The sequence below is a fragment of the Mchenga conophoros genome, linkage group LG16, assembly GCF_057382185.1.
Source record: "Mchenga conophoros isolate Kocher_MC1m ecotype Shallow Benthic linkage group LG16, M_conophoros_male_GT1.1, whole genome shotgun sequence".
NCBI classification, from domain to species: Eukaryota; Metazoa; Chordata; class Actinopteri; order Cichliformes; family Cichlidae; genus Mchenga; species Mchenga conophoros.
The window spans coordinates 36,492,825-36,607,790 of record NC_140541.1 but is presented as its reverse complement, the minus strand read 5'-3'; the positions used below and the strand labels follow the sequence as shown (position 1 = coordinate 36,607,790).

The 114,966-nt window shown below is 41.0% G+C and overlaps 3 protein-coding genes across 6 annotated transcripts; 2 read left to right on the top strand and 1 right to left on the bottom strand.

Moving 5' to 3' along the window:
* The first annotated feature begins 3,213 nt into the window (after positions 1-3,213).
* ccnt2a (cyclin T2a) lies at positions 3,214-15,635 on the top strand. 3 transcript variants are annotated; one of them, XM_085248779.1, is made up of 10 exons: positions 3,215-3,420; positions 4,123-4,204; positions 4,297-4,425; positions 4,731-4,791; positions 5,989-6,051; positions 7,476-7,521; positions 11,077-11,240; positions 11,405-11,475; positions 12,600-13,875; positions 14,052-15,635. In XM_085248779.1, the coding sequence occupies exons 1-10, from the start codon at positions 3,263-3,265 to the stop codon at positions 14,123-14,125; spliced, it is 2,124 nt and encodes a 707-aa protein (XP_085104905.1). In that variant the 5' UTR covers positions 3,215-3,262; the 3' UTR covers positions 14,126-15,635. The 3 variants fall into 3 exon arrangements, with proteins under 3 accessions (XP_085104906.1, XP_085104905.1, XP_085104904.1); XM_085248778.1 differs by having other exon boundaries at positions 12,600-15,635; XM_085248780.1 differs by lacking the exon at positions 5,989-6,051 and having other exon boundaries at positions 3,214-3,420; positions 12,600-15,635.
* Positions 15,636-16,021: 386 nt separating this feature from the next.
* map3k19 (mitogen-activated protein kinase kinase kinase 19) lies at positions 16,022-31,238 on the bottom strand. The gene is made up of 17 exons (XM_085248777.1): positions 31,134-31,238; positions 30,177-30,309; positions 29,537-29,731; positions 25,912-26,072; positions 25,642-25,757; positions 24,084-24,244; positions 23,394-23,454; positions 22,452-22,539; positions 21,623-21,751; positions 21,308-21,462; positions 21,206-21,240; positions 18,867-21,089; positions 17,965-18,069; positions 17,470-17,708; positions 17,121-17,373; positions 16,803-17,011; positions 16,022-16,435 (listed from the first exon to the last, which is right to left on the bottom strand). The coding sequence occupies exons 1-17, from the start codon at positions 31,142-31,144 to the stop codon at positions 16,366-16,368; spliced, it is 4,344 nt and encodes a 1,447-aa protein (XP_085104903.1). The 5' UTR covers positions 31,145-31,238; the 3' UTR covers positions 16,022-16,365.
* A 2,230-nt stretch (positions 31,239-33,468) lies between these two features.
* On the top strand, positions 33,469-104,766 carry ramp1 (receptor activity modifying protein 1). 2 transcript variants are annotated; one of them, XM_085250000.1, is made up of 3 exons: positions 33,469-34,021; positions 72,128-72,263; positions 103,180-104,766. In XM_085250000.1, exons 1-3 carry the CDS (start codon positions 33,964-33,966, stop codon positions 103,433-103,435), a joined length of 450 nt encoding a protein of 149 aa, XP_085106126.1. In that variant the 5' UTR covers positions 33,469-33,963; the 3' UTR covers positions 103,436-104,766. The 2 variants fall into 2 exon arrangements, with proteins under 2 accessions (XP_085106126.1, XP_085106125.1); XM_085249999.1 differs by having other exon boundaries at positions 72,125-72,263.
* Positions 104,767-114,966: the final 10,200 nt, after the last annotated feature.

Genomic DNA, 114,966 nt, shown 5'->3' with positions numbered 1-114,966 from the left:
ACCACCATTTGCCTCATGCAGTGCAACATATCGTCGCATGGAGTCTATCAGATTGTCAATTGTGGCCTGTGGAATGTTGGTCCACTCCACTTGGGGCGGTCGTGGCTCAAGAGTTGGGAGGTCGCCTTGTAATCGGAAGGTTGCCGGTTCGAGCCCCGGCTTGGACAGTCTCGGTCGTTGTGTCCTTGGGCAAGACACTTCACCCGTTGCCTACTGGTGGTGGTCAGAGGGCCCGGTGGCGCCAGTGTCCGGCAGCCTCGCCTCTGTCAGTGCGCCCCAGGGTGGCTGTGGCTACAATGTAGCTTGCCATCACCAGTGTATGAATGTGTGCGTGAATGGGTGGATGACTGGATATGTAAAGCGCTTTGGGGTCCTTAGGGACTAGTAAAGCGCTATATAAATACAGGCCATTTACCACTTCAATGGCTGTGCGAGGTTGTTGGATATTCATGGGAACTGGTACACGCTGTCGTATACGCCGGTCAAGCACATCCCGAACATGCTCAATGGGTGACATGTCCGGTGAGTATGCTGGCCATGCAAGAACTGGGACATTCTCAGCTGCCATCTGCCCTGAACAATGTGAACCATGATTCATCCGTGAAGCGCACACCTCTCCAACGTGCCAGACGCCATCGAATGTGAGCATTTGCCCACACAAGTCTGTTACGGCGACGAGCTGGAGTCAGGTCAAGACCCCGATGAGGACGACGGGCATGCAGTTGAGCGTCCCTGAGACGGTTTCTGACAGTTTGTGCAGAAATTGTTTGGTTGTGCAAACCAATTGTTCCAGCAGCTGTCTGGGTGGCTGTTCTCAGACGATCTTGGAGGTGAACCTACTGGATGTGGAGGTCCTGGGCTGGTGTGGTTACACGAGGTCTGCGGTTGTGAGGCCGGTTGGATGTGCTGCCATATTCTCTGAAACGCCTGTGGAGATGGCTTATGGTTGAGAAATGAACATTCAATGCACGGGCGACAGATCTGGTTGACATTCCTGCTGTCAGCATGCCAATTGCACGCTCCCTCATTGCTTGTGGAATCTGTGGCATTTTGCTGTGAGACAAAACTGCACATTCCAGGGTGGCCTTTTGTTGTGGGCAGTCTGAGGTACACCTGTGCACTACTCATGATGTCAGATCAGCATCCTGATGGGCACACCTGTGAGGTGGGATGGATTATCTCAATATAGCAGATGTGCCCACTACCACACATTTGGACTGATTTGTGACCACTGTCTGGGAGGGATGGTTATATTGTGTATCTGGAATGAATTTTAGGTCTCTACGTCCATCCCATGGGGAATGGGAGCAAAAACAAAAGTGTTGCGTTTATATTTTTGTTCAGTGTATTTCCCCTTTCTCTCAGAAGGACTGTTATTTTAACTGCTTTCTGTCTCTTCATTTTTCTGGATCTCATCAGTGAGCCATTCATAGATGAGCATATCAGTAGTTTGTGAGCCACGCATTCCTGACATGTTCATTTTTACGAAATGTGGGACACTGTCCAGGTGTGTGAGACAAAGGAACGAGAGATAAAATCCTGTTTAGTTCCATAAAAAGTAGGACATCTAGCCATCCAAAGCGGAGATTATTGTAGGCAATCAGTGGTTCCGGCCTCTGAGGAATAGAAGATAAATGTATTAACTTCAATTTTAAATCATTAGCAGTCTTTAAAACATTAATAAATGTAAATTACAATGTAGTTTTAAAGCATCTTTTTTGACTTTAGGAGCAACAGGCCGTGATAAGACCTCAATATAACTCCAATATACATTGGTGTACCCAGGGAGAGAGGTTGAAAACCTTTAATTTATTTGGAAACACATCAGTGAGGATCTCACCTGATCTCATAACACCTAGAGGTTACTCAAGAAAACACGACAAAGACTGTACTTGAGGAAAGACTTGAGATGACGGAGGACATTTGGCATGTCAACTACAATCCTCAGCAGCTTCTACAGATACAGTTAGTGTTAGAGTGTCTTCAGGTCCTCAGTCACAGTGTGGCATGGAAGCTGGACTGTTCAAAAGCTCCAATATATCACTTGAGCAGCCTTCTCATCAGTACAGGACAGCTAAGCCACAAGGGTTGTTAGGAGAACCCACAACAACATTAAGGACAATACACACCCATAACACAGTCTGTTTATGCTTCTTCTCTTGAGCAGAAGTTAAAAGAGTCTGAAATTCAGGACTAAAAGACCCCAGAATATTCTTCCACAAGCAATCAGACTCCTGAACAAGACATACACTCACCCACTGCTACTGCTGACTCCTTCTTCTTTTGGCTAGTCTGTTTAAGGTTTGCCGCAGTGGCCAAAGTATTTTATCTGCCTCCATCTGGTATCCCTTGCATCCTCTCTGCCACAACAACCATCCACGTGTCCTTTTTCACTACATCCACAAGCCTGTTCTTTAGCTCAGGAGGTAGAGCAGGTCATCTACTAACTGGAAGGTTGGTGGTTTGATCCCTGGATGCCAAACATGCTTGGGCAAGATACTAACCCCAAGATGCTCTTGTAGGGGTGTGAATGTTTGATAGAATGTACATAGCATAGAAAACAAAATTGCTTGGGTGAATGAGGCAGAAAAAAGGGCTATATAAGAACCAACAGCATCTTCTGTGGTCTTCCTCTTTTCCTCCTGCCTGGCAGCTCCACATTCAACATCCTTTAATATATCCACATTCACTCCTCTGCACAAGTTCAAACCATTCAAGCCTTGCTTCTCAAATCTTGTATCTTAACTGCTTAGCCTTAGCCGTCCCTCTGATATGCTCATTAAGAATCCTGTCCATTGTGGTTATTGCCAATGAAATTTATAACATCTACAACTAGGCTTCCCGGCTTTTTGTCAGGTCAAACCATTATCCATTATTACACTAATTAAGATCTGTTACTAGACTTGCGCAATGCAAGGGACAACTAAGGCTTTCAAGCTTAAACATTTTTTAAACTCATTTCACTGTTTCTATGTATTACTTGCACTTTCTTTTGTCCATTTCTTTGATCTTTTTTTTGCATTTATATAATTGTTTTGTGGGAAGGGAGGCTGGGAAAATAAAAGTTTCATTATACTGTGTAATACTGTAAAACTGTAAAGCATTATATTTATTTCTATCGTGCATGTGACAATATAACCTTTGCAATAAAGCAGTCTTCATTTATTTAAAAACCGGGCACACAAGTCGGAAAAGTTGCGTTTCCTGTGCGACACTGACGTCATATCCTCTTTCTTGATGCCCAAGCAAACGTTGGAGAGTAATGGCGGCGTGCCGGGGGTCTTCGTCGAAATGGTTTTTCACCCGGGAACAGCTCGAAAACACGCCGTCTCGCCGAAGTGGAGTAGACGCAGATCGAGAACTCTCCTACCGACAGCAAGCGGCAAATCTGATCCAAGATATGGGTCAAAGACTCAACGTGTATCCTTTGTAAATATCTCCTCCTCCAGCAGCCTGGACGGAGACATGGCGCTAACTAACCGTTAGCTATGCCCGTTAGCTGATTTTGAACCGCTTTTGAGGTTCGGGAGCTTGGCGCGGGACTTTTCAGTTGGTGTGCTTTGTTTTGTTATGTTCTTGAAAAATATTTTAGCTTATTAAGTCGTTTACCTTTAAGAACAGTAATGCATTTCACTCTTAATTGTTTTCCCTTTTGGCTTCGCGCTAATGTAGCATGCTAGTTATTTCCCTAGCTAATAGTTCGCGTGTTGAAGGCCTTGAAGCGAATTTGTAGCTTCGATTGGCCCACAGAAATACACAGCTTCACAAAAAAATCATTTATTTACTGGATAACGTTATATTTCCATAGTTTGGTCTGTAGTAAGTGTTTTTTAAAATCCATTAATTTCCCTCTTCTGGTTTATATTAATGTCACTGTACCGACACAAATACAAACTTTAGATTTCTCTCTACGCTCAGTGATTTTTGTTATTTAGGCCATTATTTAAAGCTAATAAGATGCGAATCGTGACTCTATAAACTGTCAAATTGCCGTTTTTGTTGAAAAAGTTGACGTATATCGGCTCCTTCAGCTGGTTAAGACTGTGTGTATGTTGACATAAATATAAGAGCATTTGTTTTGCTCTGACCTTAAGCTTAATATTTCCTTGACTCTCCCTTCAGCTCTCAATTAACAATAAACACAGCAATCGTTTACATGCATAGATTTTATATGCACCATTCTTTCAGCAAATTCCATAGGAATGTAAGTAGTAATATAGCTAGCTCTCTTGTTTACCACCAGCCACCTGTTGAGTAGATTTGACAGATATACTTGCATTTTAATTTTTTATACAGATAATCTCTCCAACCACCCTATTCTTGGCTGCAAAAGTGGAAGAGCAACCTCGGAAACTCGAACATGTAATCAAAGTTGCACATGCTTGCCTAAATCCCCAAGAACCGCCTCTAGACATAAAAAGTAATGTAAGTATCGGCATCTGTGCATATTGTATTGTTTAAAAAAAAAAATTCTTTCCTGTTGTCTCAGTGGTCATGGTTTGCCTGTGTTAAAGCGGCTGGGCCGCATTTCCCTACGCTGTAAAACGGTTCTGATTATTCTGCACTGGCCTGCAGTTGGTGTGTACAAAACAAATCACCCATCAAGGCTTGCAGTAATAGTGTAATGAGCCTCTCTGTTTGGAGTTTTGGCCATTTGCAATCAGATGTTAGGGGTTTAGATTAATAGACACATTACAGTTGTGTTGTAATGACTGTCTATCAAACTTCAGGCATACCTCCAGCAAGCTCAAGAGCTGGTGATACTTGAATCCATAGTGCTGCAGACCCTGGGTGAGTAGTGGTGACTGGAGTGGATGACTTGAGAGCGGTTTGTTTGTCAATATCATTGGTTAATTATAAGTAAGGGAGTAGTGCTATTGATTACTGATGACTTTGTTTATCACAGCCTGCTGACTGAAATGTTTTATTTGCATATGGTTGTTTTCACATACATGTTTTCAGTGAATCATGTAAAGGTGACATGTCACTCTCTTTTTGCTAATGCTAGTTACGAATGTGGCACTGATTTTTATTTATTTATTTTTCTCCATCTAATTGCAAAATTCTATGTTGCAACGAGGGATGCACCGATCCAACTTTTCCCATTTGTGATACCTAAAGCGTATCTGCTGATACTTTGTAGTGATTTTATACCAGTGTTGAAATATGTATTCTTCACTAGGAAGAGACTTGGGATAGTTTTTCGTTTGTTTTTAATGTAATGTTAGGCAACATGAGATTAATCTTAAACATCACTTTCTTAGATTATATGTAAAACAAGAGCTAAGAAAGGAGTACCCTAGATAAATTACATTTCGTGGATCTGCAGTGATTAGTAAAATGTTACATGAAAACTTACACAAAACATTCCATTATTTATTGTGGGTAAATAGATTTATTAGTGTTATTTCTGTCATTTATTTGCTATAGCACTATTTGAGCTCAAAATGCACATAGCTCTATGTTACAGTCATGCTTGTTTCTCCTTTTGTTCCTAGACTAGAGAAGTGTTATATAACTGCAAATACTGTACATTACATAAAAGCTTCCCCACAAGTGCCCCAGAACAATCATCCTTCTGGCTTCTACATCACACGTCTGTGAGACAGAACGAGATGGAGTCAAATAGATCGGGTGTAGATTGGGTCATTAGCCTTGATATTGCGCCAGCTTTTTGAGTCACAGTTGGACAGATACCAATCCCAGTATTGGATTGATGCATCTCTGGTTTGACTAGAACAGTTTGTGCTCTCCTACTTCAACCGTGGAAAATCTGTTTATACAAGTTAATTAAGTCTCACTTCAAATGTACCCAATTTCATTATCAAGCTCCAAAATCTACTTTTAACAACAGTACACAGATGTGTACTAATATTAATTGATTGCAAATTCCCTTGCTTTTTTACCTTTTTTTTTTTAATCACAAAATGACATGTCACCTCCCAGCTATGTCTGTGTTGAACTCACCTGTCATGTATTTTGTTCCAGGCTTTGAAATAACTATTGATCACCCACACACTGATGTGGTGAAATGTACCCAGCTAGTGCGAGGTAGAGGCTTCCTTCTTTGCTCTTTGTGCCCTCTGCTCTTGTTTATCCCACCTCAGATGTGGGTGGGGAGGGGGAAGAAAACCTTGCTGATTTAATGCTTACGTGAAAACACTTAACCTTGTGTTTTGTTTTTTGTTTTTTCCTTCACATTGTTTTTGACATAGCATAAACGCTTATTAAAGCAAGACTGAGATGAAATTAGTTTTGAGATATTACTATTTCATATAACTAGAATATAACTGTAATCTTTAATAAACCAATGGCTACAAAAATTCAGCTAGAAACTGTTTTCAGATTTATCTTTGTTTCTAATAAAAGCAAGAGAATGTGTGCTTTTAAAAAACGTTGTCCATCTTAATACTGCTAGGCTAGATTACCGGCAGCTACAGTCCTAAAAAAAACCCCAACCTGGTAGCTTTAAATTTCCTTCATACAAATTACTGATTGTCTAAAACTTTTGTTTGTTTGTTTTAGAAATGGGAGCTGCCTTTGTTATTGATAAATTGCTCCAGTATTGGTGGATTTTGTGTTAGCCCTCATGCATGATTTGTCTGCCTGACTAAACTGTAACCCAGAGTCCATGCAGCCTTTGCAGAGCAGATGAGAGCAAAGAGAGAGAAATCACCACTCAGAGCTGTGCATTTAAGTGTTCTGAGTTTGGAATATTCTTAAAATAAGACATAATTATGAGCTGAAAATATATATTTAAATTTCAGATTACACATACTTATTTTGCTGTCTCAGAATTAGCCTGCACCCTAATTCATAATGATATATGCATCCTCATGGCATTTGTGATCGTTTGACAAACATTTATTCCTATTATACTTGAGTTAGTGAAACCCTTAACAAAAGGACTATATTTAGGTTGCCAGAAATTCTTCTGTGCAGGAAAAAAACTACCAAAACGTTAATATTTTCTGTCATCCAGGAATGTATTGCTACCATTCTACTTTGTGCACATGACATATAAATCGCACTTGTTTATGAATACAATTCAAAATGAACAAAATGTTAATTTTACTGTTTACTAGACAATAGTCTATAAGGGGTAGTATTAAATTTGTTTGTTTTTGTGGTGTAGACTAAGGACAAATTTACAGTCCATGTCCGGTTACAAACACGTCTTTACATTCCCTGTTGCCCTGTTGTATTACTTTGGAAGTGGCTTTAATTGGCTATAAGCCCTTTTTTGAGATTAACGTTTCTCTATTCAGAAAAGGTACCACAGCTTTTAAGTTTCCAAAATGTTGGACTAGCTTAGCTCAGTTTTTATCCAGTCTCGGTCTTGCCTTAATTAGTGCGTTGGAAATCTGCTTAAATGCTAAACTTGACATTCTGTCCTTATATTAATGATAAAATAATTTTGGTTTGCAGAAAAATTGATTTTTCTTTTCCTTCTGTCTTTTTCCCCTCTCTTTCAGCAAGCAAGGATCTGGCACAGACTTCCTATTTCATGGCTACCAACAGGTTGTTATCCTGCCCCTCTTTGTTGCACTTTGACTGCACACCATAGCTTCCTGTAATGCAGGGTACCCTTTCAGTGTCCAACCGGCCCTACTTGCACTGGTGGTTGTTGGGACGCTTGCCTCCTCCCCTCAGCTCCCCTCCCTTCTTCCCAAGGTAGCGGGACGTGGTGGCTTGTAGCGTTACCGGCCCCAGTTGCAGTGCGGTGTATTGTACAAGGGACCACGTGTTGGCACAGATGGGTTGAATGCAAAATGTGAAGTGTAGTGGTGCGCTTGAAACCCACACGTTTGTTCGGTTGCGAAAAAGTGCATAATTCTAAAAGAAAGACACTTTGGTAGCCTGAATAGCAGCTAAAGATTTCACAGATGTAAACATTTCTCATAGAGGGCCTTCGGTAAGTACCGCAGATTAATTCTTAAAATGTTGTTTTTCATATGAATCTGTTCAAAATGTATCATCTCTTTAGATATCTTCAGCCTTTGTAATGTTTGCTTGTCATTAAATGCACTTCTAGTTCAAAGTTGATTTAAGCTTAAGAAAAAGCTAATTATAACCCATTAAGGACCTGTAAAAAAATCAGGGTTTTACCATTAGCCCAGGTTGGTCCACTTGAGCCACACCATGCTAAGTCAAGCAATCCTGACATGCATTTCCACTACAGCCTTACAGCAGGATAGGAGTGAGTGACACAGCCTCAACAATATATCACCATAATTTGCGATACTGATGTTTATGACAATTTAGAGAAAGAGATCATGTTTAGTGGTTATTGCAGCTTGCAGGCAGCAACATTTAGTGCAGATAAAATGAAGGACGTTTTCCATCTTTCTTTTCCAGTGAGCTGCTGTCATTTATGACAGGTTACATAAATAATGCTGCATTATATTGCAATGGCAGGAAGAGAGCACAAGAGTTGCCAAAGTAGACTTTTCAATTAAATTTGAAACAACTTTAATAACTAAATTAGGTCTTCAGCAGCTACACGATTTTGTCATATAACTGACGGTGCTGTGAAAAATGTTTTTCTACTTTCACTTTGGCTCGAGCTCTTTTTAGTAACCCTCTTAAAGCCCTGCTTCTCTACTGTGTAAGTGAATCGGGAGTATAGGATCATATTGGTTTTTGCCAAAACTTGAGATGATATGTATCCACACAGAAACTCTGATTCAGAGTGCAGAGGGAGATGATCTCTTTGCTTCTGACCAGCCAATCGGTGCCGTGCAGTCTGACGACGTCACAATTTAGTACCTGCTCAGATAGCTTGGAACTCGGCCTAGCAGGCACTACTTTAGTACCTGGTACTATGAACTAATGGAAGGCTGTGGCGAGTCGCTCCAAGTAGGTACTAATGGAAAAGAGCCTTTAGTTTGACTCCTGTGTTGTTAGCGTTTCATTTTACTAGTTATTAGCTGCTCGTAAATGGCCTGTATTTGTATAGCGCTTTACTCAGTCCCTAAGGACCCCAAAACATTTAGTCCTTCACCCATTCACACACACATTCACACACCGCTGATGGCAGCTACATTGTAGCCACAGCTGCCCTGGGGCGCACTGACAGAGGCGAGGCTGCCGGACACTGGCGCCACCGGGCCCTCTGACCACCACCAGTAGGCAATGGGTGAAGTGTCTTGCCCAAGGACACAACGACCAAGACTGTCCGAGCCGGGCTTGAACCGGCAACCTTCCGATTACAAGACGAACTCCAAACTCTTGAGCCACGATCGCCCCAATAACAATAGTTGAACTCGTTTTCTGCAATTGAAAACCAAACCTTAGCTGTTGTAGGATGCTTTTTTTTGAAAGCTCTTCAGTGGTAAACTGCTCTCTTCCATGAAAAGCAGATAAGTTGTAGCAAATAGAATGTGTTTATCGCTGCATTACTGATCTTTATCAGTGGTTCAAGGAAATGACTTATTATTGCTGTGTGGTGCAGTGGAAAAACAGTTGTACCATTTACTGCATGGCTTGGCACAACTTTACCTCTGCTATGGAAAAACCCAAATATGATGCGCAACTAATTTCATCAAATCATTTAGTGTGCGTGTGGTTTTTGTTTTCAGTCAAATTGGTTAAACATACATTTATATAGAGAGCGAGCATATAAAGCATTGGCTTTGATAACTGTCATCATCACAACATTTAGACATATTCCAGGCATTGTACTCTCTGCAGTGTTTAAAATGTACTGATGCAGAAGTTATTGAAAGCTGTTTTTCTCCCTACAACGGCATTAATAATTTATTAAAATGTTGTTAAATTTAACTATGAAGTCGACTGTCTTCCTTTAGGCTTTTTGATTATGGATTAAGGTCCCATTAGCAGTAAGATGTTGTGCAGAGATCTAAATCGTGGCCTTGGTACACTTGAAATGTCCAATGATAGCTCCTACAAAAAAAGCGAACCCCCCCCCCCCCCATAATTAAGAACCTAACCTTTGTTTTTCTTATATTTTAGCTGTCAGTGTTTAACTGGTAATAGTAGTTAGTCTGTATTCTGCAGTGACCCTTACAGGTCGAACCTGTGCAAAACCACACTGAGCACAATGGCACAAAAATTCAAAAACACAGGAAAAGTGATTTGTGGAACACAATAACTTGATGGACCAGGTGCATAAGTGACAGTCCTAACAGTAAACGGCCACAGTATTATTTAATTACACACATTACGTTGACTCTTTTTCTCCCTCTAACACTGAAAAACCCTCTGCTTCCGCTGAGTGTCTCTGCTTCATATCTTCTGGTTTCTGTCACTTCTGCAGCTGGTCCATCACATTACGCGAGTTAGATTTTGTTTGTTCGACTTCTGTTGTGCTTTGTGTGCCTTAGCAACATTTTCCTATTTGCTGGCATTTGCTTACATTTCAGTACATTTAAACTCGTGGCCACCGTAGTATTCTCATGTTTGCAGTTGAGTTTTACAGATACATGTCAAACTGAACTGCAGTTATACGTATTTAATTAGGGTTTTAAACTTCATTCAGTACAATCATACCTATACAACAGGGCTGTTAAGTTGTATGCCTTCATTGCCCTGATGTTGAGCCACCTGATTAAGCAATTTAAACACAGTTCAGAGAGAGAAGGGGGGGGGCAGGGGGTGCTGTAGGAAGGTACCCTTGTCAGATAACTGTATGATGATGTCATTGTTGCATGGGTGGCCTCATTATCCTTGTGTTTTGCAAAGACATGACTATGATTCTATGAGTGGAGTCATTCCCTACTTCACTACCTTTTTGTTGTTCTTGATATTTACATTTGTTTGTTGAATTGATTTATTACATTTTTATGATGTTTGTTACTTTTAGACACGATTAGAATGATCTCCTTATCATACCTGCAACCATACAGCTGTGCTTGTATTAAATCCTTTACTTCATAAAATCTATTTAACATGAACACTGTTAGAAAACAATGAGTCTTGAAACCTGTTCCAACATTATATTAAAGCTGTCGGCCCCCTCTTGTTTTTCTCCTTTGTCCACATGTGGGACTAATCCTGACCACACTTGCACTGAATCAACTGACTCACGTGCCTTTACCATCACACAACGTGCAGTCTGCACCTCACTACCTTCTGCCTCCAGTACAAGCCCACAGTGATTGCCTGTGTGTGCATCCATCTGGCGTGCAAGTGGTCCAACTGGGAGATCCCGGTTTCTACTGATGGGAAACACTGGTGGGAATATGTGGACAACGCTGTCACTCTGGAGCTGCTTGATGGTGAGACAGAATTTTACCTTTAATTCAGAGTAATCTCTTGCAATTTGCGTTAAGTCCTTTTCTTGGTTCTTTTGTAGGCATACTTAACCAAGACAAGTTTATAGAACTAACAGCTTTAAAAGTGACATCAGAATTTTAACAACATGCATATCCTGCATTTTCAGAGTTAACCCATGAGTTTCTGCAGATTCTGGAGAAAACGCCCAGCCGACTAAAGAGGATACGCAACTGGAGGGTAGGCTGGATTTACTGCCCTGTTTGTTAGCCATTAATGTATTTATATTTTTGCAGTATTGGCAGCAGGTTTTTAAAATTGCAAATACCTCACGTAGGTGCTGTTAGAGAACTGTAGTCGAAATCTTGCCACATTGAGCATTACTGCCAGTTTGTGTAAATTATTAAAGGGCTAGTTTAAGTAGAGATAACTGACTGATGCGCAGCAGGAAAGGTTATTTATGGAGCCCAGGTGGTGTGAATGATGAGACTTGAGACAGAAAGTTTCTTAAGAGAACAATGTAGGCGAAAATCACGTAGCTGCTGAAGACCTGAGGGGAAGTGGAACAAAATAAGTACAACCACAAAATAAATAAATCTGCTTACGTTAATTTCACTGCTGGAATATTCAGGACCTGTAGGGCCAAGTCCATTAACATTTCAATTTTAATTCAGTTTACCGGTAAACACATCTATGATTCCACTGTTCCATACAATAATGTGACTCTGAACATTACATTATGACATTTCACAAAAGTACAGTAGTTCACTTAAATTTCTCATTGTTTTAGGTTCATAGCTTTATCTGTACACTTCAGGCTATGTTCAGGTAGTGTTTGCAACAAACGCATACGGAAACAGCATGAAAAAAGGCAGTTGTCTAACAGACAGCACAGCCGAATTTAAGCCAACAAGTAAGAATAATCAATTAAGTGTACACTGTTTCAAAAAGAGCATGTTTAAGTGATTAAATAAGCTAGAGTGTACGGAAACAATCGTTCTCAAAGCAAAGTATAAAGAATAATGCAAATTCAATTATAGAAACAACTGACCAGCTGCCATTGCTACCGCCAAAGGTTCGAGACACTTATTGCTGAATTACTACAATTTTTATGGTTCATTTAAGAGAAGGAAAGAGCCGTGTTTCCCACGCCATTTTCGACGCCGTTCATGCTTATAGCCACAGCAGAAGCCGAAAAGTTTTCCTCCACACCCAGGTCTTATCTTATGCAGCAAATCAGGAGAGGGACCTCATATCAGCTGACGTAGGTCATGTGGCAGTGTGTAGTTGACGTGGGTTACATTTGCCATCATCTTACAGCTACAAAAACCAAAGTCATACCAGCCTTATTTTCTGTCCTGCAGGCAACGCAAGCTGCCAAAAAGCCTAAGACTGAAAACGCCCAGATGACTGACAACTCATTTCCTGGACCTTCACTGGCCCAGGACCAAGCTGATGCCTCATTTCCTGGCGTTCCTTCTTCCAACCCAGGGTTTTCCAAAGCAGGCACTACCTTTCCTATGCCCATGCTCAGCCAGTCCGGTGGAGTAGCTCTGGCTCTAGACTCCATAGCCACCACATACAATCCAGGTAGCCACAGTGAATGGCCCCAGGGCAACCAGAGCCAGCAAGGATACTCTACCACCTGTATAAAACAAGAATCACTCAGCATCCCTATCCCAGAATCTTTGCAAACTTCTACTTCCTCTTTGCTTCAGCATCCAATGGTATACAAGACTGAAAAAATAGATTTCAACCCAGTCAAACAAGAACAAAAGGGAGCTGGTGCGAGTGGAGCTGCTAAGCATCAACTAGCAACTCAGTCTGCTTACCCTCCACCAGCTCAGCCGTCTCCAGCTCAGAAGCTGTCACTGGATAAATACAGAGAGAAACATGCTGCAGAGCTGGCTGCCTCCGGGCAGAAACGTAGGCAGGAACAGCATGGTGGAGTAATGGACTGTGATGTAAGGGAGGATTTGTTGTCCTCCTCTTCTAGCTATGCACCATCCGTGATGAGCCAAGGAGACAACAGAAAACAAACAGTCCATGGCAGTGGTGGCAGCGCTACAGCTTCCCCAAAGAAAATGAAAGTGCCCTCCTCATCTTCGGGCCAAGATAGACGCCATCACAGTGACAAACGGGACAAAAGCTCGCTTAAAGTTCGCTTAGCTGTGCCGGGGGCCAGCAGTGGTTCCCAGCTGGATAAAAGCAGTCAACAGATGAGCAAAGATGAGCTTAAAATGAAGATTAAAGTGTCGTCCTCTGAGCGTCACAGCTCATCAGATGAAAGCATGGGCACCAACAACAACAAAAGTAAACATTCCAGCCCGATGGTGAGCAAAGAGAAACATCGTGGGGCAGAGCACAACCCCCATCGCCACCATAAACACAGTCACGCCCCCACACACAGTGGCAACGGCCGCGGAGCTACAGAGGGCTCAGGCGTTGGGATAGGCCTGCTGCGAGGTCCTCCTGGACTCATCAGCATGGAAGGAACAACACATGGGCCTCCTGGGCCCACCTCCTCATCACGCAAGAGGGCATATCCAGAGCCCAGCCACAACCACCACCCTTCGGCCCCATCCTTCACTGCTAGCTCCAAAGTGAGCAAAATCTCCAAGGGTGGCTCTAGTGCTGCAGGTACTTCATCTTTTTCTTCCCCCTCTTTCCCTCCTTGCTCCTCTCCTGTACTGCAGTGTGTCTCATCTGGCTTGCAGCTCTATGGCTAACCTCCTTCCCTCCCTACCTCCACCCCACCCTTCTCCTCCTCCTTCTCCTTATTCTCGTTTCTCCTCCTCCCCTCCTGTCACACCCAGGTGGGCTGCGGACCTCTCAGCAGTACCCTCCTCCTAGTGAATCGCCACATGAAGTGGGAGAGCAGAGACACTGAGTCCACCCCTCTGCAGCCATGGCCAGCACATGAAAATGGCAACAAACTACACACAGTTCAAACTTTAAAGACTATGCTCACCTCTTTGTTAAGTGCCCTAGAAAAAAAAACCTCTATGTGATGATAAACCCTTTATTGAAAGGCAGAAAGTTATCTGCAAAAAAAAGAGTATTGTTGGACTTCTCAGCTTCTGAGATGTGAAAGATGAAAAATTATGCTTCCTGACTGTCACATCTCTGGGCTTTGGTGCTCAGTCCTCTTTCTGTTATTGTGTTGAATTGTTGCTTTGTTATTCTTCCTCCTCAAATGGGTCTAGGAACGTGTAAAAGGTGGTTGTGTGTTTGGGAAAGCTTGTTTCCGTCAGGGGGAGAAGTTCTTTCCCTACATGTCAGATCTCCATATGAGAAAACACAAGTATTACAAGTTCTATAAAAAGCAAGGAAGGTGCACTTTCCTTGCTTTCTTCCTTTTTCTTTTTTTTTTTTCTTTCTTTTTTATTATTTTCATTGAATCACAGTTTTGTGGTTTTTATGGAGGAAGATGGTGGCCAGGTGGAGATGCCTTCAGTTTGCTGATATTCCATTTAGTACTGTTGATGGATGCAATTTTTTAGGTGTTTAAAATTCATCTCCTAAATTACTTTCTTGTCTTGGTTTCTTTTTATACTTAAGTACTGTGCGTATGATTTGCATGTTTCAATCAAAGGGATTTGGAAGGAGAGCGCTAACTTGCTGTTTACAAAAATGGAGATAAATGTACATACGTTTTTGTATGTTTAAAGAAAAAAAGCTATACCATGACTACTCAGGTTAGGAGCTGCTTGTAAGTATAACAAGATTATTGTAATACCTATAAAAGAGTTTTATTTTGTTGATCAGTGGAGTGGGTATCATCGGGTAAATGATCGAAGCATTCCAGTGCTTCTTACAGCCTTGCTATAAGACAGTGATGTACTGTAGGTTTCCATCAGAGAATATTACTTGATTCCCTCAGCAACTGGCACATCCGACACCTACTTATCACATAAGAGCGATGCAATTTGTACCAAAAAATAATTTTTTTGGACCTCTTAAGTAGACTTGAAGCTGGATGCCAAAGGTTGTGCCTCAACAAGGAAAAAAAAATAAAGCTGGCAAGGACAGTAGTTGTGCTATTAAAGTTTACATAACCCTTTTTATTTTAACTGCATCAGACATTTCATAAAGTTGTAGCCCTTTAGATAAAAATGGAGATGCCCATTGTTCAGTCACTGATTCACAGGGTACTGTTCAGGATGAAACACTTGTTGGCTCGCTTTCATTTAGCTGTGAATAATTGGCCACAGGCAGATTGACCTGCCTGATATGTAGGTGACCTCAAATATCTGCAATGTAGACGTGCTTCATAGTTTTTGTGTATCACTGACTTTCTTTTATTCAGTTGGTTTTATTATGTTTGCAGCCCTGTCCGTGTCTGGACACGGCTTTATTATCACTTTCATACATTAAACACTCTTCCGTTGTAGATTCTTGATATGACCCAATCTTCTCTGTTTCTGACTGGGTTACTTGTTTTATGTTAAGCGTGTGCAAAATACAAATTAGGCTGAGGCTATATTGTACCCTGATTGGGGATTTGCATTCGGGCACACAGGATTACTGCAGTTGTAGAACATAAGCTAGTCTTCACATCCTTTTTCTCCATTTTTCATTTCAAAATTCCAAATAAACTTTAATGTTGCCACTACCCTGACACAGAATAAGTCCTGGTGGTCTTTGTCATTTCATGCAAAATAAAAACATACTGTACTGATTTGTAGTTACATTTGAGGAGACATGCTGTTTTTTTCCAGTGGCATGATATTTAAACACGGTTAAATGCTGAATTCTTTGTGATTCAATATAAAGGTATGGGGGTCACTGAAAAATGATGGTTGGACTGAAGTATAGATGATGCATTTTCTTTTTATTAGAACTGAAAATACCATAAAAACTAAATGGCACATGTATGAGGAAGGAAAAATCCTACATGTAATTCACATTTTATAGATCATATCACTGTATACAAAAGTGCTTCTCATAACTATGGTTTTTCTTCTTCATCCTGCCCATCATTGGCACTACTGCTATAGTGCTGAATAGATGGTAAGCTCTCACAGGGTCACAAAAGACCATTTGATGTTTTGAGTTGTATAAATCAAACTCAGTGAAATCTTGTAATTTGAAAACAGTCCTGTCTGATCGCGGTGCATATTTCCTCTTTCACGTCACATTTGTCGGGATGAATGAATGCTTCAGCAGCTGGTCAGCTGATGGACGTAGCTTCTGGTCACTAGAGAGACAATGAAATTAGATCAAAGTAAACGAAATAAAAGATGCAACGCCGCCTGCATGTAACCACAGACTGCACATAATAAACGGACAACATGCCCACCATGTTGAAACCTCTGCACAGGATACCTTATATTTTAGACACGTTTCAAACCATTAATGTCACCTTACACTGAAATAGTTAAAAAATAAAAACAGTCAAGTATATAGACTTACACAGTGGATTTCTGCTTCTGTGTTAGACCTACACAGTATCACCAGGTCTCATACCTGCTTGATATAGTAAATCTGAAATTGTTTTGGCATGCAACTGAGCTTGTGAAATAAATTAATACATTTTTAAAACAAATCTTTGCACTACATCTCACCTTGTCAAGCAGATTTTTACAAATTCCTTTGCATTTTCTGAGAAACTGTCTGGTAAGGAAGGCATCAACCCTCTCTGAGCCCCAATGTAGAACAAGGCAGCCATCTTGTCCATGTGTGCCAGCGGTGGTTTCCCTGTGGCCATTTCAAACACCGTGCACCCCACGCTCCATATGTCTGACTTTCTCCCATATCCCGTTTCATTGATAATCTGAAGTGAGAAGACAAATGTCTAAAAAGTAAAGTTGAGGTCTCATGGCAGCGTAAATGTTTGCAGATTATTGATTAAATTTTTTTTTAATGACTGAACTCCAGTGTACCTCTGGTGCCATCCAGTAAGGCGTGCCATGAACAGACTTGAGCAGGTCAACACTGTTGCAAGTTGTGTGATGCATATAACTTAGTCGACGTGCGCATCCAAAGTCTATGAGTTTGATGACACCAGTCGGCATTAGCATGACATTGTTTCCCTTCAAGTCTCGGTGAATCACCCTGTTCATGTGAAGGTAAGCCACCCCTTCCAGTATCTGTTGAGTGTACAGAGCCAGGACTCGCTCTGGCAGTGGACCAAATCTGAGGGCATCAGATAATAACTTGTACTCGGGACTCTTGTGAAGAACAGTTATTTTGCCAGAAGTGATAGCTTCAGATAAAATATTTCAGACTAACCTGTGAATGATGCTTGCAATGGAGCCTCCTGGGATATACTCCATGAAGATGGAAACCACATGCTGCTGAAGCGAGGTACCCAGGAAGCCAACAATGTTGATGTGTCTGAGGGTTTTAAGCAACTCCACCTCCCCCTGCAGACGACTGTATTCTTTATTTGCAGCATCAGCGTCCGAGGAATCGAGGATCACCTGCTTCACAGCTATTAGCTGACCCTGACTGGTCAGGCCACAGTACACCTGGTAATGTGAGGCAATAAGACCTGCTGTTGTAAATGATTTTGGTTTTTCTGGAATATTCTGGAGTGCATGTTTTAATAAATGAAAAGCAAATTTTCATGTCAGAGAAAATGTCAAAGAAGGTCAATTCTAGTAGTTCATTTAGTCCTAAATGAACACAGTGGCAAAAGTAGGTCATTCTGAGTAATTTAACAATTTTTGGCTCAGTTCTTGTTCAGTTTTTTTGCTATGTGCTATCAAAAGTTAGGATACATACTGTGCCATAGGCGCCCCTGCCGAGTACTTCACCCTTTCTCCATGTGACGGTGTCATCCAAGACCAACCCAGAGCCAAGCACAGTGCCACTGCCTCTTAAAGCAATCTTCAATAAAAGGCACATAATGATAATTACACTACAAGAAAGCGTTATCACAGTGACTGAACTTAATTATCAGCTCATTCAACATTTTGTTATGCATTAGTAATGCTTCAGTTTTAAATATGATCAGTTTATCTATGTTAAATGGGCTTTAAAGGCAATGTTAATTAAACCATTACTTAAACCTTTACTTGATCTCCCTGTCTTAGTTAACTGCAGGCCAATGTTTAACCTTCATTTAAAAATTCTTGAAAGAATAGTTGTAAAACAGCTGGGTGATCTTCTGCAAAAGGATGATTATTAGAATAGTTTCAGTCAAGATTTAGAGTTCACCGTAGCACAGAAATAGCTAATGAATGCAACGTTATTCTGTCAGGACAAGCAAGGAAAGCAGTGCTTGCCCAGTGAAATCTAACAGCAGACATACCACCGAACTGAAAGTAATCCCTCTCCTGCCATCACAAACAGCATCTGCTTGAATGTGTTGTTTGTTTCACATTTACCAGTTCTGTTTGCATTGTTTATTCTCTAATACGTATTGTGCAAATTACACATACATTCCTACTTCAAGAGTCCTGGGAGAATCACGGTGCTTAATTAACACATGGCACGTATACCCCGTGACCAGTTCTGCATGTACTCTCCGCTGCTCCACTTCTTTGAAGAATAAACAATCTAACAGCATCTCTTCTCCAGACCCTGATTCTCTAACCAGAACTGAAAACCTTATTGTTTCCTCCTCAACCAGCAGTATTTATCAGTAGATAAAGATTTGACAGTTTGACTTCCGAAACGGTTACCTCGGAAAACATATTTAGTCCCATGACACGATCATCTTCTCTGCTGGATTCCTGGTTGCTCTTTTCCTTATTTGGATTAAGCGGGCCTATGGATGCATCCCTCTCATCCAAAGAGATCAGTTCCTCTGCCAGACACTGCAGCAGATCGTCTGTAAGTGGCCCGTCACCTGCTTCATCCAGAAACTTCTGGTAAACAGGGGACGTAATTGTGTAGCTGTTGCTACTTGAAGATGTCCATGTGTCCATCTTTGGCCGATGAGGACGTTTTGATAACACGGGCTCTGGAAGTGGTCCGTTTTGATTTCCTGTTAATGAACTTACTGTTGTGTCTTGAATATTTTTGTGTGTGTGACTGAAATCTGCACCATGAGAGGCAGATGTTGGTGTAGTGAGAGTGCTGTCATCATCACATTTGATCGTTTCAGAGTCATGTGTAGGAAAGGTCTCTTCTATTGTAGACAGGTGACTTTCACCCTTGTCTTGACAAATGTTGACACCTTTGTTAAGAACTACCTCAGTGTCTAGTTGAGGATTATTTCGCCCTTTGTGGATGCCCTTCCTGACAGGTGTGACTGGAGTTTTTATCCTGGACGGCACAGGCTTTGCTTTGCTTTTAGCTGAAACCACTGTTGTCTCAGCTGGGCTTCTGTTCGGCTTACTGTGTGCTGATTTCAGTTGCCTGTGTTTTGCTTTATGGCCCTGTTGTGTCTTCTTAGGTGGAGCACACTGGGGAGGGCTTCTCTCGTTTAGTTTCTCACAGGTGTAGGGAACTCTGAGGTTTTCATAGACAGGACCGGCAAACATCTCATAGATGGCTGGCCCTTCTTGACTCTGACTCTGTATCTGCTGAAACATATCCTTGTAGGTGATGAGGTCAACGGCAGATTTAGACCTTGGTGTTTCCTCTACACAGGGTTTTCTCAGCTGCTGGGCACTTCTCAGCTCCCTCCCTTGTGCATGCTGCTGAGTAGTGACAGGATGTATTATTTTGCTCTGTGCATAATCAATAACCTTCTTCCGTGGCGATGAAGTGCCAGAATTAGAGTGAGCACATTTTGATTTCATCTTTGACTTGGCTTTAGCTACAGTACCCCCTCTGCTACCAGTTTGCTCGGGACTTTTCCTGGTTTTATCTTTGACCTGAGTATTCAGCAAGGAGTACTTAAAGTTGCTTTTGGACTTACTCCGATTTAAAATGCTTCTGTCTTTATGTGCTAGTATGTTGAAAGGCTGCTTAGTGTGATTGCTTGTTCTCAGTTCAAAGTTCACATTGGTTCTTTTCTCCTTATCCGGTGTAAGCTTCTCATCTTTCTTGTGATCTCCATCGTTCCGATGAATGTTTTCAGGTGAAGCACAAATTTGAATATTCCCCACAGCAGCTCTGGGATTTAACGTTTCATCTACTGGACTGCAAACTAATGTTTTGTCTACCTGGTGTTCTTCATCACAGGAATACTTCATTATTGTTTTTTCTGTCTGTTTCACATTCCTCAATTCATTTAGATCATTATTCACATTAAATACAACTCTGTGGATAATCTCAGTCCCGGGTTCAGAAGTGTTCCCCACGTTGTTCTTCTCGTCCTTTGACTCTGATGTGAAAACTATTACATTATTCAAAATGCCTTCATCCTGAGTCAGAGTGTCTCCATTTTTTGCAGAGTCATATGCTTTTGATGACTCGCTGTCAGCACACTCTTTTGTAATATTCATACGGCTCACTTTGCCTTCATTCTGAGAGTTCAAAGCTATTTCACTGTTGTGAAGATCACTTGTATGATTGATAAGGTCTTCCTTCAGGCTATGTCCTGATCTGCGGATCAGTGGAACATGATTAATCTTTGACTGAACTTTAAAATGCAGCGCTGTCTTCCCAGTCCTATCAGCCTCAGCGGTGCTCGCATCCTTCGGAAGCTCCAACATCCTGTCGTGACTGACAGTCAGATATGCATCTTGATCCCTGTCAGCGTCCTCATCCTCTAAATCGACTGAGCTGTGGCTGCTGCTGGACCCGCTCTCCACACTGCCATCCTTCGTCGTTGAAGGGTCAATGCATGAGCTGCCCCAGGACAGTCTCTCTCTTTTCAACCTGGTCCTTGTAGAAATAGGGCTCTGACTGATGGGCTTCAGGGGAACATGTTGCTTTAGTACAGGCAGAGCGGTGCCGTCTCTGAAGCGTTTGTCCAGGGGTGCCAAGAGTTTTGGTGTTCGGGGCAGGAGACCCTGGAGAAACCCGTGGCAAATTAATAATACAGGAATTATTCATTATAAAAACATTATGTGGATGAAAAAGAAATGAAAGTATTGGGGAAAATGGAAGGATTGTAATTAAAACATACCTTTTGTTCATTTATAGTATGATGAGAACCCAACCCTGCAGATAGAAAGAGATGTAACCATCAAACGTCATTGAAATATAACGTGTAATGCAGAGTACATACGGGTCTGGATGTGTGCTCTGGCCTGCATCATAGTGTTTGGACACAGCAGAGGTTCCATGATGCTGGGAGCCGATTGGCTGAGCTGACTGGGCTCTGGCACAGACAACAAGTGGGAGGGTGGCGATGCAGCAACCACACTTCTTGTTCTTCGTCTCCTGAAAAAAGAAGAAGCAATATTTAGTTTTTGTGAGTGCCAGTGATTTGTTAAACTTTTTCTTGTCAGCACTGCTGCACCTGCTTCTCTTCATCTGTGATGGTAACAAGTAGCGTAACAAGTTAGCTATCTGCTGCTTGATAGTTCACGTGTATGTATACCTGTGTGGTGGGGGTACTGGCTGGCAGGGGCTTCTCACACTCAGCAAGCCAGACGCCAGAGGATGGTCTGCATGGCCCCGGTGTCTGCTGTTGTTGCTCTTGTGCAAACTGGGCAGAGACACATCTTGACTGAGGAAAAGAGTGGAAAACCCTTTATGGTTGTCATGGAGAAACTCATTATTATTTGTGGACACACTATAATGTCTGAACTGAGAAATTATAAAGAAGAACATTAATGAAAGACATGTACAGATGCATTTGAAGTTTGTTTTGTTTCAAACTGCATGTAAAGCCTCACTTTGCTCACATTTCTGGAAGCTGACGCTATGAAAGGAGAGACCGGCTTAAAGACCTTTGTTCTCCTTGGAGAGCTTGGAGTTGATTCAGTGGTGAGAGCTGCTCATAACAGACAATGGGCTGATTCACCAAAGCCCCCTCTCCCCCTGTTCCTAACCTGTTTGGCTAGAACAGGTTGTCCTCTGGACACGGTGACAGGTGCCTGTGCGCAGATCTGTGGGTGTAACCAGACACTTTTCTGCTGTTGGTGTTAAAGGACGGGGGATTTGTTGACCAGCCCATTGAGAGTGTATGCTGTATATACAGGACTGTGTGTTACAGCTGCAGGCTGTTACCTGTACACATCAAAGATGTTTGTCTGTACACAACAGTCTGTGGTTACCTATAAACAGATGCTGATGCGTTCACAGGAGTCAGCGCAGGATCACCAGCTTGTAAATTATATTCTTATCCTGATACAGTGAATGCACACTTAAAAAGACCGCACATGATAATGTGTGTGCTTGAGAGAGAGAGATTTTAGCGTGCCCACCTGCCTCCCCTGCCTGCCTCCTGATAGGCTTCCCTCATGTCTATCAGTGTTTCCATGGATTCTTGGGAACAGGGGGGGATCCCCTTATCTGCTCCGGACACACACAAACACACAGCGTAACACCCGTTCATCAAATGTCATTTTTATTCTTTCAGTATTCGTAGTAAAATGCTGAGCTGAAACTCAAACACGTACCATCCAAACAGTCTGTCAGTGGTACAAAAACAGAAAAGCCACGTTGTACCTCCTGTAACAGTCAGCAGGAAAAGAGTTTTCTAACTCCACAAAGAGCCTTGATAACCATACAAACGAACAAGTTCAACTTAAGTTCACACTTACTATTTTCTACATTAAACGTACAGCAGCACAGCGTTCATATTTACCGCACTAATGCTCATCACAGAGGAAATAATAGGTTTTACCTGTTTCTGAGCCTGTTGGTCTCTGATCCCATGATGAGGCCACTTTAAAGAATTCTTTTTTAAACTATCACTCCTCTATCCCGATTTCTTGGTCAGTAGTTTCTTTCTCTCACTGTAGTCGAAATGCTTTTGGTGTCCTGTCTAACACCCTCGCTTTCCCTCTGTGGTGTCCAAACCATGCCGTCTGGGGTTGTGTACGAGACCACTCCTATCCAGTCACCCCCCCAACCCCCTCCTTTTAGAAGGTGATTTGATCTCATGGCCTATTTGGGATGCTGATTATGTTCCTTTTTCAAAATCTGAAGCGTTAGCTGCCATCCAGGACCCGTGAACTGAGAGGCATTTTTATTGCAAGTTAATGTTAACTTTGTCTTTAACCCTTTTGACCTCTTAGGTTAAAAGGTTAGGTTAACTAGGGCACAATTTTAGTCCAATCTAATAAGTCCACAAAAGGAATGCCGCTTCATTTTCACCAAACACTTCAAGTAAACATGGCTAAAACCTCTTAAAGCTCCCTTACCTTGGCTCAGGTCTTTATGATGGTCAGATTGAGGGGGGCTCCCTGGAGACTCTGGAACTTCCTGGAACCAAGAACAAAGGTGAGGTCGTCAATACATGCTCCAGTCTTAAAAATGAGGCTCATAAAAGATCTTCCAGATGGAATTTATGTTTATAATGCTTAAAATAATTTAAAACAAATATATACATTTCAATTAGATTAAATGTACTTGTAGCATCAATGTCCACAAGTGACTTTGACACAAAAACGTAAAACTTTATAACGTTATAATTTAAATATATGACTCTGAACTTTCCTGTAAGCTGAATTTCTTCATTCTACACTGAGTCTAATATGCTGCTATGGACTCGCCCTGTATTCTATATATGTATTACTCTAAATGTGTTGTGCACACAGACATTATACCTGTGTACATACACTACAGCTCTTCCCTGTAAACCACCTGCTGGTCTCCTCCAGCTAACCAGCTGTCTGCTCATCTACTTTTCCTATAAGAACACCCACAATACAGTAGTATGGCAGTACGGTGTCAGCTACACAGAGCACGTGTACACTCAAACAGAGAGCCAATTACTGGTCCATATATATGTCTTCTGGGTGACCACACTGTCTCTCTGTGTGTTTGTTAACTGAACTGACTGCACTGAAAAACACACAGCTTGCTGGTCACACTGCAGACGTAAAACTCACCCTGGTGTGGCTGTACTGAAGAAAGTGATCTTGACGGGTTGCTGTCATTGTGGGCGTGGCTACTATCGACTGGTTAGGATAAAAGCTCTCAATGTCCAACTCTCCGTCTGAATCTCCAATCTCTGAGACCAAATCCCGTGTTTGTGAAATAGGAACGGCATCTACACAAAACCAGGAAAAGAAAGAAGTAGTAAAGTGTAAAGTAAAATAAGTCCACTTTTTTTCTTCCTGCAGAAATTGTGCAAATCCCTGTTTGGGGCCACACTCCTGGGGTTGGGGTGCAGGCGTCTGATAGGTTAGAAACAGTAAAAGAAAAAGGGAAAAAAAGCTATTTTTATTTTTGGCTTAAACAATGTTTTCATCCATATTGATCCATGCTCTCTCTGTCACATGGTTTCAGTTTGTTGACGCAGACTCCGTCACATGTAAAGGCTCTTAGTAAAGTGCTCCCTCACACATTAACAAACAAGTCTTTCTTATACCCACATGAGTGCAGACGTTTTACTGTGATAAACAGGATTATGAATGAATCTGGTATGCCGGTTATTTGTATCCGTATAAGAAAGCCAGGAAGATCAAGAACGGAGAATTTGAGGCTTTATACTTCGTACATTGGCACATGCTTACTTTAGATTCATTTTAATAAGTTTAATAAGTAGCTGATCAATTAAACACTAACCAGAGTAAAGAGCAAATAACTCACTCGACAATAAGAGTACTCTAATATAATCTACAGGCAGTGTCACAGAATAAGAAACAGGGATATCAGCTGATTTGGTTTATAATCTGCAGATCAAAGTCATGCATTGTGATGTTACACTCACACCCCAGAGCGCCGTAGTGCTGGACAACAGTGTTAAAGTGCTTGTAGACAGGATCATTTACATTTTACAGAAACCTTTACAAACTGCATGACATGATCCGATTTGTGATCGTTCTGAAAGAGCATGAAATGATAATCCTTACTTTTCCAAAGAAGATTAAAAACACTGTTGAAATAAGGAATTTCATGATTTTCGCACAGCTGAGCAGGGACGTTTATTTCCTTTGAACCTTTTTATTGTCCCTTTACCTCCTTTTTTGGTCTCCATTGACTTTCGGAGGAACATCTGTCTCTTTAGGAACTGCTGATGTTCTGATCCTGTGAATCCTGTGGGATGGGGCCTCCACGGGTTAAGGGAAATCCTGTGTATGTTACTGATGGAGTTTGGAAGATTGGTCAGTTTTTCATATCTCTAAAGCTGTTCCTGAGCAGTTTGTGTGGTATGGAGGAGACCGCTGCCATCGGGGATGCTGTAGCTATGGAGATTGTGCGAGGACTGCACAATGTAGGTAGGTGGGAGGTGAATGCCAAGGCACAATGATTTCCAGCAGGACTTGCCATTGTGACAAAATCATCAGTGGCATTCAGTTTACCTGGTCGGGTGATCAGTTTATTGCCAGTTAAAGAGAACTTGTTGGTGAAATAGCTGCTGGCTGAATGAACACTGATCGCAAAGAGTGAGACAAATGAGGTTAAGGTGTGTGTGTGTGTGCGCGTGTGTGTGCGTGTGTGTACCTTTTTGACTTAGCGCCTCCATCAGAACATGGATGATGTCTTCTGTCAGAAAGCTGTTGGTATTAGCAGCGTAGTGGAGAGCAGAGCAGCCGTTATGGTCTCGTACCATCAAATCACTGATGAAGTTAAAAGACAGATGAAACAAATCTCAATATATTTTTTTGCACTTCTAGTGAACTTTACATATTTAATACTTAAATCAGCATGTTGCTCGATGACAAAAGGCTTTAATGTTACCTGTCTACTGTATAAATATTTGTGCTTTCTTACGCAGAAACTCCCAGCAGTTCCTTGATGACCTCCACGGGTTTGTGCTCCCATGGCAGATGTGCTCCTAAGTCTTCAAACAGGTCGACGTCCCTGACAGCAAGCATCACAGCTGTCACACCGTCGCTGTTTGGAACATTCACATCCAGCCCGTCGGTCTGAAGCTGACACGTGCAAACACACACAAACACAAACACAGGGGGAAAAATTCTAAATTAAACTGCTGATATAACAAGCAGCACACTTTAGTGTCATCCATTTCCACCATTAGATGTTACTGGCCTCAATGTGTGTGAATTAGTTATTGTGAAGCAGTCAGATGGTACTAGTTAGCAAACAGACACTTCTTCACGGCTATGGGAGAATTAATTTGATGCTTTATAGGGAACTAAACACTAATGAAGATCTGTTTTCTCCTCGTCTTCCTTCCATTTTCTCATGTAGTCACCTCATGCAACATTTGATCACTTTTCCCATCCAGAGCCATCAGCCCCAGTCCCTGTTCTATAAATGCATCGTGTTCATATTCAGACTCTGTTCAATCCTCTTTCTCCCCATCTCTGCCTCATCGAGGTTGTCCATGGCATCTAATTCAAAATATTCATCAACCATCTGCTTTCTCCACTCCAGCCTTTTAGACTCTATCTCCTACATTTGTCTCAGATAATGCTCCACGATGGACCCTAACACCACAGAAACATTTCATCTTGCATGTTCACATTTCTTAAAACAGATTTTGGCCTTTTGTTCCAACTGATCTCTCTTTATTAAAACTGCACACGGAGTAACAAAGTGCTGCAGTGTGAAATGAGGCCACGAGGCTCAGACCGTACCCTGCATTCAGTGAGCTGTACTTTGTGCTGGAAATGTTTGTAACAAGTTAGAGTTTTGGAAAAATGAATTAAATAAGCAGCGACAGACCGACGTTTTAAATATAAAAGAATCCTGCATATGAAATACCCCAAACACCTGTGTGCTTCATAAATAAATAACCAAGGTGATATATGTAAGTTATTAGTTCATTCAGTTTATGTTTAATTCATAAATAAATAAATAAATAAACCTGTGTACTCAGCTGTTAGCATACCCAAACAGTGTGGGCTATTTCCAGTCATTTTACAAAAGCACCTGAGCGTTAGTATCACATTTCCAGATACACAAAGTCACCAAAGGACACACTAACAATGGCAGGCCTCTTTGCTGCTCTGAGCTGGTTATAATTCAGGAATGCATTTGGAAATGCCAAATTAAATGTGCCTTATTATTACATTACAGAATCACATATATATTTTCTCATGATTTTAGAGGTTTAACAACATTTTCAGTCTCAGAATCAAAACTTTTTTTGGTTCAACCACTGTTTAATCCAACGACGGCAAACTCATTTCAGTTGTGGGCCACGTGCAGGTCACTTTGATCAGAGGAGGGCTGGACCAGTGAAACTCTCCCTTTGTGCCAGTGTAGACATCACATGTTTAAAATCCCTGAAATAGCTTAACATAAGAAAAAGAAGTGCACTTTTAACAGTATTAACTTTTAAACACTTTTAACTGTTTTTTGACATGATAAATGTAAAATCTAAATGTATTTACAGTGGGGCAAAAAAGTATTTAGTCAGCCACCGATTGTGCAAGTTCCCCCACTTAAAATGATGACAGAGGTCAGTAATTTGCACCAGAGGTACACTTCAACTGTGAGAGACAGAATGTGAAAAAAAAAATCCATGAATCCACATGGTAGGATTTGTAAAGAATTTATTCGTAAATTAGGGTGGAAAATAAGTATTTGGTCACCTCAAACAAGGAAAATCTCTGGCTCTCACAGACCTGTAACGTCTTCTGTAAGAAGCTTTTCTGTCCCCCACTCGTTACCTGTATGAATGGCACCTGTTTGAACTCATCATCTGTATAAAAGACACCTGTCCACAGCCTCAAACAGTCAGACTCCAAACTCCGCCATGGCCAAGACCAAAGAGCTTTCGAAGGACACCAGGAAAAGTATTGTAGACCTGCACCAGACTGGGAAGAGTGAATCTACAATAGGCAAGCAGCTTGGTGTGAAAAAGTCAACTGTGGGAGCAATCATCAGAAAATGGAAGACATACAAGACCACTGATAATCTCCCTCGATCTGGGGCTCCACGCAAGATCTCATCCCGTGGGGTCAAAATGATCATGAGAACGGTGAGCAAAGATCCCAGAACCACACGGGGGGACCTGGTGAATGACCTGCAGAGAGCTGGGACCAAAGTAACAAAGGTCACCATCAGTAACACACTACAACGGCAGGGAATCAAATCCCACAGTGCCAGACGTGTTCCGCTGCTGAAGCCAGTGCATGTCCAGGCCCGTCTGAAGTTTGCCAGAGAGCACATGGATGATACAGCAGAGGATTGGGAGAATGTCATGTGGTCAGATGAAACCAAAGTAGAACTTTTTGGTATAAACTCAACTCGTCGTGTTTGGAGGACGAAGAATGCTGAGTTGCATCCCAAGAACACCATACCTACTGTGAAGCATGGGGGTGGAAACATCATGCTATGGGGCTGTTTTTCTGCCAAGGGGACAGGACGACTGATCCGTGTTAAGGACAGAATGAATGGGGCCATGTATCGTTAGATTTTGAGCCAAAACCTCCTTCCATCAGTGAGAACTTTGAAGATGAAACGAGGCTGGGTCTTCCAACATGACAATGATCCAAAACACACCGCCCGGGCAACAAAGGAGTGGCTCCGTAAGAAGCATTTGAAAGTCCTGGAGTGGCCTAGCCAGTCTCCAGACCTCAACCCCATAGAAAATCTGTGGCGGGAGTTGAAAGTCCGTGTTGCTCGGCGACAGCCCCAAAACATCACTGCTCTCGAGAAGATCTGCATGGAGGAATGGGCCAAAATACCAGCTACTGTGTGTGCAAACCTGGTAAAGACCTATAGTAAACGTTTGACCTCTGTTATTGCCAACAAAGGTTATGTTACAAAGTATTGAGTTGTATTTTTGTTATTGACCAAATACTTATTTTCCACCCTGATTTACAAATAAATTCTTTACAAATCCTACCATGTGGATTCATGGATTTTTTTTTCACATTCTGTCTCTCACAGTTGAAGTGTACCTCTGGTGCAAATTACTGACCTCTGTCATCATTTTAAGTGGGGGAACTTGCACAATCGGTGGCTGACTAAATACTTTTTTTGCCCCACTGTATTTATTTGTTCATTTTTATTGTTTTTTTTTTTTTTACTGTGAACTCATTAAAAAGATTCTACAGTAGATGAAAAATCTGAAACATTTGTGTCATTTAATTGTTTATTAGTTACTTAATTACTTTGGTGTCGCGTGAGTGGCTATGGGGCGGGCCTTATTAGTATGAAAAGCTTATATAAAATAAACTTATTAAAATACAGTTAAAAGCCCAAAATCTATGTCATCCTTTACATTTTCCAAAGCCACACAGTGCGCAACAACTGCATGTGCTTTTGTAATGGGAGAAGATTGTTGCCCTTGTTGTGTTGTCTTTACTCATCTGGGAAATCCTTTGACTCTCAGGTGTGTGTGTGTGTGTGTGTGTGTGTGTGTGTGTGTGTGTGTGTGTGTGTGTGTGTGTGTGTGTGTGTGTGTGTGAAGTGAGCTTACCAGCAGGTGCTGTAAGGAGTGGAGGTCTCCCTGCCAGGCAGCCTGCAGTAGCTGCGCCTGGGGGGGCAGATGAGGCCTTGACATCCACCTCACCATTTCTTCCCGCAGCTCTGGCGGACTTATGTGGAGCGCTGTCTGCTGGCTGAAGTTGCACAAGGTCAGGTCAGCATCTGTCCTCAGGAGCTGCTGAACCACCTGTTAAACCCACCACATAAAAAACCTGAAACATCTCAAAAAAATGTGAAGCGTAGATGTGTCGTTTCTGTCAGTAAAAGGACTGTTGTTGCTCATTTTAGTGTAAACACCTTGTGGTTGGGTGTATTTTAAGAAAACATAAGTTTGAGTTATAATTGGAGAGTTTCCCTCCAGACAAGCCTGTTTTGAATGTCTCCCTCAGAGGATGCAGAGGAGCTATGTTAAAAAAAAGTTGCATAATCTCATGTGATCACAGCACTTTGTTGTTATTGAAAGGAAAAGTACGACGTGTTACGTGACAGAAACTGGTTTCGTCTACCCAACCAATCATATCCATCTGGTGCTTTCCAGGGCTGGAGTAGCCAGCTTACCAAAGCGGAAGCATGGTTACAATAGACATTTACTTGCCAAACTCTCTCTACCGCACACATGCACACGCCGTTACCTCGCTCATGGCACCGCGGCAGGCAGCGATAAGGGGAGTGCATCCTTGTTCCTTGTCTTCCTTCAGCTCTCCTTTCTGCACCCCATCATCAGTCTCACCCTTCTTACACCCTTTCACCATCTCCCAGTCAGACCTGTGTGAACACGAGCCAAAGAAAAGCACAGTGTCTGAGCTGTGAGTCAGGGCAGACTGCTACTGTCATCGTTATTTAGAGAAACAAACGAGGTGGAGAAATTATTGTAAACACACCGCTGATAGATATTACCAAGCACTTTCAGCTAGATGTCTTTGGCAGTCTCTGTGTCTGTGCGATTATTAGTGTGACATTAACCTTGTGATGTAAGTCTCTGGTGATCTAGTGCTCCCCGCAGAGACTAGACTCAGGGCAGAGTATGAAGTATTATGTCTCATTATTACTGCTAGCGATACACATCTTAGTGCATTATGGTACTACATAAACGCAGAGTTTGTGGAGCTAAATAATAATATTTCAACTTGTGTTGATCTGGAAACACTTCTGTGTTTCTGTGTGGTTATGTGTCACCACGACAGGAAGAACAAAATAGCCCAAAGTCTCAGGATTGACTACTTCATGAACAAAAAGTGTGTGTTTTTTTAGTAAACCACCTTATTTGACCATGTTCGCGCACGCTAACACTCCCCCCTAATGTAATGTGAAATCATTTTATAAGTGTTTGTATATTTGTAAAGTAGAAATGTGTCTGTGAGGACTGAACTCCCTCTGGTTTAATGTTTGACAAAAGTAACAGTCAAAATGGATGAAGTGTCTAAAGCGAGTGCTGAGAGAAGGCTAATTTAAAAGTACAATAGAAAAAGTGCCTTGTACACATTTCCTGACATTAAACAGTTGTAAGTGGTGCTCATCTGTGTGAGCAGCATTAAGGGAAGACGATGATAATTGGAGTAAAAAGCTAAAATGAACTATTGTTTACTTACTGTTGTTTCATTTGTCTGAATCCACTTGTATATCTTCTCAAACCTTCTGTGGACGTTTGATCAGTGAACCTTTGATCTTTACTGCACACTCTCCACTCGAGTATTTCCTCCACTTTCCTCTGTTTTGTCCTGCATGCCTTCTGCTGTACGTTTACATTTGGTTACCTTGGAGACAGTCAGACAGACAAGCTGTGGCTTTAAATGCTTTCAGTCTGTTTGTTGCCTGATGCATTAAATCTAAGTGAAACCACGAATATGATTTCTGTCTAGTGTGCTCGACGCAGTTAGACTGTGCATGTAGTAAAGTTTGCTTCTGCGCATGATCAGGCTTTGTTTTTGGAGAAGGGGAGAAATGCACAAGCAATCTTTTAACTCATCAAGCTCAACTAAACAGGGAGGCTGAAGAAACCTATAAGTGAGCACGATCATATATATATATCCAGTCTTTATATCCATAAATACGATACTGTATAATTAACATATTCTCTAAATGAGGCTTCAGGATGACTGCTTGTGCACACGGTGCTGTTTTAAACTCCAAACCTGCTCTTGTGTTGTTGGATTTTGTTGACATGGTTAAAACATGCTAGTCTGTATGTTCAGAGAGTACCTACGATTACAGCTGAATGTTCAGGTGTGAGCTTCCTTAATGACAGTCACACCAAACTGAGGTATAATCTAACGCTGTATTACTTCTCCACAGCAGCGTGAAAGTCTCTGCTTTTAACTTCTAGATGCAACTTTGTGTTGGTTTCAGTTTCAGCAGCAAACTGGATGGAACAGTTAATTCCTCCTTCTTTCCTATTATTCTGTCATTTGTGTATCACAAATAAACAAGACAGGTCAATAAGTGACTCTTAGGTCAGTCTGAGAAACTCTTCATTGTTCCTTTGAACTCTGACTTTGGTTCTGTCAGAGACCATATTCTGTGTCCTCTCACTTTGTTTTTGCAGAATGTTTGCTCTGTGGTGTCATTTCCTCTGGACCTTTGCATTTCAGCTGAACAGATGGATGTGACTTTTTTCCCCGAAATTAATGCATTTGACTCCAGTTGTCTCCTCTTTAAGTCCCTGCGCTGGCAGCACAGCAGTGGCATCGTTGACCTTGTGTAAACTCTTTTTCTTCTGTTTTATCCTCCTGTCTGACCTTATCTGTGGAGCCCGCGGTGAGGGAATTGGGTCCTGACTCTGTCAGTGGGAGATGATTTGGCCACTTTCAGGTTTCCTTTCAGTCGTGCCACTTTCTGAATTTAAATTGTCTCTGAGCTTCTTCTGTAGTTCTGATATCATGATTTTACAAAGCCACACCTAAGGGAATGACATGAAGGCCTGTATAAATGCATATATGAGTCAGCTTTAGACCTTTTGATGACATTTTGTTTTGACACTTTAAAATACATAAAACATAAATGAAAACAAATAAAGAAAAAAACTTTCAGTAAATTTTAAAGTGCCTTTCCATAGAATATGAAGTTTTAATAAATACATGAGTAGGTTTATGTTTCTGCAGCTTCTGAATGTTATATTAATTAATGCTAAAGCTGCAAAGTAAAATCTGTCGCTTCTATTAATTTTATTTCTTTTAAAAAATATTCTTACTTGTACATATAAAAAATTTATAGAAAAAAAAAATACTGCAAATTAAACTATGCAACCACCTGAATCTGATAATGGCTATGAAAACAGCTTAAAGTGAAACAGTTTTTATCAGTGGCCTACATCTACACAAGAGGTGCAAATATACAATTATGAAGGAGAAAAAGAAACACTTATTTCACCAACTTTACCTCCTGAGGACTGGAGTTGTGATATTTGATGTAAATCGCTGTGTAACGCTCCATATGAACACTAGATGTCGCTGTTGGACAACTGCTCTGAACCCGTGCCACGCTTGAATCCGTACTCGCTGCACCTGTCCTCATCGCGTCACCACAGGCGGATGCACAGTGAATAGAATATAGTGAAGAGAATATAATTTTGTATAGAATCACAAAACTATACATTTCTTGTTTTTTTGGACTTTAAAGTTTATTGTTGCAGCTTCTTCAGATGGAACTCTGAACTCTGCAGACTCCTCTGTCTTTTAGTCGAGTTTTTATTTGCACCTGTTTATTTTCACGAGTTCTCTTCATAGTTTTTGATCATTTAGGATTTTTTTTTATTATTTGGATATATCGTTTATTGTTTATTTAAAGTAATAGATATATCTTTTACAGACTTCTGGGTTCTCTAATTTAACCAATCAAAGAGTGAGAAAAGAAGTACAGCTCCCTCCCCCTCCCTCCGCTCTTCCAAATCAGCCCCGCTCCCCCTTCCCGCACTGTTTGGGTCTGTCCGGTGTCCCCATCACTAACCGGGACCCTTGTCCTCGGGGGGAAGCAGTGAACCCTGACACAGTCGCTCAGCTCCACTGGTTCCATACTGGTGCGTCCCGTTGCGCACGAGAGCGCTTGAACCAAACACCGCACGCTTCCAGTGACGTTTTTCGGATTTCTTCAGACCTGTGGACGGCTTGTTGGAGAGAGAGTTGCAACTTTACGACTCATTATGTTTCACGTCTGGATGACTCGGTGACAGGAGGACTCGGGGGAGTTGAGGTAGCCTACAGCAGGAACAAGGAGCAGCCTCGGCTCTCCCCCGAGCGGTTTGCGCAGGGTGACACAGTGAAGCTTTTATTGGGGCTGATTGACCGTGCGGCCGGATTACATGGGCTTCTTAAACAGCAGTTATTTATGATGCTACCAATTACTCGTTGAGCTCTTGTTAGTTGCCGTTCCCTTCACTTCCTCGCTTCCAAACTTCAGTCAGTGGATCGTTTTGAGAGCGACAGGATGGGCTCGCAAACCTGCACAGCTCTGCAGAAACAGGCGCTCCTGTGGTTCGTTATAGGTGAGTCCCACACACCGTGGTTTAACGGATGCTCTTCTGATTAAGGCACTCGAATATTTCTGGGCTAAACTATAAGTTTTGTTTGAAAAATATCACAAAGAAGATCCTAAAACGGAAAGAAAAAGACGCATCCTGCCAGAACAGTGTAAAAGAAACGGGTTTGGATGCACTTCTGTTGAACTCGCCTTCCAACCCGGTGCCATTCACGCCTTTTACTTACCTCAGACATGTGAAGGAAAATGAGAAGTTTTTGTTTCCTTTCAACATAAAATACGAAATCATGCCAGCGTTTCTCAAACTGCTTTTAATTGTAAGAATAGAATATAAAATATTTCAAACAGTTTTATATCAATTATAGGACGAGTGTTTCTCATAACATGATATGAGATTTATTACTGGACTACTGGAGGCTGAGTGGTGTGTAAACACGATAATCTCTGTTTAAACTAAAGCATAGCAGCGATGTTGGGAAGTGGCATGTTTCAGGATAGATGTGCGCGCTGGAGACTGCAGTTGGCTGAAAACTTTCCTTCTTTTTGAAAACAACCCAGAGAGTGAGACTTTAGTGAGATTAGTGAGAGTGAGGTTTATTAAAGTTTATAAACGGTTTAGATGTGCGGAACTGACTTTGTTTGGGCAGCTTTTCCTTTGTTTGGTTTGTTCTCAAATGATTAATAAATTTTTAACATAATAATTTGTAAAAAAAATGTTTTTATCTCAATAATGCACTGAATAAAAGTGTATTCTCTACACAACAAATCTCACAAGTTATCTTTTTAATTGTGGTGACTGTTTGTTTGGATGCTTATCAACTAAAACCAAGATGAGCTCAGGCAGGACACGACGCTCTGCTCTTTCCTTTAAACACACAACAACACACACATGATATTTGCATAAAACAAAACACTGGCCAACACAGCAGAGAATGCAAAGCTGCAAATCTGACTCGAACACAACAGTGAATCCCACTTTTAGGTGTCACAGCGTGCTCATAACGAAGGAACGACACTGTTCTATTACTGTGTTCCACTCAGTGTATTTCTCTAAACCACTGTGACACCATCTGCCTCTGTAGCGGGCACAATTTATTTTACTTTCTTAATTAAAACCATTGCTTTTGGCTTCCCAACAATGTTTAGGTGGCTGATGGTATCAAATTAACGTGCACGTGAATGGCAGGACCCAAGGTTTCCCTGCAGATGAGATTGTGACAGGATGATCGATGTTATTAATTTCACCTGTCGCCAGGTTTTAATGTTGTGCTTGGTCATCGCGTTTGCAGCTCTTTAAAGTTGTTGGTACAAACCTGTTGCTTGGTGAAGCGGCTCGCTTTGGAAACTTAAATAATCTTAGCAAAGACAGCCACCGAGAGCCTAACCAGAAAACCTCTGGTTAGGCTCTCGGTAAGTGCCACTATGTTTGTCAAAACTAGTGCCTAAGATGGGTTTTTAAAAGTGTTTATATTTGATCTGAAAGGCCACACGTCCAAGCCGAGTGGAGAACAGGTTGTTGTACGATACAGTTGAGAGGTGATATTCTTCAAACAGGTGGGACGACTGTGCACGTATATTTTAAACAGTCTTTGCAGACAGACATTCGTGGAGTTGGACTCAGTTTTTTACAGGACCGGAAAAGCTTAACAAACAGTTGTGTGACAAAGAATTAGTGAACAGCTGGCGAGGTATGACACAAGTGTTGGTGCTAGCAATTCTCAGAAATGGTCTGAAGAAGGCCTGGTGAGGTTCAGAATGGGGTTTAAGGGCGATCATGTGCAGCAGAATTAAGACATGAAGGAAAAGTGGGACGTGCAAAGACGAGATATGCCCATCAAGAGCAAAATAACAATAAGCAGAGTCCTGTTAGAGGCAGAAAGATTATGGGCATCTCATTCTGTATATGGATCACTTTTCCCCCTAACTTCATTCTCCCTCTTTCTCGCTGAGAGCACTCACATGTTCACGGCACTCGTAATTTTAGACTTATCATCAGATTCAGCTGACATAGTCTGAGACATAATGCTAACCACTGAATGCTTCACCCTTAGCTGAACTGTAATATGAAACCTGTCTGCTAACCCTGAACTAAATATTTGACACTGTGGTCGCTGTCCCTTCCTCGGGTGTTTTGAAGCTATGAGCTTGTCAGTGGAAAAAGAAAACGAACATCTGCACAGCTGAAATACGCACTGGAAATATGTGGCAAATGTATGCACGCTCAGACTGTGACAGTCTAACAGCAGCATTCAGGCAAGCTTCCTCTACTCTTTGTCTTTTGTTTCCTGTAACTAATGCTCTGTGTAGGTGTTTGATATTTACAGAAAGAGAAAGTTATGAATCATCGCAGTACCGCTGAACTGCCACATTACTGCTCCACAACATTTCTGTCTAAAATGGGAATTTCGAAAGTTTTCCTCCCAAAACTCACTTTTGTTAATATCTAACAGAACACTTGGAAATGGCAAATCAAAACAAACCCTGCTGTGGAACTCGCCACAGTCATTTGTGCCATGACAGAAGCATTTATTTCTTTTAATTTTCCATGCTAGTTTTCTTTCACCAAAGAGTGCAGAATGGATGAAGGGGAAGGAGTCTGTCACTCGTTCAAAAAGGGCCTGGCACATAGAGAGAAGCTTTAATCTTCTCTCTCTGACGTGATCGTCTTTCATCTGACGGCTCAGGATTTGATTTGAATCCTTCCAAACATTTTGCACACAGAAGCAACTCAGTCACAGTGAAATGTGAAATGACAAAAGGTAAACACTTTATAGAATGACTCAGGGGGGAAAACGTCTCTGACAATTTGGCCATATTCACTGAATATTTTATAAACAATCAAAATGGTTGACACAGTTTACACAAACTGAAGTATGAAGCTCAGATTGGATCAAAGAACGCCACCTGTCAGGTCCCCGTAACCAAGATTGTGGGAGCTGCTCTCATAAATCTGGGTCTCGGGCGAGTTTTTAATCGACTCTTCATCCAAAGTTAAATATAATTATAATAGAGGAGAAGCCAGTTTTAATGAATTTCATTTTGGAGGCTTTATTCAGAATCAACTGGTCTTTCAGATTCATCTTGCTGGCCATTGCAACCGTTTCTCCTGCTGGCCACAGAGCGGTCCCAAGCCGAAGCTGCTATGAGACTTTAGCAGCACGAGTTAGCCAAAAATAATGGCTGTCTCTTTCCGAGCAGTTACTTGTTTACACAGTTTATTGGTGTTATTGTGTCCAGGCAACAAGCATACGTGGGAACGCCAAGGACACACAACATAAACAGTCCTGGGAACCATAATAAAGCTTTTTTTTTCACTAAAATGGTTGTAAAAACAGAGGAAGATAAAATGAAACTGCGACACAGAAGCTGAAATAGATATGAACTCAACACTAATTTATTACCTCGTAAAAATGATGAATGGAACACGACAATTGTTTGTGGTTGGATAACAACTCGCTTAAATCTTGTGGAACATTTGTGGCTCATCATGATTGCTAAACGCTGCGAACAATTTCAAATGTGTGCATCTGCTCTTTGTTTTGATAGTTTGCATATTTTGTTTTTAAATCTGCAAAGACTGTTTAAAAGTGATGCTGGGGATGGACCAGTCCATCTATACCAGGCAGGCAGCGCTAACATATAGACACAGACATCCATTTGCACCTGTGAGCAATTTAGCAATAAATAAATGACACGTTAACTGCAATAACCAGCAATAACCACTGTGCTGCCACATACTGTCCAGTCATTAAGCAAAATTAATAAGACGGATATGCTAATTATGCAATTTTACTGATAGTAATTGATAGTACTGAAAAGCTAGTGGGGTGGCTGTAGCTCAGGAGGTAGAGCAGGTCATCTACTGGAAGGCTGGTGGTTCCATCCCCCCAGCTCTGCATGCCAAATATCCTTGGGCAAGATATTAACCCTAAGTTCTCCAATGCATGCATCCAAGTATGAAAGTTAGTAAGCACTTAAAATCATAAAAAAGTGAATGCGGCATGTTGTATTAAGCGCTTCGAGTACTCTTTCGAGTAGAAAAACGCTCGATAAGAATCAGTCCATTTACCATTGTTTTAAGTATGAATTTGGCCTATAGCAGATGCAGACACTGATATCGTTTCTGTTTGTGTATCATGTTTTTTTATAACTATTTCTTGTCTCGTGCCAAGAAAATAAAGAAATCTTCTTTCTACGCTGACGTGAACAACAGAATCGTCAACAGCTGACATTTCCAAATGCATCGTTGCTTGGCGATTGGCCCATATCGGTCAACAGAGCCAATATTGGCCAATAGCAACGTCCAGCCAAGTTATCAGTCTTCACTTAAACCCGACAGCTGGTATGAAGTGTTTGTGCTGATATGTGCTGCTGTGCGTGATGGTCCGAGCCGCCCTGTCATGTTTTTTTAGAAAGATGAGGCTCTTTCCTGGCAAAACTTCCACATGAGTCATACTTGTTATTTTTTTAAATTGTGCTGTTTTTGAACTTTAACATTTAGCATGCTCGCTGTAACCTGTGGAGTCTGAGATGTGTTTCGTGTTTTATACAGTTTCTCTGAGCTTTGCATGGTCTGACCTTGGTGTCGGTTTGCTGGGACGTCCACTTCTGGGTAGACTGATGACTGTTGTGAATGTTTTCCACTCATGAATAATCTTTCTCACTGCAGGATAATGGACTTCAAATTGTTTGGAAATGGCCTTTTAGCCCTTCCAGATTGATGGGCAGCAACAATTGCTTCTGTAAGGTCATTGCTGATGTGTTTCTTTCTTGGGATTGTGTTTACGCACACCTGAATGCTCCAGACCAGCAAACTACCCAAAACCTCTGATGCTCACACTTGCTGATGATCAACGAATCAAGTGCATGTCAGGAGGAGCACCTGGCTGTACTCACCCTCTTAATTCCTACAGAAGCAGTAAGGGTGCACTTAGTTTTCCACACATATTGGCTCAGTTTTTCCCAAATAAATAAATGACACGGTAACCTCTTACAGAACCAGATGGTTTTTTATTAAGTGCTGATATGAAAATCTTTAGTATTTAAAAAATATGTAAATTCTTTTGACAAGAAACCATTTTCTTTAGTATGATTTCAGCAAATGTTTATCCCACCACCTGAAGGAGAAAGCAGAATTTTTAGATGATGAAATTCTGCCTTTTTCTTCAGCAGATAAGCAGTTTGCTTCATCAGTGTGGAAAGGTGAGATGTTGTGTTCGGTTGGCTGACATCCACGAGCCCCAGCAGGCACGGATCTTTTTTGATGCAAGAGTGTGAACACAAGGGAACACAAGGGGGTGAGAGACAGAAAGAGCACAAGTTCGACCCGACTGCTCCAGACACCTTTTCAGCAGTCTGTGATGCTGCCACCAGAGACAATAATGATAATATTTCTGTCAGGTTTTCGCCTCGCTCCTCAGCTGAGCTATCAAATATCTGGATAGATTGTGCAAAAGCTTTTCTGTCTCCGTTCTGCTTGGACAGGGTGCGTATTTCTAATATGAAGGACTCAAGGGAGCATTTTTAAGAAGCTTCATAGAGCAGCAGATAGCGGGGGAGGCGAGCAAGAGCTCGAATCGCTTTAACGAGACAGAAAGAGATAAGCGAGGTAGGTGTGGCCCGGCTGTGAAAGTTTTAATCTTTAGAATTGTGTCTGTTTGTCTGTGTGCATCCTGTGCAACAAGCCCGCCCACTGGACCTCAGCTAATTAGATAGATGGTGAATGAGCCAAAGACAGCCAACAAAAGTAGCCATGCCCTGTTTGATGGAGCTGTTTTTCATACGGTTATCTAATAATCATGTGTAATACTAGATAACTTCCCTCGTGCACTTCTTCATCTGTGTGAGTTCATCTCCTTCTGCAGCTTCTCTATTTATAAGGAAAGTTAAGATATCCTCTTTCTGATTAAATAACTCTGCCTCACGCTTCAGTGGGATGTCTTCAAGCGAGCAAAGCTCACAATTAGGGCTGGGCCATATCATACTGTTCACGGTAATACCGGTATAATGTTCGGCAACGACAAGAAAATGAAATATCGCGATAGAATATGGGTAAAACGCGCATGCACAGTGCCTTTGTTTTCATATGCACATGGTGGAAAAAGCATGGCGGCGACGCAGAATGAGAAGGACGAAAGCGGATCGTTGAATGAAAAAGATGAACCAGAATTGGTTTGTAAAAATGTTGCAACTTCAGTTTTGTGGAACTGGTTTAGCTTTCGTCCGTCAGATACAAAACAAAGCACTATTTTTGGTAGAGCATACTAGCAGGCCGTCGTTATTACCGTGTTTTTTGGAAAAATCGTCAGTGCCCCTTATAATCCCGTGTGCCTTATGTATGAATTCTGGTTGTGTTTACTGACCTCGAAACGATTTTATGTACACGGCGCTGGAAAATCTGTCAAATGTTTTAGTATGACTTTGCTAAGCTACGAAGCCGCACCGCTTGATGGATTGTCGGAGCATTACGGCTATCGTAGGCAGGAGCCTCGCGGAGTGATACGTACTGTGCTTCAACATAATATTACCGTATTGTGTGTGTATAACCTCTTTTTAAGTTTTGTGGATATTATACATGGTTATGCTGAGGATATGTCGGCCAGTTTCCACTGGAAATGCCTTTTGGTTAAACTGTCAGCAAGGAATTTGCATTTGCACTGTTACATTTTTATATAACTTTAATGCACATAAAAAACAGCTGCTTGTTTAAGTGAAAATACATTGATGGGTTTTCTTTGCACTAATAAAGTTGTGGAGTTGTAAAGTGTTTTGTCTAGTGTCAATTATATCGTCAGTTATATCATTATCGCAAATTTTCAAATGTATATCGTGATAAATATTTTTGGTCATATCGCCCTGCTCTACTCACAATGGGAAACACAGATAATAGCCCAAGGCCCCTCTTATGCACTCCATATGAGTGTTTCCAGTATTTAGCTTTTCAAATCTCCTTGTAGTACAGAAAGCTGCAGCAAAAGCAGTTTACTGTACCAGAGTCAATATGTGCTAACCCATGGAAGGCCTATTTTTAACTTTTCTTTCGAGAGCCCATTTAACACTCGTTTGAGAGGATTAGTGAGCCTAAAGGCTCTGCCATAATTGGCGAGCAGTAGGAACAGATCCGTGTTTGCCTACAGTTTTTACGAGAGGGGATCTGAAGAGGTGCAAAGTGTCAAGGATCACTAACGATCAGATCTTCTTAATTAGCTATAGGATCGGTGGTTATGCAAGAGAGCAGCCATCTTTCTGGTCGGGGGTGCTTTTCTAATGAATAGGCTGCCTGTTTGTGTTTGTGTGTATGTGAGCGAGCATTCACAGTCCATTTAATTCAGTTGTTGAACCCACTCTCCAAACCGAATGCTGGTATCGATTCTGTTTTGCATTTCCATAAAGCTGGCCGATGACACGCAGTGATGAATGATTTTTGAAAGTTCAGGTGTTGGCATTTCTGTCTGATTATTCTTTTGCTATAGCAAAATATAGCTGAGGTCAGAACTGTAGAAGGTAAAAGAAGGCCAATTTCAACAGTACGTGTCAGTTTTTCTACATGATAAAAAAAATGCTGCTGTGGTAAATAAATGAAATCTGTCAGAATGAAGAAATTAATGGGTAGAATTACAGGAAAGGTTCTGGCAGCTAATTGGCCAGATTTCTCTATATCCTGTACCGTTGACCCATTGTGGGAAAAAAAGGAGACTTTTCTGTCATTTAACTATTTATCTGTTACTTTCGTGTAGTATGAATGGCCATAGAGAAGATCTTAATCAGTAGAAGAAGATGTAAAACATATAAAAATACCTTTAAATCCCCAAATCTATGTCCGCCTTCACATTTTCCAAAACCATCCAGTGGGCTGGACTGGAGTCTTTGCAATCACCCGTTGTGAGGGATAAATGAGTATTCGCTGAGCAGTTGCAAAAAGCTGAGGGGGTTGATGGTCAAAGCTCCAGATGGGTCGATAAGTGACCCACCTTTCACTAGGGAAAACATGTTGCCCTACTGGCTGTCAAAAACCTTGCAATTGTTTTGGTTACTATTTCTGTGGAACTGAGTGGAAGTGAGGACTGTACCATCCGTGGAAATCTGTTAGCAACCAAAGGAGGTTTTTGGTGCACCACTTTCTCTGCAGTCGACCTCCAGGAGCCACTGCAGGCTAACCTGAGAATACACATTTAGTTTGTGTCGTTATCCAATACAGTGGACAAACTTTGGGCAACGTGTGCAGGACATCATGAATCATGTGCATGTCAGTGCGTGTGTAGAAATCGCTGTGGTCAGGAAAAATATGCTGTTGTGAGCTCTTGGCAGACAACATTATTATATCATATTATCCACAAATAATGTGGTTTTAGCTGGTTTATTAGACAACAATGAGGTTTCTGTACATCTGACACAAATCAACATCCGCATTCATTTAGAGTTAGATGTCTGCAAATTATTATAAAATGAACATATTTATAATTTCAAGCCAATTTTAGTCAACATTTATTCATTACTGTTGAAAAGTGAACAAGAAGAGTTTTTGGAGCATTGCATTAGATTACTTTGATTTCTCAAACTAACATTTATATTTTTAATCAAGTTTCATTTACAAGGCTTAATTGCATTTGGTGTTGTAGACTAAAATCTGTGTTGAGAAGCGTCATAGGGGTTTGAGTGTGTCGCTGACAGACGATCCATTATGAAAAAGAATCAGAAAGTGTGAACATAACTCCTCTTCCTCTTCTAGTCCTCGAACTAAGAAACAGAGAGCAGGTTTCACTGCCCATTTGTCTGGCCCAACACTCTCATATATTACATTTAACCTCACAGAGCAGTGACATAGTAAGCCTGTCGCAGCGGCTCACTCAGCCAGTGAATCAGGCTGCAGCTTTCTTTTGAAGATTTTTTTCCCTCTGCGGCATTTCTGCTTCACATGACGATACGTCAAAGTGGTCGTGTGCAGGATCCAAGCCCACGGCATCAAGCGCCTGAGACGTAGCAGTCATGTAATGCCACCAACAAGCCTGAAAGCTATTTCTCCAAACATTTATCCTACCAGGCTGGTCAAATAGTAACACATTGGTATTTATAGTAATGACCTGAGGTAGAAGTGGCTGAGTGATGGGACACGCAGTGCATGCTTTTTGTGCTCAGGAGCTCTCTTACAGGAAAACTGCTGAGCTGCTGGCACATTTTATGGTTTCTGGGGTTAAGAAGCTCTACTAAAATCTTCTGCTGGACTTCACTCACACAGAATTATCTTTTACCATGGAGTCCAACTTTGTTTGACAGTCCTCTGACTCTTTCTGTGGTCTATGTTGAAATACACGTTTGATTTGGACATTCTTGTGTGACCAGAATGAATCACAACAACTTTAATTATCCGCTTAAATTTCCCAATACACAGTGCTTTTGTTTATCCCAGCATTCATGTGAGGCTGAAGACAATTCCATCGGCAAATAAGCAAACTTGAACTCACAAAGCTGAGACGGTGGACATGAGAAAATCGTGTCTATGCACTTTAGTCTGTCAGTTTGGACAGCTGTAAAAAAAACATCTGTAGGATCTTAAAATTGTTCAATACAGGACAGATGTGCTTGAACACTACAAGCACCTCTGGTAGCTGTGAAGCTTTTTCTGAGGCTCCAGATCACTGACAGATGGCTCATCAGATACAGAACCAGTCAGAGACACGCTGCTCGGTCCTTCCTGAATGATCCTACGACCCCCTGATCTAAATCCATAACTCTTTTGTCTTATCACTGCTGAGGATTAGTTTGCTGCTAATGTTACAACTTTATCTCACATGGCAGAGTACATATAGAACTTACTTTCAGTATTTTCTTATTTTCAGTCCAGATAATGTTTTTATTTTTAATAAGGGTGCTATATAAAACTGTTTTATCAAACGTCAGAGTTTTCAGTAGTTCATGAACAATAGGATCCAGTCAGTGCTGCGTGCCTGTGATGATGGTATTAGGAACATCATAATGAGCCAAAAGCAGAAATAAAAAACATCTGAAAGCAAGAGTTTAGGGCAGCCTGAAGACGGCTTACTATTATTGAAAGTTTTTCCCCCTGGGATTAATAATTTATTCTAATTCTAATTCTTACTGACTCTCAGGGAAACTCGCACATGTAGTGGATTTATTTGAAACTTTACCCATTTTTAATATGAGCTATTAAATGTGAATACATTTAACTGTGTGTTCACTCACTGACCACTGATCGAATTAGCCAATCACATGGCAGCAACCCAGTTCCTTTCGTCATGTAGACGTGGTCAAGACTAACAGAGCATCTGAATAAATAAACAAAGGTGATTTAAGTGACTTTGAACTGGATGGCTGTTAGTCCCAGACTAACTGGTCTATTTTAAAAGCTGGGATTTTCCCACACAGCCATCTGTAGCGTTTACAGAGGATCATCCATGAAAGACAAGATATCCAGTGAGTGGCATTTCTGTGGGTGAAAATATCCTGTTGATGCCAGAAGTTGGAGGAGAAAAGCCAGACAGCTCCGGACTGATAGGAGGGCAACAGTAACGCTCTGAACACACAACCTGGCAAACCTTGAAGCAGATGAGCTAGAGCAGCAGAAGACCAGACTGGATGTGGATGTGCCACTGACATCGAAATCATGTCATGTCAGTAAAGACCAAAGATAATAAGGAAAAAACATAATCTCCTTTACTTTCTAAGAAATGATTTTTGAAAACACAGTACACTGATCTGTGTCAGTGAAATGCATATTTTGCCTAGCTAGCTAGCTCCTGTGTTCACTGAGATATTCAACATCTCTTTATCTCAGTCGGTGATCCCCACATGCTTCAAAGAGTCCATCATTGTTCCTGTCCCGAAGAAACCCCACCCTGCTTCTCTCAATGACTATCGCCCTGTAGCCCTCACCTCAGTAGTGATGAAGTGCTTTGAACGCCTGGTCAGAGACTTCATCATTTCTTCACTACCAGACACACTGGACCCACTACAGTTCGCTTACCGTCCAAATCGTTCCACAGACGATGCCATCTCTCATCTCCTCCACACATCACTCACTCACTTGGACACTAGAAGGGGGAATTATGTTAAAATGCTCTTCATAGACTACAGCTCTGCATTTAATACCATAATTCCCTCCACACTCACCACCAAGCTGGAGCATCTGGGACTCAGCTCATCTATGTGTCAGTGGATCTCCAACTTCCTAACTGGCAGACCACAGGCAGTAAGGATGGGCGGACATGTCTCAGCCTCCACCACTCTCAGCACTGGAGCCCCCCAGGGGTGTGTTCTGAGCCCCCTGCTGTACTCTTTGTACACATATGACTGTGTGGCCACTACCAGCTCCACCACCATCATCAAGTTTGCTGACGACACCGTCGTGGTGGGCCTGATCTCTGATAACAACGAGACGGCCTACCTGAAGGAGATTAGGAATCTGGAGAACTGGTGCCAGAGGAACAACCTCCTTCTAAACATCAGTAAGACAAAGGAGCTGATAGTGGACTTCAGCACTAAGCAGGAGAGGAACTACCAGACCCCCGTCATCAACGAGTGCCCAGTGGAGAGAGTGGACAGCTTCAAATACCTCGGAGTTCACATCACGCAGGACCTGTCATGGTCCTGTCACATCAACACCGTGGTGAAAAAGGCCCGACAGCGTCTCTACCACCTCAGACGCTTGAGAGACTTCCAACTGCCCTCCAAGGTGCTCAGGAACTTTTACTCGTGCACCATAGAGAGCATCCTGGCGGGAAACATCTTAACCTGGTTCGGGAACAGCACCATGCAGGACAGACGAGCTCTACAGAGGGTTGTGCGGTCAGCTGAGCGCACCATCCGCTCCGAGCTCCCTGACCTGCACTCAATCTACAGCAGGCGGTGCCGGACCAAGGCCAGGAAGATCGTGAAGGACCTCAGCCATCCCAACAACAGACTGTTCTCTCTGCTGAGGTCAGGAAAGCGATTCCGCTCCCTGAAGACCAACACAGAGAGACTGAGGAGGAGCTTCTTCCCGCAGGCGATACGGTCTCTCAATCACACCACCACACAGTACTGACCCACACATATGGTTCTTACACACACACTGGACTTTCTGGACATTGTTTTTGCACACATTGTTTTTTTGCACAACACTGGTCACTATATTCTTCATTTCCAGTTAATACTTGTACAGCTGCTGTTATTGTGTATATATTTATTTATATTTAGATTTCTTCATACATTCTTATATAGTTCTATATTGTGTATTGTGTATTTTGTTGTACAGTTATTTTATTTTCAACTTTAATTTATATATTTTATCTTATTCTTCCCAGTTAAATTTACCCTTCATTCTAATTTGTGTTGTACAGTTATTTCATTTTTAACCTTAATTTATATTTTATTCCTTCCTAGTTAAATTTACCCTTTTTAATTTTTCATATTTATTTCCTATCTTATTCATAGCCTTTTCCTTTTTTGTTTTCTTTAGGTCACGAGCAGTTGTCCAAGCATTTCACTACATATCGTACTGTGTATGACTGTGTACGTGACAAATAAAATTTGAATTTGAATTTGATACTTTTTTTAAGTAATGTGATGTGAAGTAATGTGGTAATCTTGATGCTGTATGTTTATTGCATTTATATTTTGTACATTTTTACAGTGCAGGTGCACATACAGGTATAGAAAAGGTGGGTTTGCATTTGCTGAGAAGAGCTTTGCTGGCCAGTCTTCCTCCACCTTAATAGGCTTTAAATAATACATGTAGCATTTCGGGGTGAGGATTTCTGGTGGCGTTTGGTTTCCGCACAGATCGTTTGATCTGTGACCTTTAATTCCTCAGTTCTGTTTGTGACAATGGCTTCAGATTTCCCAGCCTTGCAGTGTTGCAGTTAACGCTGCGGATTAGATTTTTACAGCCATTTCATCCATGAAAATCCTCTCTCATAGGTCAAAATGTAAAATAACCCACGTTAGAAATTTACGTCGGGTTTTCCGTAAAGGTTGCAACTGGAAAAAAAACTCTATTAAGGTTGAATTACACGCTGGAGCTCAAATGAATCGCCTTCCATGAGCCCTTTTTTAAACTGTTTCCCTCTTTAGTGTTTGTGATGCATAACTCACCGATTTACTGAAGGGGATTTAATGTCAAATTGAGCGAGTCAGGGCAGAAAATCCCAAATTGGACCAAATGAGAGCAACGTGTTTTGCACATTTTGGAATTTGGACATGTAATTGCAGCTAATTTGCCTGTCATGCAATGGAATTAAACATGAAAGTAAATCAAGATGCAGAAATATCCTTACGCCACTGTAACGGTTACACAGTGTTGAAATGAATATTGATTATATATGGGAGACATTTATGCTTTACTTCACACAAGACCACATCAACCAGCTATAGTAATAAAAAGCCAAATCCAGAGGGTGTAAATTTCTTCTCTGTGAGTGATCAAGTCAAGGCAGATCTAAGCCGCAGTTTCAATAAAACCAGCATCCCTTCGGACGAGGTGAGATGAGTTTAATCTCACGCCACGCTGTAGCTCTGCGGCTGCTGGTAAATCTGGACAAATAGCCTGCTGCTCCACAGTGATCACCTGATTTAACAGCTCATCTGTTCTGCGATCGCCCTGCTTCATATATCATTTTTACTTCAGGTAACAGAGGTACAACATTACCTTCATCATCCTTCGCCTTTAGTTTATTAGAGTCATTCAGAGTTTGCCATATGGAAATGAGCTTAATTGATAAAAGCACTCACCCCATCCTCTTAGTGATTTTAGAGAAAGGTTCTCACAAAACTGTAAACAAAAATATCAATAAAGCTAATTTCTTTTTATATAATGAGACTTAAAAACAAAATTAGACGATGTTTACTCATCCTCTAAGGCAATCAGTCCTAGGTGTTCTGCAGTGAGATGAATGAAAAATGGCAGAGAGAATTGAATGTGCACATTTCACACAATAAATACAGTGAAGCACAAACTAACGGTGCTTTTCTCTCTCAGGTAAAACTCCACCAAAGATGCTGGAACTGGTTTCACACCTTGCTTTTTTGTTTGTTTCTTTGTGAAAGACATACACAGAGACATGCATACATAGCTCAGCTTTTGTTTGGCATAATTTTGTACTTCTGGGGAACATGAAAGTGATTGCTTTGACATTAATCATGAAGACATGAGTGCAACAACACACCCACTGCTGTGAAAATGGAGAACATCTTTGGATAAATCCAACACCGGGGAAAAAATAGCATTAAGATACGATGCAATTTTTCACCGCAGGGGGAAAAATGCATGAAGCTGTCTTCTTTCTTACCTCTCCACATTTGTCTGTTGTATAGTTGTTCATGACAGGTGTGTGTGCACTTATGGATTTGTGTGCGTGTTTGTTTACGCCTGTCTTGGATATACATCTGCGCATTTGCAAAGCAGCAACCCAGTTTTAACTGTTACGCCTCAGCAGCTAATGAGCATCACTCAGGCGCCGCTAGTAAACGAAGCGTGTCCGAGTGTGCATGCGTGTCTTTGTGTGTCTGCGGTTGTGTTGTGTTGTCTTGCAACATGGAGCCAGTATTTCAGCACCTTGGTATGAGCTGCAGTAGGTGCCACATGCACACACGTGTTAGCTCATGCTGTCATGCTTGACACCCACAAACCCACAAAACTCAAAAGGATCAGCGTCCACCTCGCGTACGTGTGAACACGTTCGTGTATTAGACTAGAATAGAATAGTCCTTTAATTGTCCCACAAGGGGAAATTTGGGTGTAACAGCAGCAAGAAAGACACATATACAAACAAACAGTACACAAGACAAAGAACAGAAACATACACAATTTTTACATATTTACCCATGCTCTCCCTTATAACAGAGCAGCGCCCTGAAGCAAAACACTCAGTGCTCAGTTGTGTTAATGTGCCAACAGGTCGTTGTGCATCTACAGCGTATTTAAGGAAGTAACATGAGTGGGATAAAGAAACTATACCAGTCTCGTGGCTTTGGAGAAAATCAGTGAGCTGTCAGCTTTAACAGCCTTTGAATGCTTATAAGTACAATGAAGATATTAAAAACGAGTTCTCCCCCTTAAAAACAGGAAATGCTAATGTTATGATGTGTTTCCTACTACCTCAGAGAGAGAGCCGTATGTTGACTGGAATTATATTACCATGTGCCAAGTGATAGATGCTGCTGGTGGAACTGGATGTGTCTTCCCATTAAACTATAAACATTAAGACTCTCGGGAAGCGTGTGTAAGTTATTCTCATAAAAATTTACACCGATCATAAAATATCTTAAAGTACTGCACCTCTCAAATTTATTCAGCGCCAACATCCTGACATAAACTGTTACATGGTGCAACAACATGAATACATTCATAAGTGTGGAATCGAACGGCGGCGTGCAAACACACATTATACGGTACATATCCTATCAGACAAAAGTAAGATAAGATAAGATAAGATAGAACTTTATTAATCCCTCGGGTGTGTTCCTCTGGGAAATTCGACTTCCAAAAAAAGCACAGCAACGACCGAAGTAGCTCTGCCTGAGACCGTTGCACATATCCAAAAGGAAATAATGCCAGTTTCCTGCTTATGGTTTAGATGTTAACACTTAACAAAAGTACAGCGCTGCGCAGACGCCCGTCATTTCTTTAAACTTTGCTGGGAAAATGGGAAATGGGTAGAAGCGATTTACTGAAACGTGCATGGAAATACAGTTTACAAGTTACAATTTTAAGGAGCTTGAACGTGAATATTTGCTACGACCGCCTTCATTCTTCAGCACAGCCTGAACTCTCTTTGGCAGCTTTCTCATAATTTCTCTAAGTATTCTTCAGGAATAATTCTCCAGGCTTTTTCAAGGACACTCAGAGCTCGTCCTTGGATTTTAGCTGCCTTTTGTTCCGTTTTCTGCCACTGATCACTTGCAAGGACATGACTGAAAACAAGGTAAAAAGCAGCTAATGTCCAAAGAAGACCTTCAGAAAGCCTGAGAGTTGTTGCTCGAGAATATATAGTTTTTAAATTAGAAGAAAGTCTGGCTCCTTGGAAACAAACTAGAAAGAAATGATGGGTGGCTCAAGATTTTTGCACAGTTTCATACTGTATTTTCAGTTCTTGATGCATTTCATCAAAGACTTTTGCGTTAACTCAGTAGAAACTTAAACAAATGTGTTACATCAGAATAACTTATTTGTGACTGGATGTCATTAAGTGGCCATTGCGTAAAATTAGGCTCTTCTCTCTGCTGTTGTTTTTCCTCAGTTAATGTTTCACCAAAGATTTCCTAATAGACTACTGATACCTTAGAGCAGCTTCACTGAACCACCTATACGTTTAATCTGTCGCTGTGCAGAAAAGGATCTTTGCATGCTCTGCGTAAACACAGGAACAATCAAATTAATGAAATTAAGGAAAGCTAGCATGCACACACTTTACCACCAAAGCTCTCATCTTAATTTTAGATGATTAGTTTTGTGAAGTGAGTCTGCTGACACTTAATGCTCAATATGCTTCCTGTTCTGGATGCACTGTATGTATATGGATGAAATTTGATCCCAGGCTTTTGCATTAACTTAATATTAAACTGGTAATAGGTATTCCTGTTACCGCTTATTTGTGACTGGATCGAATGTCTCATATACACCCTCTTTTTTTTCTTTTACCGTTCGTTGATAGTGTTAGAACAGAAAGAGTAAGCTTTGTATTTATAATGCGAGCTCTGAACTCGTGTCAGCTTTGCTTCGTTCTTTAGTTTGACCAAACGGCTTCCTTGGCCTTGTGCTCAGCTGCGTTGGTGCTGTTTGGTGCCACATCGTCAGCTATTTGACTCTGAATTTAATATTTAACTCACCTAAGTTTGGTAGAATTTCCTGAAGTGTGTTTTTAAGAAGACTACAGCTCTCAGTGTCTGCAGTGTAGGTGGCAGGTAAAGTGATGAGAGCAAATTGTAAATTGGTCCAGTGTAATAAAAACTGAGGTGAAGGTCGTGTTACGAAGACTTCAACCATATGGTTTGCAACAGCAGTTGTCTTATCACAGACTTTTATTACTCTGCTTTATAAATCATTAGATTAAAAGCTCACAGAGGCCACAAATTATAAGAACACTTACTTGTTTTTTTTTTAGTAAGCAAAGGTTAAGAGTTAAGTCTTTCTTATCACAACAGTGTCCAGCTGAACACTGAAACAGTTGGAGCTAATGTTTCCTCCTGGCAATAAACAAAATAGAAATAAAGAAATAAAATGTACCAAGTACTTCTGCTCTCCAAAAAAATATTTACAAATGTATGTGAACCTTTTATGAGTCATTATTAAGTGATGATTAAAATAATTCACTGGGCATTGCTTCTGACTGTTTTATTGGAAAGACTACATTCAAACAGCACTAACAGTATTCTCTTGATTTTTAACTAAGAGTAATTAAATCTCACTACCCATATGGAAAAGATACATATAAATCTTATAAAGTTTGTATCTATCTTGTGTGAAACTTGTATGAAAAGCATACAAGAGTTAAAACAGATATAAGATCCCTTGAAAAATTATATAAATGAAACTTGTATGTTTTGGATACTTACTAAAACAATCTATGACAGTAATGAGAAAGTGGCCCCTTTCATGAGTAAATCATGTAAGTTTTTACTATTTCTTTTCCATATGGGTAGCTTTGCTTACTTTGGTATTATACATTATATCCATGAAAACCTTGAACAAAATTTTTATGGTCCCCACAAACAGGATGAATGCTTTAAGGGGAATAAAACGTTTGATTACACAGCACATGGACATTCAACAGTTAACAGTTAAAAACCATTAAATCCTGTTTTTCATTATTATTTTTTACTTTTTGCTCACAGTGAAAGCATTTTTCATTTTACAGATTTTTTCTTCACATTGCAGCAGGAGTTTTTGTATTTGATAGCTCTGCATATTAATCTATGGAGAGTCCAGACTATCAGCTCTTCCTGCAGGGAGTTCATTTTTCAGAATTTGAAAATAAAGTGCGAGGATATTATTTTCCCTCTTTTACTGTCCTTTGGTGGTACTAAACCAGAGCTCAGGTAATAAAAACAGGGGGAAACCCAAGAGCTACATCTGAGACTTTACAAGCCTCAGTTATCATTTTAAATGTTAAAGTTCGTGACAGCACAATAAGAAGAAGACAGTCGGGGAACGTCAGTGAGTTCCTCTTGACCTCTGACTCATAAATAGCTCCACATAACACTTCAGGTTTTGTGTGTCAGATTTTTAAATCAGTCTTAAAAATCTTATATTGGTTGGGCCCTTGAAACTCTAAAATTTAAGCCAGTGTACTTTTTCACATCACTTTATAACATTAACGTGAAATGTTCTTGCAATTTTTTTCTACATGAAGGATTCAAATTGTGAGCGAGCGTATTTAGACTGAAACTCTTTTCCAAACCTGTTCAGTTTGTTTCCTTGCAGTAAAACCTAAGTGAGAAATCAAAGCTCCCAAGCACAGCATGAACATGGCTTCATGGTTGACAAACCTGATATTTACTCTACTGCAACCACTCGAGACCCCTAATCCAGACATTTTTCAGTTGCTACGTCAGCAGGTGCAGCAAGTGTATGAGAGCTCAGGGATAACGCTGATATTAAATCTTCAAATAGCAACATTTTCAAGTTATTACAGCTGATGTTAGTCTCCTATCTGGCATTTAAAAATGTGCCAGTAATGGCTTAACTATGTTTGGAAAAGTCTTCTCCCAGATGGAGAGATGTTTCCCTACAGACTGACTGAAAAACATCATCCGTATTTATCTCTTGCTGTGTTCAGATATACCAGTCAGTGCAAGTCAACTGGAACTATTAAAAGTTTAATAAAGCACATCACAAGCATGTAATCTGAAGCCTGTCATCCCTGCACGAACAGATTACAGGTGTAATCTGAGCATCTCATAAATTTTGAAGTCAACCCTTGCAGGTGGATGATAGATGCAAGGAGGGGGAGAACATTTAATGTTGGAAAAAGGAGAAAACAGACTAAGAATTTGACATCAGCTGTAAAATAAAGTCCCACTCAAAGAGCCATCGGGCAGCAGGATAGAGTTACTGTAGGTTATACATGACAGCACTTTACTTGAGCCGTTATACATTATGCAGAAGAGCCCTGGACTCTGCAGCATAGAGGAGTATCATATTAGTTCAATGAAATTACAGCTTCTATAAATCCAATAATCAGCTTTCGCTCTGTCTGTGAAACAGACTCGGCCACATGCTTGAGCAGACACGCCGGTGTTTTTACAGCCATCCTTCATATCACAAAGACAACTTGTTACATTTTTTATTATTTTTTCACTGAAACTGTGGAAACACATCATTTCCACTGAAAAAGAAAGAGATCTCAGCTGTTTGTAGGAGCAGCAGTGGCCTTCACTGGTTCTGCTGCGGGCAGAACAGCAGAACTGGCTTAGTATCAGCTCTCTGATGGGGTTACAGAAGAGGAAAAATACAACAACTCTGCAATGTTTTATTTAACTTTACATATTTTGCTTTGAATATTTTGGCTAAACCCTGCTGCCTGTACTTTATTAAAGGAAAGCAAATTTGCGATTCCAACCAGATGAAGCAACAGCAACAAGCATGCGCAAAAATAAAAATAAAGAAGCAGTTTAGACATACTCGTAGTCATATGATAGATATTATTAAGGGCATAAATAAATGACAATACCATCATGCAATTACCAGAAACAAGACTGTCAAACAAATCCTGTCTCTATAGACAAACTGACAACTGAGAATAAAACCACATTTCACTCACTGTGTACAAATATTACTGCGTACTTTTTCAATGGATTTGCTAAAGATCTCCAAAAACTCATCTATAAGCAAACACAAGACTGTACTCGTTCACATAAAGGTTGTTTATAGTGCAGTCTGGAAGAGTCTCTGCACGTCTGCAGTGACGCAGATGCTCAAAAATGGCAAAAGTGATGCAGCGGTGCCATCGATGAAGCCAGACCCTACATCACGCTTCATTTATTACCTCAACAAATCCTTTCCCTACAACATGTATATTCTGAAGTCTGAAATCTTATTTATGATGTCAGTTTTGTAAATAATTGCGTTCAGTGTAGGAAAAATGCAGCAGTGTTATTGTATTTATTTCATTTGTTATTTATTGTCTACTTGGTATCATATGAGGGCGGAGTTGATTGGCCAATATTTCTACACGGTTACAATTATATTTCCACCTGTTGCTTTGGCATGTTCTTGACAGCGTTTGACTTTGTTTTTTGTTTTTCCATGTGGACGAGATTTTTGTTTTTTTTAAACGAAAACGGAAAATCTCAGCTTACAAAAATACCCTTGTACGTGTGGACGTAGCCTTATTCTTCCTTTTTGGTGTCGTCATAAAAACAGTTGGAAATGTAGCTCCCAAATCAGCGGGTGATGTAGTAGTGGCAACGTCCATCTTCTTGTTACAGTTTAGGAACTTGCAACACTGTAGCTATGTTTGATTTGGATCACTTGATGGGATCACCAGTGCATTCAGACAGGGATTAATTAATGCAGAGAGCATCATGTTTTTACTAAGCTGGGGTAAAAATAATCCATAGGCTGAAATGCTTTAACTTCACACTTGTTCCCCAAATACTAACCACAACAATGCGTGCCAAAACATCACTTTCATACGGTGGCCCTGAGAGGCCAAATGGACTGCAACTTAAGAAACCACCAGCAATAAGAAAAACGCTGCAAAAGCACACAAAACACAGCAGAAATAGGAAAAATGACAACGGAAATGGGAAAAAACAGATTTCCAAAAGCACAAGGGAAGTGTTTCTGGGGAGACAATAACCCGACGGACCAGTTGCAGGAAACCAAAACATGCTATGTGTGTTTTATCATGATTCATATAATACTGATGATGGATTTTTAGGCTAATAGTTAGGCTAACACACTTACCTCTCATCTTTTCTTTCGTTCAAGATCCTCCACTTCGTCTAAGTGTCTCCCAGCGCAATTCTTAGCATATTTTGGTTCCTGCAACTGGTCCATCGGGTTATTATCTCCCCAGAAACACTTCCCTTCTGCTTTTTGGAAATCAGTTATTTCCTATTTGCGTTGTGTTTTGTGTGCTTTATATATATGTGTATATATATATATATATATATATATATATATATATATATATATATATATATATATATATACATATGTGTGTGTGTGTGTGTGTTTTATATATATGTAGGGAAAATAATCAATGTTTAAGTGTGGGATGGACTGTTTTTACTTACTTAAAACTGAACTTAATTCAAAGCTTAAAGAACAAAGAGAGGAAAAACAGAGAGAGACTGAAACGTAGGCCCCTGGGCACGAGTTTGTTTCCAAGTACATAATGTCTTTACTTTCCTCTGTCTCAGTGTTGAACAGATACTTGGACAAAACAACAAAAGGCAGAAGATTTATGCCTCAATTTGGTTTAAGGGCAGAGCAGGAGAACAGACAATTCTGTGGAGGTTTCTTCATCGCCTTCACTGCAACATAATCTACAGCTGTACATGTTACAGCCTCTGTAAGCACCCACATTCACCTCAGGTAGGTTACACAGTCAGAAACAGATGGGTTTTTTTTTTAAAACTAAAATAGTTTAAAAATATATTTTGCAAAATTTTGAATTATTTAAAATGCAAATCAGACTAATATCAGTAGAAGATTTTGGATAAAATTTTTTGTGTGTGATCAACTATTAATCTGTTAAATCGACATGAGGAAATAATCCTGAAATATTTTCCAAAGGCGAAACATGGAATAAAAATAGCGCGACAGGACTCACACATAGCAGCAGCAGCTCTGTGGTTTAACTTGTGCTTTTGCCCACTTTATAAATCCTCCACTGCAGCACTGAAGTGGAAGAGTGGTTTGGTTTTGCAATCTGCAGCCACTGCTCAGATGCAGCGTGAACAGCCAACACCAAACCCCTGCCCCATAAAAAAGAGAAACTAAATCCAATCAGTCTATAAACTACAGACTAAAGATAGCAGTTTTCCATGAGCGAGTTTATCCCTCAAATCCCAAATCGACTGCTTTGCATTTCAAAGCGGGAAAATAAACATTTTGATAAAAACAGACAAGAATAAACCTCATGCCTTTGGGCGCGTTTGCACCTATTTTCATCCACTCAAAGCTGCGGTAGTTTTCCAACTTTAAATTGATGTTCTGGCATCACAAATGCCAGAATACTGAGTCAGTAGGTGGAATCGGGGATGCCGTAGGTAATCCAGATATCGGTACGGAAAAGTGTGCTAAGCCAGATGCGACTATGGACCCGTCACCTCGGTGTATGATGAGATTTACATGATCTTATTAAGAAGTCCAAAGATGTATTAATCAGCTTATTAAATGTTTGGAGCTTTACGCACGTCTCGCGGGACGAGGAACACTGGTGCTCTCCATTTTATTAATGTTTTAAAACACAAGAACATTTTATTGTCATCTAATTTAATTGCTAACTATCAGTGAACAGACACCCACACGGGGTCAGTTTATGTTTTTTATGCTTCAGTATGTTTGGTGTGTGAATTTCTGTCTTTTTGTTGCATGTTAAACTTGCCTGCAGTGTCACAGTGACGTGTCAGCACCATTAACCTGTTGTTGTGAGAGACTTTTCAGAGTTTCGATTGCTTAGCCCAGTGTGATTTTGTCGTCATCTATTAAAGAATGATACAAAACAGTAGTTTTAGTTTCGATCAAGACTAGACGGCGAGAAAGCACGGTCGACTTTACACTGAGTCAGGTTATTTTGTTGTAAATCTGCAAATATGGCTCGTCTGTGAAGCACTTTGTTGTACCTGTGACTCTTAAATGTGCTATAGAAATAAAATTGAAATTGAAATTGAAAATTCAAAGTTGACTTGCCTGCTGAGAAATCACTCAAAGCCGTGCCCTAAACCTAACCCACCAGCTCCCAGAATATGTGAGGACAAAAGGCTAGGGTTACCAAAACTGCGGCTGTTGCTCGCAGCCTGCAACAACTTTCTGCTACAACACCTTCACACCGCACAGAGATCTGTAGCATGAACGTGTGTTGATGGCTAAAAAAGAAAAGCTCATTTCTTTTGTTGCCCCCTCCTTCTAAATTATCGTGACAGGGCTACAGCCTTTATCTCCTCCTCGGGGCTTCACCAGCTGCTCACCTCTAATCAAACCTTCTCTGACACTCACTGTGTGTGTGTGTGTGTAGGTGTGTGTGTGTGTGTGTTTATCACCTTTCTCTCTAAAGTCATTCTGATGTGTTGTATAATTGCATTCATCCACTACAAGCCTGCTCTCTTTTGTTTGTTGGCTGTTAAATGCTTTCTGCCTCTTGGTGCTTCCTTTTGTGTCTCTTTCTCTTGACAGCCTCTCTAAATCACTCCACAGTACACACACGCGCGCACACACATGCACACTGTGTAGATTCAGCCACACCGAGCTTTCAATCAAAAACCCAAACTATAATCTAGTCTTTAACCTGTAACTCAAAGGGGCTTCATTTTTGAGTTTTTTCAGTCACATCAGTGTCTGCTGTCAACGTTTCCTCTCGAGCGCATCAGAGGCAGTCTTCGCTCTCGCTCATACTCAGTGGCACGATTCCTCCCGAGGCTCAAAACACCGATTAACACTCCCGATTCTCCTCTTACTCGCTCTGAGACCTTGGTCATTATAAACATGTCCTTGTGTGGCTGCTTGTTGCTCATCAGCCGCGGCCACTGCTTCAATGAAAATAAACAAGCAAACCGGAGCTTTAATACATTTCATAAATATATTCAACTGTGACTCATTATATGCTCATTAGTTTCACTGACAAAACAGATTGTTCATCTCAAAGTTTTTACAATCATTGTGAGCTTATGTGCATATATTTCCCAGCGTGCTCTGCAGTGAGGTTACAATGTTGCAGTGTTTTTGCAGTTTTTTCCCCTTAAATTCAGTTCAGTTTCTTTGCAATGTGTCAGATATATGTAACTGGAGCACCAGTGGTATCATATTTGATGTTATAGAATAGAATAGAATTCAACTTTATTGTCATTGCACATGCACAGGTACAGGGCAACGAAATGCAGTTTGCATCCATCCAGAAGTGCTTTAGCCATGATATAGATATATTACAATATATATTAGCAATAATATAGATATGTAAGTATATTACAGAAATGGGTCTATTATGGTATGTTAAAATGTACACGGTATGAAGTATGTTATGAATATTCTATAACTATAAGTATGTACAGGCTGTAGTGAGTACAAGCTATGTACAGGATATAAATATGAAATAAAAAACTATACAGAAATATGAGATATACAGTTATACAGAAATGTGAACTATGCAAGTTATAAACAGTTGTAGGATTAAAAATGATCGTATGTACAGAATGATTATCAGTGTGATCTGTCAGCCCTGAACCCTTTATATGTTACTGTTTGTTTAAGATAAGTAAACTGTGAGTAATAAAATGCACAGAATACAAAATGTAGCAAAAATGATATGAATTCAAACTCAATTTCCCCAAATTCCACTCATTTTAAAGCCACCTCTTACAGGATGCTTTAAAATGATCGCCACACCCCTCATGCACTGCTGCACTGTGTATAACTGCTCTGGTAAATAGAAGTCGATCCAAGGAAGAAGAATATGTCTTTATTCTTATGTCTTCCTGTTATCTGCCCTTTGTTTTTGTTAATGTGTTACTGTAGCATTCATCCGCTCATCCGATTGTTGTGTGCCGTTTTTCATTAATGTAGAGTATTTATTGTGCGCTATTACCGAAGAGGCCTGGCCAGTCTGAGCAGCCCTTTATCTGTGATGAAAGCCCGGCTCACTGTAATGACTAGCTGGTGACAAATGGAACTCAAGTTGACAGAGCTAAATGTGATGGGCAAATGCACACACACACACACACACACACACACACACACACACACACACAAGGACACGCACGCCTTTTAAATAATTGCAACACTGCAAGGTGTGCATGAAGGTGTCAGCCTGACACCTGGCAGAGCACTCAGCCAGCTGTCGGCATTACATCGATTACACCAAGAATGTGTTTAAAACTGTGTGGGGATGGATACTTAACCCCAATAGTTTCCCACTTACTAACCCTTTGTAACAGAGTGTGTTGAAGCTGGCAGCGTGAAAGAAGAACTGATATATTTCCTTACAGCAAGTGTAAGTCCAGAGCGGATACCACGAGAAATGAACCAGCAGGTCACAGAGCCTGTCTAAAGGACCAGGCAGGAGCTATCTGGTAGTTTTAAAGCACCTTTTTACATCTGTGGATGCTAATCACACATTTCAACATCAAAATGAAAGAAGACAATGATCATAGGCAAAGAAGTCAGATGTAGGCCTGATTGCAGACTGTGAACATGCTCTAACAAGACTGTTAAAATCTATAAAAGCAGAAGATGCAAAATCAATAAGCATTTCATGGAAGCAGCGTACAAGGCCTGCTCTGATAGAGGGATATGAACCAATTTCTCCCTCCATCTCTCTGAGTGTGTGCGTGTGTGTACACGCATTAGTGTTTATTCAACACCTGACTACTTTAAATGCAATCAAAGCGGTTCTTACATGGGATAGATAACAATTCCTGAAGCCTAATCCCCGTGATAAAAATCTCATTAGCCTTCACAAATCGTGTTGTTATGAGGGAAACCATGCAGTTATTTATCACCGTGCCTTGTTGCCTGGCCTGTTGCTGGGCATTTAATATGGTTTGATAAATCTATGGGGGACTATTATTTACAGTGAGGGAGCATAAATACAAATAAATCTAATTTATTGACCACTTTTCATGATGTTCAAAACAGTGATGCAGAGAGCTTAGCCTGAATCCACTTCATTATATCGGCGCTCATATGAACCACAAATCCATATAGATCTCCAGGCAGGGGTTATCTAATCACATTAATCACATCGAGTGTAACGATAACAAGCACATTTGTCTGATTATTTTCATTTATTTATTACTGCTAGTTTTCCCCTGTTTATGCCGTATTATTACATCCGAAAAGAACACCAATAAAATATTCAGGCGACGTGTTTGAGCTGTTTATTTTTATTCTGACAGTAAGTTCGGGGTAGGGTCCTGTTAGCTCTCTACACAGAGTAGTGACTGAGAAGCACAAGCACGCTGTGTTTTACTGGAGCTGGAGGCTGAGTGTGATGCTTAACAGTAACAGATCTTCAGTGATTTCCTGTTTCTTTTGCAGAAAAATAGTTTAAATATGAATATGGAAATGGACAATGGTCATTTATATTCTTTTCTTTGTCATAAATGTTCTGTTTTCCTATGCTCAGCTAACTGGTTTGCTACATATCGTCCATGATCGTGGCGTCAGTTTTCTTATCTAAATTCAAACGTTCAGGTTTAATGTCGTATCTAAATGTTGGATTAATACTATAAGAAGAACTTTAACAACCATAAAAATGCATAAAATAAAGTAATGATGTAACAACTGATGCAAAATAATGAGTAGAACCAGTCGTAAAATTCTTAAATTATCTTCAAACTTAACAATAGAGTAGAAACAAAAAAGCACTTCAGCCTCTTTAGGTTAAAAACCCAGAGCCTTTATTAAACCCCTAAATTGAAAGCACTCATGAAAAGCTGTAATTGTTTGATGTGAAAATTGAAAGCACTTTGTACGAAGCCACTTTTGTAGCCTTTGTGTGTGTGAGTGTGTAGGAGGGTGTGGGAGTGGGTGAGATTGTGTGTATGCATCTATTTTTCTGATTCTTCAGCTCTTTTTTTTTCTTTGCTGCTGTGGCAGCTTCAAGCGTTGATAATAACGATAAGAGTACCTGGGAGAGAAAGAGGGGCTTGTTGAGCTTCACGGTCATCTCAAGTCACTGCATTGTGAATGGGGTTGTGTGTACGTTGCGCTACGCTCGAGGTTTCTCTGAAGGAAATCATTCCTCTGTTGTTCTCTCTGTCTCTCACTTCAATTATCTGAGAACTTTCCAGGATGTTAGTTCCTACCCTCGAGGTCTCCAGCTGTCTGATTAGGACAGAGAGGTGGAGGAAAGGACTAATTTGTGTGTACGCGAGTGTGAGTGACAGGGCTAGAGGCGAGGCCGTAACAAGATGTAATGACGGCGGCTGATGTATCGCTACCGGCGTTCCTTTCTGCTAATTCGTCACATACTTCACGCACTGCTCGCCAGAAAACAAGCAAGCAGCGATGACTCACTTCATCCAGATCATTTGTATCCAGCTGTGGTAAACAGCCAATTTTATACATGTAAGTACTCCGCTGGCTTTGTCGCCCTATTGTGTGGTCTCAAAAAGCACTCGCTGATCAGCTGTCGAACATAAAGTGGTAGGTGAAATTACACACCTCGTAGCACATAAGCGCACAACCTTCAGGGTTGGCATTTTGAATTTTCACATCACTGTGGCCAACGTGTGGAAAATTGCTTTCATATTTCATTGTTGCTCTCTGAGACCTATAATTTATATCACAGGAATACAGTAATGAAACTGTGGACTCCACAAGTCATTGGTTCTGTATAACATATTATCAAGTAGATCATTTCTGTATTTCTGTTGTAGAGGTGAGATAAGTAAGTTTAGCTGTGGGACTTCTTAGTTGTATATATAATTTCATACGATGTATCACATATTCATTTAATGGAAATATGAAAGCGTGGTAAAGCTATAGATGGGCTGCCATTAATACAACAACATCACACCACCCATACAATGCTTTATCTGTCACACACACTGCTAATTTAATGACTGGGAAGGGGATTTTTTTCCCCCCACAAGTTTGGCCTGTGGGAACATGTTTGTTTGTCTTTGGGGGGGTTTATGTACATGTTCATAAACTAGCCTACTTCTGTTCAACTATCTGTATTTCAGGCAAAGTAAAAAAAAATCAAGAAGTGGAGGAGAAATAATTGCTGCTTCAGTGCAAACATATTGCAGATTGCTGCAGATAGTTGTGATGAGGTCAGTAACTAACTGAGAGACATAGAGACTAAAACAAACAAAGCAAAACCAGATATATTAGTGGCATCTATTTCAAACTTTGCAAAACATCAAACAAAGTTTGTAATTTTTGCTTTTCTAATCAGTGATGTCACAGTCATCTTTTAATACCCAATCACTGTTGACTAAATAGGTTTTGGGTTTTTTTTTTCGGTTACTTATCATTTACCCGTGTATGCATGACTTCCATGTCCAAATACAGCAGGGCTCACATGTTTTTACATGATTCTTAATTAAATAAGCTGGTTGTTTTTAAAATATGTGCATGTCAGAACGGTGGCCATAAAACAACTAATTAGTGACGTGTGAGACATCTCTGTGGGATTTTAGTCTCTCAGCAAACATTCTTTTCACCGTCCACATACAGAGACCTGCATTCAAAGCTGTTAAAAACTGGCTTGTGATTTTAATATTACTTTTCCATTTGCTGTATCACTGTGGTTCTGGTCATGTTTCTGCCTGCAGAAAAGGGAACACGCATTGATTTTTCTTAGAAGTTTACTGAACTGTGCTACCAGAAACATTCTCTAAACTTTCCTAGTGAGAACAAAGGCACAGGAGCCGTTGAATGTGTGTGCTTTTATAAAAATATGTATAAAACCTGGTTAACTTTATAAAATCTAAATTGAGCCGTCAGATAGGTGGGAAGAGAAACAGGCTTCTGTTTTCCTCTTATCCTCCACTGCTCCCTGAACTGAGATGATTCATGAATATAATGTGCTTTAAAGTCAAAGAAGTGGGTGTTTTGTTATTAAGCTGGGTTATGAAGCAGCATTGGTCAAAACAAAAATTCTGAACAGAGGCCAAAGATAAAGACTTCCTTCTCCATGAATCATCGCTGAGAAAATGATGAAAATGAGACAGGAGGAAGCAGACAGGAGTGACAGAGAGAAGAATGCCCGTCCATTTGTGAACATCAGCTCTCGCGATCTAATTAGTCTTCAGGCTGTTGACAGCAAACATCTGGCTGCCTCTCTCATGCCTGTTTGTCACTTCCACACGGGAAGAAAACGGCTTCATCCGTGACTCAACTCTGTCCTCGAGGAATCTTTTGCAGAACATCTGCTATAGCCGGTGTATCAAGAGTCCATCATTCACAAAGTGCTTTAGCTGGACTTTAAACCACCTGTGTCCTTGTAGCTGTGCTCATCACGTCTGTCACTTAAAATATTGATGACTGCAACGATAAAGTGACAGAGCTATCAAATATAGAGGTTCTTTGCACAGATTATTTGGAAGTAAAACCAAAATGCTGACCCTTATAGTAGCTTTGCATGGTTAACAGTTAAAAAATAATCATTATTTATCTTATACCAAGCCTTTGTGCAGCTTTTCAGTTGATTCAGAGTCTGAAACAAGCTGGTTTAATCCATCCATTTGCTTCAACTTTCACAGTTGTGAAATTTCTTCTGCAGCCAAACTGGGGTTTTGGTTCATTTAAAAAAAAAAAAATCCATAAATTCATAATTATTCTTGATTTCTTACACCGCAGGTTTACCTGCACTGTTCCTGTCAGCTGTAGTTTCTTATTTGCATCACAAACATGTGGGAACACTTACTAAAACTTGCAGAACAGCTGAGGGGTGACTGAGACTACATCCACACTAGGCCAGATAGACTTGAAAACCGCGTTTTCGTCTGAAAACACTCCGCGTCCACACTAGCGCTTTTTTAGTCGTTTTCAGAGAGTTGTGCGTCCACATTGAAACAGCCGCAAACACTTACGTTCCAGTCCTACGCATGCGTGAAACGCAAGAAGATTCGGCCTGCCTCATTTCTGTCTGCTGCTTATTTACTTTCCGGCTCTTTGAAACGTCGCTGCAGAATGTTGAGGAAAAGCATGCAGCGAGTTTTTTTAAATGGACTAACAATGAGGTGGAGTTGTTGCTGCGAGTAACACAAAAGTACAAAGTTGCAAAAGTGAGTGAGAATTAAATAAGTTTGAAGAAAAGCTCTCTGCAGCATGTACAGACTGATATTAATCTTTAATAGGACTGTCAAACAAAACAACTGCTGTATAATGTCCTCCGCTATCTTTTTTTAATTGGTCACATGACTGCATCACATGATGCGTCATCATTTTAGAAAGTCTGCGTTTTCACTGTCCACGCTGCAACACAAACGCACCGTCTTCAAATGTATGCGTTTTCAAGAGCGTTTTCAAAACGCTGCGTTTTTCCTTGGGGAAAACGCCGTCTCAGTGTGGACGAGAGGCCAAAACGGAGAGAAAACGATGCGTGTGGACGTAGCCTGAGACAAAGTTTCAGAAACATTAGCTCTAACAGGCTGATGATGACAGTCACATTATTACTGAGAAATACACAGAGATACATAAGTAACTTTTGGTCTGTCACAAATAAAATTCACAGGATGGCGATAAGATGAAGGAAGTATTGCGGGGCTAGTATTGTCTGCCTCCCACGCTCACAGGCATGCTTTCCAATCACAGGAGATCAAATTGTCTGCTGCAGAGGCCACAGCTGAAACTTTTGAAAATGCCCCCAATCTGCTTCATCAAGCCATCATCAAGCATTGCACTGAATTTGCATTTTACTCCCAGGAGCTGCTTCCTCTGCCAAGCTCTGCTGCTGTGTGTACCACTGCCGGATGCTGCTGAGGAACATGTTAGTAATTCATGAGAAAACAACCTCTGACTTAACAAAATGCTACAGATTACATTTTTATTCATGCTTATTTGTCGTGGCTGGTGGTTTCTGGTGTTCATGGTTTCTAATGTGGTTTGTTATAAAACTATTTGCAAACTGTGTCTAAAACTAAAATGGGATCATAGAGGATTCTGTGTAATGTTCTGGAAACATCTTGCACTGCACGGAGATTTTTCACATCCCAGTGAAAAACTAGTCTTCCACTTTCTCCCATTCATTAGATGTTTCAAAAAGGAAATTTTCCACAGCTTCAACATCTTTTACATTCTGGGAATGAGTCAGAGCAGAAAAATGAAATAAAAAAAAGTCCAATTCCACAGACAACATGTTTTGAAGTGTGGCTTCATCTATATTTAGACATTTACTTCATCTGACTAGAATATCGTCATCTGCTCCTGCACTCCTCTTTCTGTGTTTGCTTTGAATGAAGTACCTGAATTTTTCACTGATGTTCTGCTCTGTGTTAAACTATCTGCCTTAATGTTGCATTAATTTCCTGCTTGATTCTCACATATTGTTTCTGCGTAGCTTCAAACACTGAAATATTTTGCAGTGTGATGGAACAACAGCAGATTGTGAACTGTGAAGCTAGACGTCAGGACCTGTGTGTTTGGGCATTCACTAACATTTCATATGTGAAAATTCACTGCTCTGAGGAAATCTGATGGTCAAAATCATAACTGTGAAGCACGCAAACACAAACACAAACAGATACATTCTTTCAGCAGTCAGTTTGTGAGATGCAGCTCCTTTGTCTCGCTGCAAGGCTTGTTGTTAGTGTCTTTCTGAATTTAGTCACTTATTTAGCTTGCATGATGATGAGCACGCAAAACAGATTATAAATAGATAGATAGTTCAATGCTATCTCTCTCGCACACATAATAACACACATAAACAGAGCATCCTGAAGCAGCATGGGATTCTTAGAGACAAAGAAGAAATAGTGGAGTGTTAAAGATCAAAGACACTGGCATGCACATGGAAAACTATGCCATCTTCTTATGTATTAGTTACCCTTACTAATTAAGATCAACAGCATACTTGCACCTATAACAACATCCTTAATTCATGGGAAAAGACATTTCAGGCCGCTTCACTTTAAATAATCCCAACTCAGAAGAGACAAACTTTTCCCCTTAAACAAGAGGAATGATTGAAGGAAGTAATTACCTCCATCAAACAGGAGGAAATTACAGGAAGGAAGGGCAAGTCAACACGGTGAAGAAAAAACTTTTTTACAATCAGAAAATCAATTTCTAGAAATAAATTTGTCTCCAGCGTCTGCTTCTTGTCTGAGGATGGAGGATAAGGTGCAGATGTGAAAGTCTAAAGGTGGCATTATTTTTAGTTGCAGCTCGAAATCAATACGTGGTCGCGGGAGAAAATGGGAAAATCTTCAGTCAATCACGACCTTTCCTTCAGATTCATCATGTTCTGCCTTTGCTCTGTGTGTCTGGAACATAAAATTGATTTGACAAGAAGAGGTACATGTTAGAGCAACAGGACAGGGCATCTCGTGTTAAAGAAAAAACTTTTTATCAAAGACACTTTGGGATATTTCAGTCCAACTATTTGTCAAGTTACCCAAGAAAAGATCAGGCAGATAAATGTTATTCCAAGTTGAGTTTGTTTTTCCATTGGACTGGAAGATAAATGTAGAGTTTCCACACGACCAGGAAATGCTGATATCTTCTGTTGCTACATTACCAACCACTCTGTTTCTGGTTGAAGACAACCTAATGGAAGGTTTTTGGCCACAGTGCTGCTGCCTCCCCAGGTCTCATACTGGCAGCAGTTCCTGTATTTAAATACCCGATAAATTAACTGGTAGAATGAAGCAAAACTGGGTCGAAAACGTGACAGGTCTACGCTGAAAATGAGTCTGCATGTGACAAATGTGCAATATGGCCTTTTTCTTACTGTGTGTGCAAATTTGGCTAATTTTGCTGTAGTGGTCAAATAATACCTCATACTATACTTGTGATCCATACAGAATTTATTTAGTACACATCAGTATGTAATTTCTTGCTTCTCTTAGGCTTTCTCACAAATCAGTTAGCTCAGTTAGCCCACTCACTGTGGAATTTATCGTGTGAACATGGTCTTAGGGTCTTGCAACCACTACTGATTGCTGGATGTAAATTTAAACAGAGAGACCAACCAATTTATGCACTATGAGGCTTATTGTGCTCAGTATTTGCAGACGCTTGCTTTCAGGTGAAGGTTTGAGGAGTGTGGAAACATACATTTTATGTAAGAGAAGGCTAAAAGGCTAACAACACCAATGCAGAAGCCCCTTAAAGCTGCATTCTCTGCAGGATACAACACTACTGGTGCCAAATCACAAAAACAGTTGCGTCAAAACCCCCAAAATCAGACGAACCCCTATGAGCAAGCACTTGGCGACAGTGAGAAGCAAATTCTTCCTTTAAACAGGAAGAAACCTCCGGCAGAACCAGGCTCAGCGAGGGGCGGGGCCATCTGCCATCAGAGAAGAAAAGGAACATCATCTTTAGCTCACGAGTGTCCAGTTTGTCTCAGTTTCAAAATTCAGTGGCAGCTATGATGAAAACAATAACCAACCAATGGCTGATGTAACGGATCATTTTTTGTGTTGTAAATTAAAAATGATTTTCCCTTCTCCCTGCACAGACCTGATTCTACAATAACATCATCAAAAATCATCCTTTCATCCCTTCATATTTACTACAGACACTCAAACTCCCCATCACTTGGATGTGAATCATTTTGGGGCACTTACTCAAACTAGTTATCCTCAACAGGCACTTGTGTGGATTCACACCTCACTTTTGTTTAAACAATGAAGGCAGCCACTGTAAATGGTCACAGTTTTGCTTGTTGTGCCAGTTCCTCAGTGGAAATCAGTAGCAACCCTGTCCTCAGTACGGCATCATGAAGAATTATGTAGATGTTGGGCAAGTGTGGAAAACACAATTTATGGCCAACGAAAGCATTCATCATTAATAACGGGAGTAGGGAGTAGAGCCACCTTTATTAATCATAGTGGAAAATAAGGGAGTCCAACATGTGGGAGTCAGGACTTTGTGATCCAGTGCATATTTGTGCTTAATCTATTTTTAACCATAACAAACTGGTTTTGTTTTATAAACCTAGCAATAACTCTGTGCAGAAAATACTGAAATGGTTGCATTCTGATGCTTGTGTTCTGTTCTGGTCAGTTTGAAGTGTTGGAATTACTGTCAGGATGTGATAGAGAAAAAAATATGGAAAAATCTCTATTTCTCTGTTTCAGCCTCCGTTTCTTCTCTCTACACCATTTCTGTCTCGCAAACATGTTCACTTGATCCTACTCTTTGATCACCATCTTTGAATCCGGTCGTGTGAGCCTTTTCATCCTCTTTCCTCACAGCGGGACTTTTAGTGTGAATGTACACAAGCTGTTTGCTCATATTTCCTCCACTTTGTACAGATTTGTTTTTAAACCATCCTCATGATGATACTGTGTAGTGCCCCAAAGTCCCTTTGCTCTGCACCAACAGACAAACACTGACACGTGTAGTTGTAATAAATGTCATGCGCGCAACCCACAGTTGCATTTTCCTTACAGCAGTGTAAGATTTATTCCCAAGAGTATTGTTACAACAAAGAAGTAATCAACCAATCAATTGACTTACTTTTTAAGTTTATTTGTAAACTTGCTCATTTTTGATAGAAAATAATTAAAGTCTCAAGTCTTAGTTTCTTCTGAAGAAGCTATTCTGTGGAATAGATCGCCTCTGTGTAAAGCATGTATTTACTGCCATTATCAGACCTTTTTACCTTGAAGGCTTTTAAAGATAAACAGTCGTACAGGGGTTTCTTATTTGAGCCTCTTTTATTTTCACTTCATATCATTCATGCAGATGATGAGCTAATATTATACTGGGAAAAAGACAGCCAGAAAGCATCCTACATCGTTACAGAGGCAGATGCTTACTAAATCATGTCAACCCAGCTCCTCCTGTGATGGAAGGAACTTGAAATAGTTGAAAAAAGACATTTTTGTTCTGCCGTAGTAACATTTTGGGAAAGGCTCTGTTGCAACAGGCCTGTCACCGCTACACAGAGCTCTAAAAGTCAAATAATCAAAGAATCTTAAAGTGGACCCTGAACTCGATGGGGATCCAGGGTAGCTGAATTAGCGAAGGTGTGATTTGTGAATACTGAGACGACTCGCAGCGCTGTTGTGACCAACCTTTAGACGCTCCAAAGAGACTTTGTTAAGAGAACGCTGAGTCAAATGCTTCCCCAAAGATCTGCCACTTGAGGATATTCTGAGGACACACAACGTTCCTCTTTACAACACGTTCTGTACAACTGGCCTGTTTGTTTGTGTGGGTTGCTGGGGGTTTGCATCATGCAGTGAATTCTCCTACAGAACAATCCTGATTTGTTGTGCTGCCATCAAGGTGTTTCTTTAAGATAAGCAACAAGGCTTGTGCTCATCTTTATGTTTTTTGTTCATTTTTGTGGCAGTGTTTGTTTGAGTGCTTTGAAAAAATGGAACTTATTCTCTTACAAATAAACCAGTTTCACTCCTGGTGTTAGCAGAATACAACCAGTCACCAGTCTAAATCACCTGTGGGCTCTCCTTTGCATTAACTAGCACCGAAACAACAACCAGCTTCCCAAAAACATCATGTGTTTAATTGTGATACTTTCTGATATTTTAACACTAGATGTAAATTAAAGCTGTGACTTGACCTTAATATAGTTTCCATTTATTAATTTCAGATATTCTGAAGCACACAGCGATGTAAGATCAAAAAGTGTTTGCATATATCTCAAAATTCTATATTGTTGTTACTAATGAGTCCTAATAAGTACACTAAAATTCACAAAATGGTTTGTCCACTTCACAAAACTCCCAGAAGACTCCAGAAGTAATAAGATTTCAGCAAGCTGCCAAAGGAGGGATTAATAGAGACGAATATAGAAGATTCACTGGGAAAAGGAAAACAGCTGAATAGAAATGAAGGCGGTTGTAATAAGAACGCAAAACAAGACAAAAGGTGATAAAAGGCTTAGGGAGTGAGTAAACGCTGGAGGGAAACAGGAAGAGGAAGAATGATGAAAGAGATTGATTTCTGTGTCGTGATAATTCAGTATTTCCTTTTAGCAAAATACCGCCGTGGAATTTATTGTAGAAATATATATTGTTTTCTCTTTTTTAACAGTTAGTTGTGCAGTTTTGTGGGAGACCTTTTAATGTGAAAATCTCCGTCCTGAGACATGACTTCATTGGTAGTGTCTACCTTTAAAAAAGAGACGTCTCTATATGCTGGTCAAAGTAGAAGGTTATCGTGTTTAAATTATGCATTTGTTATTTTCGGGGAGTGAGCACTAATAATTAGTATTATGAGTAATTATGAGTAAGATGTGCTTTAGAGTGATGTGGGTGTCACATACAGGTTGGAAGATCAGTAGAGAGTGTCAGAAAAAGAGATGGGCAGTAAAGTGTTAAAAGTAATGCGTTTGAGTATCGAGTAAAGTAAGGGATTACTATTGCAAATAATTAGATTACTGTTACTCTCCCATAAGCACGCTGCGTTAGAAAACCGTGATGTTGTTTGTGAGAGTGTCTCATGACAATGACGTAAGAGCGTGCAACGTCCGTGGCAGCAACAGACGTGTGTAGATCAACAATAGATAATATGGAGGAAGCCGGATGTGTGGAAGTACTGACATTACTACAAAAACATTAGTCCCCTGTTCACTCTGCGTGGGAAGAAAACTTCTTTCTACAACGAAAAATTTAACTTCAGATCTGAGCAAGCTCCATGGACGCTGCCACAGGAATGTGAAATTCACAGAGAAACCCTCGGATCCCCCCACTGACATGACCGCTGCGGCACCGGGCAAACCTCCCACTCCTGCTAAACAGGTGGAAATAGATTTAAGAGTGACAGGACTCAGTGCTGCTGAGCCTTTGATTTTATTTATTTTTGCTGTGTTTTACTTGCATCTGTTTGAAAGTTTGCTGGAAAATTTGCAGAATTTGCTTGATGCTTAAAGTTAAAAGATTAAAACTAATAAAACAAGTTTTGATTCAACTTTATATGATGGGTTATGCTGAAAAAATTAGAATTGGCCTGAAATGTCTTGAGGTTGTGTGTCATGTTTTTAAAAAGCAACTAAGTAATAAAGTAACTAACTGCTTTTGAAAATCAGTAAAGCAACGATAACTTTCTTTTAGAAGTAATCAGTAATAAGTAACTAATTACTATTACAACACTGGTCAGAAAGAGTTCAAGTTGTCAAGTTTATGACTGTGATGAAAAAAGAAAGCTGAAGCTGTCAGATATGTAAGAAGAACACCTTAAAAATATAATATTATAAATTAATGTAGTTATCGATTTATTGTCGGTTCTACATTTTTTACCTTTAATGGCCTTCATTGGTCGATACATAATTACTTTTACGCTCTAAAGTCTAAAGTCTGTTTTTAATTCCTAATACTTACATTCAACAAACCTTCCAGTTTTATTCGTCTCTGTTGTGACTGATAAAAAAATAAAAAGCTGGGGCTTCAACGTTGCAACAAATTGAAACTCTTTTTTTTTACTCTTGCATAACAAAAATTTACAAATCTGTGAAAATGCTGATATTTAGCATCTCATTTGCATTTTCAGCCTAACGTTTGTGAAATGCAGCGTGTCACTGCAGGAGAGGTTTTATATTTGACCTTGTGACTCTTCACCCTGTTTGTTTCTGAGTAATTTGGCTGAATAATCTGAGCATTTACACCCACACGGGCAGGGAAATAAACAAAGGTTGAAAAGTTAACTAGTGAGGTGTAAAAGCACTGATACTCTGAATGCAGAGAAATTACCAATTTCCTTAAGCCCAGAGCTTTTATGTGGAGCTTACCACAGCTGCAGTCTTCTCGCATTATTCTTTTACGACATGTCGTTTTTAACCGATACTACTGTATCTTGAATGGGTGTTACCAAACATCTTTGCCATCACATACTTTCTTACCTGCGTTACATCATTTGTCACACAGTCCTTCTGTTAATATGTCAAAGTGTCCCTCTCAGCATCTGGAGCACTCTCCCTCATGTCCACCAAGAATTTACCGGAAACGTTGGTGTTCAGTTTGTCTCGTCTGTCTCTCATCTGTCTGTTTGTGGTTTTGGAGGTCTTGTACGGCAGTGATAAAGCTTACACTGTGTCAGCAGACTGTCATCTTCAACAGATGGGGAAATGGATCAGTTTGCATTGATCCACAAAAGGTGGCAGCAGTTACAGACACTCTCTTGAGTGTTGCCCTCTGCCGTCATCCCGCTGCGGCCAGAGCTCTTTGCATTACACTTTTTAAAAGTTGGAAAAAGTTGTTAGCCCTGCACTGAATTATGCATTGTGCTGCGATCCAACTTACATTCAGCCCACTTTCCTTCATTATTCTAACGCCGTCCTTCCCTTTTCTTCCCTCCCCTTTCTCTCAGCAGCGTCTCAGTGTGTGTCAGCGCTGGGCTGCGGACCTCACTACGAATACGCTATTGAGGATTTCTGCCTGGGCAAGTTCAGACTGGACATGCAAGAGCTGGATCAGAGACACTGGTGTAACTGGGAGGACACAGTCGAGTGAGTGGGATAATCACAGTCTCATGCACACATGCACACAAAGAGAGAGAGAGAAGCAGCCAGACATGAATGAAATCTGTTTTATATTCACACTAACACGAACAGGACATGGTGACATTTTGGTGAGGCATTAAAAAGCAATTTCATCCTTTTTTTGTTAGGTTTTATGCACTTAGAGCAATAAAAATGCTTAAATTGTCACTGTGATGTCTTCCAAAAAGCCTTGGTTTCATTCTGTTATCACCACACAAAACACATGATTTTTTTAAATTAATAATCCTCCTGTGTTTTTTTTTTTAATCGAAACAATAAGGCAGCGATACATCGTTACATAAAAAAATCTGTATATTTGTTCATCCCTCACTTGAGCTGTTGCATTTTTTTCAGCTTTGGTTAGAGTCCAAAGGCTGATTATGTACTGAGTGAGAGACTACAGAGAAAGACAGTGAGTTGGAAAAAGGGGGGTAGAAGGGATTCAGAGAAACAGTCTGAACAAAAGCAGCACGCCTCTGGCATAAACACAGATCTTTTTGTGCATGAGCAAATATTATCTTTGTGCTCGCTGCAAAAAACGGCAGCATCGTCACAGCTTTTCAGATTTGCTTTTACAATTTGAGAACATAAATTACAATTAAGTAATCACATAAATACCCCCCCCCCCCACACACACACACACCTCCCACCTGACTGTGTTTTAAGAACATGTTTGTATTTAAAACGGTCAGCTGTCTCCATCAGGTCTGACCTTACTTTGCACAAATAAACTCTATTTTCATACCTTCATCCGTCTGTCCTGCGATAACACTGAGTAATTGCTGAGATCTGGCATCTTAGAAATAGAATTTAGTTTAACAACGGAAAAACTTTTCAAACAATTAGATCTCGAATAACATTTGAGTACGTGTCTGATGCTGCATTTTTTTTTTCTTTTTTTTCTAAGTGACATCAGAAACAGCAGCATGTGACATCACGTGATGGCGGAGCTTCAGTTCATCCTTTGTCATCCTTTTTTTTTTTTTTTTTTTTTTTTTTAATAGGACAGGGGGAAAGAATGAAAGAAAGAGGGGGAGAGGAAGAAAGAAAACCAAAGGGGAGAAGAGACGGTGAGAAGGGGGGGAAGAGAGAAAAAAAACAAAACAAAAAAACAAAAAAAAAACTCCTGGGTCACCTGTATGGAGAGAAAGAAAAACAAAAAAAACAGGGGAGACAGCAAACAACAAAGAGCAACATAATAATAATAAAAAAAAAAAGCACCATCACAATAAACTAGCTAGTCATAGATATCAATAGTTACTAAATAATAAACGATATTGTGCAGCACGCAAGATAGACAGCGCACAGTGTGCTTTGAGGCAGCAGCCAAGAAAGCTGTAGTCCGCATCTGTGAATACCCATGCATGCTTGCATTCCAAAGGTTTCTCCATGTAATGATCTGCTAGAGAGTGTGGGGAGCCACAGCCCTGTCCTCTATGGTATCAAGCAGGTATGGAGGAGATCAAAACTCCAGACATCCAGAGGCACCCAGAACACAAGAGACCAAGGAAGACCCACAGAGGGGCAGCCGCGCCACTGTCCCAGTAAGAGCTAAGGAGAGTCCCAGATGAGAGCTCATTCAGCAGCCGCGGAGCAGAAGCCAGGGGGAGTTGCAGTGACGCGCCCGTGAGCTCCGCCGGCAGCCAGCTGTGCCTGAGTGACCGAGCCCCAGGCCGAGAGGCCGGGGGCACCCCACCTCCAAAGTGGCCCGAGCGAGCCCCAATAAGCGGCCGCCAAGGAGTGAGCCGGTGTGTACCCGGACGCCCACCCCCAGATACAAAGAACCACCAACGCACCGATACCTGAGGGAGTCCGCCACCGGCAGGGGAAGTGGTGGTGGGTGGAGATAGGCCTCCAAACCTTGGAGGGCCCGAGATGTCCCCAGAGAGGTGGCGTCTGATACCCAACCTGACATATAGACACAGACATACAGGCACACACAGACACAAACATCCATTCCCACCCTCATGCTCTCATATGTACTTCACACTCAACCGACGTGGAGACAGACATAAAGGGACGCTGTATACACGATCACACTCCCCAAGCGTACTCTACTAACCGGGTCTAGGTACCCTTGCCCCTGGAGGGGGGAACTGCACCCAGACCCAGGTGGTGTTACCCTTTTCCCTGCGGTGGGGAGAGGCAGACCGCCCCGACTCCGCAGCAGCAGGGAGGCCCCAGACCGCAGTCGGATGGCCCACTCCTCCTAGCCCCCCCGCTCCAGTAGGCCGCAGAGAATGGGGGTGAGAGAAGACTCCAAACCTCCCTCCACCCGCTCATTGTAGTGTTGATGCATGTGTGTTCTAAGGTGCATTTAAAACCCAGGAGGGCATGGAGCTACCTGCCAGAGAGCAGCAGGTAAGCGCATAGTCCCTCCTGCTAGCCCTCAATGTCTACATGTATTTAAAATTGAGAGGTGGGCAACGACGCCAGGGGTGAGGCGTACACCCTGATGGTAACTTGGACTCCGTGTATCGTGCCCACCCCCAAGATCCTATATGTATGTGTAATGAGGGTGTGAGTAATGTGAATGTCTAAGTTGTGGGATAAAATTGAGGCAGAGGCAGCCAGAAGGGGACAGAGGGGGGGGGTAGCCTCCTCTGCATCCTGGTGACATACCCCTACTCCAAGGCCCTGCATCTGTGGGTGGTTGTGGTGGAGCAGGAGGAGGGAGGCAGCTGGAGATGGGGAGGGAAGGAAGGGAGGGGCAGGTGACCCCTCCCTGGGGCCAGCTCCCCCGCTGACCCCAGTAGGCACTCCCACACTCCGCGACCCGCCAGGGAAAGGGGGGCCCAGGCCCATCCAGACCGGGGCCCAGCGGAGCAGCGCCCCCCGGCCCCACAGAGCCCGGGACAGTCCACCCAACCCCACCACAGAGAAAACTGCACCCACCCCACCATCCACTCGTCTTCCAGACTACATGAGACAATAGACGCCCAGGCTGAGATCTTCCTCCACCTCTCCTGTATCTCCCCCTCCTGCAGAGAGTTCCTGAGGGGAAGAAAGCTCCTGCAAGGTGTAACAATCTCCCCCACCGGTTGAAGAGCCCCACAGGCGACTCGACACGCCGGCGGCACCCTGCGCCAGGGATGGGCTCCCATGCACCCACCCGCCCACAACCCCGGCAACACACAAACCAGGACCCAAGGCCCCGAGGCCCAGCCAGGGCCCCGGCCCAGAGATGGAGCGCCCCCAGACCCTCACGCCCATCCCGGACCGACCCAGGGGCAGACAGGCTACCAGGTCAGTAACCCACGTCCATCACCACAGACCCTCCCCTAGCCCCGCTGCACGCAGCCACGAGGAAATGGTCAGAAAAAGGCCCCCAACCGGACATGACCGCTACCCCGGGTTGAGCCCCCCAAGGAAGATGCCTCCGGGGAACCCCCCGACGCCCTAAGCCTGTCCCTGCCCCCACACCAATCACAACATTGAAGGCGGGACCAAACTATGACCCCCCACCCCCACTAGGTGATGGAGCCGATCAAAGGAGCCCAGAGCAATTGATCTGATGTGGTGGCCGAGGCTGTATCAAAACTAATGTAATCTAATAGATAATTTCTATATTGGTTAGAATTAAGATTGTTTTTATTTTTCCAGTTCATGAGGACAGTTTTCTTGGCTATGCATAGGGCAGTGAAAACCATATGGGCTAAATTGTTTTCTGAGGTGACATTATCTAAGCTGCCCAACAAACACACTAAGGGGGAAGTTGGAATGTTACATTTCAGACACTTTGATAAGTCTTCACATATCTCGTGCCAAAACTTCTGCACTGGTGGACAGAACCAAAGAGCGTGAATGTAATTGTCTGGTGTATTGTTTTGACAGTGTGAGCAGTTGTTGGAAGATGTAAAGCCCATCTTGAACATCCGATGACCTGTATAGTGCACTCTATGTAGTATTTTGTATTGTATTAATTGCAGACTGGGATTTTTAATCAATTTAAAAGTTTTTAAGCATACCTGAGACCAGAAGTTTTGGTCTAAACTGACTGATAAATCTGCTTCCCACTTTGCAATAGGAAGGGATATTGATTCATCTAATTTAGAGAATGTTCTATATATTTTAGATAATAATTTGGGGGATTTAAGAGTAAGGAAATGTGCCGCACTTGGTGATATTTGTAATTCAACTTGACTGAGGTTAAATTTCTTTTTTATTATGGATTTAATTTGTTGATATTCTAAAAATTTTTTCTTGTTGATCCCATATTGTGCAACTAGTCTGTCGAATGGGATCAATTCTGTTCCCTCCAATATATGTTCTAAGTATTTAATTCCTTTACAACTCCATTCTGGGAAGTTAATCATATTATTGTTTTGTAATATGTCAGGGTTATTCCAGATAGGAGTACGTTTGCATGGGATTAGTGAAGACTCCGTTATTTTTAGATACTCCCACCATGCTGTCAGAGAGAAGCTGATGTTGATACTTTTAAAGCATTCATGTTTTTTGATGTTTGAGCTAATAAATGGTAGGTCTGAAATCTCTAGATCCTTGCATAGTGCCTGTTCAACATCTAGCCAAGGTTCATCTAGGAAGGTATGTTTTGACCATTCTGAGATGAACTGAAGCCTGTTGGCTAAGAAGTATTGGTGAAAATTAGGCAGATCTAATCCTCCTCTATCCTTGGTACTTTGTAGCGTTTTTAAGCTGATGCGCGGGGGTTTATCTTTCCAAAGGAATTTGGAAATATATGAATCCAGAGATCTGAACCAATCTTGTGATGGTTTGTTAGGGATCATCAAAAATAAGTAATTTATTTTTGGCAAGATCATCATTTTTATAGTGGCGACCCTTCCCATGAGTGATATGGGTAAAGATTTCCATCTAGTCAGATCGCCTTGGGATGTGGTTTAGTTTAGTTAAGTCTGAAAGCTTAGGAGAAACATTAATACCTAAATATTTAATATTTCCGGATTGCAGTGGGGCAGAGGAAGAATTATGGAAGGAGCAGTTAATGGGGAGAACTGTAGATTTTGGCCAGTTAATTGAATAATCTGAAACTCTTGAAAACCAGTTTATTAGAGTAATTACCTCAGAGAGGTTGGTTTGTGTGTTTTGCAGAAAAAGCAACACATCATCCGCATAGAGACTGATTTTATGTTCTATGTTCTTACATTTTATGCCCTTAATTGTTGTAGCCTGTCTAAATGCTGCTGCTAGAGGTTCGATAAAAATTGCAAAAAGTGAAGGGGAGAGTGGGCATCCCTGTCTGGTGCCCCTCAGGAGACAGAAGCTGGGGGATGTCTGGTCATTTGTTCTGATACGAGCTGTTGGGGAATTGTATAATATTCTTATCCAGTTTATAAAAGAGTTTCCGAAACCAAATTTGTGTAAAGTTGCAAATAAAAATTTCCAGTTAACTCTGTCAAATGCTTTTTCTGCATCTAGGGATAATATTATGGTTTCAATGTTTTTATTGTATGAGTAGTCTATTAAATTAAGTAATCTACGAGTGTTTGTTGAGGAGTGCCGACCTTTTATGAAACCAGTTTGGTCAGGGTGAATTAAGAGGGGGGTTATTTTCTCTAATCTCTTTGAGAGAGCTTTGCAGATTATTTTAAGGTCTACATTTAAAAGAGAAATTGGACGATAGCTTGAGGGAAATAAAGGGTCTTTGCCTGGTTTTAGCAGGAGACTAATGTTGGCAGAGTTCATATTTGGTGGTAATCTGCCATTTTCCTCGATTTCCTGCAACATGCTGTGGAATACTGGTGCCAGAATTGTCCAGAATTCTTTGTAGAATTCTGCAGGGAAGCCGTCTGGACCTGGAGCCTTATTATTGGGCATACTTATCAGGGCTTCCTGGAACTCACTTGGTGTCAGTGGCGAATCCAGTTCCATTGCTTGACTGTCTAGTAATTTTGGGAGATTTACGTTGTCAAGAAACCGATCCATTTCATTTTTAGATGGGTTTATTTGTGGTGAGTATAAAGTTTCATAGAAATCCCTAAAAATGTTGTTTATTCTTCCAGGGTCATATATTGTGTTCCCTGATAAATCTTTAGCAGCACATATAGTTGTTTTTTCTTTATTTATTTTTAGCTGGTTAGCTAGAAATCGACCTGATTTGTTACTGTGTTCAAAATTCTGCAAGCGAAGTCCTTGTATAAGGAATTGTGTTTTTTTATTAATAGTTTCATTTAATTCTAGTTTTGTTTTGCATATTTTGTTCAATGTTTCCTGATCTTGGTCGCACGCGTAGGCTTCTTCTAGTGATTTGATGGTTTTTTCTAATTCCTGAATGTTTTTGTTTTCTTCTTTCTTTTTGTGTGATGAGAAAGAAATTATTTTACCTCTCATCACAGCTTTTCCTGCTTCCCATAGAACAGACGCAGATATTCCGGGAGTGTCATTAAAGTCTAAGTATGAAGTGCATTCCTTTTTAAAATATTTAATAAAGTCTTCATCTTTAAGCAGTGATGTATTAAATCTCCAGTTTTTACTTGGCGTAGTATTATTCTTAGAGATGGCACGATACCACTTTTTTATGTCCGATACCGATACCGATATCATAAATTTGGATATCTGCCGATACTGATATGAATCCGATATAGTGTTTTTTAATCAACAAAACTGTTTTTTTAAATATCTTGCTGCATTTTGCAAGTCTGCAAGTTCATACTCAAGTTTAAAACAACAACTACACTAAAGCTATTCTGTTATACCTGTATACAAAAAAAATATTTCATAGTTCAGCAATACTGATCAATCTAATAAACTTAGACCTACACCATCCTCCCTATTCTGGTATTTTAAAGAGTACTTAGCAGAAATATTAAGCAACCTAACTAATAGGGTTCCAACTCCCAGCAACAACAAAAATAAATAAATAAAAAATAGGGAACCACCCCTCACGCTCCACCTCATGATGCTTAATCGACGTAATCAACCTTAATTTGATGCAGTGTGAAAAAAAATGCACAGAAATCAATTATTTTTCAAGAAATATTAAATAGATTCAACATCTTTCTTCAACAAAATTGCAGACTGCACAGATGGTACCTTCCCAAAGGAAAAAGTACTATAGCTTACTAGGGTATATATATTAGACTTAACAGTCACTATATACAGTAATTGACTTCTATTCATTTTACATCAAATTAAAACTTTGTGTGTCAGATAATTATTTATTAAAAGCTAGACATTTTAAATGAGAATAAGAAAGAAAAGTATGTCTTTGTGCCCACTTTTCCCTGTTAATGCCCTATCGGCCCCCCTGGCTAAACTTTGCTAGATCCGCCCCTGCACAGTTACCAGCGTCAGCTACGTAGAAAAAGATCCTCGAGTAGAAAGTAATATTAAATAAATTCTAACAACAGCTTATCAAGCTTAAACGTGCTGCTGTTGTTCAGCCGCTGGTTTCCTCTTTCTGGTGCAAAGTGGGCCAAAAACAAAGACGGACTCGTGACAGAAAAGCCGATCAGCTGATCATTTAAGCAGTTTCACGATTGAAGTAGCAGCCGGAGAGCGAGAGGCAGTCGCTCGTTAAACATTCAGAGATGGACTTACACACTTGCTTTACTTCTCTCGGGGATAACTTTGTCGGAGATGAAATGCCAGGTTGCTAGCGAAGCTCCAAATGCTATCCAGACCACAGGTCCCGCATGCCACAGCCGCTCTATCACGTGATGCATACTGCTCCGACATGCTAACGTTCTGAGGTGAGTTACGGCGTGTTGCAAGTTTTGTGAGGTGCTTTCGTGATATTTAATGGATCGGATTACATTTTTTATTTTTCTCCGATATCCGATCGGTGGACTGCCAATTGCGCTGAGTTCCTGCTGTGTTGAGCCTATCCATTTCTTCATTTAGTCCAAGGTTGAGGTCACCGCCAAGAATGAGTGCGCAATCGAGGTGTTCAGAGAGTGCACTAAAAAATCCGTGGAAGAATGAGGGTTCATCAACATTTGGACCATATATACTTACAATACATAGTTTTTTGTTCAATATTGATAGTTTAATAATTAGAAATCTACCCTCTGGATCTATAACTGTATCGAGTACTGTAAAATTAACATTTTTATGTATTAAAATTGCTACTCCCCGTTGTCTAGAATTATAACAGGCTGCAAACACGTTAGGAAACTCAGGTGTTTTAAGTTCGTTTAAACCTGTGACAGGTCTGTGAGTTTCTTGTAATAAAACAACATCTGCCTGTAGTTTTTTAAGCTGGTTAAATATCTTTAACCTCTTTCCTCTGGTGCCAGCTCCATTTATATTCCATGTGACAAGCCTCAGAATGCCCATAATTGTGTGTGTATGTCTAATGATGTACGCTGGGTGTTTCGTTTAGACAGGTGGAGAGAGTGTGGAAACATCCCTTGTTTGTAAATAGAAAGAGAGAGAGAGGAAAAAGAAAGTGTGGTGAGAGGCTCCATAAGTCTGACTATGTGTGAATATTCACTAATATGAACAAGCGTGGCTTGCTTATGTGTCCTGCAAGTCTGTGCGTGCTGTGAGGCTGTTGTGAATGTGCTGCCGTTGAGCGGATGTGTTTGCGTGATCGTGGTGTGAAAATATGGAGAAATAGAGGGTGTTGTTTGTAGGTGAGTGGGGAAGTAGGTGACCACAGCAGTGAAAGACAAGAGAAAGAAAGAAACCACATGAACTGTGAGCGACAACAAAAAAAAAGAGACGAAACGGAAACATTCCAATTAAAGCAATGACAGAGGGTGACGGTGTTATATCTGCTATGACATCATATTGATATTACTAGGTTAAACTCATGTTAAAGGAGAGAGTGTGAATGAATAAGAAAAGAGTGTAGCGGGTTCTTATCTGGAGTGCAGTCAGTATAACCACGGTGTGGTGCCGGGGTCGCGGTACAGCTGTCCGTCCACGTAGAGCCGGTCCACAGCGATGACAGCACGGGAGCCTTTCTGGATAAAGCTACGTCGAACTGGGAACAGGACCTTGCGTCGTTCCAGGATCTCTTTGGGGAACTGGTCGTTCACGCTGAAGTCCGTTCCTTTCAGCTCTCTGCCGCGACTCTTCACCTGTTCCTTTTGTTTGAATTGGCTGAATTTGGCCACGATAGGCCGTGGTCTCCCAGTCCGCGACTGAACGCCCCCCAAGCGATGTACTCTATCGAAGTCGATGTCCTCCGGCAGCTTCAGGTGGATTTTGATGAAGCTTTTCACCGTTGCCTCCGCATCCTCTCCGGTAGATTCTGGAATACCAGAGAACACAAGATTATCTCTCATGCTACGGGCTTGTAGATCGATAACGGACTCTTTTATTTTTTTATTTTCAATGTTTAGCTGGGTCACGTTATTGGTGAGAGATTTGACCGACTCCCGTAGCGTGGTATTTTCAGCGGCAAGCGTTTCCACCTGCCGCTGGCTGAATTCCAGGGATTCTCTCAGAGATTTAAATTCCCGGTGTAAAATCTCCACCAGGGACAGCCTCGCATCGAAACTGGACAATCGCTTGTCGATTGACTCCAGGATGTCTGCGATGTCTTTGCCGGCAGGCGATGTTGTACCGGGGGATTCTGCCGGGCGAGATCTCTTCGATGACGGCGTCTCAATTTTGGTCGGGGAGGATGTACTCTGGGCCTTCTTCATGACTAAATCTTGAAAACAGCGGTCGATGTAATCTTGGAGAGCGTCTAAACTCTCCCCGTTGTCCTCCAGGGTGTTAGAGATGATAGAACAGATGTTGTTAGTTATATGACAATCGATTAGTATATTTGGTAATATTGAAGCTTGAAAAACCTTTGTTAAACTCTAAGCTACCATTTGCTTTTTTTTTCCCCGCCAATTCTCCGGCGTCTGACGTCACCTACAACATGGGTCGCTTACCTTACTCGTCACTTCCGTCACTTACCGATGCTGCATTTTCATTTGCACTTGCACGACATGTGAGAAGACTGTGCCAGGACGCTATAAGTAGTTTTTTATTAAAATAATAAACTAAACACATCCAGGAACATGTTCAGTACTGTGCAAACGTCTTGAAAAATCCCTCATTTCATTAGATTTTGCTTCCAAGGAGCCAGACTTTCTTCTGATGGTCTTGAGTAATAGTTCTCCAGGATTTGTGAAGGAGTTTTGGACATATAAAAAGTATAAATGTGGTCACAGCAAATATTTACTGACCTTATATTCCATGTGTTTGCAAATGTTTCAATAAATCGCTGCACCTATTGGCCACTTTTCTAGCAAAGTTTAGAGAAATGCGTGGTGACTTTTATGCAGTGCTGTATGTTTATATATTCAGATAAATGTTAGTTTAACCCTTCTGCAGGGTCTTTTTAGTGATATCACTGCTTTCCAAGGTCCTAGCAATAAATTTGGTCAAATTTATCTGGATGTAGAAGTCATTAAACCGTAGGGTTTAAGTGCGTGCATTATCAAAGTTCTCAGGGAGACTTAAAAACCAGATAAAAAAGCATGTAATTATCAAACTTTTCTTCTGTTTTTCAAAAGGTTTGCTCTGTCGTGATTAAATGTGCATAACTTTTCCTTCAAGGGTAAACGCAGGGTTTATTTGCCAGTAATGATTTATGTGTTATATCATGTCAGCATTTAATTTAAGTTAAAAAATAACCTTATTTCTTTAATCTGTAGACCTTGTTCCACATACTCGAGAACCATGATGTGTTTAGTAGACTATCTGAGCTCATTTAAACATCCTCATCTTGCTGCTCTACAAGAAATACACTTCAAAGGTTACTTCCACACATGCAGTTTATCAGTTCATCGACGCTTGTGTACAAATACTGGACAACTTTGTAAATCCCAAATAAAAAAAGGTTTTATCAAATGTATGTAGTATTTAATTTCTCCATAATTTATATATATTTTTTGGTCTGAAACAAAACAGGAAGCGGGAAAAGAAAAAAAGGAAAAAGAAAAAAAAGGGAATGACGGACCGAAATGTCAAAAACGGTCCAGCTGAGTAAGAAAGGTCAAATATCAGGACAGTCGCTCCCCTTCGAGGAAGTGCTGCGTTCGGGCAAAGATTCCTCTGGAGAGCTCTAATTCAGTTCCAATGACATTTTGTCTGTGTGTGTGTGTGTGTGTGTGTGTTTGTGTGTGTGTGTGTGTGTGTGTGTGTGTGTGTGTAGGGGCAGTTGCATGGGGCTCCTTCCTACCACTCAGTGTGCCTCAGCTGTTAAAAGTAGTAACGTTCCTCAGCTATCTTGTCTCACTTCTGTCCTCTGCTGTCACAACTATCACATCAGCCGGGGTTTATACGCGGCTCCCACCGCATCGAATACTTAACACTGTCCTTATGTTCACTGCAGCATACATTATTAAATGCCTCTGCGTATTTTCCTCACAATACTTCTATTAGATGTCTGAAGCTTTCGCACAGGAAAAAAAAGGCTCAAAGGCCGCCTAACTGACTTTGCATGCCCATCTATTTCTGCATTACGGCATAAATTTAATTAAATACAGTATTTCATCTTTATTTTATCTTTACAGCTATCTCCTCTTTCATCTGCTGGAAAGGGGAACAGCTTCTTTTTTTTATCCCTCATAACTACAGTCAAATGTTTTTCTATTTCCTTCATTCCCCTGCTTCTTCCACAATCCCTTCTGCTCCATATTTTAATGTGTTTTCCGTTGCTCCCTATCATCCCTTTTCCCCTCTGCTGTATTATTTCCCTCTGCAAAGTTGCTAATGCTATATTGCACGTCCTCTTTTGGTTAAGTAACATCTCAAATACATTTGGTATCCCCGAGTCCCTCGTGCAGCTATTTTTGTGTCACAGCACTATTTGTTCCCCTGTCGAGAGAGTGTGCTGTAACGTCCCCCATCTCGTCCAGAGTGACGCCCTGCGCAGATACCGCATCATTGCTCAATAACACACCATAAATTAGAGACATTTTGAGGCTGGTGGAGGAAACAGGTGCATTGCACGATCCATTGCACCGATATGAGTTTGACTCGCAGGTGACGGCACTAATCACCGAGCTGCTGTAAAGCTCATCAGCAGAAAATCCAGTCACATCTTTGCATTCCTGATCGGTCTGCAGTGTGTGAGATGCAGCCGTCACCGTGTGATCATTTTAAATAAGATGACCTCCTGACACAAGACTTTTTAGGGAGGTGTGCTTAAATAAGCGTATTTTCCACAGGAGCCAGTTTGAGTCTGTGAGAGTGACGATAACAACACTGCCACAGAGCCAATCAGCAAGAAAATGCTTTTGCAGCCTTTGCAAGAAAGAACGAGATAATTGAAATATCTGAGGCGCTCGCATGATGTGACCTTTACTTTTTTTTTCCCTCCAGCATCGTAGCGTTCAGATAAACCTTCTGCATGCATTTCAAGAGATTTTCCCGTGTACTAGAGATAAAACTACAAGTGTTATCTACATGCTGGCAAATCGTAAATATTTTACAGTTTTTGAATTAATGCTGTTAATGTTTAGCATCATTAATATTCTTTTTCTTCCTACCATCCATCTGCTGTGTTTCTTGGGTTAGTCAGCTAATCGTGACACGTTGATGCATTGCTGTGCTCAGTGTAGCTTAGCATAGCCCCCAGCGTGCACACACTCTCTTTCTTTCACTGTGCAGACATTTGTTCTGCAACACTCTGATAATTGATTTATTTTGCTAGAGTTGTCTAATCTCTCACAGCGTACGTCAGGGCCTGTGCTAATTTTTGACTATGCTGCATTCATGTGCAGCAGTTTAAATGTTGCCTCATAATTTGGATCTGCTCACCGTGTTTAATCGAATCTATAGCTCAAGTTTCACGAGTGAAATTCACGAGGTCAAATGTGAGCGTCGAGCCTGTGCACGGTAATGACGTTTAAATGTTAAGTGCAGGCTCAGTGAGTCCATTTAACATCCGCTGTCGAGCTTGTTTAGACACTTTCAGCATCGCTGCGCGAGGACAGGAAAAAGAACACAATCATCTCATCACTGCTGAAAGTTAAAAACACAAACAAAAAAACTGTAACGCCTCTTTGCCCCCAAAGAATTACAGCTTGCATAAAACAGAGCAAAGAATTGGAAAAGGAAAGTAGGCAACCTGGTTCCTCAGAGGCAGAGGAAAAGACGCCGATGCTTATTTGTACATCCAGAACGACAACAGGAAGATGCAAAAACAACAATGCGTTTTTAATGTCCCCACAACTAGAGGAAGTGTCAGCGGCACCGCCAGTTTATCAGCAGTGGGATCTTTAATTGAAACTAATCAACTTATTGTGCTACGTGATGCCCTGCTGTGGTTTTGTGCATGTCGCTGTCATGGTGGTTTTGTGGCAAACTGAAAAGCAGAATGCTGATGAAATGAATCATTTGGCCTGCCAGCACTCAGGTATGAATGAGACACTTAGCAGATGGAAAAAAATGACACGTCCACGATTGCAGATGGGAGGCTGATGGGAAGACAGACAACCAGCGGAAGACACGAATGATAACGTGTCACCATCCATGTTCAGTTTTTTCCATTTTCAAACACTTTGATGACACCACTTTAAAAATTTAGACACTAAAAGATTCTCTAAATGCTATAAACAACTGCAAAAAAAAAGCAAATCGTTCTGATTATTATTTGGAGTGCTCTGATAAATGAAACTACATATGTCATTGTTCTTTCTCTCATTAATCCTTGCACAAAAATCAAATTAAAGCTATGACAGCGTTTTATAATTATTCAGCCTGTGGCCCTGCTGGAGCTGCTTGTTGTGTCTCCACAGAAAACACTTACAGCAGTCCCATCATATGAGCTGCAATCAAAAGGCTCAGCATCTGTAAAAACTGAGAGCCATATCTGATTCAAATTTCGCCTCTTTGAGGTCATCTCTCGGTGTGCCACGGAACTGCTTCCAGCAGAGCTGCTATTTTTAGACCCCTCCATGGAAGTCTCATCCTGACCACCTACATGTCAGCATCTGTAATTTCACCACGGATCAAAACACTGATGCTGAGGATCGTCACTGGCGATGAGAGCTGGATCTCTGGCTTTCATCCAGAGACCAAACAGCTGTTTTTACAGGAGGAGGTCTGCAGTGTGCAGTAATAAAGATGTTGCATGAAATTGAGATTATAACTTGGAGCCTCTTCATTGTTTTTCCCACATTCATGACAGTATGCACAGTGGATTCGTCCCCTCAGGGTCGCACAGTTGTGCTGTATCAGCCACCTGGACTGTAGCTCATGCTGTCGCACGAGGGCAGCTTATGTTAGTCACAACTTTATCTTTCAATTGCCAGACTTTGCTTCCTGCAACTTTTTCTTCCTCCCTAAAATTAAACTCCAGTTTAAGGTCACGATGATCCAACATGCAAGTGGTGAGTATTTCACTTCCTGGCGGGAGAACTAAAACAGCTGTTCACAGATGCTCTACGAGAAAGCAGCTCACACTACTTGTAAGTGTTTGCTCTGATAACTCTTTAAAGCCAGATGTGCTCCAATTATCCCACACTGCTGCCCAGTCTGAGCCACGAAGGTTTATTCTGTTATTTTTCATATTTCACTTCCATCTCATTCAGCTGTGAAAGCTCTCGTTAAAGTTCTCATAGCTGTTAGAGCCCCGGAGCCTCTGTGAGGTCAGAGTACCACAGGCCCCTTAATAATACACATGACAGCGGTCACTGCCTACACAGAGGAGATGTGCAGCTACGAGGTCTTCACCTGTAAAGGCTGGACTGTAAGCTGCAGATTATACTCTGTGTATTTCACACCAAAGAGCCATTTAGTGGAGTTTGGTCTGTCACGTCCTAAACAATTTAATCAGAATGACGTGTTACTACGATGATAATAGGATTGTTATAAATTACTCAAGTGAAAACAGAAGAACTGTTTAATGTCACAAGGCAGACGACTCTTTATTAAACATCTATAACTTGGCATTGATCTTCTCAGCAGGCATGACAGAAGTGTTTTAATCCAAAGACCAGAGTGATTTTACAACACAGTTTAAGCAATTTACGTTTATTTGTCCTTTTGGAAATTTCACAACAATATAAGAAATGTAACTACAGCAATAAAGACACTAACAACAAGATTGTGTTGTTAGAAGCTGTATATGTCTATCCACATCACACTTTCTCAGTATAAACACTGTAATCGTTTTTTTATAAATGACATCTGAGTGCCATAACAGGTTTTCTAGAATGCTGGTTGTTGAATGCAAGCATCCCTCTCAGGATTAGCTGTTCATTTTTCTCAGTCCAAAACCAAATGAAGGAACCGTTTAAAGGCCTTTAGGCGGTAAATTAAAAAATACGAGTGTGTTTATCCTCTAAGCGTCTAAGTGCGAGAACAGTAAATGGTTTTGAGTGACAGCTGAGCAGGGAGGGTTAATTAATCACAACCTGAGGCAGACACCATGTGTTTGTTTACGAGCTTGCTGAAATGTAAGACAAAGTATGCGCCCATGCTGTTACACGAGGAGGACAGCATATTTCTTTTCTGTGTAGAAAACACAGAACATGTTGTTTATGATCAACCTGCAGTATTAAGTATTAATCTGTCGTCTGCAGTCTGTTTTTATCTCTTAATCTAAATCAACATATAAAGGGCCGTCTTTGAGCTCACCCTTGTTTTTTTAAACTGCGCATCTATGAATCCATCTGCAAGTACCATATAATTTCTGAGTGCTTTCATTTCCTTCAGCTAGGAATCAAGGAATCACCATGTAGCCTCCAGGCCTTGTCAAGTAAAGCATGATGAAGGTTTGGTTTTAGGGAGGCCGGTAAACTCTTGAACGTCACTGCTTACACAGCCCACAATTCATTATCCGTGTGGCTCACTGTCACAGTTAAACTGTATTTTCAGCCAAAACAGACACTTATCATCACGTTAAGACTAGCCTGAAGGCTTAAATGTAACTTGGCACTTTAAGCCAAACTGCTGTGTAAGTTTTTAAAGAAGAAAAATGTATCCTCCTGTCTACACCAGAAGTCATTGTTTTACCCACTCATCTGGTTTTGCTTTGAGTAGCAGACATTACTGAGCTAGTTCCATACTATATGGTGCTATGTTTAGTTGGGACTGAGCGACATTAGCAAACCAAATATGTTAAACAGTGATTCAGTTTATGATTGACTACAACTATTTAAATAGAATAAAGTGCTGAAGAAGCTAGGCAACTATTACTACTAAAACGGTTGTGGGTTCAAGCCCCATACCGGCCATAAAGTGTTTCGTGGCAGTTGTGAATTTTTCCAGTGATAATGTGATGAAATTAAATTCAGTAATAGTTGCTCAAAAACACAATCTGTACTAGAGTCACCTGCTAATTGGAAGGTCAGTGGTTTGATTGTCTCATCTGCATGTTTTCGCACAGATTTTAGACAAAGTGCTTCACAGTAAAGGTAAATAAATGTTGTATATATGAAATTTGTAGCAGAAAGCTCTTTGTACACTCAGCAAGCGTAGAGAAATGCCATAAAAGCATCAATCCAAATAATAAGTGTGACCCCAGTTGGTTTTTGTTTCAGCTTTTACTTGACTTCTAGTTATTCTTTATGCAGCTTGTCCTTTATGTTTAGTTTGCCCAGCGTTCCTTTGGATCAGTGTAGTCTGTTCCTGCAGCTTAGTTCCTGTTTTACTTTGAAAGTTTCTGTCTCTGGTGTTTTGCTTTGTTTTAATTCCTCCCCTGTGTTTGACAATATTGTTTGCATCCTTGCTTTTGCTGAGTATTTTTCATCACCTCACCTCATCGGGAAGTGGAGACAGGTGGGGAAAAAACAATGTGTATAGATATTTATACACATGTGTTTTTCCCATGTGTATAAATAGTGCTTCCCTCTGTCTTTGTCACAGTGTATGTTAATTTACCAAGATTTTTTTCATCCATGTACACCTGTCACTTTGGATTTTTTTTGCTTTGCTTTCATTTCACTTCACTTTCATTTAGAGTTTTATTTAGCAGTCTGCGTCCCGGATCCTGCATTTCGGATTTTGTGTATGTTTTGTGATAAAATGAGTAATAAACTGAATTCTAATCATGTTTAAAAAGAAAAAACATATATTTAATGAAAAAGCAAAACCTCGAAGGTAGTATCTAAACATGAATTAACACTAGTTTGAAAGTTTTAATATATGCTTCCACTTTAAAACCCTTTCAACCTTTACAAGAAGAAATAACAGGCTCATCCTCACATTCACTCTGGAAAGTCACCACAGTTTCCTGCTAATGCTAGCAATTTTTCAATCGATGTAACTGCCAAGTCTGAGCCAGTTTGCTGACTCAGACTCCTTCCTATGTTCCTCGTGTAGCAGCTTTCAGTGAGGACTAGGTTACATCATGGAAAAGTTCAATTAAATGCTTCGCAGTTCTAACCACGTCCTTCCTCTCTAATTGAAAGCCTAATATCCCTTTATTTGCTGTAAACATGTAAAGACATTTAAAGTGGTTCTTTCAGGCACTGCTGACATAAAACATGCCAGTGTTTGTGAATTAAGTCCCACTAACGTCTAATCAGTGACCAGATATAAGAAGCTGAGTCCGAATCATCCTGAGAAGTTTGGTTTTGTTGAGTGCATCTTTTCCTCTAAAAATACCAACAACTCGAGATAATTGCGTGCCTATAAATATTTATGGGGTCTATTAGATACGCTTTCGCTTTAGTCAGTCCATCTGCCAGCCTCAGTAGCACAAGACACTGAGGGCTGTGTCTGCTCATCGATCTACACCGTCTGTTGGGTTAGTCAGCTAATTGTAGCACATTATTACATTACTGCGCTCATTATGGAAGTAGCTTATTCTAGCTCCCGACACATGCACAGACACACTTCTCCAGCTTTAGTCCATAAACGCTCTGAAATCCACTTAAGCTTTGCTCTGTTTTAGTCTTGATTTGCTGTGAAAAGGAAATAATTAGAAATCCTCAAAGGTGAACTGATTTAAAGAATCCCAAAAGGCCAATTCTGGTGATTCATTAGAAATCATTATAGCCTGGATTCATGCTTTCATTACAGGTATTCATTTTTACTTTTACAGCATGCTATATCACATGATTCGGTTTTTAAATGCTGTGTAAAATGATACTAGTGATGAAAAATGGGAATTCTTTTTGTTTCTGTTTGTTCATTAAAGAAAAATGCACCAGAAACAATGAAAAACTGTGTTCTAGATCCTTCAGAGGATGATAGCAGCTTTGCACACTTGGCATTGGCCTGTCAGACAGTCTAACAGGACACATATGCTGAGCACTTGTTGACTGCTTTTCTTTCACTTTGTGGTCGAATTCATCCAAAGTCATGTGAGTGGGGTTTGGGTAAGGTGGCTGCGGTGGTCCGGCCGTGGGATGAAGGGCTCTCCCCCACGTTGGGAACCATGCGTGCAGATACCGTATGTTGATGTTCTCTGCACAAACAGCTCTCAAAACAAAAAGCATGAGAGCAAAGTGCATTGTGCCGGCAGTTTTTCTCTTTCTTGGCTCATGCAGTTCTCTTATTCCTATCAGTCTCCATCACTGCTGGTTCTTAGCAGCAGTATTTCATAAAATCTCTGATCTTCCCTTAACGACTGGTTTCTGGAGCTTTGATCAACTTCTCCACTTCCGCATTTGTGAAGGTTTTTCTGGACTTTGTTTGCTACACACTAGAAATAACGGCTTGTCGTTACTTTGGTTTTCTTCACTCAATTAAAAATTTCTTGCCAATATTTGGATTGCTGGAGCTAATTTCTCTGTACCGACACAGCTAATGATCCCAAATGAAAGAAACTTCATTTTAAGCCATTCCAGGTCGAGAATTGTAAACAGAAATATGTTATAAGAATCAAACATGGCCTTTGGGTGTAGTTGCTGGGTTGAAACACTTTTTTAAAAATTACTAAATAATCTGATGTGTGTCATTTCAGCTACAGTTACCTGTTTGTCAGGTGAAAAAGCCATTATTTGAACTCGGCATCCAGCTGGACACAAGTAAAGGGTTAGAATACAAAGAATGATTTGATGTTTTCTGCCTTTGACCTTAAATACATTTTCAGACTGCACACGTTTGAAAATAACCATCATCTGTGATTCTGCGAGATTTTTCCGCCTGTGTTTTTGTTAGAGGATATTTTGGTCAGTCAGTCATGCATGTTCGTAAGCCGTCTGTAATAATTTAAAAACCCTTTTGTGGGTGAGCTGAGTTCATATTGGTTTATGCACAAACCCGGGCCAGATAAATCTAGTGAGCTCAGTAGTGTGGAAAGCTTACTGAAGTTCCCTCTCTGTGGACCTGTGTGATTAAACAGCTGATTACTTGGTGATTAGAAATGGATTGCTTATGTTTTCATAACTCTAATGACTGGATAACGTCCAGCAGTGGCTGCGTTGCTGCATGATTGCAGCTGTTATGCAATAAATCTTTAATAGCGTTAGGACGATGATTCGAATACTTGCCTCAGTAAGGGTGGTTTTTCATTCGCATTAGCCTGATATGTGATAGCTGGACACAAACACGGACAGAACAGGAAGCAGCCTGTCAGTAGCATCATTTATGCAGACTGTAATTTAGGAAGAAAACTCCAGTTACATTTTGTTAAGCTCTGATTTATTTTCCATAAAGAAAAAAAGTCAAACCACATCATATCCACACTGTAAAAAAAGAAGAAAGAAATCTTGCTGTGAGAAGAAGAAATCTTTGCAATCCGAAAAAAACCCCACGTAGAATTTCATTTTCTCTCCCATTGTTGCTCTAAGTCAGCATCTTTATAATCTTTTTCTTCGCTTAGTTCGAAATGTAATTTCAGGAGTTCTTAGGACTGCACTGTGTGCAGATGCCAATATAGTGTAAGCTAATAATGTGCATATATAGAAGCCCTTAGAGGAGCACACAACAAAAGGTGTTTTCTGCTTTAATTGAGCCGTCTTCTTGTTCTGTGCCTTCACATCAATACTGCAAACATTCACTTTGACGATTCACTGGTCCCACCGGGTTTCTGCTGAAGCTGGAAAGGAATTAAAGATGAGAATATTTTCCTCCCGCTGTTGTGCACCGTTGCTTCTCATTCTCTCTGTTCTGTCGTTATAGCGCTGTTCAGTGATACACTATCTTTTCAGATAAGCAAACACAAACACACCATGCCTGTTTATACAGCCCATCAATTAATTTGCCACGTTTTTCATCTGCATTCTAACGGTATCATAAATAACACGTCTGCCTTTACAAGTTTGTGCCTCATTATAAGGAGAAAAGCTTTGATGTACTCACTGTGGTCACCTGCTGCTACCTTTGTTGCTCCTGCGACAAAAGCAGGTAAAAAAGAAATCAGATTGCAGTTATATGACAGGAAGTCTTCACCTCTATCTGTGTCATTACTGCAAATACGTTACAGCGTGCTCTCAAGCATAGTATTGTATTTTTTCACTGTGAGCTATGGACTGTAAGAGTCAGCTTGTTATGGTCCATAGTTTTCACATTTCATAGTTGCGCCGGCCACATGTGGGTTTAGGCAAATGTGAGTGACAGGAGTGGAAAAGTGAAATTGTAGATCCACAGCAAGGAAGCTGGAGGAAGCACTGGGCCTTAGTGCAATACATCGATCTTTCCCTGAAGATAAACCATCACTACACACCTTTATGTGGACATCTAGAAGTTTATGACAATAAAATGGATGGATTGCTGGTCACAGGAGGCTGGACCCACCTGGAGTAGACACCAGTCTATTGCAGACTATTATTCAAAGGAACAAAGTAACTAATTTTCAAGTTCTTTCCATACTCACTAGTAAATATGTGTAATTACAAATTGATTTATTGATAGCATATACTTGAGATTTGTTATCCCAGCATCATCAAAGTGCCTCCATAAGACGGAAATCTGATAGCCACCTTGAGCTTATTTAGTTTAAATAAGTAGTTCTTTCAGAGTTTTGAGACATGATCTGATTTCAGTAAGAATCCTTATTTACAGAGACTCACATCAAACCAAACGTCTCCTCACAGATCTTTTGCTGATTGACTTTTGTTTCCTTTGTTTTTTATAAGTTCTGCATCTGTGGTGAAGTTACTTTCTATCTTTCTGTGAACAACGCCTGATGTATTGAACAGTGTGCTCAGTTTTGACCTGCCTGAACGTGCTTTGATTACATGCACTGCCCTCCTAGAAACCTTCAATCTAGTCTTGATTCAGTGTCGAGAAATCTTCTCTCAGCTTGGAATACCAATTTGACTTCTGACACTTTGTGTTAACTCTGATGCTTCCTCCCATCACAAGACTACTTATTAGGCAACGTTGCCGGAAACTAAACCCAACGGCAAATTTATAACATGTGAACAATGGCTGCAGGTTTATTTAGCTGAAAAAAAGCCTCTGAGGAGTGGATTAAATCCATATGAGTGAGCACACATATGGAACTATACAAAGACAGAATCTGGAAGTGGTGCAGAGTATTAATTTTATATATATATATATTTTATTTATCTTGTTTCTGAACTTGTGTCTCTCCATCCCAACCTGTTTCATATTGATATATTCAGGATTTTCAGCAGCACTCGGCAGATGGGGGAACCCCGAAGGACGACAGAGCAGTGTAGTGTAAGAAAATGACTCACTCATGTCATCATTTTTGTTGTGAGCTTTAGTAGATTTGTTTGTGCGATCAGCTGACGTTTACTTTGTGGATTTAACCAAATACTTCCTGGAATATTCTGCATGTAGGCAGATGTTATGTGACCCGTTTTGGCTTCTGTCCAAATGAAAAGGTGGAATTTAGCACGCGTTAGAAAAGAACATCATCTGCTTAAATTGACCCTGACCTACTGTGCAAAACCTAAATAATTGCACATTTATAAGCAATACAAATTAAACTCATATTTGCAAATTAATATTATTTTAAAAACTTGTCAGAAGGTTCACTAAACACATCATTTTTGTTGTGCGCTTTAGTAGATTTGTCTCTTTGTGTACAGGCTGCAATCAGCTGACGTTTAATTTGTAGATTTAAAATATAATTATATATCATATTTCAGCCTTTAAAGGGTTAAATGTCCAGTCTGTGAATGCAGTAACTGAAGCTTTGATTAGCTTTTTATATTTTTGGGGGTCAAACTGCACAAAACTGTGTTTGATGATGTTTGGTGAGCTGTGTGGAACGCAGGACGTACAGTAACTGCCACTGAAAAAGCAAACAATCCCAAACATCCACTTTAATCCCAGGTTATACTGCATGTGTGTGTTTTAGCTTAACTTCACTGTAATGCAGTGTTGAACTGGACCTGAGGCGTAAGCTGTGTATGAACACATGCACCATCGGCAGGTTTCATGCTTGTTTGCAATAATTCTTTGGGTTTTTGTATCTTGACTTCACAGAGTGCAATGACCACTTCGTAGCATCTGACTTTGTTTATGTGTCCAAATCCAGCAGTGATGTCTGAACCTCTGCACACACACATGTGTGTATTCATATCCTTGTGGGGACATCTCATTGACATATTGCTTTCCCTAGCCGCTTACCCTAACCATCAAAGATTCATTCCTAACCCTGACCCTTACCCTAAACCTAACCATAACGTAACTGTAACCCTGACACTAAAACCACATTTGGAGTCACATAAATGCCTTTACACTGGTGAGGACGGGGATTTTGTCCCCATAACAGCTGTTGGTCCCCACAAGTGTAGTAAACGTCCAACGTTTGGTCCCCACAAAGATTTATAAACATACTACACACACACGCACGCATGCAAATGTTAACTCACAGACTTTCACGCAAACAGAGCTGACAGAGTAATTTATACTTGAGCAGAAAACATACACAAGTACAAACACAAATGCAGCGATTCTATCTACACACGCACACACAAATGCACACACACACATGTCAAAAATAAACATCCTCACACACTCAAAGCTCCATCTGTTCACCCCATGATATGATGTTTGATTTGAAATGTATACGACGGGTGAGAGAAAAGAAAAGTGAAAAACATATATAATCTGAGGGAGAAACCATGTGACGGCATGTGCGCATTTCAGGTGCCAAAAGCAACAGAAAACACTGCACTACCAGAACAAAGCACACCTTTCAAACGTTGCTAAATATTTATCACTTTTCCTCTTGGGAGGGAAAGAAATTACACACAGAGGAGGAAGAAAGACGCTGGAGGTCCACAAAATAACAAAGTAGGAAGAAAAAGTAGGACTTTTTGTCAGATGTCCTTGTAGAGTGTTTGACTTGTTTTCTTTGGATTTCTTTGGTTTGGATGGATTTCTTCCGTTTTTCTCTAAGACAATATCTCCAAGAATTCATAGCAGGAATATTTTCAACAATGAGTGTGAGTGATGAGGAGGTTTTTCTGGTTGACAGCTGACTCCTTTCCCGAGATTATACAGTTTGAGGTCCTCATAGATTTGTATCTGTGTGTAAAACCTTTAATTTCCCCGTCCTCAGCTTCAGCTCTAGCTCTTTGATGCTTGTCATCCCAGTTTTTCTTCAAGGGATCTCTTATATCTCATCAGATGTGACCGTGGCGCTGTTGATCAAGACTGTTACAGCAGCGTGCTCTTTTTGTTTGATCTCCTCACAACACAACGGCATCTCTGCCGGTCGACTAACTCGTCTCCACAAAATGGAAGTGAAACAGATGATAAACACTCTCTGAATATAAATAATTAAAAACGTAGTAACGGCCTGACTCTGATGAGCAGAGAGAAACTCATTCTTGACTTTATTAACATCTTTGCCCACAAGCGACATCTGAATACTTTCATAATGTGATTAGCAAGGGATGTATAAGGGCAGGAGTCAGAACGGTGTCTCATTTGAATCGCCAGACACTATATTAGGTACACTGTTTTCCCTTTAGAACTGCATTAATTCTTTGTGGCACATGGTTCAGAGATTTTGGTTCACACTGACGTGATGCTGCAGATTCGTCAGCTGCACGCCCACAATGCGAATCTCTTTATCCACCACATCACAAAGGGCCTTGAATGGATTGGGATCTGGTGACTGTGGAGCCCATTTGAGTGCAGTGAACTCAACGTTCAAGTAGTTTGTGTTGATTTTAGCTTTGTGACTTGGTGCGTCGTCCTGCTGGAAGCAGGAGGTGGAGTCTGAATGATGCTCAGTTGGTACTAAGAGGCCCAAAGAGTGCCAAGAAAAGATTCCCCACACTATTACACCAACACCAACAGCCTGAACATCTGCTGGATGGATCCATTCATGCTGTTTACACCAAATTATGATCCTACCATCAGAATCAGACCAAGAAACACATTTCCAAACCTGTGATGTCCGATTTATGTGAGCAGGTCCAAACTGCAGCCTCAGTTTCCAGACCCTCGCTGACAGGAGTGGCAACTGGTCTGCTGCTCATTAAATCACCTTCTTTCCTATTCTGATCTTCACCATGCCTAGTTGCTGCCATCTGATTGGCTTTTTAGATATGCTGCATGGCAACAAAGTGTCCATTGATCATGTTTGGATAATTTAGTGCTAAAAAAATGTATGATTTCTTAGTGCAGTGATTTTGACAAGTGACTGATCCTCAGTTCATTCCCAGGAGACAAAATCCCTTCAGAGCTGCATCAGGAGGAGCATCAAGCATTAAGACAAATGTCCCAAATCCTGCGGTGGTGAGAAAGCTGCATTCAGCTTTCTTTAGAGTTTATAAAATTGTTCGTGAGGAGTCAACTTTCACATGAGAGATGTGTCATCGTTTTAATACAGCTGCAGCGGTGTGGGCTGATACTTCCTGTTATAGTTTAAGGGCTGAACACTGCACAGGGTTTCATAATATTTTCTTCAGCAGTTATTAGGCTATATCTTTTGTCGTGATGATTGCAATTTAAGCAGAAAGAATATGGCATTCCCATTGCAAAGTAATACCAGGGAAGTGCCTTTCTACAGATTTGATTGGCCGAGCCATTCATCATGTGGCTCGGTGATGAGAAGCAAGTTGATTTGCAGCCAAGGTTTAGCCAGATTCAGTTATTTTTCTCCCCGCTGTGCCGACACACCTACTGCCGGCCGGACTCGCTTCAGACATGAAAAACGGAGCTGCATTTCTTTCATGCGTGGTTACAGTCGACCTGAACTAACAGCAGCGAGACTCCAGGGACCCTCGCCACTCTGATTGTAATTTCATAGAGTGGTTTAATGCCACTAAATATAAACTACTCCTAAATATAATATAACTCGGAGGTCATGGGGAGTGCAACATTATACAGGAAACCAAGGGTATATTTTTTACTTTAACTGGATTTCCCAAGTGACATTTTCAGTTTGAGATAATAAAAAAAAGAAAGTCAGCAGAGAATAAAAGAGCGTTTCTGCAGGAAGCATCACCCCTCCCCTTACCTCATGCACGCTGTGAGACTGAGGGGAGGTTTTCCCTGGATTGTGTGTCATTATTTTGTCACTATTTCGTTTTTAATAATCCATCTAGATCTGCACCACCAACAAGTCTCCTCAGCTAATAATTAATTTTCCACTGACAGCATGACTTCCATGGTCGAGATAACGATGTTTGTTGTTCCAGTTACTGTGAATAACTCAACATGACAGCAGAGTCCCTCACAAAATACAAGCGTGCAGTGCGCCATTATTTTTTCATAAACGCCCCATCAATCTGCTGCTGTACCTGGACATTTTGCCAGCCCGACTCCTCGTATTCCAGTCAGCAGAATAAAGGACCAGTTTTGAGCCGGAGCAGCGTCTGTGTGTTGTTTTTTTTTACTTATTCATCATCTTTGGTTTTATTTATTCACACTGCTCTTCTGTCAGCGGATCAAACTAGTTGAAACAGCAGAGTCGTGTCTAATTCAGCCGCCCTCATGGTTTAACAGCCTGACCCTCCGTCTGCATCTTGTGTCCTTCGCCTTTTCTCCACCTTTCCCTGCATGTGGTTCACAGATGGTCGGTGGCGGGATGTTTCAGAGAATACGATTCTGCATACCGAAGCAGGTTACATAAGCACAAGCTGTGAAATTATTGTACATTTAGACATATTTTTCCAATCTCACACCCTTTTGTTATGAGTGAGATTGGACACATCGTCTGTCTCTCTCTCTGTCTCACACATTCAGGGGATCCAAATGGATCAAATGAATTTAAAAAACCACTTGAGGTTTGACCATGCATACTTTAATTTATGCTGATGAACTAAACAACTGGCTTGTTTTATACACCAACACACCAACACCTACACAGCGCGGATCAAAGTGAAATATCTAGATGTGCAGTGCTTCGTTTGTGTTCCACATAAACCCCTTACCGATGTGTAGGGAGGTTAAAAAGTTGCGTAACGTTTGGCAAAGGAAGCAAAGTCGTATCTGCAGGATTGTGCTTGTGGCAGTGCTGCGGAGGGTGCGCGTGCTCGAGGCGTCACAAAGAATTAAAGGTTGTCGATAACCTACATAAGCTGATTTCTCTGCCTCGGAAAACCGTGTTTGAAATTTGTTGTTACAGAAACTAAATGACAATATTAACAAATTCAGTTTTTGCTGATAGGCATGTCGACTAAAGCTCCGGTCTCATCATCTGTTTGTCTTAGACAACAACAAATAAAACGTGACAACCTTTTCTGAACTCCATTCTCTCTTTTATCCACCTCCCCACGTTTGACTTCAGAGAATACTTTAACCTTTAAAGAAAAATGCCGCCTGTACAAGTTTAGCATGTGATTAGTGCCAATTGTGAAGCGGTTTTTAAATAGCAGCAAGAGCGAGAGGCTTCGTTACTGTTTGTAATAGCAAGCCTTGCATGAAGCTATCTTAATTCTTTGTTTAAATGAGGCAAACCATCTCTGTAAACCTTCTCCTCTCAGTCCTGGGATATATGCTGAAATGGAAAATTGAATTCGAGGAAGCGGACTATTTTTGTGTTTCTTAATTTTCTGAGTAAACTCGATACCCTCACATTGGTTAAGCTCTGTGTTGAAAACAAAACTCTTACATGCATATTTTGGAGCTTATGTTTCTGGGTTGAATTTAAATGTGTGATTCACTGTAAGCAAGGACCAGGACGAGAGGCCCTCAGCTCGGTGTCTCCGTACTTAGACTACTCTTAAGAATACTGTTTACTAACTGAATATGATTTATTGAGAATTAAATTAGGCTACTTGCTAATTACACTCTGATGACCCAGCAGAACAGAATCCCAGCAGTGGTGGTGAAGATGAAGATGGAGGCTTGGATGGAGCTCTGAGTGAGCAGGTGAGGTGGAGATGAGGAGGAGGTACAGACTGACGGAGGAGCACTGAGAGTTAAAGCACACAGGCTGATTAGCTCGCAGAAAGTGGGCAAGAAAATGAAAGTGATGTAAAGAAAAGATTAGCAGCTGAACACCAAGGAAGGAGAAAGATGAGAGATTGCACATCTTCCATGTTGAACTCACACATAAGCCTTATTTAAAGCAGACCAGGGTTGGTCACCAAAATTTACCAAAAAAGGTTAGAGGGAAAGTAAAAGCAAGCTAGGTTAGGAGCCCGCTAACTAGTGTTAATGTATAAGGAAAATACAAAAGTTGCAGTCACTGAAAGGAAAGAAACTCACAGTACTTCTTGGACTGACTGTTATTACAATGAACCAAAAGGTAATCCATAATGTTTGCTATATAATCGCATTAAGAATGATCAACACCTGAGACACAGGTGAGCAGTTCAGTTCAGTTAAATTCAATTTTATTTATATAGCAGCAGTTGCCTTAAGGCACTTTATACTGTAAAGATCCCACAAAAATACAGAATCGAACAGCCCCTGTGAGCAAGCACTTTGGTGACAGTGGGAAGGAAAAACTCCCTTTTAACAGGAAGAAACCTCCAGCAGAACCAGGCTCAGGGAGGGGCGGGGCCATCTGCTGCGACCGGTTAGGGTGAGAGAAGGAAGACAGGATAGAAGACATGCTGTGGAAGAGAGACAGAGATTAATATTAACTAATGGTTAAATGCAGACAGGTGTATAAATACACAGTGAGTGCAGGAGAAACAGTGCATCATGGGAGTCCCCCAGCAGCCTACGCCTATTGTAGCATAACTAAGGGAGGATTCAGGGTCACCTGGTCCAGCCCTAACTATATGCTTTAGCAAAAAGGAAAGTTTGAAGCCTAATCTTGAAAGTAGAGATAGTGTCTGTCTCCTGAATCCAAACTGGAAGCTGGTTCCACAGAAGAGGGGCCTGAAAACTGAAGGCTCTGCCTCCCATTCTACTTTTAAATACTCTAGGAACAACAAGTAGGCCTGCAGTGTGAGAGCGAAGTGCTCTAATAGGGTGATATGGTACTACAAGGTCATTAAGATAAGATGGGGCCTGATTATTTAAGACCTTGTATGTGAGGAGCAGGATTTTGAATTCTGGATTTAACAGGAAGCCAAAACAGGAGAAATATGCTCTCTCTTTCTAGTCCCTGTCAGGACTCTTGCTGCAGCATTTTGGATTAGCTGAAGGCTTTTCAGTGAGTTTTTAGGACATCCTGATAATAATGAATTACAGTCGTCCAGCCTGGAAGTAATAAATGCATGAACTAGCTTTTCAGCGTCACTCTGTGACAGTTTTTTTTACAGATATTGCACAAAAGTAATATATATTGAGAGAAAGTTGCCCATGTCAATATACAACGCATATCTTAGTACAATCTTAATATGGTTCAAAATACAATTGAAATTGATGTATAGTTGTGATTAAAGGGGACATGGAGATATTTTAACTTTGACCTCACAGACTTTAACTTTGTAGTCAGCCTCAAGTGGTCATCTAGGGAACTGCAGTTTTGGTCAGTCCTACAAGAAAACAGAGGCTCCTAAGCTGCTCCCGTGGACACAAGATAATAACCTTTTCTTCCTTTTGAGTTGGAAAACATTTAATCTGCAATAGAAGCATAAATGCGTTCAAAGCACCTTGCAAAACTTACCTTGCACTTACCCTATTAGAGCAGTTTGAAATGTCACAGCCTGTATGCCGAGTTTAGATAGTGCTGAAACTGAAATAGTATACCATTTACTTTCAAAGTGCAGTGTGTATAGCAGCCAAATGGCCTCCTGACACACAGGCTGAATCACTCTTTTCTCTGTTGCATAAGATTTTATGATCAAATGAAATGGTGCCTAACAGAAATTACACCGAGAGCTGCATTTAGCAGCCTGCTGAAGCGCGTACATGCAAACAAAAATATTATGGTTTGGTTCATATATGAGTGGAAAAAGTTACTTTATGAGATAAAGCCACACAGTTTGGCTTTTTCACAGCGCTGAGGGGTCAAAGGTGGAGCAGGTGGAGCATTAAAAGCGAGCTGTTTATTGTGGCTGATGGTAAAAGGCAAAACACAAAAAGGGAAACTGAGAAGTATAAATAAAATTGTGACCAGGAAATTGTGTTGTTGTGTTTGCACATCTCTGTTGCTTGTGGGGCTCGCACACAAGAATTTCACTCGCATGTGCTGTGCCAGTGTGCCTGCACATGTGATGTGACAATAAAAGTGATTTGATTTGATTTGATTTGATAAAACCAAAACATGTAGAAAAAACCGAGGCAGGAAGAACAGACTGACACTGGACAGCGTCTCACACACAGCTGGACCAAATCACAGAAGATGAGACAAGGGAAGCTAAACTAAATGCGACTTTCAAAGTAAAACAGGAAGTGCAATAATTAAACAGGAAGCACAAAGACACATGAATGAAGTAACTACAGGAGACCTGACTCCCGAGACTAAATACAGTAAGAGGTTGTTTTTATATTTTATTACATGCTAAAGTGATAGAAGTAGACAGGAACATTTAAAGATGTTAGCCTGTGCTTTCTATTTTTCTGATTGTAAGAAAAAAAATGATCAGTCATATTTTTCTGCACTAACACAAGCCGCACCTGTAAAGATGTTCCCCAAACCAGCTTCTGACAGGAGGCTCTCCTGAGTGCTAGCATGCCATTGGATAATTCCATTAGCTTGGGGGGGGGTTGAAGGTTATCTTGTAAAATGCCTGGCACAGAAACCAGCACATCTTATCTGTGTAAATTCCCCACAGTGTGGAAGGTGGTCCTAGATGTGGTTTCAGAAGCGTAATGGATTTGGAATCAGAGCAGCCCGCACAGAACCAGCGCAGTGCTGTTTTCAAGTTTAACGGGCTCCTTTATTTCCACAAAGATGTGGGGAGGCCGGCTGCGTCAGTACGGCTGCTTGCACAAAGAGACAGAACAGCTTTGTACTTGATATGACAACCTCCTTCTACCCTAGAAATGTCCCCGAGTCACTCCTGAGTAGAAACACTCTTAACTATCAGTCTGGGCTGTCTAGCCATCCTGTCTCCTCGCTGAGGGCATCGCCATCCTCAGATGTCTCCAGGCCTTGCACAAATGATTATGAATGAAACATACTGGATTAAATCAACTATAGAAAATTCATTTGAATCACAAAGTAAATTATAGTAGTCAATATTAATAAATCATTTTCATTAAAAACATTCTAATATAAAAGTTTGATTTTTCTTCTCCATCCATCCATTTTCTTCCACTTATCCAAAAGAGGGCTGGAGCTTCATCCAGCTGTCGTAGGGTGATTTAGAATCGCCAGTTAACCCAGAATTAACCTGACTGTGTATGGATTTTGGTTAACTGGTGACTCTTTAACTGGGAGGAATTGTGGGAGGAAGGAGTACTCAGGCAGGCACAGAGAGACCCCAGACTGGAGTCTGGGCCTTCTTGCTGTGAAGCGATGGTGCTAACCACCGCAAAGCCATGCCATCCGTTTTTTTCCTTCTCATTCTTTATAAAACCTGGTGACAGCTGCTGTTAGTTAAACGAATTAACTTGACACAGCCAATAAAATCTACATGCATCAGCTATCACGTTAGCAAGAAAACTGGGCGCTAGCTTGGCTACCGATGATCGGGATCTGCTTTTGCCTGAAGTTCATGATTGAAGTTTGAGTGTTGACAGGATGTAGCGACACTTCCTGTTGGGTAAGTGTATAGCGAGTTTGTTCTGCGTCTCACTTTGCTGCCTTCTCTTTTTTTGTTTTGTTCTGCAGGCTCTACGAGGAGCTGACAAACTGCACGTACTTGGTAGCGCTGAAGATGGACTGCTTCTGGCCCAACCGGCTGGTGGATGAGTTCTTCATCCGGGTCCACAGGCACTACTTTCACGACTGCTCTCTGACCGGACGGCTTCCCATGGACCCTCCCAACCGCATCCTGGGTCCGTTTATTGTCGTGCCCATCCTGGTCACCCTTCTCATGACGGCGCTGGTGGTGTGGAGGAGCAAGCGCAGTGAGGGGATTGTGTAGGAAAGAGGCGGTTCACAAGACTCAAGACAAGAGGTGCTTTTTGTCACGCCACTCTCACCTTCAGTGACCAAAGACTCTCTTCTCCTGAGTGTCAGTGTCTGGGTAAAACACAAAGGACCAGTATCGCTATATCATGGACCCAGAAGAGGAAATAAATGAGACTAAAAACCATATACTACTTCAGTGATGCTTCATTGTATCCACACCAGAGTGAAGGCTTTACAGCTCCTGCTCCTTCCACATGGATTGAAGTCATTTCTTTAGTTTACAGAGCACAAAGGTCACCTCCATCAGACCAGGAACAGGAAACGGCTAAAAGGACATCGTAAACACCAAAATCTCTTTGCTGAGAGAAATTGCTTGCAAATCATTTTGGATCTGATGCTAATCAATTTACACACACACACACACACACACGCGCGTGAACAGGAATTTTACAACTATTCTTGGAAACCATGAGCATCACCTCACGCATCAACAGAGACTCAAACGACGAGGATACAGCAGGAGACAAAGTTTAGACTTCTGTTAGGGAACCCAGGGAAATGAACTGTGTGTGTATGCAGCATACCATAAATATATACACTATATACAATGTGAGATTGTCTTTGTAACATAACCGAGACAACAAATTATAGGTCAATACATTTATTTCTGTCAGATATTAAATTTTGTGATTTCTTGTAGTCGCTTTAACAGACGTGTGTATTATATTTATATATAATATACAGTTTATTAATCATGCATATGCTAAAGAAACACAATTAAGAGCAGAGACATCCAGACTCATATGTCAGGACTGCATCTCGGTCTTTCTTCGCTTGCAGGGGTTGAGGACTTTGATGATGTTGTGTTTTGCAGCTTCCATCATGGATTAAAAAAATGAAAACAAGAGCAAAGACTTGCAAACTCACAGTGGAAAACTCACAGTTCTAACTACACAGAGAACATAAAGCAGTGGGTTAAGTTAGCCAACAAACACCCCTGCCAAATGTTGCCATAGCCTAAAGCAGAGTTTGTGTATCGTGAACCTTAGGCTTCAATCGATTCATGATCTCCAAGTGTGGCAGAGTGTGCCGTGCAACCTGTTTCCTCATTGATATTTTCGAATGCTCTCTTCCCTTTATAGATTCATTGACCTGTCAGAAACACACCCACACTTTCCCGACACGATCTTTTCTTGTTGCTTGTGCCAAAAGTTCTTGGAAAAATAAAGGGCGGTGCTTCCTGTGGAATGTCTAATTTTCTGTTGGAGTGACTTCTGTTGACTGGTTTTAAATATCTATGTCCAAGAAGCAAAGTTCAATAAAACGTCTGCTTAATGTGTCTAATACGCTTGGGAGTTGCACTTGTGTTTCTTATGAGATGTAAATAGTGCAAAATGCTCCTGGATGTGTTAAATATTAATCATGAATCCAGCATTAATATATGCAGGCCTTAGTGCACCATGCTGAGTCATAATGAATGCACTTGGTTCAAGCATGTGTCATTTGCTGAAGTAGGAAACGTGAAAAAGGAAAAACTGTTAAATAATGTATAAACAAAGCAAGAAGCTCCTGTTTATATAGAAAAGAGTGTTTTTCACTCAGTAATTACTGATAAATGTAGCAATTAAATATCATCAAGATCTTGTTTTCACACTAAACCACTGGGAAAACATAAAATGAGCCTGTGAAGATGCCAGATATGAATTGTTTGTATTGGTGCTGTCACAGGTGCGTGCTTGAAGCCCAACCAATAAGACAGCCACAAGATCTTGTTCTTTACTTGGCTTTTTGCTTGATGAGAGTAACTAGAGGCAGCACCAAGTCTCAAATAATTAACAAAAAGACCAAATCAAGTCTCAAGTGTTTCGAGACGTCTACGGCAACTCCAGTCCAGCAACTTGATTAGATAACAGACACCTGGTCAAGAGAAATCCAAGTCAAGTCTTAATTCAATCTCATCAACAAAAGACCGAGTTGAACTACGCTTGACAAATGGAAGTCGAGTGTTGTTCAAGTGCACACTGCCTTTAAGTCAAAATTTTGAGTGTTGAAAGATATTTTCCTGTGTTAGTTGTTAGCACTGCAACTCTGTCTGATAAGTAAATACTCCAGGTGCCTGCAAACTACTGCTTTCTTCATGTAGTGAGGACTGAGGAGTTTTTACTTTCTGAGAGTCAAGTCTCTAAATAGCTAAGGCCACATCACGACTTAACTGTAAGCAGAATCTTACAATAGCACATGAATCTCATTTGTCCACTTACAGAGAAAAAAAAGAAAAAGCTTTCCCCTTCGTGCCCCCGTCATTGTTGTTATACAGGAAACTTTTGAAGACCTTGTCCAGAAAGTGATCCCAGTAACACCAGTAATACACACAATGTGTTTTTGGTTCCTTGCTGCAGCTGTATTGGCCACAGAGAGATAACTGTCACACTTTATAGACCTACACTCCGTGGCATAGACATAGATATGGACTTTGTTAATTCCACACCAGGGAAATTCAAAAAGCAGCAAAAGGGTCAGAGAGAAAAAGTGAATTACAGATGTATACTTCTTTAAAAGATTAAAAAACAATTAAAAAATAAGAAAAAATGACTTTAATACTAGAAAACACCCCAAAACTATGCAAGAGTAATATATATACTATTTATAAATGATTGATATAAAATATTTGCATGTATATTGTTGCAGGTAACTTTTGCATGCGTGCATTGTGCAGTCTGACTGCTGTCGGGATGAAGGACCTGTGATGCTGCTCAGTCTGCAGCTGAAGGAGCTCCAGAGTCTGCACTATGCAGGGGGTGAGGAGTGCAGTCCTTAATGGACATCAGCTAGGCTAACGTCCCCCTCTCACCCCCCCATCTCTGTGGTTTACACTAGTTTAAATTGGCAACTACATCAAAGAGCACATTTTCACCTGACTGCTGCCAGCAGCAGCTGCAGTGACTCCAGACATGCTGGAAAAGTATGGGAGGAGTTTGACTGCGCATGGACATAATCCGTGAGAGGGGTACACGTTGAGCACTCGTGACTATTGTTTTGTATGTAAAACTTTATATTCGGCCATGTATTTAAACATTTCTCGTAAGCTTCCATGTCCATTACTTTAAAAATACAGCCTTTTACAATTAGATGATTCTTTTTGACTCGCCCTGTGCATACGCAGCGACTACACATAGTAGTTCTAGTTCTAACCACCTTCGACCTGAGCCAGGTTTAATCAGCCAGAATGTTGCTGGGAATAAAAGAATAAAAGGACTTCTTTGTTATTTTAATTAACACCTGATTATCATTTCTGGCTAAGCGATCTAACACTGAGAAACATGGTGTTCAGGTAAAGTCTCTTTGATGTACCAGCATCCTTCCACTTGTATTAAACATGAAGTAGTTGAGAGTGCGTTTTTAACTGCAGTCTGTCTGTCAGAGTGGCTCATTATCATGCTGAGATGTAGTCATGCGGTCAGTGGTTAATTGAAATCAGGAAGAAGAAATGGATATGGTTAAATCCTCGAGTGCAGGAGCACCAAAAGCCCCGGCTTATAATCTTTATATGTAATGTATTTGTAATGAGGTAGCTTTATGGTGTGGTCCAAGAAATCATTGTTGCAGCAGCTGCTGTTTTCCTGTCTCACAGGGATCTGTGCTTGTTTAACTGCATTATTTAATACTGATCCAGGAAACCAATGCTAGCAAGCTAACTTTAAAACACATTCAAACAAATGTGCATTCTTATGGAATAATGCAGGAATACAAACTTAAATGTGTTTAAGAGTTTCAAGGACTCACTATCAGACATAACCTTCTCCGCCCACTCTAGCTGACCTTATTAATGAGTTAAAGCTCCCTGGTGAATAATTTATGGAGGAGAATAGCAACCTGAGGAGATTCAAGTGCAAAATCCACGTGAGTGCAACAGCAGCAGATACACTTACATTAACAAATGTGTACTGTGCAGATTTGATTATTTAATGACCAAGGACACTGAGTGGGTTGAGGTCAGAAGGCTCATATTCAAAGTTGCAAAATTGGTTTGTCTTCCAGCAGATGTTGCAAAGAAAAGACGTGTTTGAACTCTTACTGGAAATATTGAAAGTTCACGAGGGCTTGCCACTCTTCAGTCTTCGGGCCACTCTTCTGTCAAGAAAGTTTAGTTGCTCTCCAGAGACGTGCAACGCTGGAGAGGCTTCCGTTTACTTTCCTTGTCCTGATATAAACAGAACTGCTCTTGTGAATTGCAGCAGAGACATTTTGCACTCCAACAACAGAGTGGCTGCAAAAGAAAGAAGCACATGAGCCACGAGGTTAGAGATCTGTGGACTGTATTTCAAAGACGGGACACAATCGATCTACAGTAGATGAAAATTACAGCTCCACACAAAGTTCTGTGTTTGCTGCTGAGCATGATGTGTGGTGTTTGGGTGAACGTAAACATCTGTCTGCAGTTAAATTGCTCTGCTTGGAGGGGAACATATATCCAGCAGCCACAACATTAAAACCACCCGCCTAATATTGTGCAGGTTCCCCCTCGTCCCCATCATTTGTCGGGCCATGGACGGGAAACCTCGGGGGGGGGGGGTTGCTTGGCAGCACACCTCAGCTCGTCAGCTCGTGTGGATCGGGCTTTTTCCGGCACATCCCACAAATTCTTGATTGGATTGGGATCTGGGGACTGTGGAAGCTGTATCAAAGTGTTCCTTGTGCTGTTTCTGTCCTGCTGGGGTTAATCTGCTGGCCGAGGAATGCTGCAGGGACCTGGTCTCTAGCAATTTTTTGAGTTTGAGGTACATCTATTGCTGAAATGAGCATTAAAAGTTAATGTCAGTGATATGTGAAAGTTGTCTCTTGTTATTTTCATTCGTCTTTGATACAGATCACGAAAGCTTTCATTTTTTAACTTAGATATGTAACTGCAGGACAGTGAAACGTCACGAATGAAGTGCGAGTGGCTGACCTGCTGTAGGTGGAAGAGAAAGATCAGATTTGTGTAACCCTTTCAAGAAGACAGATCTAGGTCTGATTTCTTGCAAAAAACATTTTAATGCACGTAAATACTTAACAGGTGCAGGTTTTGAATGAAGACATGAATGCTTCCCGAATGCCCGATTCATTTATGTCACCTGCAATTATTCACGATTGCAGATGAGCATGGAAATGTGAAAGAGAGCTACTGTGAAGAATTTCAAGTAAACACACTGAGAGCAAAGGTGCTTCCTATAACTGTGAATAGCTTTTCTATGCATGATGTTTCTCATAACTGTAGTGAAGAGCTTCATTTATTCCTTTTAATTCTGTAATTAAAAATTACTCTGTAGCTTTCATTTATAGTACGAGACTAATTATACTAATGATCAAACTAACAGTTTTTCTGCCCTGCAAAATGAACTGTGTGTAAAAAAGCCTGAGTCGATGCTGGTATCACTATCTGACATCTAAAGTCCAACTTATTTCCTTGACTTTCTGTGAACCTTGTCATCAAACTGGGGAAAATATTAGACACCTCCTCTTGAGTGACTTCAGCAGCCCATTTCATTTCCTCACAGAAACATTATTTCTACTTCAGGATGCTTGACGAGCTATAGGGGTACAATAGGAGGATGCTGTTAGGCGCCAAGTGGGACTTCTGCGCCTGCTGAAACTAATTAACAAGAAAACTATGCTTGAAACCTCATTGTCATCATCACAGAAGGTAACAAACAGGAAAATATCCATTGGTGTATTTATAAAAACATCCTGCCAAGTCAGACAGACGTGGCCTTTATAAAGACGTGTGAATTTGGTGAAAGCTCACCTTTTCGGGGTCCTGGAAAGCAATTGGTTCATTAATGCATGTCAAATGTGGGCGATCGTGGCTCAAGAGTTGGCAGTTCATCTTGTAATCAGAAGGTTACCAGTTCGAGCCCCGGCTCGGACAGTCTCGGTCGTTGTGTCCTTGGGCAAGACACTTCACCTACCGCCTACTGGTGTTGGCCAGAGGGGCCGATGGCGCGATATGACAGCCTCGCTTCTGTCAGTCTGCCCCAGGGCAGCTGTGGCTACAACTGTAGCTGCCTCCACCAGTGTGTGAATGTGAGAGTGAATGAATAGTGGAATTGTAAAGCGCTTTGAGGGTCTCGAAAAGCGCTATATAAATGCAATCCATTATTATTATTAAAAGAGATAAAAGTTTAAGTTTAGAGAGCTGCCTCAGCTAAATAAAAAAAAGACGTTTCTCACCACATTTGTTTTTTTGTTCATGTTAGAGCTTTATCAGTTTTCACACCAAGCACCAACAACAACACCAAGCGTGAAGGCGGACCCAAATACAGTCATGAAAGAGGATACATTAAAAAAGGAGAAAGTAATTTATTACACTACTTATTACATCACACTCACACACACAAAGCCCTGTCCTAATGAGGACACACATACAAGCTTTCTTTTAGTACTTACGTATGAACAAAAGTTGACAGACGTTAAAACAATTGATTCTACTCTTCGTGTTTCTACTAAGTTATGTTTCTGTCCTGGACACAGTTGACTTTACTGTTACGCTCTGGTAAAAATAAAAGTAGACGCCGGTCTCTCCACTGGAGACCGCTCCACCATTTTTCTTCTAGCTGATTGTGGTTGAAAAAAAACGTGTTTGTTTGATGCTTTTTTCCTTTTATCCATCTGGTGTTTGAAGAACTAAGGACAACTGAAGCAATTTAAGCTTCAGTTGTCAGAGACACCAAACACGAGGAACCGGCGACACAAACAAGGCAGAGAAAGTAAAACTACTGACTAGACTTGAGTATGAATGTAATCAAGTACACTTGAATTCAACTAAGCCAGTGCAGTCACATCCAGTGTCTCACAGCTACTGTGGAGGCACAAACAAAACCATCCCCAAACTGGTACCAGTCTACCAAGTTACATGTGGCCATGCAGGTGACCACAGGCAGTGCTAGTTATGAAATACTGTGTCAACAGTCATTAAACTTCTCTGTAATCGAACCTGAACTATGGTTTGTTGTGAACGCCAGTCAAACAGAGCTTCGAACATTTAAATAATGACACCACAAAGAATCTCTCCATCTTCGAGCCAAACACAGTTTCATTAGAAACTTTCCTGCAGCCATTCCAGTAAATATCTGTGGGACAGGAAACGAGAAGAAAAAGAGAACCGTGGAGGGGAAATGATGGAAAGAAAAGTATATAAGTGCCTCATGTCAGGAAGTGCTCCAACTCGCCTCCTCCTGATGTCCCCGCATGTTGATAATAGACCACCTAATGTCATTCACAGATGTCTGCTGGAGATGTTAATGCATGTCATTTTCATGGCTCGGAGCTCAGCTCGTCTGTTCCCAAGTGGCTCTGGTGTATTTCTGTCTTGTTCGCAACCTCCCAGTGGAACCTCATACAACGTTTCAGTCTGCCAGCAGGCAGCTTGGGAGATTTGAACCTAACAAAGCACTGCCTAAAAGAAAGAAATTAACTTCTTGGGGTACTGTAGTATAAAATCCGTACATGATGCAATTACTCCATCTGGAATGTGCTGTGAAAAACGTGAAAACACGAAACAGTAAATGCGTGTTCTCGGTGTAGGGGTCTTGATGTGTACATCTGCAAGTCATGCGTTGCCAATTTGTCTTCTCATAAGATTAAGTAGTGTTATCATACGAGTCTCACGCTCCGCTCTCTGAAGCCTTACACTGTTCTGTCTCTAGAGATGCAGGAGACAGCAAGGCGGATGTAGAGCACAGGAAAAATGGTGGGAGAGAGGAAGTGAAACAGGATGTATATGTATATATAAGTATTGAGCCACCCTTTATTTGGTATGACTACCTTTATTCTTCAGCCTTCTTAGAGTTAAAGACTACAGAAAGCTGCCCAAGTATCTTCAGGAATAGTTCATGAAGTTAAAGTCAAAGTTTTCTTTGGATGTTTCTGCATTTTGCTCCCAAAGTGCTTCAGTAATGCTGCTGCTCTGGGGAGGCCAGTCCATCACTGGTATTCTTCCACTGTGTGTTTTTCTATCCAGTTATGCTTTTAATGCATTAGCAGTGATTGGCATCATTGTCGTGCTGTAAAATGAGTCACTCCTCCGCCCACCATTTCTGATCAGAATCAGTAAACAGCAGCATTTATCAACTGCTGCAGATCGTTTTTTAGGCCTGCTAGTTTTATTGTCCTCCAGGTTCCTCAAAACTTATTAATGACACGCTGTGCAAAGATACATCATGTTTCATACTCTTTTCTTCCTGTCAAACTGTTATTTTTGGCATTTCTTTTGTAAATTCAAGACATGATTTCAAACTAGTTCTTGTCTAAGTTGTCTCTTATGTGTAGACATAACAGTGGTTCATCATTTAGGCTCCTTTTTTATCCTTCAGTGATTCAGACGTCAGTTAACATTCCTCTGTCAGGGACAAGGACTGGACAGAAAATGAGGATAAAACAGCCAACGTCCAAAGGAAAACTTTGACAGACCTTCAGCAAGCCTGGAGAACTATATCACTTAAAAAATGAATTTTAAATTAAGAAGAACACATTTTTAACATCTCGGTCATTAGCACCAAATCTTTCTGTGGGTGAGGCAGTGCTAACACCAGGGATTGCTTGAGCGTCACTGTCCCCCTCACCACTCGTCTGCGCTCATGTTGCCCTTAACGATCTACGCTCCAACATCTCAGTTCCTCTCTCGTGTTTACCCTTTCTATGTTTTAAACACTGGTTTGAAAAGCGCTCTTGCAGCGCAAACGTTTCATGATTTCATGCATTTTGTGGCTTATTTGGGGCAAACATCACACTAGTCACACAAACTGGGCTTTGGGGGTGAAAAGGGGGTGCAGACTGGCCAGTGTGAGTACACCTTAAGACACATTAATTTTTATCTGGCATCCTCTAAAGTTCCCCCCTAATTTCTATTTTAGGTTAACTCTCTATGATGAGGTTGAATTAACTGCAAAAACTGAAGCAGGGAAATAAAATGTAGTAGAGAACAGAATTAATAAGTCTAACGTCTTAGCATCCATTTATTTTCTCCAGTCTGCATGAACACCTGCATTTACAGAAACCTGCTGAGACAACTTTGTGCCCTTTGAAACTAATTAGCAGCCAAACATTACAGGAAAATTCAGAAAATGCTTGAGGTCAGTGGTGTAGGATGCTACTTGCAAGAAAAGTCTTGGCAGAAATATTTCAGTCTTTGACAATTTGCATAACAGCGAAGAGTGGGAGGTTTTTCAGTTTATCCACATTATGTTTACTGAGGCAAAACACTGTTTTACAGAGAGTCCAGAAAATACAGGAACAGTTTTTTATGCTTCCTTATATTAAAGCTGACAATATAATAACAGTTCACTGAGCCCTGCACAGTCAAATTAATGGTATAATTATATGTATATGTAAAGAAAGAAATGTGTTCTCACTTGAGACACCGTCATAACGCCATTTTCTGTCCTCACATTTACGTTGCTTGATAGGAACTGCTGTGCTCACGCAATTATGAGCACATGCTTGATTCCTGTAATTCCAGCACACGTCAGTGACAGACAGCCTTTAAAGTTTAGATTATACTCCCTCGATATCCCGGCATTAGAAAGACATTGCATTCAAGCTGCAGATACAGGCGATGTGGCATGATTCATTTTGTTTTTGTGACTGGAGCTTTTGTGTTTGGATTTATTTAAATGACAGCTGAAAGTCATTTTTCCTACAAGAGATAAGCTCAGTCGGTTTCACATCACGCTGCAGCATGTGTGCAGTGTGGTTTGGCTTGATCCTAATGATGTTGTGGGTGATCATTATACTTTGTTAGAGATGTAAAATCCTGCACAGTGCTCACTGAAGTTAATGATTCAGTGTCGGAAAAAAACACACATATGGGTATAAACACATGTGCAGCTTGTGGGTGCTGCTGCACAGATTTGTTTTGTTGGCACATACTTTTTGATCTTCTCCCACTGCACAAAGCACTTTGATGTGCATTTGTGTGACAGCATTTCATGAACCTGTACTAAGTGGATCAGTTTTGCAGTTTTTTATGACTTAAGCATCTGCATGATCAGGAAATCACTGTAAAGCTGCAGTTAAGCACTAATGTGAAAAGTACATGCTCATCTGACATTAATGTTGTCCCGATTCAGCAAAGCAGCAGAGATATAGCGCTTTATTTAATTACAGTGATGTGTTCATTGTTTCTGTTTAAATTGGCATGGCTGTATGTATTACTCTTTGCAGTCTGCCAAGCTAATCTCACAGCACAATGAAATGCCTCCCACAGCTGGAGCAAGTGTGTGGGCAGCTTTTGAAACAGAACAAAAGGAAATAGAGAGGCACTTACTCTTAGACACACTGTGAAGCACACATAGACACGTGTGACTCCATATGCATCTGCTCATTCACACACACACACACACACACACACACACACACACACCTGGACGTGCATAATTACATTCAAAATAGATGCAGTTCTTTCATGACGTTTCTCAGACACTGAAAACTGCTCTGTGTAACAAAGGTGTCTAAAATGTGTGCCATTCACACATTTTAGACACAAATGTGTGAATGTGCAGCAACAACAATTTGCCCTGTGACTGCAACTCTACAATCAAGAGAAGCTCAAGTTTCTTCATGTATAATCTGATCTATAATCAGAATCAGTCATATTGATTGCACGCCTATTTAGGTTCAAGTTTATTCTGTGAAATGTTGTTTTCTGCTGATTTTTTGCCTGTCAGATTACATGCAGAAGCAAGATTAATGCATTAGTGGGTTATGCTGAGATTAAAATCAGAGTTGTCAGCAACACAAACGGGAATCTCCAGGAAAAATCTGTGTACTCTGGCCAGTTGGCGAGTGGTTGCTGGAGGTTGCCGGCATTTTCCAGATGCAATCGACTGCACCAAAATCCTCTTTGTGATTGTTTTGGTTGCTAGCAGATTTCCGTAGCTGCCCACAGTTTGCATTAAAAACACTCACTGTTTACTCTTTAAAGTATAGTGAAAGTTAAAAAAGTGTGACACAAACTTGAAATGGAGAACATCACTATCAAATCAAAGTTACTGCTGCAAACAGCACGTTTCCAAAGTTGCAACTTTTACATTGAAGGTTCTTTGTTTCCAGTTCACGTTGTATCTTTCAGAGTCCCAGTACTGCTTGATGAGTAGTTTGCATTTGCGGATAAGTTGATTTCTTCAATGCAACCTACTGGTGACCATGGCAACCTGCTAACAAAGCAAGCTGCCAGCAACCTCCAGAAACCCCTCCCCTGCTCTCCTGCCACTTGTGGAATAAAAACGCTTTTCCCTTGCAAACAGTGGTTACCGGGGTAACTGACCAGACTTTATGCTTCAGCAACTGATTTTACAGCAAACCACCAGCATCCACTTGCAAGTTGGTCACCGAATACGACAGTGGTTTCCAAATGGTTGCCAACCGGTTTTTAGACCTGTGTGTGACTGGGACCAAAATCACCATGGTAACAACTGCTGAGCACATAACCTACTCCAGAGCTCAGATTTGGGTTTTAAATGGGCTGTTTTATTTACAATTAGCTTATATTAAATACATTTTCTGCTT

Excerpts from the sequence above, each read along its gene's own strand:
- ccnt2a (XM_085248778.1), top strand. The coding sequence starts at position 3,263 with ATGGCGGCGTGCCGGGGGTCTTCGTCGAAATGGTTTTTCACCCGGGAA. Across the intron at positions 3,421-4,122 it reads ATGGGTCAAAGACTCAACGT|CTCTCAATTAACAATAAACA; the intron begins GTATCCTTTGTA and ends CTCTCCCTTCAG. Across the intron at positions 11,476-12,599 it reads AGAGGATACGCAACTGGAGG|GCAACGCAAGCTGCCAAAAA; the intron begins GTAGGCTGGATT and ends TCTGTCCTGCAG.
- map3k19 (XM_085248777.1), bottom strand. Across the intron at positions 21,090-21,205 it reads ATACTATAAATGAACAAAAG|GGTCTCCTGCCCCGAACACC; the intron begins GTATGTTTTAAT and ends GGGTTTCTCCAG. Across the intron at positions 17,709-17,964 it reads GCAGGGGCGCCTATGGCACA|GTGTACTGTGGCCTGACCAG; the intron begins GTATGTATCCTA and ends TCACATTACCAG.
- ramp1 (XM_085249999.1), top strand. The coding sequence starts at position 33,964 with ATGGGCTCGCAAACCTGCACAGCTCTGCAGAAACAGGCGCTCCTGTGG. Across the intron at positions 34,022-72,124 it reads GCTCCTGTGGTTCGTTATAG|CAGCGTCTCAGTGTGTGTCA; the intron begins GTGAGTCCCACA and ends CCTTTCTCTCAG. Across the intron at positions 72,264-103,179 it reads AACTGGGAGGACACAGTCGA|GCTCTACGAGGAGCTGACAA; the intron begins GTGAGTGGGATA and ends TTTGTTCTGCAG.